Source organism: Coptis chinensis, chromosome 2, assembly GCF_015680905.1.
Source record: "Coptis chinensis isolate HL-2020 chromosome 2, ASM1568090v1, whole genome shotgun sequence".
In the NCBI taxonomy this organism is placed as follows: Eukaryota; Viridiplantae; Streptophyta; class Magnoliopsida; order Ranunculales; family Ranunculaceae; genus Coptis; species Coptis chinensis.
The window spans coordinates 65815350-65959528 of record NC_141457.1 but is presented as its reverse complement, the minus strand read 5'-3'; the positions used below and the strand labels follow the sequence as shown (position 1 = coordinate 65959528).

General features: G+C 38.5%; 3 protein-coding genes, 1 long non-coding RNA gene, 1 other non-coding gene and 2 pseudogenes across 5 annotated transcripts; 4 read left to right on the top strand and 3 right to left on the bottom strand.

Annotated features, from left to right (window-relative positions):
• Nucleotides 1-38804: 38804 nt before the first annotated feature.
• LOC147517231 (uncharacterized) lies at nt 38805-41790 on the top strand. Its single transcript, XR_015213822.1, has 5 exons — nt 38805-39213; nt 40173-40299; nt 40396-40487; nt 40900-41335; nt 41760-41790. It is a non-coding gene; the product is annotated as an uncharacterized LOC147517231 (long non-coding RNA).
• Nucleotides 41791-52374: 10584 nt separating this feature from the next.
• LOC147517230 (ADP/ATP translocase 2, mitochondrial-like) lies at nt 52375-54431 on the bottom strand (annotated as a pseudogene).
• A 20536-nt stretch (nt 54432-74967) lies between these two features.
• On the top strand, nt 74968-77458 carry LOC147517229 (uncharacterized). The gene is made up of 5 exons (XM_086589558.1): nt 74968-75254; nt 75432-75476; nt 75559-75631; nt 75708-75773; nt 77093-77458. The coding sequence occupies exons 2-5, from the start codon at nt 75445-75447 to the stop codon at nt 77174-77176; spliced, it is 255 nt and encodes an 84-aa protein (XP_086445684.1). The 5' UTR covers nt 74968-75254; nt 75432-75444; the 3' UTR covers nt 77177-77458.
• Nucleotides 77459-86761: 9303 nt separating this feature from the next.
• On the bottom strand, nt 86762-91148 carry LOC147517228 (uncharacterized). The gene is made up of 7 exons (XM_086593525.1): nt 91038-91148; nt 88759-89016; nt 88594-88674; nt 88131-88335; nt 87520-88085; nt 87086-87418; nt 86762-87028 (listed from the first exon to the last, which is right to left on the bottom strand). Exons 1-7 carry the CDS (start codon nt 91146-91148, stop codon nt 86762-86764), a joined length of 1821 nt encoding a protein of 606 aa, XP_086449651.1.
• A 186-nt stretch (nt 91149-91334) lies between these two features.
• Nucleotides 91335-91676, bottom strand: LOC147517227 (uncharacterized). Its single transcript, XM_086593524.1, has one exon. The coding sequence runs from the start codon at nt 91674-91676 to the stop codon at nt 91335-91337; it is 342 nt and encodes a 113-aa protein (XP_086449650.1).
• A 4375-nt stretch (nt 91677-96051) lies between these two features.
• Nucleotides 96052-118496, top strand: LOC147517226 (RNA polymerase II C-terminal domain phosphatase-like 4; annotated as a pseudogene).
• Nucleotides 118497-134426: 15930 nt separating this feature from the next.
• On the top strand, nt 134427-134530 carry LOC147517225 (small nucleolar RNA R71). Its single transcript, XR_015214625.1, has one exon. It is a non-coding gene; the product is annotated as a small nucleolar RNA R71 (small nucleolar RNA).
• Nucleotides 134531-144179: the final 9649 nt, after the last annotated feature.

Genomic DNA, 144179 nt, shown 5'->3' with positions numbered 1-144179 from the left:
GGAGTCCAAAAAGCTATATGTCAAGATTACCGACCACTACTAGTGTGTATCTACGGGTATGATCATACTATTTGCAACAATTCTTTAAGGTTAAATAGCTAAACAACCGCTAAGATATAATCGACAGATAACAAACGCCGGACAAAGATACTTTTGCAAACATACTACATGCATCCTTTTATGCACACGCAGATGCAATATGACAATTGACCAATTCAATAGGTTGCCTAAATCTAATTAACCAATTCAATATGCCACACTAAATGCAGTTCGAAAGCAATATATTGAACATTGTAATTAGAAGGACAAGAGCTTCTAAGAAAGTATACAAGATAATTAAGATCTTAATGACACTCTAGGGTTTAGAGTCGCATGTCCGAACCCTACAAGTTTTTCTGCATCAAGACCTAAGTAATTCAGCTAAAGATGCAAGCTATCACGGTTACATAATGAATATTGAAGTGTTTCTCGTGTGTCTTTGTAAACGAGAATGCAAGTAGGCATTAATAAAAAGAATGACACCTTTATCGTGGGTAACAAAACAAAAATTTTCATGCCATGTATATTTGAAATTTAAGAAAAGGTTAATTAAAAGGGATACCTAGAATAGCGATAAGCAAATTATCGGGCTTGAAATCTCCATGAATGATGCCAACATCGTGCAAAGTTTCCAAAGATGCAGAGCATCTCTATGGAGTAATAGATGCAAAGAACTTCTTCCATTCTCTGCCCAATCACTAAGTAAGAATTTATAGCATCCCCGCATTAATGCTTCAAGTTCAAATGATTCATCCGGTAACTATAAATGATGGTATTAAAGCGCATACTGTAACACAAAAGCTTTTACCTGTAGTGTTCCATGGGCAATGTAGTCACGCATAAGTATACTATAGTCGGAATACATATGAACTCTATGAGCATATGAGAAGCTTGGTCTCTGTAATTAAGGGAGTAAAAGTTTCTATTAATAACGATCCAACTCTCAAGGATTTATGACTTTCAAGAAATGGCTTACTTCCTCATCAAGAATGCTTTTATCAAGTTGACGGTACATATAGAACTCCCATGGAAAAGGAGGCATTTGTATCCGGCAGAGAATTCAAAAGTATAAACAAATAAACCAATACAATCACAAGCCATATTCTACAACCAAAAACTCAAGAAGTCAATGATGAGAATAGCGTAAGCTATTTATAGTAAATGCTTTCCGTGATTTATCGCTATTCACATCACCAATACTTTGAAAAGTAAACCAACCTTTAGAGCAACAACATCATCGTGGTTACTTGTTCACACATGCTTTGAATACTTGAGCAAACCCACCCTTACCTCAAGATCCCTTTGATTTGGTATTTTTGCTACCATGACATTAAGGAGCAAGGACAATTTCAGTTACACTAATCTGAATCCTCTCGCACATAAAAAGCCTCTAAGAGATGGCACCCCTTGTAAAAGTCAAAAACTCATAAATCTGAAGTACTCAAAACGTTAAATCCTTACTCTTGAAAAATAAAAGGTAGAGGTTAAAGTGGGCAATATTGTTAAGAAAATAAAAACCTAAAATGAGAAATAAGCCCAAGACATAGAGGAAAAGGTACAAAGAAAGATACTATTATTGATATAAATCTATCAAACAAAACAATTTATATAAAAGTTAGCAAATATCTTTTAGATTATTTTTGAAAGATTTTGGGAGGGAAAATAAGTTATATTTTTTTTCAATTTAGCTCTCTCTCAGATAGAAAGAACTACCCGAGATTGTATAGGAAAGAGGAACTGTGACTACACTTTTATGTAAAAATACACAAATATGCCATGCAATTCCATTTTAAATGACCTAATTTAGAGAGCCCGATACTAAAAAATATCAAATGTAGCTATTACGTGAGAATGAGGACAAAGACCTATTTCAACAATTTTATTCCTTGAAGAGTTGGGCAAAGAAGACAACGGAACTTTTCCTGAGTAATTTTTTGTAGTCGATGATATCCCCAAGTAATTGCCAAACGTTAGAGATGAAAACAAAATAAAGGTGCTTCTATCTAATACAGTTCCTCCTCACATTGTACTTCATCATGTGTGGCTTGAGCTTCATCAACAAATTATTGATGGTGTCCAATGACCAGGGATTAACGCCATCCATTTCAGCAAGAAGAGCATGCTCACCGTTGTCAATCTACAAAAGAAAAATCTGAAGGATCAGCCATCACATTTAAGTATACAAAAGTAAACACGAATTGCTAATGAACTCTATTTGGTTTATCATCCTTTAACGGTATCCTAGATATATGCAAAATCAATCACATCCTTTTAACAGTAATGGAATAGAAGTCCTTCACAAAGGATCGCTTGAGACAAACCGTCTTTATATGATTAGATAATATTTGTAGGTCCTAGAAACATGATATGAAGTTTTCTATCTTCTCTAATCCATCACTAGAAATGAACAAGAGCAACTCCAGTCATCAGTTTTACTGTTATAATCAAACGGTATTTGTCAAAAAGACATTACATCCACATTCATGCCGAAATACACCGAGAAAATATTTTTATTTGGTATTTTTGAATATTTACCTTATATATGGATGGAGAGAAATGGTAGAAGATTTCAAAACAAATCAAAATCTTGGGATCAACTAGCTTACTCTATTATTAAGGACATGAAGATCTATCCGGGCATTAAAATAGTCTCGATGCCCGATGTTGGAGATATAAATGCCCTTTTGATCGACTTGGCATAGATGTTCAATACAAGAACAAGACTCCCCTCTACTGCAAATGGAAGCTACCCCCCATTGGATTCATCAACTTCCTGTCACTTATCCACAAAGTGGGTCCGTAAGTTTCATTTAGGTATTCACATCTCTCGAAACCGACTTGAATTGGGAAATTTTCCCATTAGTGTTTTTCAAAAAAGCTCGATTAGTTAGAAATTTTCATGAATATTAAAATATTTATTGTTAAAAACATGAAAAACTAAATTAGAAGATACAAAAATTTCTAGTTTAGAAGTATTAACACGCTTTTTTAAGAAACAAATGAATACTGTGCTTCTAGCATCTATATACCCTTTATATATTGTTCTATAGTATTGGATACCGTACACTATATACTTGACATCATCTGAAAATTGAAGGTATTCAACTCAATATCCTAAGACCCTCCCAGGTCCGTCCCTCGCTTATCCATACACAATACCATCCTCATTAACATAAAATGGTTTGACTACCCAATATTTAACTACTTTAAAAACATAGTCCTAATTCATGTCAGATAGCAAAATCTCTCGCCTAGTTTGATTGCTATAGTCAAACCGATAATAATAATAGAAACCCATGATACTTTAGAAATGGATCCCATCCTAGTTTTTACCGCACAATTTTTTGTCATTCACGCCCCGACCAATCTCTCCATAAGATTTAACAATTAACAGCCTACTACGCAATAGAAAAGATTTTAGTAGAAAAGACTTTAGCCGATGATCTTTACCTGTTTCACCTCATGAACAGCTACTGCAATAGACTTTAGTAGAAAAGATTTTACCTGTTTCACCTCATGAACAACCAAGGGTTGCTGGTCCCCATATCCAAAACCATTGACTTTTCCATCCCTTGATCTCAGATTGCATAGAGTTCCAAAGCAGCCTTTTGCAAATCCACTACCCTCTACTTCTCGTGACTTTGTCATGTCCAGTTTTATCCCTTTGACTGGCTGTAGCTCGGTTTCCAGTTCCTCTAACCGCCTCCCATCAGAAGTTACATTAGATTAGTGTCATAATCGCCAAACAAAAACATCGAAACTAACATCATCTACGCTTGTTCCAAAATACAAGACACAATATTTTTTACCTGCATTTTTGCCTCAAATCCAACTTGGCCACTTTTGCTCAATATTTTCGAGAACCCGACCATGTCGACAAGCATCACGACCTCCCCATCGTAGGGACATCCGTAATTATCTGCAATATATCGGATGTCAAGTCAATCTAACGTAAATGATTTCAAGTAGAACCAAAAACGGATAGATCAATGTCGAATGACCAACCATGCGATGGCTTCTTGAGCTCCTATCGTTGCAAAGCGTACTTTTACAATCCTCCGCTTCTCCACTTTTGCCACTTCTCTTGATATTTTACCAGCCTTCATTTCCGGAGATAAAAGTTGCATTCTTTGCTTTCTTTCCCATCACTTCAAGTCTTATCTACAAGGAAAATATATAGTATAAGACACCATACCGAATCTAAGCTCCTATGAACATAGCAAACTTGAATACTAAAGCAAAAGTTAAGCTCAAACAATAATGTAAAGAAGTGCGACTTCCGGGAGAAAATAACAAAGTTTTCTCAATCATCTTAGCAAAGTCCGATCCAGTTACTAGAAATAATTTAACAAGTATGGGGAATAGAACCACATTCGATGATACAAGAAATAAATTCCACAAAGGTCGACGATAACTTATCGATCAAGTGAAAAGGTTCATATGAAACTATAACACATCGAACTTTGTCAAAGATAATTGAATTGTTTCAATCCGTTTGAGCGTAACCCTTTAATAATCTACCATCTTTTCTCTAAATAGAAGAAAGCTCTCAACACCAACATTACAAAAACTTTTTGTTCTTGAAAGTTGTAACAATGATGTGCCAAAAGCTACAAAAAGAAGGAAACCATATCTTGATAGAAAAACAAATTTTACCATGATACTTTGCTTAACTACCACAAAGAATGAATAGGATCGAACTAATTTCTTGAATGCCACTCGGAACAGCTTATTATATATTATTTGGAACTAGGATTAGGGACTCTTACACAAACCATCACATTCAAGAACACAACAACAAACTAGCAAAGATCAAGAAAAGTAATTACCTTCGATGCAGAAAAAGATGAAGGTGCTACCGCCCTTCACGGAGGAAATCGGATGCAATGGGAGTGCCACCGTATGGGCTCTCGTACCGTCGCCAATCCAAAGAACCTTATCTTTCAACTCTGTCCAAAATTGACAAGGCGGCAGCTGCATCAACACCGCCTTTGCTATGTCCAAGTAGCATAACATGTTTTCCAGATCCCCAAGAGCTCCTCGATGTAGTGCTTCAGTTCCCATGCATTGTGCTCGACCACTGCCTACATTAGTCCAAATCAAAGTTTTGGACACCAGAAATTCAAAATTTTAATTTCACGATCGAATTAACCTAAACCATTAGCAGTCCTTATTCAATATTTTCTCAACATAAGTGCAGTCCTTAGAGATATCACGGTAACCCATGTTTTGGCGGATCAATGGCGATAGGTTAATAAACAAACTTCGTGGGTGATAAAGATGCATTTTGATCCTAACTAGTTGAATAAGGCAATGAAGAGGAAGATTTTGGTCAAGTTACGAGGGTTGATTTTTACCTCACTGTGAATTTTTGCTATATGGCAAGCAAGACCCATCTTCGAGAAGAACCTCTTTGTGTTGACAAAATACAAGGGGCTAAGGTTGCTAAAAAGGCCTGCAACCCACAAGTTACAAATTTGATCTATATGGCAATGGGAACTGAATGAATGTTGAAGATGTCTTCATAGATAAGATGAAGGGGATGAAGATCTTACCCGTGTTGACTCCAAAAACTTGTTGAAATGATGAACTTGAACAAGAGAGGCGATGAAAAGAGCGAAACTTGTTGAACGAGAGAGGCGATGAACAATATAAAGCTTGTTCATAGTAATCTTAAATAAGATAGAAAGAGCGCGATAATTTCGGTCTTCCCTCTCACCGAAAATTCTTTCCTGTTACCGAAATTTTTTATTTAGAAATCTTAAATTCTAATTTAGTTATTATTTTAATATTATATTTAATATTCACGATTTATTTACGCTTTTTGTCCAAAAAAACGTAACAAATTAATTCTCATATTTGGCAAAATTAACTTAACACTTTATATATAATTGTAACACTTATAAAACGTTAGGAACCTAGTTACACTTTAAAAACGTTACTAAGCAAAAAATTGGAGCGTTACTAATATCCTGTTTTGGTGTAGTGGATCCCCTTTCCAAGAATTGACATATTGGTAGATCAAACTTGCGGACACGAACTCCTATCGTTCATGGACGCATATAGTGGGTACAATCAAATACTACTTGCAGAGGAAGACCAAGAAAAGACATTCTTCATAACCGAACAGGGAACGTTTTGCTATAACGTCCTACCATTTGGCTTGAAGAACATAGGTGCGACCTACCAAAGACTTGTCACAAAGATGTTTAAAGACTTGCTGGGCAACACTATGGTGGTCTACATAGACGACATGGTAGTCAAAAGTGAAAAGGCTAAAGCTCACATTTCTCACCTATAAGAAGCCGTTAAAAGACTGCACCAAAACAAAATTAAGCTCAACCTAGCAAAATGTGTATTAGGGGTAGCTTCAGGGAAATTCCAAGGCTACCTCGTTTCACAAAGGTGCATCGAAGCCAACCCAGAACAGATACGAGCTCTCCTTGAAATACCAGAACCAACTTCCAAACAACAAATCTATAAGTTACCTGCATGGTTTCAGCCCTCAACAGATTCATCTTACGTGCATCTGACAAGTGCAAACCATTCCTACAAATATTGAAGAAAGGTGCAACATTCACATGGATAGACAAATGCCACAAAGCTTTCAACGACCTGAAATATTACCTACAAACTCCGTCCGTCCTGTCCAAACCAACTGAAGGAGAGACGCTGGGGCTTTACTTTCACTACACCATAACAGGCTATTTGCAACGGCAAAAAACCGTTGCTAATAATTTTTGCAACGCTTTTTAAGCATTGCAAATTTGGCGTGGGTAAAGTGTTGGAAATATTTGCAATGGTTAATAAACGTTGCAAACAGAAATTTCCAACGGTTATTAACCGTTGTAAACAGAAATTTCCAACGCTTATTAACCGTTGCAAGAAAAAATTTCCAACGGTTTTTAAGCGTTGCAAATATTATTTGTAATGCTTGTTTATGCCTGTTTCATACAAAATTTTAGCAACGTTTTTTAAATTTGTAACGGTTATGAACCCTTGCTGATGGGTTGCAAATAAAAAAAAAATCTCATATTTTGTAGCAACCAGCTAAACCTGCCTCATTTTATTAGGACGCACTTAACCTAAAAAAATAACACTACTTGTTATATATTGAAACAAACATCTCATTTCCCTATTGAAACAAACATCTCAATTCCATGATAAAGTCCCAATTGCCTTTTCATACTATTTGACAAATAAATAATAACAAACACAAGCAAAAGACTGAAAAAAATAAGATTTTCGTTAAACCATGTATGCAATATAACTTCAAAATATTTTCTAAGAGTTACAAATTCATATTTACAAATAAGGGTAACATATTCAATACGATTTTCTAAGCAATCTCGAATCATTGCAATACCAAGTATTGGTGATGGCTTCACTCACTATAAATTCTAGTGTGGCTCCACAAAGTCCATCTAATTCCTAAAAATTCACAAAACAAATAATGAACTTAGAAATACAATAGTACTAATTAAACTCATGCAATTAATTAAATATTTGAAAATCCACCTAAAGGAAGTAAGAAGTTGAACAAAAATGAGAAAATGGAGGGTGGAATTTTAAGCTTTACCTTGACGAGGAGCTTGAGGTGAACATGATCATTTGATTAGGGAGCAATTATTTTGGTCTGCTTTTTGCTTTTCCCTCCATCAAATTGATGCCCTACATAGCACACTGAATAACACATTGAACGACAACAAAATGATCTATCTAGCTATTCTAAAAGGCTTTGAAACACTATATATAAACAAAAGCACCACTTCTATAAACCTAGGACTGTCCATTTCAGTTCATGGCAAAAGAGATGTCTAACAAAATCACACATACTCATGAGAGAATTGAGGGTTTCTATAGAGTTCCAGTGACTCAAGATGCATCAACTAGTGCTTATCAATTTATGGGTTACTTTTTTTATTAACCTAGAACTGGGTATGGAAACAAATCTTATTATGCCCTTTCACGATAATAATAATATATTTGATTTATATGAAATATTGCAGTTACAATTGCAAGAATTCCTTTCTAAAGAATTGGATAGTGATAAATATTGGCCGTGTACTTGGCTCCCACTCCCATGAATCAGATAGTGTCATACGTCCCACCATAGTCATCTGATCCTCTGATGGAGAAGATCAGTCACCTTGAACGGGCAGTTAATAAGTTGAGTGGGGACAAGCATGATGTTGCAGATCTTGATAATCTCTCCCTATACCCCAAAGTCAGCCTTTCGTACGGTTTTAAGTGGCCTGAGATAGATAAGTATAACGGAACCAGATGCATAACGAAATAGGATAAAAAGAGGCTTACCTCGACTTTACTTGAACCCCAGGAGAGGTAACTCAATAGGTAGAGGCCTCCGAAGGAGGGTTAGGCTAGGCTAATCCGACTTCATTTGTCTGCTTGATGCTTATTGGTGAAATCCATATACTGGTACCACGACTCTCCTTTGCGTCAGTTAAGGACTCACTATTTGTTTTGTTAATAAACTATTGATTTGTTTTAGGAAGAATTTCTAAGACTCACATCGTTGGACTTGAACACTAACCCAATTCTATTGATTCCCGGAACCAAACTCCAGCTATATTAGATTCTCTATTAGAGACTAATTCGACTTTTTAAACTGAACTACTTAGGTTCGGTGAGCAGCGATACTAAGAAGCTTACATCTGCACTATTGCATTTTCTTAAGAAAGAGATAAAGGTGAAAAGCGGCTTTGAATGCTTTCTTATAATACTTCAATCTAAAAAGAGTATTGGCACTATTATGATAGTGCCCAATAGCTATTTTCAGAAATCCATATATCCAAAGGAGTAATTTCACTTCTTTGATCACTTTTATCAAAATGTATATCATAATGAACTCTTCTTTATTTTCTTCTAGGCTGGAATAGAAACAGGGTATCGGTTTATCCTACTTCTCTGTGTAAGGGATCAAATCGATTGATATATACTCTTGTAACTTGAAACCCTCCGGAATCTCTTCACATCTCTTTTGTGAAGCTCGTTATAAGGGAATACTTGTACTTACTACTTATATACTTTAAACTAACAATACTGTTTTGACCCCCACCTACGTGGCAAACGTCCATTAGTAGGGGTCTCTATTTTATTCATTTAATCAACAAGGCTAAAGCCCAATTCGTAATATCATGGATCAATGTACAGGCCCATTAACTCATATGTCTAAGACGGAACCTTAGCCACATGGCTTGCCACTAATGTACATTGATTTATGTCCAGATTCATTTCTTATCAAAGAGATAATTATCAGTTGAGAGTTATATTATATCACAATTACTCAAGCAACAAGATTACTTGAGCTACAAGGACTGTCTACTCTACCTATATAAATACCACATTATTTTTCATAAAGAACTACGTTGAAACTTGATCCCTAGATAATAGATCTTGGAGTGCGTGAAGTACCCATTATTTGGTTCAGTTTCATCTCCCCCAACATCAAATTCCTCTGTTTCTTAGTGCATTTTTTACCATTGCTCTCGTTGTGTTGAAGCAGTTTACTGCCGAAACAAATACACAATGTGTCAATTCAACAAATCAATGTAAGTGATGCTTATTGAGTTACTGTGTCAATTAAAAACAAAACAACAAAAAAAATAGAACATAAGTAGTCATTTCAGGCATATATCTGCATGTGAGTATTAACAGATATATTGGAAAACATACCTCTAGATAGTGTGACAGAACAATCAGTGCAAAGTACCCTGAATCAGCATGTGCATGTGAGTTTTGACCGGTGAATCAATAAGTGGTCCACTTTATACCCCATTGAATGCTGGACCAGTTGGTCCCAGGACAATTTTTTTGCTTTGAAGCTTGCACTGCCAGCGATAACCACTTGGCTATACTTTCGTTGAATTGCGCTGAATGCCAAATACCTGAATCGAGAAAGAGTATAACAGTCCTATCGCCAACCCAAACCTGTAAAGTATAATTCAATCGGAGAAATTCTAACATTAAAGCAATACATTGAATATAGTATGGCCGATTATTTGTTCAGTGCCTCAAAATCACACCTTAAATTAATTCCATTTTGTCTTTCGCTTCAACACCAAGAGAACTGTTCATATTTGAAAGAAGTAAGAAAAAGTAGATAAACTAATCAAAATCCAATACAACTATACATCTTAGTTGACAAATATGACAGTATGACCTCCTTATTCAAACAATCTCTGAGGCTTGCTTTTCATGCTCCGAACATCACTCCAATCAGAAGAGATACCTGAAGATCATAACAATAGTTTGTCAAGTAAACTATATAAACAAAAAGACCTAAAGAGAGAGATATATGAGAAGAATCACTTTAGTATCTTTGAGTACGACACATATTCATCAACAACTTCGTTTCCTACTAATTCAGCCATGAAACAACTAAAACCTGCAAAATTATACATGTTTATTACTTTCGACTGATGAAATTAACAAGCATCGATATATATGCTCATGATGCAGATTTTAAGATCAGTGTAGATGATCCAAATCGAAATATTTATCTGAGGGATCATTTTTTATAGTGTATGTGTCAAGAACACCAACTTTATCCACATTCAGTGAAAATTTTCATTTAGTGGATTTTGTGCCACATCTAGGGTCGATTGCCACAAGGACTTGAAGTAGTTGTAGCTTCGAAACCCACAATTACAAGAATTACAGAAGTAGTAGCATCAACTGCAAATATCCTATCAGTTAAAACGATAGAGAGGGTCACGACAAAGAAAAAAAGAAAAGAAAGAATGGCTTATTACATTAAGATGCCAGCTTTCTACATTAGCTTCACATGGCAATCACAGATCAAAATAAAAAAATAAAAAAATAAAAAAAAATAAAAAAAAAAATACTATAAGTTCCCTACTATTTTCTCTCTTCAAGTGTATGCATCCTTTTAGACAACCAACAGTTTTGTTTCGTGAAACTTAGGCCTTTAGTCCAAATCTAATACAACATTAAAGCAAGTTTCATGGGTAAGAGGAAAGAAGAAGCTAAAAAAAAGTGCAAAAACTTGTCATCTACAAACACCTTACTAACCATTAATAAGTTTCAAAAGGTTTACCATTATGTGTGAAGCACGAATCTAATGGGCCTGAACACCATCTTCCCAAAGCTTGCCTGGGTGATTCTGTAGTTTTGACTTGTGATTGGACCCAATTGATGACAAGACAAAAAACCAGCCATTAGCATCAAGAGAAGAGTGCATGAGTATGGACATAAGACTTAAGACAAAATGCACAAACGATATATAGAAATTATTTCATGATGTGGTATGATTGATATAAATGTCTACAACAAGCCTTTTAATAGTAATGAGGTAGGTCGAAGATAAATACGACCACCCCATTCCAGTATTCCACACAGAACATTATGTTACAGACACTATTCTGGCATTACACATAGCCAAAAGACAATGATTAAAACACTATACCTCCATGTGCCAGGAAAACCCGCTATTCCATAGGAAGATGTTGATAAAGCTAAGCCTAATATTAACATTCAGATTATCATCGAAGTGTAGGCAAAACATATAGAAATTTGAAAACAACAAACCTTGCGAATTATTCAGCCACACGGGAGCCGAACTGCATTGTAATCAACACAAAAAAAAATGGAGGGAACACTTAAATAAACAACTAACAAACCCTAAAAACATGAAACCTGAAATTAGTTATGAGGCTTACAGAAGTATCGTTGGTACCAACTGTGAACTACTAGGACCGTGGAATGAAATTTGATCAAAGGCATCTGGACCGTTGATCTTCTTTCTAGAACTAACGGATGGTGTTGTGTCTAAGGACTGGGCTTTGCATTATTATTCCCTTCGTATTATCTTTCCATTGCATGTCAAGAGGTCTTCCATATCTTCCGGGCACCTACCATACATATGGAATATTCGAGTTCTAAGAAGACATCTCCAGAAGGGATTTAAGAAGTTTCTATTATCCATTATCTTATACATATACAGTGGTACAAGGCCGAAACCAACTAAGGATGAATCTTCTTTTTCTCTCTCAAAGTTTCTTCTCCATGAACAATAACTTAAGTTTACTTACAAATCCGAAGAACCCTCCCTACTCTTCTTTTCTTTTACCTTTGTGTTTTTCAGAGATAGTGTCAGTGAGTCACTCTCTTATCCATTATCGTATAGTGAGGGGTTTGGTGTCACGTTGTCCATCAATCTGGGTGTCTGTGTGAGTAGTTACCAGATCAGTGAAGGAGTTATTCGCATCTTGGATTCCAAGAGAATCACTCATCTGATAGATGTACTGTATCTTTCTGTCCTTGTTTTTATACGACTTGATTTACAATTCATTCTGACTATTAACCTTTCCATTTTAAGACAAAATTAACGAGTCAACAACACTGATATTACTATCTAGAAGTAAACCTTTCTATCAAACTCCAGTCTCTAGAGGCAGAAGAAGAGCCAGTAAATTGAACGGCAGCACCAATTCCAGATACACCATGTACTCCATCACGCGAATGCAAGTCAGTAGGTGGGTGGTCTAGATTATTCTTTGAAAAATAAAACCGCAAAAACACTCCCGATGACTGAGGCTGACTACAAAACCAACTCAAAGCTTTCGCACTCGGCTGAACCTCTTACCGCAGCACACGAGGAAAGACAGTGGCTGGTTGACAAGAACTTGCCCATGGTTTGTGGAATTTTTAAAGAGATGAATTTGAAAACAATTGTAAAAGTTACTGGTTTCTCTCACAAAGTTACGTCTAAGGCTCCGAGATGGCCTTTGTATGATATTTTCCCTCACAGGGGTGAGATTTGGGCTCTTTTCAAAGACTGAGAAGTTAATTGGACACTTCAAGATTTGAACAATCATACCTGTAAAGGTGTGATGTAGCTTTCCCTTACAAACAGTCGATAGGGGACTGGAATAGGTTTTTGGATGGACCGAGTTCGTCTTGATAGCGAACTGCCTACGTATCTTACTCTTGGTTTTTGTGGGGGGAAAGTAGAATCAGGTCTGGCGTAGTTCATAGGAGAGGTATTTATAGACCTTGAGAGTGTATCCTTGCCCACCACGTGTAAAGGGTGTCCTAAACGAGGGGTGGAGATTAGGATAGCATGTGAGAACTGTCCTCATAGGTCTGCTGTAATGATGTGGAGTGGCAGTCTGTACAAGTAGCTTGCGGCCGTGACCAGTAGCTGACGGTCAAGATATGTGCAAGTACACCTTTAGTCATGATTGCTTCTGGAAGGGGTATCTGAATCACTTTCCTAGCGTAGTTTGCGTGATACTACGACCTGTCTGTATCGTTCTATTAGCTCATGGATGCGACCTGGATCCATAGGTCAATTTGTCATTTCCACCATGTTATGCGCGTGCTGGATAGAGAATATCACTCCCCTACACAGCCCCCTCTCAGTAGGTTGTGAAAACGACCTGCTGAGAGAGATCGGTCGCGTGCGTGGAGCATGCTAGGGTGGAAATTTCCAACGATCTGTGAGGAGCGGCTCATGTTAACCATGTGAGCTGGTGGGTGCAAACGTTTGACGCGTGTTCAAAGACGCGATGATCCGGCGATTCGAGAGAAAAAAACGTCACCCGCTTTTTTGGGATGTGAAAAGACAGGACAGGTTGGTTGGAAGTCGTGGCTGGGGTGTAATCATGATGCCTTGGAAACTGGAGGGGCGGTTGCTCAAAAATTTCGCTGGCTCTTTTGAAACTTCATTTGGCTGCTTCGTCTGGTAGAAACTACTTCATTACTGCATCATCCTTCAGGTTAGTTCTCTGCCATTGTTGAACTTCTCCTTCTTGTTTCGTGCTTTGCCTATGTTCTAGAGTTGTTAGGATACCCTGTTAGTTACTAGTGGCTAGACCTATTAGGGTTAGAAGAAAAATGTCTGACTCCGATGACACGCGATCTAATGAGGTTCGTGAAGTTTCTCTTGGTTGGGATGACGAAGAGGAAGAGAAAGATGAGTCTGTGTGTGGGGTGGTTGAGGGTGATGATGAAGATGATGCGGTTGAGGGGGCTAGTAGTGTGGAAGATGCGGCTCGGTCTGCGTCTGTAGCTGCTGAAACTAGCACTTCAGGTCGCTGTGAGAGGTCGTCGTCGAGCGACCTGCTGCCTAAGGCTGTGGATAGACATGCTTTGAGGGCGTTCCCATATCTAAGAGTGAAATATGGGATAACTGTAAGCGGTCTGGAGATCCATGAGCCTGACCAGAACGCTCTGGTCTATAGCGATAGGTACACCCCACCAAATCATGGGGTGATCATCTGTGAGGGGCAGCTGAGGGTGTTCATGACTATACCATTCTCCAAGCTGGTTTGTGAGTTCCTGAACCGCTGTGGCAAGGCGCCTGTTCAGTTTGTGGGTAACATGTGGCGATTGTTCAAGGTTTTTGACCTATTGAACGCCAGCAGTGAGTACCGAATTAAGGTCACTGATGTTATCGAGCACTACCTCGTAAAGCGATCTAGGTCGCTGAACTTTAGCTTGCAAACTCGAGCTACGCTGTCGAGCATTCTGGATGGTAAGAGCAACGAGTCGTGGGATAAACGACCACTGCTGCTTGTTGGAAACTACTGTGCTAGCGGGTTCAGTGTGGACAATAAGATATCGCGACTTTTATCGGGTGGTACCAAGATCGACCGATAATATCAAACTTGCTTTGGTTGATCTTATACCAAAACCGTTGTTGTTTAGTTTATGCGTGCGATATATCCACTTGGAAAAGGGGTCGAGCCGACAGGTAATCGAGAAGTTCGCTAGACTTACGCGAGCTGAGAAACGAGCCAAGCTACCGGAAGTTACTCATTTCTTTGAAGAACGTGGAGGGCCTGCAATTAGGGAGAGAAGGCAAGTGCAAAAGACCAGAGCGCGAGATAAGGTGAGCAGGAGGACGTCGAAGAGACTTGTGATGGAGAAGCATAGGAGTGATCTGGTTACGAGGGAAGATAGGAACCGCGGTCGTACTGGGGTGAAGCGATCCGCTGGAGGTGCTGGGGCCTCTGGGTCTGGAGCGGGGAATCTGGGTCTGGAGCGAGGACGCCCTGGAGGTTGCCCCGGAGGTCACTCAACCCAGGGTTGTTGGAGATCCCTCTGGCAAGATGAAGGGAAAGGTTGGTACGAGAGAGACTGGTAAGGGGCACTCTAGTACCGGAAAAGACGAGCTGGAGTGCAACCTGATGTACATAGATGAGGTGACTGGGAAGAAGCGCTATGTGAGGAGGTCGGACTGCAGCTACAAGTCCGCACCCATAGCTGCTTGTTTGCTGGAGGGTATGACCCTGGACGGTGATAGGAAGGACTTAGATGCCAAGGAGCTGGAGTCGAATATGAGGGGGATAGATAAAGCGATGTGCCTGGTAAGTCACCTTTGCGCTCAACTTGACTGTGTTATCGCGTTACATGCTGTTATTTGATAATAATGTGATATGTTGTGCGAATTGTCGTAGTTGATCGCTGGATACCAGAAGCTGAAGACGGCCGCGCAGATCGCTGACCTGGAGAAGGCGGAGGTTGAGTTGCTGAGAGACGAGCTGTCGAATCTGCGAGCTGTGCAACAGGATGAGAAGACTGAACTGGATGCGCTGAGGCCCCAGCTCACTGCCCTGACTCTGGAGAGGACCTCTGCAGTGAATGAGTTGATCGGGCTGAAGCATGAGGTGGAGGTGTTGAGGGGCTAGCTAGTCACGGCGAACACCTATGCTGAACGATGTAAGACTTCCACCCTGCAAGCGAAAAGAGGGCTATCTCACCATCCGTGCTGAAGTGGAGGAACTAGAGAAAAAGCTGGACGACCTGCAGGAGGAGCGGGAACGCCGAACTTCAGGAGAACTCGAAGGCGAACTACCCGAAGATGCTGGCACTGTTTCTATGGTCGTGCCTTCTCCCTTTACTGGTGTGGTTAGTGAGCAGCTTCAGGGGTCTGGCGAGCTCAACGTGGCTTCTGTTGAGGCAGTTGTGGCGTCTTCTGGTGATCCGAACTCTGCCTCCGTGTTGAATGTCACTCTTGGAGAAGATCTTGATGATATTGTCTAGAAAGTTTTGTTGTTTGTGTTTGTAATGGGCCTCTGGCCGTAAACAATAGAGTTGGTTTCCTGGGTTGACATGGGCCGCTCGTTTTTCTGCTTTTCCATTAACTATGATAACTAGTGACTAATCAGTCTTTGGATTTCACGAGTATTCTCCAAAGACATGGGTAGTCTGTGAACTGGGGCATCCCTGATGTCGTCAGGTCCCTTCTTTTATGAATGTGAATCTTGCCGCCTTTGCTTTCTATACTTAGTCTTGTGTATGATATGAATGTTTGCATTTGTAAGCATATGCATGCTGTCGCGATTTAAACGGTGCAGGTCGCACGTCTCTATGAGGACGCCAGGGCGTTCTGTACTCTGGAGTGGCCTGAGCTATAGTGCGTGCGTGGCACGTGTCGGAATGTGGGTAGTCGGGAGATATGAAATGATGGCTGCCAGGTTGGCTGGCGTTTGGTGTCTCGATGCCATAATGGTGTTCCTTGGGAAGAGATGTTTCGTGGGTATAAATATGACTGGTCCTGGGAGAGCAACAGCATTTGCTCTTCTTGTTCTTCCTACTGCAGCTGCTTCTCGTTTAGATCAGGTCTCGCTTTCCTTTCCCGTTTACTCAGGTACGTTTCTCTTTTCTTCCTTTAGATCATGAAGACGGTTACTGGTCGCTCTAACCAGCTTTCTTTTGTTTTCTGTGTTCAGCTTCTCTTATGGCTCGGTGCTTTCCATACGTTAGGGGAGAAGGAAGTTTAAGAGAGAGTTCCCCTCTGCTCATGGAAGAGATGGAGTTCCGTCCTCATGTGCATGGGGACCGTGGCAAAAGAAAAGCTGTGGCGTCGGTGGTCAAGAAGAGCAAGCGATCCCGGAGATCAGGTCGCTCGACTGGCGGCATTGTATTCAGGTCGCCTCAGCGGGCAGAAGGTACCTATCGGGCTGCTGATGGAAGCGACGACCTAGAGCAAGGTCGTCACGTCGCTGGTGAGAGTTCGCTCCCTCGTGTCGGGGACGTGGGGAGCGAATTCTACTACGTGGGGAAAACGGGGAAGAAGCGTGCTGTAAAGCGTTCTGATTGCAGCTTTCACTCGGTACCCATAACGACTAGTCTTTTGAAGGGGATTGTGTTAGACGGGGACAAGGTTGAGGTCGAGGATGATGATATGGAGACGCTGCTAGGGACCATGGACATGGCTAGTTGTTTGGTAAGTGTTTATCCGTCAGCTTTGCCGCTTTGTTTCTTAAGTGATTCTGATTATGATTTTGTACTCGTAGTTTCTGGCTAGGTATGATAAGTCAAGAACGCGGCGGTAATGTGGCCGATATCGACGCGTCAACTCCCGAAGTCGAAAGGGATGTTTGCGAGCTGCATGGGGGGCTGACAAGAGGAAGCTGGATGCGATGACGGAGAAGTACTGTGCTGCTGCTGATGAGAACGCTAAATTGGTCGTTGCAATGGCTGAGCTGCAAATGGAGGTAGCGGAAGTCACTGAGTATGCTAAGCGATGTCAGGGGGTTGCTCGCAAAGCTCAAAGTGCGTATACCACGGCCTGTAGCAAGTATGCCAAGCTGGACGAGAAGTATTGTCAGCTAAAAATGGCAGACGGGGATCAAGGGACGGGTATGCGCTTTGTTCTGCGGGCTGCGAGGCACGTTTCTTCAACCAGCACTGCTCCTTAGGACAAACATGTGGTCGCGGCTCCTTGATGGTGATTTCTCTTCTTTGTCTTGGTAAGAAACTGTGTTCATCTGGTAGTTGTTATGTCTGTTCTTTGCCCCTACGAGGGTTAAACATTAGAGCTGTGTTTTCAGGCTTGCCTGAGCAGTTCGCCTTTGTTGATACAGAGAACTGGTGTCCACGAAAGTGGCAGTTCATTAATATTTCCCCCTTTGTTCACCTGTCCGATCTGGATTTTCTGGGTAAACCCAGTAGATCGGTGGGTTAGAACTGGTTATCTGAAACTGGTCGTATAGCTTCGTGGTAAATGTATGCTTAATGTTATCTTTTGCTTGACTGCTTGTAGCTATTACTCTGTTTATGGGGCTTGTCTCTGAGATGTACTTGTAAATCGTTATGTTTGTGTAGTATTGCTCGGGAGAGCGATCTGGGAGATGTAAGTGTCCGATTAGTTTAGACTTAGGGGGTTCATGACCCTACAAATGTCTGAGGGCGTGTTGCTCGTTGAGAGTGTTCTCGCGGAGTTGATCCTAGGGGTATAGGTCCTCAACTTAGTGAGACTCGGAAAGGCAATGAGCCTGTAGCTCTTGAGAGCGTTCTGCTCGCTGAGAGCGTATGTAGCCCCTGAGGGCGTTATGCTCCTGAGAGCGTTCTCGCGTAGTTGATCCTAGGAGTATAGGTCCTCAACTAGCGAGACTCGGAGAGGCTATGAGCCTGTAAGCTCCTGAGAGCGTATGTAGTCCCTGAGGGCGTTATTCTCCTGAGAGCGTTCTCGCGTAGTTGATCCTAGGAGTATAGGTCCTCAACTAGCGAGACTCGGAGAGGCTATGAGCCTGTAAGCTCCTGAGAGCGTTCTGCTCGCTGAGAGCGTATGTAGCCCCTAAGGGCGTTATGCTCCTGAGAGTGTTCTCGCGTAGTTGATCCTAGGAGTATAGGTCCTCAACTAGCGAGACTCGGAGAGGCTATGAGCCTGTAAGCTCCTGAGAGCGTTCTACTCACTGAGAGCGTATGTAGCCCCTGAGGGCGTTATGCTCCTGAGAGCGTTCTCGCGTAGTTGATCCTAGGAGTATAGGTCCTCAACTAGCGAGACTCGGAGAGGCTACTAGAGATGTTGTCAGTGTAGGTGTACTGATGGTGCTTGCGGTGCGAGTGGCTAGGCTTGGAGATGCGAGTAAATGCCGTATCTTATAATAGCAAACTTAAGTAACCTATACTTGAATTTTCCGCAAATGGAAACATGAATTACACAACATAATGATTCTAACGATAAAACTTCTTTAACAAGTACGTGTTCCAAGGTCGTGGCAATAACTTCCCCTCGTGTGTTTTAATCCAATACGTTCCATTGCCAACGACGCGTTCCACTATGTAAGGGCCTTCCCACGTTGGCGCTAGTTTAGAATCATCTTGAGTTTTTTTCAAGACTAGATCCCCAGGTTGAAAAGATCGAGGATGTACTCGTTTGTTGTAGGATCGCTTTAGGATTTGTTGATAAGATGCTACTCTTATAGCTGCTAGGTCACGCCGTTCTTCCAGCAGATCGACCTCCCGAGCTAGTACTGAGTCATTATGCCCTGATTCGACAAGTTCAGATCGAGTTGTCGTGATTGTCAGCTCGGTGGGGATGACAGCTTCTGTGCCATAACATAAGGAGAATGGTGATTCGCCTGTGCTGGAGCGAGCTGTGGTGCGGTGAGCCCATAGGATGTTCTCGAGCTGGTTTGGCCATTGGCTTTTGTTCTTTTCAATCTTTTTCTTCAAATTCTCTAAAATGGCTTTATTGCTGGCCTCCGCCTGTCCATTGCTTTGAGCGTACTGGGGAGTGGAGAATGCATGAACGATCTTCCACTTGGCTAGGAACTCTCTGACTGTTTTGCCCTTGAACTGGGAACCATTGTCCATCACCAGTGTGTGTGGTAAGCCAAATCTGGTGATGATATGAGTCCAAATGAAATTCCTGACATGTGACTCTTTGACGTGTGCCAACGGAACTGCTTCGACCCACTTAGTGAAATAATCTGTGGCAGCCAAGACAAAACGGAAGCCAGTGCTCTTCTGAGGTATGAATGGTCCCATAATGTCCATGCCCCACATGTGGAACGGCCAAGGGCTCGCGATGTTGATCAGTTTGCGGGCTGGCTGAATGATGTTGTGCCCAAATGTTTGACATTTGACACACTTGAGGACATATGTTTTGGCATCGATCTGCATACGGGGCTAGAAGTATCCTTGGGAAATTGCTTTATGGGCCAATGAGCGACCTCCAGCATGGTTTCCACACTCTCCTTCATGGATCTCAACGAAAATTAACTGACCTTGCTCTGGACTGATGCATCTCAGATGAGGTCCCCCAGCAGATTTGCGAAATAACCTGTCATTTACCAAACAATAGCTACGTGCCTGGTGCGGAATTTTCTTGGCCCTGGCACGCTCATCTGGGAGTGTACCGTGCTGGATGTACTCCATGTTTGACTCATCTGATCTCCAGAGAGTGGGCACAGGTCACTGATCGCTAAGACATGGCCCGCTTGGTAAGCTGGTCGGTCGACCACTTCAATGGTCAGTTGTCTAGGGACACAGTTCGGTGTCTGAGTGGCTAGGTACGCTAAGCTATCTATGTGACGGTTCTCGTCACGCAAAAAATGGTGTACTGTAGCTCTGCTGAAAGAAGGAAGTAAATCATTAATAACTTGAAGGTATTTGGAAAGGTTACCTTCGTTGGTAGTGTACTCTTTTGCGATCTGGCGAACAACCAGTTGCGAGTCACTAAAGATTTGGAGCTCCTTTACACCGAGTTGGATTGCCGCACGCAACCCCATTATTAATGCCTCATACTCCACTTCGTTATTGGAGGTTGCGAAGTCTATGCGAACTGCCTTTTCTATCATAGCTCCCTCGGGGGATACTAAAACGATTCCGATACCATTGCCTCCTAGGTTACTGGAACCATCAACGTAGAGGGACCAGACTGTTTTTATGTTTGCTTTTATGGGTGCGACCTCTGATTCTGACTCCCAATTGGGGTCATCGACTGGAAAATATGCTAGGAAATCTGCGATGACCTGGCCCTTCTGCGACGTGCGGGGGACGAATTCCATGTGGTGCTCGCCCAGCTCTTCGGCCCATATCGCCATCCTAGTAGTCTTATTCTCTTTGTGAAGGATCCGCTTCAATGGAAGGTCGCTAAGTACTCTGATTGAATGAGCTTGGAAGTAAGGTCTGAATTTTCTTGTCGAGTATAATAAAGCAAGCACTGCTCTTTCAACATGGGAATAATTCTTCTCGGCTGGAGTGAGCGTCTTACTTGTGAAGTAGATCGGCTTTTCTGAATTGTTTTCCTCTTTGAAGAGAACCGAACTAATGGCGAAGTCTGATACTGCCAGATAGAGCCCCAGTGTTTCTCCGTCTGTTGGTTTGGCTAAGACGGGAGGCGTTGTGAGGTATTCCTTGAGAGTGGAGAATGCTTGGTGACATTGATCGTTCCATGAGAACTGCTCGCCTTTTTTTAGGATCTGTAGGAACGGTTGGCACTTGTCTGACGCTCTTGATATAAATCGGTTGAGTGCAGCGACCATGCCTGACAGTTTTTGTATCTGTTTCTTTGTTTGTGGGTCGGGCATGTCTAAGAACGCCTGAATTTGGTCTGGATTTGCTTCGATACCTCGCTGTGAGACCTGATATCCTAAGAATTTTTAGGAGGACGCTCCGAAGAGGCATTTCTCTGGGTTCAGCTTCATTCCAGCTCGGCGTAGTCTGGAGAACGCTTGCTCAAGGTGGGTGAGGCGGTTGCCTGCTTTTTTGCTTTTGACGACCATGTCGTCTATGTAGACCTCCATGGTGTCGCCTAACATGTCCTGGAATATGTCAGTTACCAATCGTTGATAAGTCGCCCCAGCGTTCTTGAGTCCGAACGGGAGAACGTTGTAGCAATAAATTCCTTGCTCAGTGATGAATGAGGTCTTCTCCTGATCTTCCTCAGCGAGTGGTATTTGGTTGTACCCACTGTATGCATCCATAAATGATAACAACTCATGCCCACAAGTCTGGTCGACTAGTCGGTCGATTCTAGGTAGTGGGAAGCTGTCTTTAGGTGTTTCTTGGTTGACATTGGTGAAGTCGACTCACAGGCGGACTGTACCATTCTTCTTCGGAACTGCCACGATGTTTGCTACCCAATCTGGGTAATCGACCTTCCGTATGAAACCGACTTGCTTGAGTTTATCGACCTCATCGTTCACTGCTTTTTGAAAACGTAATGACAATCTTCTAGGTCGTTGTCGAACTGGTTTGGCACCAGGGTTGACGTTTAACCTATGGCATGCAACGCTAGGATCTATACCAGGTACATCGATATACGACCAAGCGAACACATCTTTATTCATGGACAAAAAGTTTACAAGATGAGCTTTAAGTGTGGGGTCGAGGTTAGCCCCGACATATACGAGTTTAGGGTCGTCTTCTGTTCCCAGATTCACTTGCTGCCTTTCTTCAGTCGGTGCTGAGACTTGTGCTGTTTGAGTGCCCTCTGGAGGATTTCACTTTGTAGATGTTGTGCTGGTCTAGTGAGTGGCTGTAGTAGCTGTAGGAGCTGGAGTGTCTTCTGTGGTTACGACAACAGAGTCAGAAGTGACTTCTGTGGCCGTGACAACAGAAGCTAGAATGGTTTGCTGCATCAACACTGGCTGTATGAGAGCTGGCGGGGCGATCTCTTGGCTCTGTTTGCGCGGGATGCTCTCTACTGGGGCGACCTCTAGGATCTGTAATACGGGGACACCTGCTGCCTTAGTGTAGCTCGGGGTCTGGGCTGGTAAGAGGAGGTTCTTGTTGGAGCCCCCAGCGTTCTGCTTTGGGACGTTGGTTCTGACCTCGGCCACTAAATCTTTGGCCATTGTATAGCTAGTGGGCTCGTTTCTAACGCTGATGGGAGATTCGGTGGTCATGTTCGCTGCGATGATCTGGTTACAATGATAGGCCTCGAGCTGGTTGCTCCGAAGCTCCATCATTCCTCTCGGGCCAGGAAAACGGATCACCTGATGCAATGTGGAAGGCACTGCCTGCATTTGATGGATCCATCGTCGTCCTAAAATAGCGTTGAAGGATGACTTGGTATCGAGGACGCTAAAACGCGTGTTGAAGCTAACTTTGTCTTCTCGGGAGCCCACTGAGACTGGGAGTATGATGTCTCCCATTAGGTCGACCCTCGAACCATTGAATCCAAAGAGAGGCGCGATCGAGTCTATGAAGACCGATTTTGGCAGGTTCATCTCTTGGATGGTATGGTAGAACAAAATATCGCACGAGCTACCAGGATCTATCAAAACTCGCTTGACGGTCCAGTCGCTGATTTTGACGTAGACCACGAGTGCGTCGTTGTGCGGGAGGCAAACCTTGTTGAGGTCAGCCTCCGAGAAGGTGATATCTCCTGACCTGCGTCCTGAACTGCGTGGTGCGGGTGCGGCTTGCGAAGAAAAGTTGTAAACTTCATGAAGGGCGCTAACGCGCCTTCTCTTTTCTCTAGATGTGGAAACATAATCATCCTGAAGTGTGATCATGTGAATGGTTTTGTCGTATTCCCGACCTGTTGATGGTTGGCGACGATCTTGACGAGAGCGGTCTCGGGGACGTCCTCTGCTGTGAGAGCGACCTTGGGACCTCTGATCATTACGTCGAGGTGGGGATCTACTTCGTACTCTGCGGGCCATGAGCTTGTGGCGCAGGTCGCCGTCGGGTATGTTGGTGTATTGCTTGATGTGTCCGGCTTCTATAAGATCCTGCAAGTAATGCTTGAGCCCCCAGCATACATCGGTCTCATGGCACCTAGCTCGGTGGAAGGCGCAGTAGGGCTGGTCGGGGCGATTTGCCGGTTGTCTGATCTCAGGTCGGTAGTAGGCAGCTCGTTTGATCTTCTCTAGTATGTAACTAGGAGATCTGGTGAGTACGGCGAATTCTCGGTCATTGCTCGCTTTGAGTTTGGAGGGCTGCCCTTGTTGTCAGGGTCATTTTTTAGAGGATGATGATACCTCGTAAACTTCTCCTTCTTCTACTTCTTCATCTTGGTTCTAATTTTTCAAACCTTCTTGTAACTTGATGTACCTGTCAACTCGAGCGTACAGCTCGGACAACGTTTTGGGCTATTCTTTCAGGAGCGATCTGGTGAGCGCCGTGTTGCGGGTACGACAGGCGTTTGTGAAAGCCACCGCGGCGAATGACTCTTTGAGGCCACTCTCCATGTCTAATAGTTCGGTTTTGAACCGACTTAAGAAGGAGCGGAAGGTTTCCTCCTTGCCGAGTGCAAGCTGAAAGAGTGAATTGAGATCGCCCTTCTTACGTCTGTTATGGACATATTGGCTTGCGAACAGGTCGGTGAGCTGTTCGAAGTTTTTTATCGAGTCGGCCTCGAGGGAGAAGAACCAGTCGAGTGGGCAATCTTTTAGACTAGCGGGAAATAGTCTGCAATGAAGGTGGTCGAACTCTGGTGCACTGTAGAGTGCTAGACTTTGAACATACCGAGCTATATTCTGGCCTGGGCATGTACGACCATCGTACATTGGGAACCGTGGTTGGACGAAATCTGGAGGAGAAATCTTGCGGAGTAGCTCAGCAGCAAATGGAGATGCGTGGTAGGTTTTCAGCATCTTTTGCACTATCTGGGTGGAGTCTTTCTTTACCGCATTTTTGTCGAGTCTTTGGCTTAGCTCGCTGATCTGTTGACTGACGTTGATGATGTCGTCCTCTGCGGTGGCACCTAGTGGGTTCTGTGTATCCACTTGTGCACGTAGTGTGACGTTTTCCTGCCTGAGCTGAGCTATTTGCTCGTTTACCGTCCCTAGTTGTCCTGCTAACATGTGGAGTTGAGCTTCGAGGCTTGCCATGCTTCGTGGGCTTGAGAGTTTTGGTTATTGATTTGTTTGGAAGTGGTTTGGTTTCTCAAGTAATCGAGACCACAGACGGCACCAATGTAAAGGTGTGATGTAGCTTTCCCTTACAAACAGTTGATGGGGGACTGGAATAGGTTTTTGGATGGACCGAGTTCGTCTTGAGAGCAAACTGCCTACGTATGTTACTCTTCGTTTTTGTGGGGGAGAGTAGAATCAGGTCTGGCGTAGTTCATAGGAGAGGTATTTATAGACCTTGAGAGTGTATCCTTGCCCACCACGTGTAAAGGGTGTCCCACACGAGGGGTGGAGATCAGGATAGCATGTGAGAACTGTCCTCATAGGTCTACTGTAATGATGTAGAGTGGCAGTCTGTACAAGTAGCTTGCGGCCGTGACCAGTAGCTGACGGTCAAGATATGTGCAAGTACACCTTTAGTCATGATTGCTTCTGGAAGGGGTATCTGAGTCACTTTCCTAGCGCAGTTCGCGTGATACTGCGACCTGTCTGTATCGTTCTATTAGCTCATGGATGCGACCTGGATCCATAGGTCGATGTGTCATTTCCACCATGTTATGCGCGTGCTGGATAGAGAATATCACTCCCCTACAATACCCAATATGAAATTGTGGAAGTGGTATCGGAAAAACCTGATTGCACTATTGTTGTTAGCTTAGTAAGAGTATTCAACCGATATCTCTTGCTGTATAGTATAGTACTACCCTCTCCATAATTCTCTGGACCAAATGAGCACCAGTAGCTTCAAATTTAAACAAACAAATAAAAGTTAAGAGTAATGCATCTCCAAATAAAGAAAAAAAAAAGATACTTACACCCTATGTTCTAGATACTCATCACTCTTATATGTCTTCAAGCTTCTTTTTTTCCTTCTTCCTCTTTCGATATGAAATCGTGTTGGGCATTCTAGGTATAAACACTATCCCATAATAAAAGAATCCACTCGTTCATAAGGAATAAGCACCACATCATCATGGTGCTCATCAGTTCCATATAGGGCAGGGAATCGGGTCGGGTTTGACCCGAATCCGACCTGATCCGAACCCGAAGTTCGGGTTCAGATCGATTTTTATATCTATTTACTTATTCGGGTCGGGTTTGTGGTCGGGTATGTCGGATTCGGATTCGGGTTCGGATATATTTTTTGGGCTTTTTTGAATTTTTAGTGTTATCCGATCGGGTTAGTTGGATATAATTGGGTTCGGATATTAAATTTCGGATATAATCGGGTTCGGATTCGGGTTCGGATATTATGAAACTATTCGGATTCGGATTCGGATTCGGATATAGCTATATCCGACCCGAACCCAACCCGATCCCTGCCCTAGTTCCATACTTGGTCCACTCAAGATCAGCAAAAGAGAAATTTTCCTCTGCTGGATTTTGCATTGGTATATCTAGGATGGACTTTTTTATTTCCATCAGCAATTCAAAAACAGAAAAAATAGTACACTATAGTGTATAACTCCATATACACCAAGCATTTCAACTCATTTGCACTGTCAGAACTTCCTTGCACACTTTGGCGTCTACTTTCTTGCAAAATCTCACCCCCACCCCCACCCACCCACACACAAATGATTCTATTGTTTTATTGTTTACTTGTTCACCATATCCTTTCATTATCCTAATAACTAGTCAAAATGCGTAAAATATCAACACATAGTTAACCTTGTTCAACTCTCCAATAATCATACCAATCATCAATGAATAACTAGCAGTCAATTATCATAGACCCAAAATTTAGAATAACAATTGCTTCAATCATACAATTATAATAATCATATATGACACAAAATAATAAAAATTTAAAAAAGTAATAAAACAAACATACCCTTAGCAACAGCTCTAACTTCCTCATACATGACCTCCTTAGTACCAAAATCCCTCGACACCAACCCCAAACTCTTCGCTTCCCGAGCCGAAAGCCTCCTCACTGCTTGCTCACTCGAGAACGTGACAAATCCAAATCCCCTCGATCTTCCAATCTCACGGTCGCTAATAATCTATCCAAACAAAAAAAAAATCTCAATCAGAAATCACCGTCATCGAAATAAAAACTAAAATTTAAAACTAACAATAATCAGATCTAAATCTTGGGTCACTATTACAAGAAAAAAATTAGACATACCATTTAATAGTTCAAGATCAATTTATAAGAACAGTAACACAAAGAGTAATAGTAGTTAACAGAAATCGAAATATTTGTGAACAGAGAGAGGGAGGAAACTGGAGAGTGTAACGGCGGTGAGAGAGAGAGAGGAGACAGAAAGTAAAGTTATATTTTATATTTCAAGATTTTAATTTGCAACACTTCTCACACAATTTTTAAGCGTTGACCGAAATAAAGTAACGCTTTATAACATTGCTAATGCTTATATAGCGTTGGCAACTTGCTAACGGTAAATAAGCATTGCAAAGCTAAAAAGGTCTGTGTTGCAAATATCCTATTATGGTGTAGTGCTTGCAACTACCAACTTCGCCATCAGCTCGGTCCTATTTCGCAAAAGCGAGGGAATGGAAAAACCAGTCCACTTCACCAACAAGACGTTGGCAGATGCAGAAAAGCATTACTCAGCATTAGAGAAAATAGTATTGTCTTTGCTTTACTCTGCTCATAAGTTCCGACCTTACTTCCAAGCTCACAACATCAAGGTCATCACAGATGTACCCATCAAACAGGTCTTGAGTTCCAACAACAAAACAGCTCGTATGGCCAAATGGGCTGAAGAACTTAGTGAGCATCACAACGAGTTCGTTCCTAGAATGTCTCGCAAAGGCCAAGTCATTGCTGACTTCCTGGCTGACTTCCCCGTTGAGGATGTCCACCGGGAACCCGAGCCCATCACAACATCCATTAACTAGCCACCCCAGACACATGGCACCTCTATATAGATGGTGCATGCAACAGTAGCGGTAGTGGACTTGGGGCTATGTTAACTTCACCAGAAGGAACATAGCTACAAAAGTCAATCAAGATCGATTTTGCAACATCAAACAATGAAGCAGAATATGAGGCTTTGATTACAGGCCTCCACATGGCACAACAGCTACAAGTCAAGAAGCTAAAGGCTCACAGTGACTCACAACTAATCGTCAAGCAGATCACCAAAGAGTATGTAACAAATGGAGCAAACCAGGTCAAATATGCTCAGGTCATCGATGACATCATCAGCTCGTTCAAAACATTCTCCTTGGAACACATTCCCCGAGAAGACAACATACATGCAGATAGTTTGGCTTTCTTAGCCTCGAAAACCCAAGAGGCATGTCCTAGCACAGTCTACATTGACATCTTGGAAAGGCCCACCTACCAGCAAGAAAGTATCAACAACCTCACAGACTTTCAGCCCTCCTCTGAAGAAGTGATCACGCAATCTTGGATAGGCCCATTTATGAAATTTATCCTATATGGGGAACTCCCAGCATAAGCAAAGAGCGCTCGTGCCATACAATTATGAGCTCCCAGATATACCATAATTAGCGGACGATTGTTTAGTAAATCCGTAGGAGGACCTAAGGTACATAACTCCATGCGAAGCCCAACTCATCTTCGACGAAATTCACAAAGGTGAATGTGGCAACCATGCAGGAGCATGATCTCTAGCTCATAAAGCAATCTCCCAACGGTATTATTGGCTAGGCATGCACATCGAGGCAAAGAAGTATGTTCTCAGATGCCACCAATGTCAAACATTTGGTCACAAACATCTAAGTCTGGCATGGGAATTGATCAACATAGCCAACCCATTGCCCTTTCACATGTGGGGGCTAGACATCATGGGACCATTCATTCTACAAAAGAAAAGATGACTTAAATACATCCTAGCAGCCACAAATTACTTCACCAAATGGGTTGAAGCAATCCCACTAGTTCAAGTCAAAGAAGTCCATGTCATCAACTTCATATGGACCAATATCGTCACAAGGTTTGGTCTACCCCACACACTTGTCATAGACAACAAAACCTGGATCACAAGTCAAGGCATTTCTACAAAAATGGAGCATCATTCAAGTATTTTCTAACCCTAGATATGCACAAAGCAATGGTCAGGCAGAGGGTACCAACAAATCAATCAAAGAAAATCTCCAAAAGAAGTTGGAAAGCAAGAAAACCAAGGGCCAGAACAACTCGAGAACATCCTATGGGCATACAGAACAACAGCCAGAGGCAGTACCAATGAGTCTCCTTTCACACTTTGCTTCGGAACAGAAGCAGTCATACCATCAGAGCTCACAATCACCACCACAGGATCTGAAATCGTCGAATCAGGAGACAATGACAACATCTTGGCAAAAGAAGTCGATCTCCTAGAAGAGCAAAGGGAAACAACTACAATATCCCTAGATCGGTACCACCAAACAATCCAACGATCTTACAACAAGAAGGTAGTCCCAAGATCTTTCCAAGCTGGAGACCTAGTCCTTAAAAAGACACTACCTCCAGCCAAGCTTGACCCAACATGGGAGGGCCCCTACATTGTAGACAAAGTCGTCGGAAATGGAGCATACTGGATCAAAACTCAGCTCGGTGATATGCTTCCTTGACCTTGGAACAGAACTCTCCTCAAACGATTTTATCAATAATCTTTTACTAGATATACTAGTCAATATGAATAAACATTTCATCAGCATTTCATATACAAATGTCATCTTTGCATCACATTAGTACCACAGATCTTACACTAAGCTGCCCGATCTGGGACATCACAATGGCAGGTCGTATACCAAAGCTGAAGTTAAGAACGACTCAACTACAATTACCACACAGTGGTTGATTACCAATCAAATCTAACCCAAGGTCCCCCAAAAGGACCCTAAATCAACTTAACACCAACGCCAGGGTTAAACATGATTCAACTATAATTGCCATGCAATCATCAGTCAAATACAAACAAAAAGGACCCCCAAAAGGACCCAAAGCCAACTTAAGGCCTTTGGAAGGGTTAAGTTCAGCACAACTATAACTACCATTCAAAGGCTAGTTATCAGTCAATAAGAAGTTCCCCTAAAAGGAACTACCCAATCAACACACACGAGGAAACCTAGGTGACAACTACGCTCATCTAATAAGATCGTGAACCAAACAAGTTACGACCTTTGAACATTTGTCGATCTATCATACTTCAAACAAGACGTCGAGTCCACTACCATGCAGCACAGGTCGTCGAACAACAAATCAAATAGCAATAAAAGCAATCACTAGCATGCAAAATTCAAATACAATCTCAACACGTAAGTAATTTAAATATTTCTACTTACATACAAATTTGGTTAGATACTAAAAGCCCCCAGGTTATTCTGAGAAAATAACCTCAATACCCTTATCAAAAATCAAAATTATCAAAATTAGTTATTAGTATCAAACACAACAAAAAAAAATATAGTTCATCCATCATCAAAACAACTGACAAGAAAAGCAAGATCAATTGACACAAGGAAGATTCTCCACATTCAAAGGATCCAACTGGCAGCTCTCTTCACCAACAGAGCTGCTGGCCGGATCACCACTTGCATCCAACACTTCGGGAGCAACATCTTCAGTGGGTTGAGCAGGAGCAGCACACAGGTGGGCTGGTAGACCAGGTCGTCTATTAGCATCTGCAACAACACTATCCACAGCTACTGTTGTAGCCCCACTTTCGATCGACCTCTTGAGAATTTTGTATTTACGTTCTAGTTCTATGAAGTCATACACTAGAATGTAAACATCCCCACTCTTGACCAAATTGACCAGGTCGTTGTATTCTTTTTGAGCTCTTTCAGCAACGTCCTGCGCTCGCTTGGTCTCATTAACCCAATGCTGAACCTCCACCCTAGAAACATCAAGTGTTGGTTGCAGCAAGGCCATCTTCCCAGCCAGACCCCCGACTTGTTACCTCAGCCTCGTCACTTTAGCCCTCTCCACCTCTTGCACAGCCACTAACTTGTCATAAGCCTCCTTGGCCAAATCCAACTCCTTTTTGTATAGGTCGGAGATAGTGGCCATCTCCCTCAACTTCCTGTACATGGCTAGAACCTGACAAAACCAACAAAATAAGTCAGATCGAAAAGGTACTAACAAAGCACAAACAGAGATTGGATGGACACTTATGAAGCACAATGAGCGATCCATATCTCTCAGGTTCGCCCCCAGATCCTTCCCAGTCTCCAGATGGAGCCTGTCCCCATCCAGGGCAATACTCTCTAGCAGTCCTCTAACATCTGATAAAGACTTGAAACTACAATCCAAGTTCTTGACCAGCTTAGTCAACCCACTCAACGAGTCATAGTAACTGACCACCTGATCTAGGACGGCATCAACATTCTTCTCACTTGGGATCATACTCCCCGACCACTTGCATTTGTGGGCAGCAGACTCAGTCTCACTAGCCTTCTTCTTGCCCCGGCCATTAGCTACCCCCACATCAACCGCCAGCTCCTTCAGGTTCATCTTCTTCAAAGGAGCCTGACCTGAAGAGGTACAACCTTCCCCAGCACTAGGTCATTCCTTTGACTCAGTTCGGGACCTCTTCACCCACTCAGGCTCAGACACCTCAGAGCGCCTCTTCAGCTGAGGCCTCCAGAAAAGAGCAGGAGCATCACCAGCTCCCCTAGCACTTCCACTAGCAACACGACTAACTCAGTTACCATCACCCCCCTCAGCACGTTTAGGAGCAGAACGGCTATCAGTAGCTCCTCCAGCCGTTCTCACTCCAGAAATAGGTGCCCTCCTTTGGCTTTCCCTCTCCATCTCAGCGTCCGAGCTAGAATCAGAAATGTCAAAAACGAGCTTACAGGCCCTCTTCTTTTTCTCCACCTTTTTCCGGTTGATTTTATCCCCTCCACGCTTTTTAAAGTAATGGGTAACCTCCCCCAAGATAGCTCATTTCTTCTCCCAACTCAAACAAGAAAACTTCTCTACAACGTCAAGCTGAAGATGACCCCGAATGGAAACCTCTGCACAAAAGGAAACAAAAATATCATAACATACAACATATCAAATATAATACTTACATATGACCTATAGAATAACTACCTACCATCCCACTTTACAAAATAGGTATTTAGCTCACACCCAGAAGGGGTGTAATTATCCAAAACCAACAACGGCCTACACCCTCATTCCTCCTTACTCACCCCCACAATCAAGGAAGACTTCCCCCTTACGACCTGCAAACTAAAGTTCATTGCAGACGACCTCTTCACAGAAAAATGTTCCAACACATCCCCCAAGCGGATATTTTAACCCCGCTCATTCAACAAATCCAACACATGGAAAACCTTCCAACTATTCCCTACGAACTGACATGGGGCTTTTCCACAATAGTTCAAAATCTCAACAGTAAGATGGAAAAATGACAACCTCATCCCAGCCTTCAACTACCCATAACAAACCACCACTCCCCCATCCCGAGGAACATAATCACTATTATATATCCTCCTCTCCTCACTCAAGTTGTTCATCTACAGGTCGACATCTACCCAACCAAACTCCTCCTTCAGATCAGCATAAAGCGACCTAGGCCCCAACTCCTCAGCCATCGTCTCCACTGAAGAAGATGATGAAGCCCCAACTCCACTACGAACTCTAGTCTCATCATCCCCATCACTTACCGTTCTCTCTCTCTACTGATCTACCTCCACTTCCCCACTCAAACTATCACTGATCATAGACATTATGAAATCAAAAAGAAACAAAGATTAAGTTTTTCAAAGAAACGCACCTGGAAAATAAAAAGGACGAGAAAGGTTGGTTTGTTTTTTCTTTTTTCTCTATGTTTTTTTCTTCGTGTGAATTGGTAGATTGAAGATACGAAAGGCTTTTCCCACACGAAAACCCTTTGGCTATGCAAACCTCAAGAAAAAACAAACCATTTCATATTCCCACAAATGCAATGATGACTCGCCCACAAACCACTGTGATTTTGGGCCCATGAATCCAGCCCAACAATTCCTGCACATTTTTCAAACACCAATTAAACCAACCAGCTGTCTGACACGTGTTGTAAAGCTTTATTTTACCCTTCCTTTTTTTCACACCACAGTTGTCCAAAGAACGGATAAAATTAAGGGGGTTGTGTAAGTACCCTCTATTCTGCACTACAGTACATGTGTCCACACACCAGGTCGTATCTTTATCAGTTCGTACCATAGTGCCAGTATGTCGTAACGACCCAGACTCAGGTCGTCCCATATCCCAGTTACAGCCATATATGGAAGCAAATCATCTAGTGCAATCCTGGAGTTCAGTCAACGCACCAATCAAGGAGACATTAACTTTGTAACATCAAAAGTAATGGCGAATCATCAAGATAGCACACAATGTGGATCTATACCTGATAACAACCTGAAGCAAATAAGAAAAGTCAGCTCAAACATCTATAAGTAGAGAGAGATAAACTACGTAAGGCTTGATTCTAGTTTACCCCGAGAAACTTGATACGTAGGCAACTATTGTCCTAAGGAGAGTACAGCCATTCCCAACCATCCACAACATCAGGTCGTAGACCCAAAACACCAAACCTCTACATGAGCATCATTAACCCTCCCCTTAGGAGGGTTTTAGCTCATGATCTTAGGAAAGATATGCAAGAGATGTTTGTTATATGCTGAATTGAAGAAGAAGAAGAAGAAGAAAAAGAAGAAGAAGAATGCAAGAGATGTTTGTCATATGCTAGAAATGAAGAATTTTTTTTTTAGAAAACTATATTAGCTTCCATTAACACTATTACACTTAACTTAGAAAAATAACATACATAAACATGGAATTAATGGAGTGAGTTCCAAAATTAATACAAAATCAGCCTATTTCAAGCTTTCTCTCTTTTCACCCACGTGAACCAACTCCCACCATTACTTACATTAACTTCTATCTTATCTCCAAATCAAAACAAATTGACACCTTGTATTTTTTACACTATTAGCACCTAAATCTAGTCAACTCAATTAATGTCATACAAGGTTTCAATTTGTACCAATAATTTGCATATTTTGTCTTGACTTGCTTGATGACTTATCCAATCTTGTGGGGTTCGCAGAGTGGGTCCACGTGCTGCGTCTGGTGGTAGGCCGGTCTTTTGGCATTTTTATAACTTTCTGCCTTTGCGTAGATTTTATCGCACTGATTGTCTGAGTAGCTCACTCGCCAAAATTGGAGTCCCGATTCAAAAGATATGAACTTCGAAAGTCTGATGCTTATGTGCATGTAATCTATTTCTGACTTGGAATCATCCTGTTGGAGTTCCTGGGCTTTAGGTAGGTTGTGTTGAGCTTAGCATGAGCTAACTCGGAAGCTTTATGTAGACACACTATTCCGTGCTTAAATACTAGCTTTATCCTCATTTTTACGTTGATTGCGCAAACCTGCAAAAACACCAAAATACAATTATTTCATAATTATTAAGCACATAATTAACCGAAATGTTATGTCTCTACGAGGTTTTATAATACAGTTTTGGGTGCTTACCAATACTGTAAGAGCTTATGTTTGAACATTTGCTATAGATTTTCGCCAAGATTAGAACCATCAGTGATCATATATAACAGCATCCACACATGCTACTTCTAACAACTTAACTTTCTATTTCAAAAACTTGAAGGAACCCAAAACTGATGAGAGAAAAATGAGAACAAAGACAGAAACAATTTGAAGTTGGAGACTGGAAACTGTAAAGTAAAAAGGAGAACCTCAATTGATGAGTACCTGGTTGAGAAATTAAAGATTGACTATGAAATCCACCGCTGTTATAAGTTTTTTCTTCACTGAGAACATCGAGGGAAAATCTTTTGTAACTTGGAGGGGTAGACCAAAAGAGTTTATAACTTTAGAGAACTATTTTTGGTTAGAAGAAGACATGAGAGATCGTCGTCTTTTCTTCAATGCATTTTAATTATAATAGTGCTAATTTATTTCACTAATTTTCTAATTGTAGGCCATTGTTAGATTGGTTACATCTATAAATGACTGACTGCAATAGGGGCTTCCACAATGGTTCCCATGTCTAATGGATATGGCTTCCATTGCATGATCCCACCCTTATAGTTTCTTTCTTGCTTTGACAGTATTCCTTTTTTTTTTAATCGGACAATATCTAATACCTAGTAATAAAATTCCCACTTGAGTTTGCATAATAGGAATGATAACCGATGACTGAACATTAACATTCCATAAAATAAAAAGGGAAAAATTGCCACATTATAAACAGATTATTAAAGAAACAGGGTCAAATTTGATAAGGTGAAAACACAAAACTACTTGTCTACCTGAAACTACATGAACAAAGTGGTGGATATATGAACATGCACAACAATGTATGTAGAGAAATAAAAGAGTTGCAGATAGAAAAACATACATGACTAATTGCCTGATCAACGAAGTGCAAACGATTCCAAGCAAACGAAGTGCAAACAATTCCATGCACTATGACATGTGCCAATAGCAAAATCAAATGTTAATTTCAACTGATGATTTACCATAAATACTTTATCGAGATATCAAACAAAGAACTTGCGACAATTGACACTGATTAATTACAGAAACATAAAAGATGAAATTAAGGTGGGAACTATTAATCAAAGAAAAACTATGAGAATCCTAAAGCTCCTGTAATTAGTGTGTATTTTGTGACCAAAGCTACAGTAAACAATTAATTGATAACCTAAGAAATAGATGGAGAAAACACTTCCAAATTCTAAGCATGGCCCTTTTTCTCAAGAAGAAAAGAAAGAGTGGCAAATAGAGAAGAAAAAAAGATACCTATGAGAGGAATAGGTGAACGTTATCCATGTTTTGCTAATAATTGAGAGAAAAAAAACTCAGGAACAGTGACGGACAAAATGATGAGTGAGAGACTCATAAGTACAAATGTGAAGAAAGAAATGAATAATAACTAAAACTGTTAATTCATATTTCTTAGTAGAATGATTGATGCACAATTCAACAATTCAATTGTAAAATTTGATAATGCTTCATAATGTAGCAAATAAAATTAAATTGTTCTGAGAAGTTAAAAACCTGATTGAAGTGATGACACAACCTTCCATTTATCCGGGGAGAATAGAACAAACAAAAAGTAACAACAATTTGGAGAAGTGGTAAAAACACAAAAATAGGGAGGAAGTGAAGAGGCCTCTTATTCTCTATGATTTTAGGAGGGAGTTACACAAAAAATAAATTAAGGAGAAGAATGTACGCATTTATTTATCTTTGAAAAAAAATTTAAGACCACCAATGCAAGACTGCAAGAGTCATACTTGAAGGAGACTAACAAGAGTTAAACATGGGCGAAGAAGAAATTTTAATAATTTAATGCACTCCAACATACTCCTCAAATTTGTTTCATTCAATCTCTGTTAAACACATACCAACATGTTACAGCGCAAAGCTTTATACTCAGGTTAAAATGGTAATACAGAGAAGAAAAATTCAGCTCCTAGTTTAGAAAACTTACCCAAAGAAATACAAACACCATAAACATTACAACGAAATTTACCAATAATATAAACATGGCATGCACTTCTAGGTACTTTTTTCTAACCTTGGTAGGTGACATTTGTATTAAATCTTTAAAGAAAGAGAAAAATGTACAGGGCCAAAGCACTTGACACAAAAAATTAACATTTGCGTCAATCTCCGGTCATGTGTAAACAATTAAGGCATCAAACAAAGACGATCAAAAGAACTTGGGAACCTTTGATTATCTTCTACACTCCTTTAACATGCCTACTAAGGCATCACCTTGCACAATATGCTACAGATCACTGAGACAACAATAACCTAAATCCTATATAAATACAATCTACCTTGGTGACACTTATCTGGTTAAAACCATAAGAAAGAATGTCTCAACCTTAGAGAACTACCCAAACTAAGAAAACCAATACACTCAGGATATGAGAGATTTTTGCCAAAAAGGAAACCCCAATTAAGACATAGCGAAAATCAATAAGAAATTTTTGCACTGAGAGACAGAAGGAAGATGACAATGAATATCAGAAATGCCCTGCTGGAAATGAACAGAGAAACAATTTAAGTAAAAGTAAAAGTAAAAGTAATTAAGTTCCTAATAATTTAATAAGTAATTTTGGTTGCTACATTAATTAATTGTCAGTGTTGGACCGCACATGTGGAAGTTGATTTTTCTCTGGGGATTTTGTGTAAAAAATTGTTTTCAGAGTAGTCGGACATAAAAGATAAAAAGATAAAAAGAGAGGGAAAAAAAAAGAAAAGAGAGAGAGAGAGAGGTCTGACATAAAAGAAAGAAAGAGAGAAAAAGAGAGGAGAGAAGGACTCAAGGTCCAGAATAGTCAAGAGAGAAAAAGAAAAAGAGAAGATAAGGAAAAATAGAGTGGGGAGAAAGAATTAAAAGTAATTGAGGGAGAAGATGAGGCGATTTTGTCAAAGTTTGGAGCTTGGGAACTTTATGTTGATTGAAGATTTGGGAAATTGCTATTAGGTGAGTAATCTTTTCTTTCCTAAACCCATTTGCTTAGAAATTTAGAAAGTTTGAGTGGTTATAGAGTTGTTGTTCATTGATTTATGTTACGTTAATTTGATTGCGTTCGATTTGTATGTATGGAAATTTAAGTGTATAGGTACTGTGGTTAGAAAGCTATGGATTGATTTTGGGAGGAATCCAACCAATTCGATATTGCATAATTTAGTTCCGTTGTTTTTTAGTTGTGGATTGATTTTGGGAGGAATCCAACCAATTCGATATTGCATAATTTAGTTCCGTTGTTTTTTAGTTGTGGATTGATTTTTTAGTTGCATGGTATCACTACTAAAAAAAAGACATATGATGACACTTGTTTTTTATCTATCTTGATGACTTTGTTGAAAACTGTCGAGATAGGTGTCTTAATGATATTTTTATGACGGATCTTGGAACATTATGTCGTGTATGATACAGGCATCAAGAAAATACTATGATTTTATGATGGTTGTTGCAACATTATATCGTATTGTGTATGACACAAGCGTCAAGAAAATATTATGATTTTATGATGAGTTTCCTAAAATAGTCAAGTTAGCAGTATAATAAACCATTCCAATTTGTTTGGTGCAAGTTCTCGGACCATCTTTAACCGTCAAGAACTTGGACAAAAAAAAAACCATCGTGAGTGAGTACAAAAAGTGAACCGTCAACATTAATCATACCCACCACTGGGCTAAAGGGCAAAAGAGCAAATCGTCTTTCTCTTATTCAGAATATCAAATAAATCTTAAGGTGAAATTTCAAAAACACCTCTCAGCTTATCGACTTAATTCCCTTCCTGGCTTCCTTCATGAAAAACTTTATTGTTTCGATCATCTCCTTTTCAGTCCATCTTCATCTTCTTACACTCAACCATATTCCTCTCTCAAACTCTAACAGAAGACCTAGCAAATTTTGCCAACCTTAATTAATTTTCCTACGAACGACTAAACCATAACCATTTTTCTTCAATTCGTAAATCTGAAGCTTTTTAATTCGAGAATGGGCGGGAATATTTTCTCTTTTAATTCGTATCCATCTAAATTTTTTGAGGTGAAACATTCTTTATCCAAAACTTTATAGAACGAAAAAAGATTCATTCTTTGTGAAAAATTATTCCAAATTCGATGGCAGATTAGAAAGAGTTGTTTAATATATACAACACGATAACGAAAAAGAAGGAGACTTTTAATCCGAAAGAAGAAAGGAAAGGTTGGTATGTACGTCTGTGGTGTGACTGCTTATGATTTCAGTCATATTGGTCATGCTCGTGCTTATGTTGCCACTACTAAAAAAAAGACATATTATGACGCCTGTTTTTTAGCTATCTTGACGGCTTTGTTGAAAACCGTCAAGATAGGTGCCTTGGTGATATTTTTATGACGGCTATTGTAATATTATGTCACGTACATCACAGGCGTCAAGAAATTATAAGCATTTTATGACGGTTGTTGCAATATTATGTTATGTATGACACAAGCGGAAAGAAAATAGTATGACTTTGTGACGAGTTTTCTAAAATTGTCAAGTTCGTAATATAATAAACCGTCAAAAACTTAACAACCAAAAAAAAATCGGTAACTCGTCCAAAAAAAAAAGTGGAGTGTTAGTTTGCATATGTTCTAAACCGTCATTTTCTAAACCGTCAAAGGCGCTGGTTTTAAATTTTGGGTCCCTTAAATAATGGTTTGTTCAGAGTCAAGCGTCAAGTAAATCACAAAAACAAAAGAAGTCTACATAAACCTAAACTTTCAACTTAAAACACACTTGTTTGCGAAAAAAATTGAAAGGGATTTAGAAGAAGCCCGACCCCTCAAGTCTCCAACCCCCGACTCCACCTCTGCAACAACAAAACCACTGGATCGACTTCCCTCCTCTGCCACTTGATGCCTTAACTAAGCTCTCTCTATATCTAAATGACAATTGAGAAGAAGGGGATTTGCGCTCGAAGTTAAAATGGGAAGACACCATTTTGAGAAGAACGACTTGGTTTTTGCCTGAAGGGGATTTGTAAGCGTAGTAGTGGAAAACAGAAAAGCGAGAGGTAAAGATGTAGGGAATAATCCAAAGCCAAAAAGATCTCGACTTTAACCTAATTGTTGCTTTCTGAATTAGTTGCCCTAAATGCTAAGGTACCCACCGCGAAACCCTAACAAACCCCAACTTCCTTCTTCTTAGTTTTGGTTGGATTATGATTCCCCAACTGAAATCTCACTGTGCTCGGTTGTTATTATTGGATTTTTTTTATTTCAGTAAATTTCGTTAGTCTTAAATTTTTTACTCTACAAACAATTTGTTACGGCTGAAAGATTGTTTTAGATGATATAAAGAAATTAGAGAAAGTGATGTACTATTTTTATTTTTTTTCAAATAATTCTTAATGGCATGCGTTTTAGAGATGAATTTTTTCAGTGCCATTAATGGATATGCAAGGGGCGCATTATCTGTTTGATAAAATGCCAGACATAACTTTTGTTGTTTTGGTGTTAAACTTGTTTGTAAAAATGTAATTTGAAATGAAGATTGATTGGAGTGTTTTAACATCCTAGGGGTAGTCTGCTATTACCCTACTTTGATTCTCATTTGTTTTGTAACCTTTCTGTTGTTAATATTAGGGTTGTCCCAAATGCATATGTGGAATGACCACCCAACATTAGTGAAACAATACATGGAAGGAATATAGGTGGAAGCGATTTTCTTTTATTGTAAATTGTGTGCTTTCAGCTTCCTCTATGTTATGCTTGATGCCTTAGAATTTGATGTTAATAGACCTCCCTCTAATGACTATAGTCTTAGATTAATGATACAGGTAGGATCCTGGATCCTATAGCTTATTCAAAAGCAAAAGAATTAAGGCTGTCACAACAGAAATGATAGTTTACACCTGCGACTTCGAAAGCTTTGAGGTGAACCTTGTATCTTTTGGGATTACATTTTTGTTGTGGATATTGTTGCATTGACCACTTACGCTAGAGCTTCACTAGTGGATATGGTTCTTTTATGTTTGTCATTTCATTTCATGAATGGATTACTTGTATGCTTTAACTCTGTAAATTTCTAAAATCGATATTGGATATGCAATACTGTGAAGGTAGTTAGCAGACAAAATTGCGGCTGCTGGATTTTATGTGGTGGTTCCAGACTTCTTTCATGAAGATTCATATAACCCTGAAATAGCCGAGAGGCCTCTAACAGTGTGGATTAGAACTCATGGAACGGTTGATTTTTGACACACAAAATTGCACTTGCATTAGAATCTTTTAGCATTCGTTTATGACATTGCTGTTTTATGAATCCTTGTCTTTGTTCATTAGGGATGAAGGGGATGAAATGGAGAAACCTGTAATTGCAGCTCTAAAGAGTAAGGGAATATCTGCAATCGGGGCTGCAGGCTTCTGTTGGGGTGGTGAGTGATATTTGTGTGTCTTTTGTTTTCAAAGTTAAAAATATCTTTAGTTTTGGCAACTTCCTTTAGGGGTGTCTTGAGTTTATTAAGCCTCTGTGTATTAATCTACTTTGGGCCTAGCTAATGGGTGACCTTTCTAACTCATCTCTCAAGAAAGGTAGTTGTACAACTAGCAAAGTCAGATGATATTAAAGATGCGGTTCTGTGTCATCTCCATTTGTTTAATCACCTAGCTTCGATTTATTTAGTCGGTAGTTGGATCCTAGATCGCCTTAAAATAGGGTAAAGTGTGTCATTTTTATTTTCGGATTATATTATGAAGCTTTAGTGTTTCATGGTAAGAGATATATTACAATTCTATTAAGACATAAATCGTGAAAGTTGTAGTCCCCCTTTTATTTTTCTTTTGCAGATTTGTTCACGAGGGGGATAGACATTCAAGCTATCAATGTCGTTATTAATTTTGATTTCCCTAAGAACTCGGAGACATATCTCCACAGGGTACATTTCTTACTTTAGTGTTCATGGATGATGCTGTTTATTTTCCCCAATTATTATAACAACTTTGCTCTGTACAGGTTGGTCGATCAGGAAGGTTTGGATATCTTGGGCAAGCTGTGAATTTGATTACGTATGAGGACCGCTTCAACTTGAATTTATCTTGGTTCCTTGGTCATTACATACCAAACTTCTATGTGGTTATTTTTTGCCATTTTAAATAAAGCAAATTCTTCCACAGATAGACCTAACTATTTACTGCAGGTGAATGATATGGGGGTGCCCTTTGTTCAAGAATAGTGATTGAAAACAATGATCGATCTGGCTGCGTGTGACTAGCAGATTTTAAAGTAAGTTGTTGTTTGACATAGTTTTTATGTTGAAAAATCTTATGCTAGCAGAATTGTCCCTTGCTGCCGATTCCTTATTTTCTGTGGAATGTGGTTTGTGCTTGTGGTCTGTTTTTTATGGAACTTGCGTTCAAGGGTTTGTCATGCCCTTCTACTAAACTTGAGGTCATTATTGCTTCTGACAATTACATCGTAGTATTGTGAATATTATGCTCTCATGATGCTATGTTATCATAGTGCCTGCAACGATTAGATTTTTGAAACCTCATATGTTTTTCTTGTTTAAATCTTGCAATTCTCATACAAAGCTACCTTAGTAGTTAGTTTGTACTTATCATTAATTGGTTTGTGTTTCATTTTTATGTAAGTGGTCGATTAATTTGATTTTCCGTTTACTTACCAAATCTTCTTTATCATTTTGAAGATTATATTATGGGAAGATTACTTTCAAAACGCGTTACGAAGAAAATGATTATGGAATGATTATGGGGAGATGGATAACGTTCAGAAAGCTCGCTTCTATTGATTGTTTGAGATGGATCAATTTATCGGTTGATTATTAGAAATTTTTGTTGGATAGGTTAGATAAATTGAGTTATGACTTATGAGATTGACTTGATTTTGTTGAATCAAGTGTTATTTGTTAATTAATTGTTATTTTTCTTAGTCATCAAATAAATCATGTAATATGAAAAAGTTCTTTCAAATGATTTATGTTGGTAATAAGAGTATGATTCCGGTTTACGAAAATGGAGTTCATGTATGGGTCTACATTTGTTAGTTTGTATGGATTTACAGGTTATATCGAGATATGCAGGAAAATTTGTGTGACAAAACATTTCACCGGCAGGTGCCCAAAAAAAAATTTTTAAAAAAAAAAACAAAAGTTTGTGACGGCTTCGAAGGACCTGTCAATTACCTATGCAATCTCTTGACGATTTTAATGTTCATCTCTTGATGCTTTTCGAATGAATAATTGTCGGCTGCAAAGCAAGCGTCATAAACATGTGTTATTTCTTGACGCTTTTCCTAGTAAACTATGACGGTTACGTAAAATATGTCATGTAAATAGCCCGAGTTATGCCATTTTGAATTGAATTTATGTCATATAAGTTCAAGTTTTAATGTCAGTTTCTTCAAAACCATCATCAAAATAATGACGGTTTTTGTTAACTTTTATGACGGGCTCTATAATGACGGCTCTTTCTTTAATAAAAAAATGTCATTACGCTTGTTTCATGACGGCAAAAAGCTGTCATTATAAGTCTTTTTTTTAGTAGTGTGCCTTTGACATTCTTTACAGGTCCATTTTTTTACCCCTTTGTTCATTTTGGTTAAGTATGATTGCAAATGATGCATTGGTAGACCTTAAAACCAATTTTTTTACATGGTTAACGTTTATAAATGCGGATTGGGAATTTTTAATTTTAGGACAATTAAAAATGCACTATCACTTGTTTAGTTGCGATCATATATAACCGATTATTGTTTTGTTCCTGTGACAAACATCACATTAGAGTTGCTTCACTGTTCACTTGACCCCGTTTCCTTATCTAGTTGTTAGATTATTAGGAAGTGGTATATGATGATATTTTGGTGATACCTAGACACAAGTGGTGAAAGTGACATCTCGTGTTAAGTAAAGTAATAGGCCCAAAATGTGGACATCTTAATACGGCCCATTTATACAAAAAAACAGCATTTTAGTCCACATCCAAAAAGTCAGACATCTTAATATACTATAAGGCCCATTGATACAAAAAACAGTCTAACAAATTATTGACACTAGAAACTTTGATAAATTAATTTATTGTATGATTTTCAATATAGTTAGGAAGTAAGATTTTTTATACATAATAATAAAATGAAAAAAAAAAGTATATAATTTGGTAAACATGTTCCATTTAAATGAGTAATTTGCATAATTATTTTTGTCATTAATTGAATGGCCATTGATTTTGTTAAATAAACGGGTTCTGTTACATATATGAATTTACATAATTATTCTTTTTGGCACATTAATTATGATAAGATTCACTGTTTGTGTGGGCTAATATGGAGGCTGCTGGATTAGAAATTTTAATTTTTTGAATGTTGTATTGTTGTTGTCTTGAGAGGGCAACTGGCCTGTTAACATATCATCATGTTGGTAGAAACTATAACGTGGCTACTCCCGCTCTATGTTAGGCATCTTTTGATGGGTTATTCAGTCTAGTCATGGACTCACCGAGTATTGAGTGGGAAAGTACGATATTTGAATCATTACAATATTCTGAAGCTAAAACTTTTTGGTACATAATAATTCGATCAAAAAGAATTAAAAAAATATCAATTATATGAAAACGGTCCCCGTTCTATGAAGGGTGCCAATTTATGTAATTTAAGTAAATAATTTAAAAATAAAAATAATACTTTTTTCATAAAATGTGAACTGAACATGTTCCGCCTATGAATTAAAGTGTAAATTAGGGAAAATAAATGATTGGTTGTCAAAATATAATCAATTAAAAAGTGTCGTTGACAGTTAAATTTTAAGAGTTTATTGACTTTTCCAATTTGAATTTGTGCATGAAAGAAAGATAGATTTTACTTTGTTAGTGGTTTGGTCATAAATCAAATTAATTATGTTTGTTGAGCTATTTTTTCCTTTTATTAATACTATATTATTATGCCTCAATGCCCTTTCTACGAATCATTACATTATTCTATAGTTAAAAAATTTTGATACATAATAATTCAAAAAATATTAAAAATAATCAAATCAATTTTATGAAAATGGTCCCCATTCGTTGAACGGGCTCAAAAACTAGTTATAATAAACACCTCACCTTATTGTTTCCTGCAGAATCATGGTAAGGTGGAGTTAGTTTACCGGCACGAAGAGTTATAGGGAGAGAAAATTTTGAGACCGAGAGAGCGTTTTTTAACAAAGATTCAACGAGAGAAAATATAGCCTCATGCCCTATTATGGACCCCCACCCCCTAGGCCCAAGCCCAGAATAGTATATGTTGTAGCAAGTAGCAACACTGCCAACAGGCTTGGGTCTTGAACCACAATCGCCACTGAATTTCTGTTTGGCTGAGCATCGTAATTTAGAAGTTGTATTAGAGAGTTAAAAAGAGTGTGAGGTTTTCAAACTTTCAAAGTCCATAGTTTAATTTGTATATAACTTAGGAATTAGTTGGTAGTAACTAGTAAGTGCGTGTATATTTGCATAGGTCGAATGTGCTCATCCACTGGCCACTGTAGCAATGCCCGAATTCTGAAAGAAAGGTTTATACACAACTAAAAAAAAGACTTATAATGACGCCTTTTAGCCGTCATGAAATAGGTTTAATGACGTGTTTTCATTAAAAAAACAACCGTTATTATAGAGCCCGTCATAAAAGTTTACCGAAACCGTCATTAAATTTATGACGGTTTTACAAAAAACCGTTATGTACTACAAAGATTTTATGTTAAAAATAGGGCTAAAACTGTCATAATAGACAATGAAATATTGAGTGTTACATAGTAACTGTCATTAATTTCAGTACAAGTGTCATAATTTTCAGCAAAAACCATCAATAAACATGTTCAATTTGTGATGGTTTTGGCAAAGCCGATCAGTCATAAAAATATACATTTTCTGGAAAAAAAAAAATTATTAAAAATTATTTTATACCTAGAAAATTGAATAAATCATTTAGCAAACAACTTAACATGATCACGAATGTAGCAAATTGTACTAGCCAATTCGTGATCTATTCACAAAACAGAATCAATTACATTCCACCATCTCAAAAAATTACATATATTTAACCAAAAATATCCACAAAATATGTCTAACAGAGAACGGTTTGCATGGTTTGAGTTTCATTCATCGAACCTTGTTCAAACTTAACCTGCAAAAAATCAAAGTCCAAAAAGAAAATAAGAAGAGTATCATTCGAAGAAAACAATGAAAGGAAAAAAAACGTTACTTCTGACAAAACGAAAGTGAAAAAAAAAACGTTACATTGCAACTTAGTTCCAGACCAGGAATAATGTAAACCATGTTATCAATTCGAATCAATCATTCAAAACTTCGACCACCTCTTACAAACATCCAGTAAACAATAAAGCACTTTTGAAAAATATATATAACTCCTGTATTTAGGAGTAGTAGCAACTGGAAAATGATTGCTTCTCATATTAGGACAAACCCTTAAGAATAAAGTTCTTTGAACTAAACCATAATTAATTGCAAAAGAAACATAAGATAATATGCCGAACACAAAATGGGAAAAAAACTTGTAATGGAGATTAATTACTTGATTCGGTTCCAATCAAGAGAAAGGACCTGTCTCATATTTTTGACATGGAACAGGTTTGAGCCACACTCCCTATGTTTTATGCTCGGTTTCTATAGTTAAGTCTTAAGCACTTCAAGTTGTTTCAAGGAACCAAGGAAACATCCATAGAGATCAAAATTCACCAACCTTTAAATGGGGTTTCCTGATTTTTCTAAATTGTGGCATCTTTTGAGATCTAGAACCCTAAAACAAGAGAAATTATTCTCTGAAATTGGGAGCAAGGCTAAGATACCTCAAGCTTTTTGGGAGCCATATATCCTGATAAACAAATTCAGTGTGATAATATAGTGCCATACTTCCTAGTAAAAGTAATGGCTTGTTCAATGGGAATAAAGGTTCTATTTCATGTAGCCTTAGCTATCTACAAGGTAAATGTTACCAACACTAACTGGAATTAGACACTCAAAAAAGGAAACAATAATTATATAGATACAAAGAAAAAAATTATTGGCAACAATGTGGCCTGACCTTGAAAAATAAAATTAGGAGAGTCAATAAAAAAAAGGTAGGATATATTAATTAAGTGTGTTCAAGGAGCAAAACTAGTTAGTTATTCATTATGTGAGAAGTTGGACAAGTACAAATGAAAATCACGTGGTAATTAATGCAGACCATAAGCACCTCACACTTCTATCTAAAACAAGGTAGTTACAACAGTAATGAAAAGGATAAAGTATATACACAAGTTACAAGAGTGCGTGACACCAGCTTCAAGTATAAAAAGGTGGGACACTCTTCTCAAACCAAGTTAGCTAGAGCACTTCACAGATCATGTTCAATGGAACTATAGACCACCAGGCATACTAGTAATCAATATGTATATCTGTTTGAACCTCCAGTTACCCAAATAAGCATGAAACATAAATGAGTACAAAAAACTAAACTTTGTCTGACATTTTATCAAATAAATATCACGCGCCTAGCTTGCCTAGCCAGTACCTTACAAAGTATACAACGCATGAATTTGTCTGACATTTCCATTTGTATACATGTTGTAGCTCCTTCTCTACCTTCCAAAAGCATGCAATCCATATAGAAGAATTGAATTCTAATGATTTGAAAAACTAACAAGGCAGAAAAACCTATTTTTTTGGTTCATCAGTTTCTACTGAAATTAGATCAACACTAAGCATAAATCAAATAAAACAAAAATCCTATCTTTCTCAACTGTTTTAAAATGAACTAAAGTTTTGATCTTCTACTAATTACTTGAACCAAATAACACAAAATCAGTTCAAACCCATAAAAAATTTTACCGAGAGAGAAGAAAGAATATCGTACCTTGAGAGATCGAGAAGCAACGAACGATCCTGAAAACTTTGGGTTTCTCTAACTAGAATAAACATAAATCCAAGCTATCAGAAAATATTCACCTCCCATGAAAAGAATGAAATAGAGAAATGTACATATGAAAACAATACAAATGTCATTCAACTATTTCATAATAAATATCAAATCATCTACAATTGGTTGAACAAAATATAATTTAAAACTAAGCAACGATAATTATGTATAGATCACATCATTTCCTGTCCTCATTGTGTTAGCGGGCCGAGAGATACAACTGAACAGAAAGGCTATAAACCAGGTGGTTATATATCTAATTTACCAATGTGTTTTCTCACTCTTATCCAAGCAACCTATCTCTTGACTCTTGAGTATCTATCTTCAATTGACTTAAGTAAGAAGTGAATTCAGTCACTCTCAAAGGTAACTTTTAATTTTCCCAATATCCTTTGATCTCGCTCTCGTTATTTATAGTTTCCTAATTTGCTATCGTTAGTTAAACATACTTAAGCATGCTATGTTTTCTATACAGTAAACCGCTACTTAAGCTTTCTATGCTTTCTTCATTGAGTGAAAGTTTGTGTACCATATAGCTATAGTTGTACTTAGATTTTTAAATCATATCATATTATTAGTGTTTTTGATATATTGATTGTTTCTAGTTATTAGAGATTTCTTTACATTTGAAGAATGCTTTGTTTGAAGGTTTTATTGTCAAATTTTAGTAAAGTTTTTTCTCATGTCTTATATATATATATATTTTTAATCGTTTTATTGGTTCTCTTGGAATATATTTCTCAATGGAAGAGTAAGTTGATTTTTTTTGTTTTATCTGTTTATTTTTATCAAAGTTTATACTGAAGTCAAGTTTTATTTTTTACTAATGTTTCTGTCTCAATTTTTTTGTTTTGTAGGCATTGTGCTTGTAAATTTATGATGTTTTTTAATTCTTCAAATGATATATGGTTGGCAAATGAGTATGCTTTTGATAACAGAGAAAGACTTTCTGTGTTTGATTTTTTTGAATATCTGATTAAAAAAGTCAAACAGAATAGGTGTTGTAGACACTATGGTGGCAATAATCGATATATAAATAGTGAAACTAAAAAGTTGGTTCTAAGTATGAGAAGGTAATTGAATGAGTATTATTTTTTTTTATACACAACCAGGAGGATTTATCATGTAACTTGCAAAAAAAGGAATAGTATTGTGAATTATGTATACCCATCCTCATACATGGAAGGGTGAATATTGGTAGTAATAACTAATCAAAATTTCGTGTATACCTAACATTTATATAGGTGCCTTTTAATATTACCCAAGCGGTTAAATCACCTTCTCTAAGATGAACAATAAGTTATTCAAAATATAAATCAAAATCTATAAATAATTTTAAAAAATGTATATATAAACTAAGATAGCCTGTTTGATCATTATTCGGCTTAATAAATATTTGATTTATGTTAAATTTTTGCTTAATAATAATAGCATCTAATCAATTTTTTTTTTTTTTTTTTTTTTTTTTTTTTTTTTGATAGTGCTAAGTTAGTTATGAAAATATTGATGCGCTGACTAATTAAGAAGCCTAAGCTAACCAACAGCATGTGTTGTTTCTATTTGTTGTGATGTTTGCTTGAAAGACTTGTAACCAAAACTTGAAAGTCAAAAAAACGAACAATGACAACTTATAGTGTGACTCAATAAATGCTGCTCTCATTTGCTACCAATATCAGTTTCGGTTTCATGTTTACTGCAAGTGAAAAGTATTACACAAACATATACCTAGTCACCTTGTATAGATTTCTTTTTGGTCATTACCATCCAGAGTTGCACATTCTTTTTAGCATTACTGCTCCATATATTGAACCTCCTCTGAGCTTTATACTTTAATAGCTTAATTGGTTCGCACATTCTTTTTAGCATTATTGCTCCATATATTGAACCTCCTCTGAGCTTTATACCTTAGTAGCTTAATTGGTTCACTGAACAGGTGACGTTTATGCAGTTTAGAAAATTGAAAAATAAATTAGGCAGCAAAAGATTTTAAAAAATTTATAACTAAATAGTTTTTGGGTTATACATGAAGTTGTTGATTTTCTAGTCTTAGTGTGCATCCCCTCCCTCATGATCATTCTCATACAGAATGTTTGTAAGGATTTTATATAGGTAATATACAGGTGGATCCAACAAACATTATTTCACTACACGGAAAAGAAAGAAAGAAAAAAGAATGAAATCCAATGAATATTAGTAGATATCCTACTTCTAAGAGTGTAGGAATTAGTAATTGAAACAAACAAATACCAAAAATCAAAAGTACAACACCGAAGATATATCATCAATGCTGTACACCCTTAGGATTATTAAATCGGGAATCACTTGGTTTTCCATCAACATGCTTTTTTCTCATAATTTTATATGCATGCAGTATATCAAAATACTTTTGTAAGTAAATAAAGATAGTATAAGTTGAGGTTCATTAACTTGTAATATAGAGAGGCGATGCAATAACATTTTGGCTCTTCAAGCCTAATGTTTAATGAATTCAACGTCAGTAACAACCAAATGTTAAAAAAAAAAGGCACTCACCACTTCAAACTAACTAAACCAATCGAGTAAAAAGTCATCAAGGGTCAAAACATATTACACTCAATCAAACCTCAATTTGCAAACTGTTCATGGGCTATGACTATACGAACCTACTCATTTAACTTCAGTTTCTAAATATTCATTTTAATCTATGAATCGAATTACAGTTGCATCAGAGAAGTATTGCCTTAAATTATGCCAATAAGCATTAATCAATGAGATTGTTGTCTTGTAACCAGCCACTTGTTCAATGGAGCCAAGTGATGATAGGATGATCGATATGTTTTCATTCTCCATACCCATCAACTTCTACATTTCCCATTTCATCTATACTCTATGGAAAGTATTACCTATGATTATAGCTTATATGAATACAACAAACTACCAGCTCAAAAGTGATTATACCAAGGAATATAAGTACCTCGTAGCACCCGAAGTTATTCGTTCATGTGCTAATACATATCTAGTTCCAAGAATATTTAGCAACCTAACCAAACATGTCTAGACGTGATGCAAGCAACAAAAGTAATCATGTGGTAGTGCCACCTAAAACCAATCTATTGCAACTTCATAAGATGGGAATGAAGTTAAAAGTGAAAAGAAAAAATTTAGAACATTATCAAATGAAACAATTAGAGAAAACAAATTTTGAAAGGAAGCGAAACATTCAACGATGTAAGGTGCTCAATTCTATGTAAGATATGTATATGAAAACCCGTACCAAATAACCAATGAACAAACTACCAACTTTAGTAAAAACATTAGTAGTGGTATACGAAGATTAAAAATATTTAGTATGTTATGCAAATGTGGCCTTATAATCTAATATACTTCAGCTAATGCACTAATCATGGTGTTTGAAAGAATAAATTTCAAGTAGTTACCTTAACAATTGACTCTTTAGTTCCTTGTAGAATTGCACCATTGCAATCAACTGACTACATGGCCTGTACATACAAAAATCAGCAAAAGTAATCATTAAGTTTTAAGCTTGTCTAAAACTGAAAAAAGTCTCAAAAAAAACTATTAAAATGAAACTGGAGGGATACACCTTACAGCAAAATGTGACTATAAGTTTACATAATGAGATTTCGAATTTGATCCTTATAACTTCAAGTTGTTTGTCCTTCGTCTCTTGCATTCATGCCAGACTACATTCAAATGAAAATGAGAATAAAAAGGATTAAGACCTGTTAGGTTTCTCTAATATCATACAATTATATAATGCTTATCGAAGCACAGTAGCAAATGAAAACTTTATTGACTAAAGGAAATTAATTATAAGAGCTTATCATTTTTGAGGAAACAGTCATGCGTTCGGCACATCAAGAATAATATTATAAAAATGATTTTGTGTAGTACAATAAAAACAAAACTGTGTGAGCCATATTCATGACCATGAACGTCATAGGTAAGAGGAGCGATAGAGAGACAAGTGAGCATCGGAGGGTCTTGGGCCCAAGAGATAGGCCTAAAGAGACAAGTGGGCCTCGAATGATATTGGGCCAAAAGTTATGAGTGGGCCTCATATGGTATGAGGCCATAGAGATGGGCCTAAAGAAGAAAGCCCAGGGACTTTGACCTAAAGGAGGGAGAGGAGGGCAAGAGAGAGAGAAGAAAAAGGAAGAGGAGAAAGGGAGGCGACAGAGGAGGAGATGAGGGAGACATTGGAGGTTAAGGGGTAGGAATTGGGCTCATACAAAAACATGCAACACTAAAAGGCCGAATATACATAAAACTTTAGTCTATCCAACCTCATCTGCTACTATATATATTTTTGTAAGAAACATTATGCAACTGTTTAACGCAAATATACAATGAGAATATCCAACTTTATTACACTCTTTAACGCAAGTACACAACAGAATATTTTGATTTTGATGGCAAGCGGCAACGTACAATTTCATCAAAAGATAACTGGAATGCGCTAAAACTATGCAAGTAATTTATACTAACCCCTGGAGATGTAGATAAATAATTCGATGGCGCTTATGGTGCCAAATTGACAATTTAAAATAGCACACAAAGCTCAATAAAAAAAAATCGATGTAGAAAAAAAAATATATCATTTAGATTGGATTCAATTTAAAAAACGATTTCAAGGTGCAAAATAATTAACCTACGAAAATTAGTAGAATGATCAAAGCTAAGCTCGCACTTTGCATTTGCCTTGGTTTTAGAATATGTAGAATATTATACATTTTCTTGATTCCAACGTATAAGACAACCATTAAAGGTAAATATTTGGTTCCAAAATAGGCGAATGAACTAAGTCAAAAAGAAAACAAACAGTACCCAAAAACAGACTCAGATGAGCTAAGTAAGCGAAATATGTATGGTTTTATTTTCTTCCACTAATCTATCTCTTAATTGGCAAAGATATAAACAAAATTTCCAATTCTTGTGTCGAAAAAAGAAGAAGAAAAAAGTTTTTGACTTACAATTATATTTTAGTAAATTAAAATAGATTCAAATGAGAAAATACAAAGATAAAAAGGTTTTGAAGGAATATGGGAAAAAGATAAATGTGCATAGAAATAACTTACATTTTCGTTTGCCTTGGTTTGCTATGTTAAACTTGTTGCCTATAGAATTATTTTATTTGTTTGTTGGGATTTTTTGATTTTTTTTCCCTAAATAATGAAAAAGGGTTTGGAGTGGTGGAGATTCGTTATGGGGAAGAAGTGAATAAGAGAAATAAACCCATCGTTAATTTCAATATTTCACCAATTAAAACCTCTAATTGGAATTTCCAAATTTCCATTCTATTTTTCTGTAAGTCTCGAAAAGAAGAGAAAACTGGAGGATAAGAAGAAACTATGAGCTCATCAGCCTCCACCAAATCCGTACTTCCTTCCTAACATGATTAACTGGAGCTAATCATAGCCAGCAAGCACGCCATCACCAGCAACTACTCGGAGGATGTTAGCACCCACCACCATTGAAGAGAAACTTAGCACCCACACCCTCGAAGAGAGACTTAGCACCCTCATTTTTTCAAGATCTGAAAAAATGCATCCAGCGAACTCTTGTACTTCACAGCATCACCGGAAGTCATCATCATTCTTCTACGAACAGTGTCAAAAGGATAGGATGCAAGACCAGCACCATTTGAGATCGACCAACCCATAGCAAACTTGCAAAAGAAACTACCCTGAGATCGTCCAAACAAAGACCAAACATATTAATATCTAAAAGCATGAAAACTAACAATGGGCAGAAATAAGATCAAAAAGGCATTTAACTAAACCGTACCAATGCCTATAAACCATATGAAAATGCATACATGCTGGATCAAAGTAGAGGAAACACATTTGTATAACTGCCTCTAATAACGTTCACACAATCCTAAAACTTAATTGAATAGCTACAATAAATCTTTCTATTCATATGCATGTAGACTGCAATAGACTGCTACTCATATGCTGGATCAAAGTAGAGGAAACACATTTGTATGACTGCTATGATTCACCCAATCCCAATGCTTACTTGGATTGCTAGGAAGGAACTCTCTACTTAAATGCATGTGTAATGTTGAATCCTTGAGAATGAAGTTTTTAATTCACAATCCCAGAACCCACAAACATAATAATTCCCTCTACAATATAATAGCAATCTATCAAGCTGACAACTATTACTAACACACAGACAAGTCATGCTGATAAAGAAGAATTGAAACTAAAATGAAAAGAGAAAACATCAAAAACTAACCTGTAAATCTCCAGTTAATAGAACTGGCTTCAAAGAATCATACATTTCGAAGTATAGACCCCTGTAAACAATAATTCCATCACATGAAATGTTAAAACCACGGTAAAGCCCAGCAAAACCATCGGACTTTAAAGTCTTCTTATAGACATCAATCAGACCATTGAATTGTCTCTCCCATCCCTTCTTCGAGGACTTTGCATCGTTAGCCAGACCGGTTCGAGCGTAATCCAGGGATAGACAAAGAGAAGGGATGAAGCACCTGCAACGCCTCCATATCCCAAGTTTCCTACAAACCATTCCCAGTAGCCATCTCGATCTTTCTTGAAGTTAAAGAGCCTCATGAAATAATCCTTAAATGCAAAGTTCAAGGCCTGGTGCAAATTACAGAATATTTGTTCATATACAACACCCAAGATATAAAACTAACTTTGCTAATTGTTGTATCACACTCTCCTTACTCTTCACTCTCACTAATGTTCCGTCTAACTCTCCTCTATAATGAGTTTTCAACCCCTTTTTCCCTTCCCATCTCTTTCTCTTTATACCCCTTCCATCTTTCATCCCAAACGTCCACCTGTCTTCACATCACTCGGTCCCCCTTCGTCTCGTACATCTACCACGTTCGCAGTTTAGGTATCCGCAGCCATGTTCCCTTACTCCTTAACTTCCCCTGTTATGTTGCATCCCAAACAGCTCACCGCTGACCTAGTCCACTTACTATTCTTAGGCCACTACAAATGTCCCTTCTCGACTCTGCAGTCATCTAATTGGTCTGGGGTCGAGAACTCCCACCGCCCCTTTCCTCCCGCATCTAGTTGTCCTCTTCTACTTCTGCATCGGTACGCGCATGCTACTAGGTGCACTCATCACGCGCACCTCTTTAGCTACTCCTCGTTCTTCGTGCCTCCACGCGTCATCTTCTTGCTAGACCACCTGACGCCTCTTCAATTTCTACACCCTACCGAAATTACTTTTTTGCCCTTCCCCTATTTAAATCATGCTCATTCTTCTTCCTCCCTCATTTTATTTCTCCCCTTTCTACCTGCTTTCCCTTTGCCTCGTCAATTCTTTTTTTTCCATTCGCTCTCCGGTACACGCATTTCTTCAGTGCTCTTTTCGGTGACTCTCTTCTCCTTTGGACACTCCCCTCAGGTTCATTATCTTCTTCTCTCATTTGTCTTGGTACGTTTTCTTTCCTTCATTTCCTTTTGTTTGTAACTGTTCTTGAGTTTTCCCCCTCCCTTGAGTCTGTTTATCTCCCCTTTTTGATGTCGGAATCCGAATCCGGTGACTTCTCATCTTCCCCATCTAATACGATAGCGTCCACACCTCCACTGGCCCCGGCTGCGACCCCCTCCACCTCTAGGCGGCTCATACCCTTGCTCCTGCCCCCTTCTCGATGTCGTAGACTTAACTTGGACGCAATTAGGGTTGCCTATTGGGTTCCGACTTATGTATTACTAGAACATGTGCCCTCAGTCACCCATTATCCTCATCTGGTTCCCCGCGGGCCGGGGTACCTCATAGTTATCGTAGGTCAAATTGTTGCCAGTTTGCGGCTTCCCCTCATACTATTAGACGTCAAGGTGTGCAACCATTTCAACATCCCTCCTTGCCAAGGCATTGGGAACTTTTGGAGGATTATGTATGCCGCGAACGTTTACAATAAGACAGGCGAACCCAAGATAGCTGGCTGATAAATGTAAAAACTAACGTTTACCTACTCTTAACTATTTATGCTAGGAATAAATAAAAGCATGTGGATTTACTCTAGATCAAAGTTTCTACTCTCGATTATCTTGCGATATGGTAGAGTAAAGAATTCGTTCCACTCCTAGTTTCTTAGACGTAACAGTTTTACTAATTTAAACAATTCTATAATATCAACGAGAGCAATAATTGAATTAAACTAATATGGTGAAAATAGCTAATTACGATATGCTAATTTATACTATGGTAATTTGATTATAAGATGTGAATGGGAAGAGAGGTATTAGGGGGATTTGATTCCACCTTGATTAAACCTTAATAAGCTAGTATAGATTTGTTGTAATCCTAATTTTTATGTTTTCACATAAAGGTTGGGTCTTTTCAATCTCTAATTATTCATGGCAATTTCTACCAACTAATAATTAGCATCTGAGGCAATTTCAATCCATTCTCATGGTGAATTAACTACCTTCTAGAATGCAATAGATTACTACAACTTATTCTACACTAACACATTAAGTCTTCATCAAAGCTTCATCAAATCCCTCTAATAGACGTTTAGCTAAGATTCATTAGACTATCATTAATAGAAGAATGAGAATAAGACATAAGACATAATTGAAACAATATAAATAACTTAGCATTATTAATGGTGATTAGGCTAATAAAACAATAACTTGGGTTTTGACTTAAGAAGAAAACTAATTATTATCTAATTTATTAACTAAGAAGAGATCTATGAATTAAAAACTAAGTTTAACTAATGGAAGGGTTAGATAATAGAGTTTAGCCTTACTCCTCTTTATATAGGAGATGGCTAGGTTTATAAATTCGTGCATGGGCTTTAGGGCTATGTTTTGGGCCATTAAATCAAGCCCAAAACCTAATTACTTAAGTCCAAAAAGGGTTTCTCAACTGTAAATTACTAAAATAGTGTTTTGTCTATTTTTGCTCTTTTGATTGGATCAAGGCTTACACCATTAGAAAGATTTTTCCAAGCTGGTCGTTTTGACATATAATAGGCAAAATTCCAAGGTCTGAGTCCAAAGATACGGCCTGCAGAAGTTTTGTTGACTTTTATGCTCTATTTCTACCCGCGTTGACTTTGGCTTTTCAGCTTTGACTGGGCCTTAAAAAGATTTTTTCTCTTTGAATTTTGGCCTTTAATCATAGAACTTCTTAGCAACCAACCTTAGCTCCTTTCTCTTGTAAAAGTGACATATTTCTTCACATATTTGACTCCAATACTTCAAATACACAAAAACACGTAAACAATACTAACTCTTATTTATTAGACACATAATTGGTCTAAATGTAATATTATTAAGGGGTTAAAACTACAGTTTTAGGCTCTTATCAAACCACCTCCAAACAACATTTTGCTTGTCCTCAAGTAAATATGAGAAATTAAAATAAGTGACTAAAAATAGAGTTCTAACTAATCTTGTTTCGCCGAGTGCGATTGCATTGACCATAAAGATGTCCATCTTGCCCAAAACCCGAAAAAAAAACCCGCACCGAATCCTGTCAAAACTGGAACCCGAACCCAGATCGAAATACATAGGCTAGGGTTTGGTTACACTTTCTAAATCCAAACTAACCCGAGCCTGACCCGATAATTTATCCCTAAACCCGTTAAAAGGGCTAAAAACCCTGAAACCGAACCCAGATCGAAATCGAACCCCAAATCCGGTTTCAATTACATACTACTAATCTCATATAAAAGAATGAGTTAGATAAATATTTGGATTATGATCTCATTCATGTTTACAATGATGAGTTATTTAATATATTAGATTATAGAAAAATTTATGTCGGGATTTCCAATTTTTTCAGTAATTTCACTTGATCATGTGTCTACAGTTCCTTCCGAGTCCATCTATTTTTAAATCATATGAAAGAATTATGTTTGAGTATAGGTGATAATTAATTCCAAGTTCATTAGAAGTCTTATTTTGTTTGAAAGATTGGTGGATAGCCGAAGAAGGAATAAAATGTAGATATATATTTCAAATAAGATTTATTATTGTCTTATTTCTTCATTTATACTGAGTTTTATCCTACCCAAAACCCGAGCCCGATGGGTACCCGAAATAGAGGGTTAGGGTAGGGTTTGGTCACACTTCTCAACAAAATACCCGACTCTGAACCAGACCTGCTGAAACCCGATCCGGGTTTGGGTAACCCAATACCCGTTCAAAACCCAAAAAGTCGGGTTTGAGCCGGGTCAGGTACCCGTTTAGACATCCCTAATTGACCATATGCAATAAGGCCTTAAACCACTAGGAATTCCCTAGTGAACGAGTTATAGCCTCGTAAGAGTTTTCCAGATAAGGTAGTCACAAACTTTATCTATATTATAACGACTAAGAAATAAAAATTACTGTTTTCTTATTTATTCTCAGATATTTATACATCTAACTAGCAATTAATACAGAATAATCAATTCGAAATCTAAGCTAATACGTGTATAATAATCAATCATCTACGGATAAACATATATATAATGAACTATGCTATGAAATATAATAACATGTATGTTTCTGAAACTTTGGAATATCGTCCTTAAGTAGGTCCTCACAAATATGTCAAGACAAAAACACTCTGATTTTTCCACTCAAGTTTCTCTCACCCCAGTGCGCATTGGGCACACTTTACCTTACAAACTCAATGATGTACAAGGAAGCTAAAGTCGATCAAACATATCTGCCACTTACTATCACACTAACATATTCCTAATTGAGTTAGAGGTATTTATTAGGTGTTGCGGGGATTAGGTGATGGTTTAAGAATGAAGAAAATGGATATTCAAAAGGATAAGTATAAGATAATAGAGTCTTCAAAATATGTAACTAGAGAAAACCTTGTTCTTACTTTGCTTCTACACTTTGTTTCCATTCTTAGCCATATTTTTCTTTTTCATTTGGCTTTTGACTCCTTTGGTTCTGTTTTTGGAGTTCTAACTTTTTATTTTATTTATTTATTTATTCTTTGGATGGAAACTTTCTTTTCTTTTCTTTATTTCATCTCTATTTTCAGACTCATTCAAAAGTGGGTAGGCTAATTTTATTTTTATTTTATTTTGTTTTGTTTCTTATAAAAGGGTACAGGATTTGTGGTTTATGAAAAGGCTAAAGAAAGGCTCAGAAGGGCGACTAGCAGAAAATAATTTCATATAGGTTTGAATTTCTGGCTATATTAATCCAAAAAAGGACTAAATTCTCGTTTAGGATATGGTATAGTGATCAAGCAAGTGGACGTGTGATTTCTCTATTCGGACTTCTCCCTTGTGTCATTACTCAAATATTTCACTCATATAAGGCTTTAAAGCTATATTCTCACAGGAATTGTAGAATAAATACTCTAGCCTAGATTTCAAAAACTTACTGCCAATACAAACATAGATGTTCATGCAATATATTTATAAAAAGATGCAATGACTATTACCTACATATTAACCTAAATTTCTAGAAACTATTCTAATTTAAGAGCTAACGTGAAACTTTTAGACTAATATCATCATGGAGAAAGAAACAATACCAATATTCCTAATTGCATAGTATAAATACTTATTATTTATATAAATATTTTTTATTTTTTTACTAGAAAACAAGTGCATATATATATATATCCTAATAGGTGTCTTAAATTATGCGTGTTTCTATGCCACCCCCAAACAAAAACATGTTTTATCCTCAAAGTATAGAAATAAAAAGGATAGGAAATACCATGGAAACGCGGGAAAATTTAAGAACACCTGCAAAACAAATTTAGAACATACTAATATAGATAAATAAAAACAGACGTAACTCTATATGAGTTTCACCCGTTATGGGAATAACAAAAATTAAATTGCTTGGGACATAAGCAGACAGTAACAAAAAATAAAACTTACCTCATATCCATCAATTAAGCGTTATCCTCCTCTTCTATGAAGAAGTGAGGTTCCTTTGCATCCTGCCACGCCATGACAATTTGTCAGGCCTTACACCATTTATCATCTACCTTTGCTAACCTGTTAAGTGCCACTTGGTCGGATGGGGTGTAAGGAGCAACCCAATTAGGTTGTAGCCTCCACCCCGGCCAAGTCATTGCACGGAATGAGCGTATAATGCAATTGGTGGGTCTCACAATGTCAACCCCAACCCAATCTGTGAAACGGGTACAAAACTCAAGAAAGAAACATAGCATTATGCGGCAAACCAAAACAGACATAAGAAGGTACTTATGCTTCATACTATGGGATCGTGCTAAACAAGATACTAAGGTCTGGGGAAGGTCATAGAGCATACGTCCCTCAGCTAGAGCAAGGAAGACGTCACAAGTGGCGTTATTCGCAGAAGAAAAATGCCATTCCCTTAGGATATTCAGCATGATAAAAAACAAAACAGTGCCCATGTAAAGGGATAAGCTACTAAGGGCTACGTTATATTGCCCTTGGTCCTATACACGAAAAATCCCTGCCCCATAGGTCTCATGCAAAAACTCATAGTTGTAGATATACATATTATCAACCAAATAGCCCCATGAGTTTTGGATTTCAGCAGGCATAGAAAGTCCAATAGCAAAGGCCAACAAGAACTTGATTAAATCTATTATTTCATCATCACTGGTGACAGAGAACGCTTGTTCCCCATCCGGTCGATAAAAGAACTTACAATGATCATAGAAATAACTTGTATGTGCAGGAGAATATAGTTCATCAGAGCTTACCATTAGAGGCTGCCATCCTGCCTGTATAATCAAGTCGCAGAACCAAGACCCATAAGTGTCACTCTCGAACAAATCTTTGAAGGACTGCTCCGGTATGATTTGAGGAGACTTCATATCAAACAAACATACTATGGAACTCCTAGAAGTTACTGCGGAAGAACCCAAAAATTAGAACTAAAGTTGTGCTGCGGTGAAGGCGCGGGCGTGCTCAAGATAGCCTATGGAAAGGCGCGGGTGCGCTTAATCTAACAATAATTCTAGTAAGTTGGGCGTAGGCGTGCTATGTGTATAGGCAAAAGAGGGCGCGGGCGCGCTCCGGGTGCTGGAAGTGCTCTGAAGTGAAAGTGAAAGTAAAAGTGAGAAATGCAAGGTGAGAGGTGTGGTGTTAAGTTTAGAGTGAACCAAGGATTCATAGAGGACTAGTTTCTTAATCTAAGTTCCACAAGTTGCCCAAATTGTTAAGGCAAGATGATGGAAAAAGAAAATTTCTAAATCCAAAATAGAAACAGACCAAATGCAGACTCCAAAATCAAACCGATAGCTTTTTGGCTGGAATTAAAATAGCAATCATCCAATTTCTAATCCTTGAGGTTGCACAAACCAAGAGTAGCTAATTCTAGCTACACTATATTTAGCAGCATGCTCACATAAACCATATTCTCACAACCTTGCAATATTAACTTCCAAAATAGGTGGATAGGGTAAAATACAATGCTAAACAAATAATGCCACCCCCAAACAAATCGGGAAGGTGGGATTCATGAAAAATAGATAGCATGCTTGAACAAAAAATTAAATTAACTTGAAATTCAAATTACAATTAATTACTCAAAAACAATTACATAATTCAATATTAACTACTTAACTAAACAACTAAGAATCCAATTCTACTAAAAATAGGGAAATTTCCTAACAACAATAATCTAATCAACAACTAGCCACGAGATGAGGATGGGCCAGAGCCATCCGTCCTATGTTGACGACACTCATGCCTCCCAGAGTCAGCAAAAGAAGAACCCTCATGAGGTGGCAGGTGTCGCAGAACTTCTACTTGAAACATGCGATGTTGCTCCATAAAGACATCCGTGGCTTCCCAATGCTCCGTATTACTCTGGATGAGAGTCTCCATGTTATCCTAGATGTCCTGGTGACTATCACTGAGCAACTGAATATTCTGCTACAGCTTAGCTTGGTTACTGAGAACGGTACCCTGCCTAGTCTAAATAACTTCACATAGGTCATTCAGAGAATGTTGGCATGTACGTACAAATCATCTCATACTGAGTATGGAGAGTTCGCAGGCCACGATGAAGTAACGAGATGCAGGCTACATCCGTAGTAGCCCTTTCCAAAGCATCCGCATCAAAATACGTTGTGTCGGCCTTATCGTCCTCATCCGGTGCCATCTCAAAACGCCTAGCTTCCGGCAAATTCCAATCCCTCTTAATACATTCTCGATAGATACGTGCATTTTCATGCAACTTCAAATTAATCTTACCAGTCTTCGGAACACCTCCCTAATACATCATAACCTTCGTAATCAATGTAAGGAAGCCTATGGTAAATTTACCAACCACTCTAATCTCACTTAACAAAAAGTCGAGGATGCAAAACTCATACCTCTTGTTTTGAAGGATCCAGAGAATGTGCAGGCAATTCAAATTGATGTCACTTACTTTCGTGGTGGCAATCATATTTCTACCAACCCATTGAGCCACATCCAGCTGGTTTCATCTCAGAGACGTCTGACGAACACAGTGCGAGTTTGGATTGTAAACTTTCTCCAAGACAGTCTCCGTCATCAACGGACCAATTCCACCAAATTGAGATTCCTACATTGTGAGTACAATGGGTCTTTGGTCAATGCCAGTAATCTCAGACAATACTGTTGTAGTCAATTCCCTCCGACTACCATTCACCTTCACAAAAATCCAACGACCATCAATCTCCCTCTTCTTATAAATATCATACACCAAATCAGTGTGATAAAAATCCTCCTGAGAATACCACAATCCATGCCACTTTCTAATAACCATTTCGGCACCGTAAAAGGGGAAAAATTGTGTTTGAGTAAAAACTTGTTTCGGAAGAATCTTTGGTGGTTGAGGACCCATTGGGTGTTGGATTTTGAATTTGGGGTGAATGTAAGGTGGGGAAGAGTGAATTAAACTCTATCGAATTTTGGAGTGAGGTCGCGGGGTTTTTATTTATTTATTTTGGTCGGTGTTCTTGGAGGCGGAGAAGAAGCAGACTCGCAAAGGGTTTTTCTCTCTCTCTCTCTCTTCTGTCTTTGGAAATCATGTGCGAGTCACGTGAGTATGTAGGATAAACCGTTTTGGGCATAAGCCCAAAACAAATTCCGAAATGCCCATCCTGTCCAATGCCTTGTAAAATTTAAAACTAAAATTTCTGATTCGTTAACGGTCCGATTTTGGCGAATGAGCTATAAAAATGATCAGCATAGAAAATGCAATACAATGATCTATATAAAACTTAAATCTAACCGTGGTTGACATATAATAAGATAGATATCGCCCTGAAGTGCATGAATGACATAAGTTATGTGATTAAAAGAACTTTAAATTAATAGATAGTGTCAGCCCGAATCAAAATATGACTAAACGGCATAAACAACAAGAATAGGAAGTTGAGTGATCAAAAAAGGGAAAGACCAACACCCCACCCCCAAACATATTTTTGAAAATATAGATTAGAAAATTTGTTTTAAAAACGTGGGTCTTTTAAAGTCAGATTCTCGAGACTTGCTAGATTACTGTTTATAGGGTTTTAATATTTTTTTTTAAAATTTTTTATGAGTAAGTTTAATATAAAGAAAAATAATAAAACAATAAAACATCAATCACTCCATGGAGAAACATTACTCAAAAACCGAGAAAACATGCAAGAGTGGAAAACGTAAATTATGTTAAACGTGGACTTAAGATCCAGCACTTATAGCCACACACTCCAAAAGGGGGCTCGGTTATCTTAATAGTGCACTCACCAATATATGGAAATGAAAGAAAGTACACCAAACATCAAAGGTCAGTCCTCATAGACAGGGTCCTATAAAAGGACATCCTCTATGTCTGGGGACATTAACTCGTGAAAAGGTTTTAATCGTTGACCATTAACTTGAAAGGTACTGTTGTCCTTGGGATTTACCAAGGTGATTGCCCCGTAAGGGGTGACTTTAGTAACCAGAAAAGGACCAGACCAATGGGTTTTTAATTTTCCTTGAAAAATATGCAAATGTGAGTTGTAAAGCAAAACCTTTTAACCAACCACAAACTCTTTACGCAAAATTTTCCCCGGCAGCGGCGCCATTTGATAAATATAAAAACTAACGTTTACCTACTCTTAACTATTTATGCTAGGAATAAGTAAAAACATGTGGATTTACTCTAGATCAAAGTTTCTACACTCGATTATCTTGCAATATGGTGGAGTAAAGAATTCGTTCCACTCCTAGTTTCTTAGAAGTAACAGTTTCACTAATTTAAATAATTCTAAAATATTAACGAGAGCAATAATTGAATTCAACTAATATGGTGAAAATAGCTAATTATGATATGCTAATTTATACTATGGCAATTTGATTATAAGATGTGAATGGGAAGAGAGGTATTAGGGGGATTTGATTCCACCTTGATTAAACCTTAATAAGCTAGCATTGATTTGTTGTAATCCTAATCTTTATATTTTCACATAAAGGTTGGGTCTTTTCAATCCCTAATTATTTATGGCAATCTCTACCAACTAATAATTAGCATGTGAGGCAATTTAAACCCATTCTCATAGTGAATTAACTACTTTCTAGAATGGAATAGATTACTACAACTTATTCTACACTAACATATCAAGTCTTCATCAAAGCCCTCTAATTGACGTTTAGCTAAGATTCATTCGACTATCATCAATAGAAGAATGAGAATAAAAATAAGACATAATTGAAACAATATAAATAACTTGGCTTTCTTAATGGTGATTAGGCTAGTAAAACAATAACTAGGGTTTTGACTTAAGAAGAAAACTAATTATTATCTAATTTATTAACTAAGAAGGGATCTATGAATTAAAAACTAAGTTTAACTAATGGAAGGGTTAGATAATAGAGTTTAGCCTTAGCCCTCTTTATATAGGAGATGGCTAGGTTTATAAATTCGTGCATGGGCTTTAGAGCTATGTTTTGGGCCATTAAATCAAGCCCAAAACCTAATTACTTAAGTCCAAAGAGGGTTTCTCTACTGGAAATTACTGAAACAGCACTTTTCGAGCCGGTCGTTTTGACATATAATAGGCCCAATTCCGAAATCTAAGTCCAAAGATACGGCCTACGGAAGTTCTATTAACTTTTATGCTCTATTTCTGCCTGCGTTTACTTTGATTTTTCAGCTTTGACTGGGCTTTTAAAAGGCTTTTTCTCCTTGAATCTTGGCCTTTAATCATATAACTTCTTAGCAACCAACCTTTGCTCCTTTCTCTTGCAAAAGTGACATATTTCTTCACATATTTGACTCGAATACCTGAAATACACAAAAGCACGTAAACAGTACTAACTCTTATTTATTAGACACATAATTGGTCTAAATGTAATATTATTAAGGGGTTAAAACTATAGTTTTGGGCTCTTATCACTAGCCGCAATATCATCTCTCAATACTATATAAAGACAAGTACTAAAGATGTCAGTGTAGGGTATCAGTCTTTTTGTGTACACCCCAAAAAGCAATACTTTGTCCTCCGTATTACCACCTCAGACAAGGTGTGGCATCACTATCCGCTATACGTATCTGGGAACTTTTTATCCACAGACCTTCCTTCTGGGTTAACTCTTAACCATCTTGCCTTCCAAACCCATGGTGCGTCTTCTAGTATTTTCCTTTTTTACTAATATATACTCCTTGTTATCAACTGACCCATGGCTATTTTTCCTTACAGTGTGGCGGCCTGATTCCAAGTCTTTAATCTACTCTGGAACATCATGTCCTATTTTCGAAAGACTCCGCAATCTAGGCTCTGCTCAAGGTAAATGCCTGGGCATACATCCTACTCTAGGTACTCCATTGTTGCAAGTCCCAACACTCAACTCCATTGGCAGATATTCTTCCCCTTTTTATCGTCCTCCACCACCCAAGGAAAGGAAACCCCGAGCTTTGCCCCCTCCCAAGAAAAGATCCCGTACTCGGTCCTCCCGCCGTAACCATCCCCATACCTCATCCCCTTCCCCTGCCTCCATTGAACTCCGCAAACCTCATTCCTCTTTGGCACCAGAAGACGTCCCCTCCTACCGCTCTATCTCCACCTGGGAAGATCAATACACCTCCCCACCTTCTCCCACCGACGACATGGATGTCAACAAGATAAAGTTGTTCGACAATGACACTAATGATGATGATGATGTGACGAAGGTACCCTCTACCGAGGTGCATGTTCCTGCTGATGGGCCTCCAAACAAAAGGCAGCGGACTTCTGTGTTCGAGGAACCTGCCCCAACGGCACTTGCCGTCGATTCTACAGCCTTTTCTCCCCATACTCGCCGGGCGGGGAAGGATCCTATCATCCATTCTGGCCAGGGATCCGCGATTGCGACCCCAGAGGAATTCTATCCCACCTATAAGGTTTGCAACCGCAAGGTAAACATCGCAGACTCAGCTCTGGACAACCCAGCTGTGGCCTCCTCCCTATTTTACGGTGCCCACTTGCCCAAAGACTTGGCTTATGTGGAAGGGGGGTCGTTTGAACAGCACCGGACTTCCCTATACACCAACTAGGAGAAGGTACGACTCTTTCCCTCTATTTTTTACTTTGTCACATTCCATTCTTGACTCACCATCCTCCCTGATCTCCGTGAGCCTGGACATATCTTATATGATCTGCAACCTCTTTGGCTCCAAGGCCAAGGTGGAGTCCTTTGACAAGGAACTCAGTGGTCTTACCGGGTTGCTAGCTGTCTGTGCCTGGCTCCAACAAGACCTAGAAGCTGCAAACCTGGACAAACTTAAGGCTCAAGATGAGCTAAAGTCTGCAGAGGACTCCCATCAACAGTATATGGATAGAGTAAATGACCGTTTGAGTCGTCAGCGGGAAGTCCACCTTTAATAACATCAAGAGAGCATTGTTGTTCTCAATTAGCAGCACCAAGATTCGTCAGCGGCCCTTCTGCAGCAGCACAAGGTTGACATAGACAAGCTCCAAGAGTGCTTCAAACTCTTGGCAGACAAGAGGGTGGCAAAGAAGATACAAGAAGAACATGTGTGACTCCTCCAAGAAGGTCACCTTCTTCCAAAGAAGCTAGCCTCCTTTGTGAATGAAGCCGCGGATGAAGGCACTGCGGAAGAGGCTGCAGACAAAGATGCTACTGACAAGGATGCTGCAGATACTGCAAAAGAAGCAGCAGAAAAGGGTACTGCGGACAAGGATCCTGTGGAAGATGTTGTTGAACCCATTTCCGAGATACTATAGGAGTTACACCTCCCCTTGGCTCCAAGCATGTACTCTTTTGTTGCTCCCTCCAGATTTTCTCTATGTATATTGTACTTATGTGTGAAAACTCATGATCTAGTTATTATTTCAAATTCTGTCTCGTGGATACTTTGCTTAATGTGTTTGTATTTACCCTTTTGTTCCTTCGTCATTTGAAATTATGAATTGCTTTAGTCTAGTGATTTATGATTCCACTATTTATCCTTCTCAATCCCCTCTGATTGTATATGTTTGTTTAGATTACTTCTGGCAAGGTTTAATATACCGAATTGATATCTTGGTATGCATGTTGTCATTGTTCTCTTATTGTGTTGTATCCTGTTTTCCATATCCCATTAAGTTTCCCGATATATGGTGTTCCCTTTAACACTAGGTTCCAGGGGAAGCCTGCTGGGGACAACTCACTTTGCCCCCAAGTGTGATTTAGACCTCTCATCCGCGGAGGGCTCCTCCCAGTCTCTAGTCTCTTGCACTAGACTTACATTACATTCAAGTATAAAATTTCTTCAACATTCTCACATTCCACGGCCTCTCTATTAATTTTCCCCCCATTGTTTGTTGCTTGTAAGTGCCAGCTCCTACATCCACCACTATATAGGGCCCCTCCCAATTTTTCCATAACTTTTTGTCGTTCTCCCTCTTGGTATTAGGGGTCACTCTGCGGAGCACGGAATCCCTTATTCATAATTGTCATGGTTTTACTCTCTTGTTATACTGTCTTTGCAAGTGTTGGTTTCCAACCTGATATGAGCGGAGTCCCTTCTTTCCTCTGCCAAATTCAAATCCATTGCTAGTTTGCCCCAATTCAAATCTTCCTCCACAGCCTTTGTTTATGTTGTAAATGTCACCATCTCTAATGGGATCATGGCCTCAACGCCGTAAGCTAGGGAGAAAGGAGTCTCTCTGGTGGTCATCTGAGGCATGGTTCAATAAGCCCAGAGGACATGATTCAATTCATCAGCCCATGCCCTTTTCTTATCTTCCAACTTTCTCTTGAGGTTGTTCATTATGGTTTATTCGAGGATTCAGCCTGTCTGTTGCCCTCGGGATTGTAAGGGGCTGAGAACCCCTGTTTGACCTTGTACACTTGCAAGAAATCCTTCACCTTTGACCCTGTGAATTGGGTTCCATTGTCCGTGATGATGGCATACGACAACCCAAATCTACATATGATATTCTCCCATAAGAATTTAATCACCTACTCCTCCTTCCCCTGCTGCAAGGGCACAACCTCTATCCACTTGGTAAAATAATCGATGGTTGCTATCATAAATCTCCTCTTGCCGCTGGCCATGGGCAGTGGACCCACTATATCCATCGCTTACAAGGCGAACTGCCATGGACTAGATACATTATGCAGCGGTTCTGCAGGTGCGAAGATCAGCTGAGAGAATCTCTGACATTTTCTGAATTTCTTATCAAACTCCACCACGTCCCTTTTCATATTGGGCCAAAAGTAACCCTGAGTCATGAAAATAGTCGGTATGCCATGGTTCTTCTCGCTGAATGGTTCCCACAATCTCCCCTATGAAATTCTGCTAGCACCTCTTATGCCAACTTTGGCCTGAGACATTTCAACAACGGCCTATTGAAGTTCTTTCGATACAGCTCTCCCCCTAGTAAAATGTATCTCTGAGAAGTCTATTCCAACATTCTTCTCTCCTTCTTATCAGCCACCTCTTTCCCAGACAAAAAGTGCTTGATAGGATCCATCCAACCCCCTTCTTCTTCCACAGTTTGGCATACCTCTGCTGCCTCCTCAGTGCTCGGTCTCTCCAACCTTCCTACTTTTATTGTTCTTTCCTCGAATCCGGGTATTGCTGTGGCTACATAGGCCAGGGCATCAGCATGTCTATTCTCACCGCGACCCAAGTGTACGAACTTGATTTTCGTAAACCTCGCGGACCTTTTGTGTAACACCTACAAATACTTCGTCATTTGCGGACATCGAGGGGCGAACCCTCTATTTGCTTGACACACCACTAAGTTCGAGACGGAATACACCATCATCTCATTTACCCCCAAATCCTCTGCCATTCTCAAGCTCACTATCACATCCTCATATTCTGATTCATTATTAGATGCCGCGATTCCCAGCTTCATAGTTTGTTCTATTCTACTATTATCAGGCGTAACCAATACAACCCATATTCCACTGCATGCATCCGTTGTTGATCCATACGCGAACACTCTCCATCCATTTCTTTTATCCCATGGGTCCAGAAGGTCCTGCTCCATATCACGCTCTGGCTCCATGACCATCTCTTCCCCACAAGTAGGATCCTCCACCGGGAATTCCGCCACTACCTGTGCCTTCTCCGCTGTCCTAATCTGATATTGTATCTCATAAGAACTCAGCATCACTACCCATATCCCATTTCAGCATTCTTCTGGACTTCTCGGCCTTTAGTGCTTGCTTGAGGGGCAGATTCGTAACCATCACTACTAAATGTGCCTCAAAGTAGGGTTTCAACTTTAAGTCCGAGAATATCAGCGCCAACACGTACTTCTCCACTCTACTGTATCGGGTCTCAGTATCCAGTAAGGTTTTGCTCCAGAAATACACCAATTTTTCTATCTTGTCGACAATCCAGACATGAGCTAACCGCGTACTCTGTGACCCCCAGATATAAGTACAACTTCTCTCCCTGTTCCAGCCGCAATAGCAAAAGAGCCTTCCCCAAATAACTCTTCAATTCTTGAAATGCATTCTCACATTCTGATGTCCATAAGAAATCCAGTGTACTCCTCAGCAACCAATACAGTGCCCTACACTTGTTTTACGACTTCGAAATGAATCTATTTAAGGCCGTGACCCTTCCTGTAAGTCACTGTACTTCTTTAACATTCTGAGGAGATCGCATTTCCACCAAGGATCTTATCTGTTCGGGGTTAGCCTCTATTCCGCGATGAGTAACAATGTAACCCAGAAACTTTCCCATGGTTACTCCAAATGTGCACTTATCTAGATTAAGCTTCAAATTAGGTGTCCGCAGTATGCTGAATGTGTCCCTCAGACCCTCTAAGTACTCTTCCTCTGACATACTCTTTTCCACTATGTCATCTATGTATATTTCAATTCCCTTTCGAATCTTGCTTTCAAATATTTTCTCTCCCAACTGCTGGAAAGTGGCCCCTGCGTTCTTCAACCCAAATGGCATCCTCATGTAACAATATGTACCGCCTTCCACCATGAATGATGTCTTCTCCTGATCCAGTCCGTACATCGCAACCTGATTATACCCCATAGATGCATCTATGAACGAAAATATTTTGAACCCTGCTGTTCTACCCACTAACTTATTTACTCGTGGCATGGGATAACTGTCTTTAGGACATTCTAAATTGACGATTGTAAAATAGACACACATACGTACCTTGCCCTTTTTCTTTGGTATCGTGACGATATTAGACAACCAGTCTGTGAACTCTACTTCACGTATTATTTTAGCCCCTTTTAACCTTACAATCTCCTCACAAATTCCCTCAGCATACTTCGATCTAACACTTCTCATCTTTTGCCTCACAGGCTTTGCATCTTCGTTCATGTGCAAATGGTGATGATAAGAGCCCAAAATTATAGTTTTAACCCTTTAATAGTATTTCTATTTAGCTAATTATGTTATTAATAATATAGGTTTATCACTAATTACGTACTTTTGAGTATTTCAGGCTTCGGAGTTGAATAAATGTAAATTTGTTACTAATTAGGCGCTAAAATGAGCTAAAGTGATTGCTATGAAAGTGATATGAAGAAAGCCCAAGTTTCATGGAGAAAAAGCCCTTAAAAAGCCCAAATCAAAGCTGTTAAGTAAAAGTCAAACCGGATTAGAAAGCTGAAGAAAAGTCAACAGAACTTCAAAAGGCCATATCTTTGGACTCAGGCCTCGGAATTAGGCCCATTTTATATCAAAATGACCGGGTCAGAAAGCTCTATCCAATGGTCTAGGGCTTTAGGCCTTGACTCAATCAGAGCAGTATAAGTTGGTGAAATTGCATGCTATAGTAACACAACCAGAATTGGAAGTCTTGGATTTACCCAATTGGGTTATGGACTTGATTTATGGGTCCATAACCTAGCCTAAAAGCCCATGCACGAAATTGTAACCTAACCCTCTCCTATATAAAGAAGGTTAAGGCTAAAACAAAGATTGGCTACTCCCTCATTAGTTTAGAATAAATTAAGGTTCTCTCTTTCTCTCCTTTTTAGTTTAGTTTAGATTTAGTTTATAGCCTCCATTAAACCTTTCAATAAAAAACTTTAGTTATCATATCCAATTCTCTTCTTACTACAAGTTCTTTTATTATGTTTTCCCTTTATTGTTTAAGTAATTTCAGTCCAATGAATCAAAGCTAAAACTCCCATTAGAGGGAGTTTTAATGAAACTTGTGTAAGGATTGTTTATAATTTTGTTGGTTATTTGTGTTTATGCGTTTAAAGTTTGAAGCTTTTATATTTTTAGAGATAGAAATTGTTAGTTTTGAACTAGATTTTAGTAATTCTATACAAGAGATTGATAGAAGTACTATTCTCTCATACTAATTAATTATTAACTAGAGAAAGTAATAGTTGATTAGGGATCTTACAAAGTAGGAATCTTTATTTCATTGCATTACGGAATTTGATAGAGATGATGACTTATTAATACATGAACTAAATGAATTATGAATAAACTTGCATATGTGGATTTATTACTTCCTCTATATTATTCTTTTCCATCAAAACCTTATTTATATTAGTTTAGTTTATTTAGTTTACGTTTTAATTAATAACATAATCGTAATTAGTTTATTATCAATATAATTATTACTCTCACCACTTTCCTCTTGATTTAATTAGTTGAATCCTATTGAGTCTTGGTAGTTTAAGAGTGGAATGAATTCATACTCTTATCTATATTGTTTCATTATTATTTGAGAAAGTAATGAAATATAATTGATAACATAAAAATGGTAATATTACGTATTAGTGTTGTTAACATTAATATTAGTGTTTAACTGTTTTTATGTATTATCAGGTGATATGCGAAGCCTGGATCTAAGCTGGTGATGTCCTCAATTACCCATTCAAAGATATTTTTATTTTCTGACAAGAACTATACCAGCTTACTCTTCCACTCATCCAGTAAATTGGACCCTACTGACGTAAATTTCTTTTCCTCTCATGTCCCCAAATTCACTATATCGATCTCGTCGAGGGTCTTCGGCCCCATCGATGACTTTGCCTCCTCCTCCATGGAGGCACACAGTAATTGTTATGTCTGCCTCTTCCTAGGGTTTGATGCCTCTCCTTCGGTACTGCGGACCAGACCCTTCACTATACCCTGATGACTATTCTTAGCCGCCACCTTATTGCCACGGACTTCATACATCCCTATTGTAGTTGAGAATCAAATCACCTAATAGTATGTTGATGGTACCGCCTTCATCTCGTGGATCCACCATCTCCCCAGAATTACATTATACTGAGAGTTGGAATCCACCACCATAAATCTGGTGAATACGGTCACCAAATCTGTGGTAACGGGTAACAAGTAGAGCTCTCCCATGGGCTCCGTCATACTCCCATTAAATCTATACAAGTTGGTTCAAGGAGCTCTTAGCTGCCTTGGATCAATCCTCATTTCCTCCAGAGCCCCTCTGAATAATAAGTCCATGGCACTACCACAATCAATTAACACCCTCTTGACCATGTAATTTCCCATCGCTACCGTATGTAATGACCAATGTATCTTCTTGGGGGGAATCGACGACTTTGAGATCCGTACTTGTGAATGCAATCTTATCCCCTCCCTTCGCCGGCCATGACTTGGGTCGCTGAGCTCTTGTCATTTCATTTATCTGTTGGATACTTGCGGTTCTCCTTACTTTCTCTCTATAAGCGTTGTGACTCAGAACCTCCCCACTGAAAATCACATTAATCGTTCCCAGTATCCTACCCGGCCTGAGTAGGCACTTGCTCCTCATTATGGGAACCCCTTATAAACTCTCTCATCATTCCCTTCTCTGCCAGCCTCTGAACTAACCATTTCAACGCACAATATTCATTAGTCTCATAATTTCGTAACTGATGATAGGCACAATCCGGTTTGTTCGACACCTCCATCGGTGTGCTTCGCGGTCCTTCATAACCTTGAAGATTTTTAATCGAAGGCAAGATCTCACTTAGTGGTCTATTCAGTGGTGTTTGTTCCAATTCGCAGTACGACTTTCTTTCCCTATTCTCCCTCCTGATCCCCTCTCGGCTTCTTTCAGGCCGCGATGAGTATCCGCGATACCCACCATTCCCCTTATCGGACACCTCTGCTTTCCGGTGCTCCCTACCTTTTTCTAAAGATAATACTGTCTTCCCTGATCTTCTGGAATCTTTTTGCATTGTGTCCTCATATCTTATGTATTTCTCTACTGGGGGATATAACTCGTGCAAGGTCGCGATCTCATTCTTAGCCACAGACTGATGCACTCCTGTTCCTAGTCGTAGACCTCTCTCAAAAGCTATTACCGCAGTCCTCTCATCCATGTTCTCCACCTTCAACATCTCAGCTTTGAATCTACACAGATAATCCCTAACTGATTCTGCTGATCTCTGCTTAACGTTGAACAAAGCCACGATATCAACCACTCGCCTTTTCTGATGTATGAAATGGTCTATGAATGCCTATTCCAATTCCTGAAAATTATTTATGCTCCTTGATGGCAATCTGTAGTACCAGTCCGACCCCCCCCCCCCCCTTAAGGCTAGCCGGGAACATAATACACAGCTGCCCATCATACCGAGCCTCTTGCCAAAGAGGCATCTGCTGTCGGAAATGGTGAATGTGATTTGCAGGGTCTCTTTTGCCGATGTATCTTTCGAACCGGGCTGATTGAAACGCTTCGGAACCTCTGAAGCCCATATGGTGTCCGCTAACGGATTACGGTTCAAACTAGCCACCACTTGGCTAGCCGTCCCTCCTTGAACTTTCGCCTGCTGCAGATTCGCCTCCAGGTCATTGTTTATCATTTCTTGAACTTGCTCCATCGTAAGGCCGGTCACCGGGTTTTCAATGAGATCTAGCACGCCTTCTTCATTATTAGACTCCTCTCTTGCCTCCTATACCGCTTCTTCCTCCGCCATTTCTTTCTCTCTTCTGAATGCGTCATTCTCCTCTCTCAACCTCATGATCTCTTCTTGCATGAGTCGTGTCTCTTCTGATGTTGAGCCCGCAGCTATCTCCTCTGCTCGATCTTCCCCTTCATCGCTTACCACCTCCGCCACTAGCTCCTATACTACCACATTTTTGGGTCTACCTATCCCTCTCTTCGCCACTGTTGCTATCTTTAAGTTTCTTTGATCGGCTCCCCACAGACGGCGCTAAATATTGTATCACACTCTCCTTACTCTTTACTCTCACTGATGCTTCGTCTAACTCTCCTCTATAATGAGTTTTCGGCCCCTTTTTTTCCCTTCCCATCTCTTTCTCTTTATACCCCTTCCATCTTTCATCCTAGATGTCCACCTATCTTTACATCACTCGGTCCCCCTTCGTCCCGTACATCTGCCACGTCTGCGGTTTAGGTATCCGCAGCCATGTTCCCCTACTCCCTAACTTCCCCTGTTATGTTGCATCCTAAACAGGTCACCGCTAACCTAGTCCACTTACTATTCTTAGGCCATTACACTAATGTTACATAAAATCTTACAAGAAAAGAAATGCCACCACCCATTCGAAAGTCGGGGGCAAAGTGAGCAAACCCGTTCTCAGAAGGGTTTTTAGCGATTTTCTTATTAAGAGACTAATTAGTTTTGGCAAAACTTCCACTTTTAACCCTGTTGGGGGAGGTGATTAAAAATAAAGAATAAACAAAAGAGAAAGTAACAAATCGAGGGAGGTCTAACTAATATATGGAATTAGCATTTTTCAGGAGTCTATGAGAATGCCCGGTTAAGAAAACAAATGCATGTGATGAGGAGAAATGTCAGGTGCGAGCTTTTATATATACTAACTTGTAGACCCGTGTATATGCACTGACTCTTTTGAAAACATTTAGAATTTTTTTAGAAAATTAGGACTACTATTTTAGTCGCTAACCCATTTTAATTTTCTAACAAATTGTTTTAAATTAAGTTTTAATTAATTTTTAAAAATCCATTTTTTTTTCAATTGAGAGAGATATCATATTTTAATAGGAGAATAATTCCCGTTTTAATTAGATATACTAGATTTTCTCTCTTCAATAGGGAAGGAATTCCCATTTTAATAGGAGAATGATTTTCGCTTTAATTAGAAGTGCTAGAATTTGTTTTAATAGGAGAGAAATTTCCGTTGTAAAAAAAAGATTTCAATTTTTCAAATAGAAGAGAAATTCCAATTTTAATAGGATATGACGTGGAATTTTAATAGAGCTCGAAAAATACCCCTTGTGAGAGTTTTAATATTAAGATATATAGACTTGTTTTAATGGGTCATTAGAGAAACAACAAATTACCAAGTTATTTGCTCCTATCTTATTGTGTATCCTTTGATGTTGGTTAGGGCTATCAATGGGCCGGGACAAGTCCAAAGTCCGATTGAATCCGAACCGATAAGATAAGGACATAGATTTTAAATTTAGCCTGATAAGAACATTGGGCTAGGTCTAGACATACCTATGTCCAATCCGATAATAGCCCGACCCGAAATCTATAATAGTTTTATGTGTTTTATATTTAATATTATTAATATATCTATTATATTTATTAAAAATTGACTGAAAAAATTGGAAGCATATTGGTTAGTATTGTGTCTGCCACACAAGAGATATGTGTTCGATTCCCTCTTACAAATTTTATAAAAAAATAACAGTTTCCATATATTGCTAACATCGGAATCCGAAGTTACCCAATACGACCTAGGCCGGGCAGCCCTAATGTCGGTAGCTCAGAGCTAATATTTTGTGCTGAGGTCTGCCACAAGTCCCTTAATGATTAAAAAAAAGTAAAAAATAAAAAGTTTAAGGTAACCGGACCAGTTTGAGGTCTGCCATTACGGATTGTTTTGCACAAAATTTTCTTCTTCAAAGTCGACTGAGCTTTTTCTTTGCACATACCAAAGCACGTTTTTTGATGGTGAGAAACCAGATTGAATTAATCTCTATAATAGTCTTTCTCAATGTTTTCAGGAACCGAAAATCTCTTGCTCCCCGCCGCTCACACCCATTGTTATTCTAATTGTACACCTTTTCATAATAATCTAGGCTTCTTTTTTCTTCCATGAAAAAGTAATCTCTAGTTTTGATCTGACAGGTAAGATCTGGAGATGGACAACAAACACACAGTCGATATGCACAAGTAAGTTTCATATATTTCTTTTGTTAGTGCTATTTGTATTTTCGGGTAGAGGCTCACCACTTTATGTATTGAATTAATGAAGGCAGTTGGATAACCAAAGTGAGGTTCTCATGGATGCTTATAGATCAATGTCTCATGAGCTACACAGGCTTCAGGTTAGTCTTGAAGTTGTTGCTGTTTCTTTATTATATAATATTTATTTTGGTTTATGACTTTTTTTCTGATTTGTAGGTTGAAGAAGAGATGCTAATGCGGAAATTTTATGAACTTATGTCTGTTCAAGGCCTTACTAAAAAGGTACAAACACTTTGTATGTCTTTTGTGTCTTTTTACTTTTGTTTTGATAAGCTGGTAGTTATGATCTCAATACGGACATTCTGGTGGCTGAATCCATTTTTATTTATAGCTGTTGTTCTTATTTGTCATTTTGGCCTTCCTAGAGAGCTTTTTAGATTATAGAACTTGTGGTCTTGGGCTCCTGGAGACACTTGGGACACTACACCATTGATTATAGAGACTAATCATTGCACAAACACCTTTAGTTGCTCCTGTAGTGAGACTGAAGGTACCCCTCACATGAGGTAGTAATCTGTCCTTATGATTGATGAATAAGCAGTTGAACAATGTCCTGCTATTCTAATAGAAAACTTATTTCTTCAGGCCTCCCTTCTCAACTCATCAACCACCCACACTTAACCTCCCGGAAACTTGGTCTACTTACCACTGAACAATTTAGTCAAGTTTATTAATTTCCTTAACAAACTTAGAGATTTCCATCCCATGCATCCAAGTATCCAACCATCTCTTACACTTAGAGATTTCTGATATAACGAATTATGTAGTGTGAACTTGGTTTAAGCAATTTGTAAGAAACTTGACATAATACCCAAGTGACTACAATAGCCAACTATCCGAGCATGCGTACTCCCATCATACACTAAGATACTATTCAGGTGTGGGAAGGAAAAAGTAGGTGGAGGTTTAAGGCAGTTTTTTCTTTGTGAGTGTATGATTTCCCATCTCCATGACTGGTCTTCTTTTGCTTACACTCCATGGATCAGAACAGTTTGTTTAACAAGGTTGGTTCGTTTTGCACTAACTGTGGTACAAATGAGTTTGCACATGAAAACCTTTTAGGAATGTCTGTCTGGTGGATTCCATTGAGTTATGGGGGGTCTGTCTTCCCAATTCATCTTAAAAATCCATTTGTATAATGAACTCGTTTCTCGCAAATTTGTTTCCAGGTGGGGGCATTGTTGGTGAGACATGCATTTATGCTTGTGCGCCCTCCCCCCCCTCTTTTTTAAGATAGTAAATTATACAAAGGCGGAGGAAATGTGCTACATAATTATAGTAACGTAATAATACTTTTTTCCACAACACTTTTCTTTGTTAGTGTCCTGCAAAGTTACACCATATTCTTTAGATGGCGACCAGTAGTCTATAACTGTGCATTCGTAGTAATAACTACTGAGAACCTAAATTAAAAAATAAGTACCTAAAGACACACTCACGTGACAAGTGAGAATGACTCACTTTTTCAGTTGTTATTATACCCAAGTTTCTCTGGTCTTGCTTTCTGCATTTTTAGTCGATCTTATTCATATGTTTTGCAGGATAAAAACGGAGAAGATGCTTGTAATGATGGAAATGGACAATCGGGTGCAATGGTTCCTCACGACCCAAGCAATATAAAGTAGGCCTGTTGTTCAAGGTGTGGAAGTCTCCGTTGGCGGTTTAGTTTAACTTCCAGTGAATGACATGCAGAGCTGGCGACACGAGTTTGTTGTGTGAAAATTATCGATTTTGTAACATTTGAACATACAGTAGTATGTTACAACTTTGCAGCCACATTATAGCCAATTTAATGAGCCATTTTCATAATTTTGAATCAGAATGGATATAAATTATTTAATTTTTTGTTCAGGTATATGGACGTCTAGTTACAGTACATTATAAATAATTGCTTCAGTTTTTACGAATGGCTAGTTGTTCGCCTATGTGGCCCAGAAGCAAATTTTCATGTATTTTCAGTATTAACAGGCAACTTGTTCTCAACTGTTTTAATTAATAGAGTTAGTATTCATCTGTGTTTTTTAAAAGCAAAATACTACAAATTACAACAAAGCTAGATGGAAAAAGCAACAAGTGCAGCGGAAGCAAAACTTCAAACTGCTGAATATAATCTAGGGTTTTTTAGACTTGCCCCCCCATTTCAAAGATGGATTAGACTTGCCCCCCCCAAATTCAGGGAAATTAGACTTGCCCCCCAAACTCAGACTCCGTCTAAGTCAATGCAGTTTGACCGTTATCTCCTTGTGAAATGTCCAAATTACCCTTTCGAATATAAAATTACCTAAATAGCCCTTGACTTCACAAGACCGAGTTTTATTTTGAAAAATAAAACAACACGTGTAAACATCTTGTTCACTTAAAAACCCTAAATTTTGAACCCTAAAATTTACGCTCTCATCTTCAATTACTAAAATGTCTTCTGCTTCTTGTTCATCCCAAAGAACTTGTTATCATGGAGATCCCGTATCACATTAAAAGGTCCAATCTGCATTACCGAACCCAGTGTCGATTGTTCTATGGATGCGGACATTACAACAAGAACAACCTGTAATTGTCTTGCCACTTTTTCGACCGGGTTGATAATCCAAATCGTCAAAATGAGAACAAGGAAGAAACATTGGAGGCAAGAGTTGAAGCTTTAAAAGCAAAAAATCGTAAACTGAAGATGGTGAATCGTCAATTGGAGTTGGAGGTGAAGAAAATCAAAGTCAAATGGTTGTTGGTTGTTTGCATTATGGTTATCTTATGGTTATTCTACTTTTGAAATTAGGGTTTATGGTTATCTTATAATGGGGGTGTTTATCTAGTTATAGGTTTATATTGGGGAGGCAAGTCTAAATTAAAAATAGTATTCTTGGGGTTGTTTCTTTAACTATATGTTTAGATTGGGAATGCATGTACTTCAATATATCAGTGATGTCGTAGTTGTACTTCAACATACTTATTAGGGTTAGTTATTATAGCTGTCTAGTTAGTTGTACTTCAGGTGTAATTTCTCTAGTTGTAGTTAGAACTATTTCTTAGACTAGAACTTTGAGTTACTAGAACTATTTCTTTACTAAAAATAGCAACTAAAACTTTGAGTTAGAACTATTTCTTAGACTTTCATTGACTTTTGACTTGAGAATTAATATGTTATAAAGTTATGAAGTTACTTTATCATTAATGGGATGGAGTTATGAAGTTACTTTTAGGTAAGAATGAATGTTGTTAGTAGATTAAGGTAAAGATTGGAGACCGTGTTGTATTGTTTTCTATTTTTCTATAAATCTTTCTAACAGGTTCCAAAAAGAGTGCTGCTGTCATTTTCAGTTCCAAAAATCTTTCTATAAAAAGTGGTCTTCAGTTCATTTTCAGTTGAGTGGTCTGACAAAAAGTGTAGAAATGGTGAAGGCCAAGTTATGCTCGATGGAGGTGGATCATGACAATATAGAGGAATCTTGTGCTGCTGTCATAACTATGTTGAAAGCAAGGGTGAATAGTAGGGTTTTCATGGAGGTGGTGTTGAAAAATGATAAGTTGAGGATGACTTCATGCCTTAAGTGTAGGGAACTTTGTTTTGTAGAGATGGAACGTGGAGATGGAAGTGGAAATCATGAGCATCTGGAAACAGATTGGCCACCACCAGGTTATGAGCATGTGGAGAGATCAGCTCGAGGGAAAAATGTACTTGTAGCTCCAGCTCTAGAGGCAGATGCTCCACCACCGTGTTTTGAACATCCGGTCAAATCAATCATTTCGAGGAGAAATGTATCTGCAGGTTCCAAGCTCGGTTCGCTCCAGCTCATGGATTTGGTAGGAGATCTACAAGGATCTTGCCATTTACAGCTCAACCACCACAAGCAGCACCTCAACAAAGGCAGCAACTTAAGGAAGTGGTTCAAGCACTTGTTGCTGCTGGTGTGTCCTTGCCGAAGCTTAAGAAGTGATGAAATGATGTTGTAATGTTGTTAAGAAGTTAGGGAGTAATGTTTTGTTTTGATGTTGTTAAGAACAAATGAAGTGATGTTATAATATTTTATTTTGATGTTGTAATGTTTTGTTTTGATGTTGTAATGTTGTGTTTTGATGTTGTAATGTTGTGTTTTGTGTTTTGAGCATTCTGTAAAATGGAAATGGAAATGGAAATGCTGTTAAAGTTCTGTGTGAACTTGATTTTGTGTTTTGAAATGTTGTCTGTCTGTTTCTTCTTTGCCATTTTGTCTGTTTGGGTACCTTGAGTTGTCTGTTTGGGTACCCTGTCTGTTTGACTTTCTTAGGGTACCCACTTTCTTATAATACATTTTTATTAGTATACATAATGTTGGTTATCATGCTTGCGTGCCTAGTCTGAAAGTGGATGTTTATAGGGTACCCATGTTTATATTGTTATCAGTTATCACTACTATTGTGGTGATAAGGCTTATTGGTTAAACCAGAGAAACACAGGTACAAGAAAATATAAAACCCGAGAAACACAGTACAATAAAAAAAAATCCTCAAACCAGAGAAACACATGTACAATCAAACATAAATTTTCAAACACAGATATCCTTGATTTACAATCTTGAATAGCCATAGCCATAATAGTTGTGTTTTCATGTGCTCATTATGAACAAAAAATCAACAATATAACCTTAACCATTTCTGACATGAGTTACTAACAAAAAAAAAAAAAAAAAGCATAACCTTAACCAAATGTCCGACATGAGTTACTAACAAAACAATTCACTCCACTCCTATACAGACCCACATCACTTGGGTCTGACAACTTGAAACTTCTTCCTTGATGTTGGCAAGGGGCCGGGAGCAAGAGGAGGCAGTATTTTCTTAGTTGCTTTGAATGGTGCATCCCCCACTCGTCTTGGTGGCACCCAAGGCTGAGATCTTTGGGTCCCTGGCGGGCATAAATGGAGTTGATCCTGGTCCATGTGGCTTTGGCCTTTTGGTTACTATTGGTGCCCTGACAGTTCCCCCAGCAGTAAATGTTAGCTCGGGTGCTTCAAGCACACTAGTGGATGACTTGCCTGGTTGCTTAGACAAGAAATCACCAAATGTGTGCCTTTGTTCTGGTGCCTGATAACAGAACATAACATAATTTTAAGCTAATCAACTAGGGTCTGACATATGGAGCATATTGTAACTTAAAACAATTACAAAATATACCTTAAAAACTTGAGCTTGAGCAGTTTTTGATCTTCTTACTCTTGGTGGTCCAAAAGTCAGAGTTGCAGGCTGAGCTGTTGATTGAGGAGTTTCTGATGAAGCCTAAGATGCTTGAAAACTTGATTTTGGAGCCGCCTGATGGTTGACTTTGTTGCAGACTTTGCTTTGGATGCTTCAGTTGGAGCTGAAGCTTGTGATGCTTGAGTTTTCTCTTGAGATTTTTTGCCATGCTTATCTTTCTTTGTAGTAGGAAGACCTTTACAAGTCTTAGTATTGTGTCCTGGGTGATTGCACTTAGAACAAACCCTCTTTGCTGCTTTTGATGATGATGCTTGAGTAGGAGATGATGCTTGTGATGCTTCAGTGGATTCTAGAGCTTCATCTGGAACAGGAGCTGAAGCTTGAGTTTCCTCTTGAGATTTTTTGCCATGCTTATCTTTCTTTGCAGCAAGTAGACCTTTACAAGCTAGTCTTGGCATTGTGTCCTGATTGTTTGCATTTAGAACAAAGTCTGATTTGCTTGTTGGGATTAACTTCTTCATCTGCTCCTCTAGTCCTTGCCTTTTTGGGCCTCCCAATGCCTCTGACATATGGAGGTGGCATGATTTGTCTTTCAAGATCCTACATACATAATATATGTTAGTCCTTTTGAGATTAGGAAACTACACAATCATTAATTACGGATAGACTACAACTTACACAATTCATAGGCCACTCAGACATATCAGGCATTGGCATGATGTGTCCCATGTAAGCAAGCTTGTAGGTTGACACCCAATAATAGCTACTACAATATTCTTTCCAATACACTCTCCTTGGATACAACACTGCCAATGCATGTACACAAACTATACCAGATAACTGCCACCTCATACAACTACACTCATGGTCAACTAAGTTCACACAAAATCTAGTTCCATTTTCAGTTTTAACACTTATCACCACCTCATTGCTTGATTCCACATGATACCAATGGACTTTTTTTTATCAGTTCTTTGATTCTCTTTTCCACTTGTGGAACTAGACCATCCTCATCCCATTCATTGGCCTTTTCTCTCCTCTTGTACAGAAAAGACATTAACAATGTATGATACTTATCAACAAAAGGAACTATTGGCTTATCCCTCAGTTCCAATATCCAATTGTTAAAAGACTCAGAGAAGTTGTTGCTAATATGATCACACTTTGTAGTAAGATCAAAGTGTGACCTAGCCCAACATTCCACATCTTCTTGTAGCAACCATGCCTTGGCTTCCGTACATTCTCTTCCTAGCTTCTCCATTAACTTTTCAAACTCTAGTTTCTTATAACACTTAGCTGCACCCCAAACTATAGTCTCTAAGTATTTGGCTTTAAAGTACTTTTTGAAATTCTTGAACATATGCCTAAAGCAAAACCTATGGGGATTCCTAGGAAATTCATGTGCCAAAGCCTCAACCAATCCTTTCTGTCTATCTGAAATGAATGTCACAGGTTCCATATGTTCATCTATTCCATACTTCTTCATTATATTCAAAAACCCAATCCAACTATCTTTATTCTCAGACCTAGTTATATAAATGGCCACAGGAAACAAGCCATTGTTTCCATCCAAGGCCACCATGCTTAAGCATTGCCCTCCATACTTCCCCTTCATAAAACATCCATCTAGTCCTATGATAGGCCTACAACCATTCAAGAAACCATGCAAAGAAGCAGGAAAACAAACACACATATCCTCAAATGTCAAAGTACCATCAGTTCTAGAATAACATGCTCTGGATCCTGGGTTACTTTTCAAAATCTGTATCAAGTAAACATTTGAAATAGTTCAAACACCATTATGATAAACAACCAAATTATTTACAAATATAAATAAGGGTATAAATAACATACGATCACATAGCACAGCAACATGTTATAACTTGTCGTGATAGTCACCATGAATATCTTGCAAACATTTCAACCTTGCATGCCAAGCAGTCCAATAGCTAATACTAACATGGAAATCTCCTCTCATGACTTCAACCATGATAAATCTTGGAGACATGGTCTTGTAATGTACCTTCATCTGTGCTGCAATCTTTCTTGCAACCCAATTTGCATCAGCCATCCCATTCTTCAGTTCTGGATCAGCAGAACATATATGTTCATTTACAAATGTATTTAATCTCATTGTGAAGGCATCAGGCCTCAATCTCCAATAAGCTGCCCAAGGGCAGTCTTTACCCTTGTAGCTACCCTTACATTTAGCTCTAATCCTGTACCTTTCATTGACAGTCCTCATATCAACTTCAAATCTATTCTTTATGCAATAATCTGAAATTTCATGCCTTAGAGTTTCAATGTCAGGCCACTCCATGCCAACTTTCCATTCATCAGAACATGTTGGCATAACTATCTCTCCTTCATCCACATACACATTGGAGGTTTCATATACAAAATTGTAAAACTCATCACTCCTTGGTTGCTGTCACTCTATTTCTTCATCTGATGAGTTTATACTGTGGTATCCCTCATCAGGATCAAGCTGATCAATCTGAGGTTGTCTAGGTGGGTTTCTAAACCCAACCTCAACATCAATCTCTACTGGATCATTTGTTGCAAGTCCTGGTACATCCACATACTCTGGCAGCTCAGTATCCATTTCTTCATCAGAAAACTTACTAAGTTCAACCCAGAAGCTATCTTCCCCATCAACTAGTACGCCTTTACCCTTCATATGTGTTGTACTTTTCTTCTTTCCCTTTGCTTCTCCCTTGTCCTTATCACTCTTCTTATTTTGCTTACTACCAAATCCCTTGTCATTAAAACTCTTCTTCTTCTTTTGCATGGAATTCCCCTTGTCATTTGCATTCAAAGCCCTCTTCTTAATCAATTTTTTTAAATCCATTAGTGTACACATTGTTTCATCATATTCTTGAGATGGTGGAACAACACTTTCATCCATATCATTCTCCACAAATACATGACAATACCCTTCATCATCAACAACTAACAAATCAAACATTCCTAAAAGACCACTATCACTGTTTACATACACTTGCTTACCACTAACAAGATAGAACAACTTAATGTTTATATAATCCAACTTTGACATGTGACTAGGTAGACTAACATCTGCAGCAAAGTCTATCATATTCAACTCATCACTATCAACATCAAGCATTTCCTTAACTGGATATTTTGATCTGTAATCCAAATGTGACAATTCCTCTCCATTTCTTCTTTTTGAAAACGACCCAGCATAATGTATCTTCAAATTTTTCCTATCACCCATTTCTGTAATAAAAACATAAATGTTAACCCCACTTCCATTCATAAAAAACCATGGGTTGAATCGAAATTGTCAAAATTATATAAAAATTTAAACTGCATGCATAAAATTGTTATCTTTCTCGATTTCCCAGGTACCAAATCAACATATTCCACCAAAAATACTTAAAACAACTTTAAAACGTAACATAATTACCTACAAATTGCAGTAAAAATTTGTCCTTGCTTCTCCTCTTCAAGTTGCAACAGATTAACAGTTGAAAATGATAACAAATAGCACTTGCTATGAAGACTAACACTAAAACAACATGAATTTATCAAACACGACATAACACCATGACTCAACACAGACAATGAAAGCTAGAGTACATTTTCCCGCCTTAAAAATGAGAGAGCGCAAATTTTAGGGATGGAATATGGACTGTTGATCGGAGTGAACAAGATGTTTACACGTGTTGTTTTATTTTTCAAAATAAAACTCCGTCTTGTGAAGTCAAGGGCTATTTAGGTAATTTTATATTCGAAAGGGTAATTTGGACATTTCACAAGGAGATAATGGTCAAACTGCATTGACTTAGACGGAGTCTGAGTTTGGGGGGGCAAGTCTAATTTCCCTGAATTTGGGGGGGCAAGTCTAATCCATCTTTGAAATGGGGGGGGCAAGTCTAAAAAACCCTATAATCTATTAATGGTGGGATTGGTGGCAAATACAAAGAAAATCCTAAAAGAAATTAGGAGAAAACCGTTATTCCACAATTCCTAACATTAATCAATCATACTTTGACAAAAGGGGTTCGATTGGTTACACAAAATATTATCTATGATTTATTTTCGTTTTGCAACTGCATGCGTTGATATACAATGTTATCTGGACAAATAACAATAAATCGGAGTGGCGCAGCGGAAGCGTAGTGGGCCTATATAGAGTGGCTTCCCGCACCAGAAGTTTTAGTTTATGTTTTTTTTTCCTTTCCACTCGGCCCCACTTTGAAAATAACCATTAACACAAGTTTACGCGGCATTTCAGCCATAGTACAAAATATCAGGATATGGGTATTTATCGATACTCAATTTCTGGATATGTATGGTGGATATATCCCTCTTTGGGGATATTTGACATTGTTTCACATGCAAATATCGTGGATATATCTAAAATATCGTAAATATCGTAAATATTGTGGATATTTCTTGATATATCATGATACATTATTTATATTTATTTAAAATATAATGGTAAATATTAAATAAAATTGTTATATACACAAAATATCGCTAAATATCTCTAAATATCCTCAAATATCACAAATATCGCAAATATCGTCAAAATATCGTAGATATTTGCAGTCGTATATATCTCTTAACATATCGTGATATTTATATATCTTTTTCTGAAATATGGATAGATATCCCCAAATATCGCGATATATCGGGATATTTTGTACTATGATTTCAGCACGACAGAGACTAAGTGACGAGTTCGAGCGGTAACCCTTTGATATTATAGTGAAACAAATACCATTAATAATAATATTTCTTGAGTCCTATTATTGCGGACCCTAATTTGTTTTGGGCAGACTCCCAAAAAAAATACAATTATTACAGCCATTGGTTTCAAAAAATCTAAAAACAAAAACAATTATTACAAATATGCTATTGCTCCAAAAAAAAATTGGATTCGAAAACCCCAAACTTAAACGACCCGGCTAAGTCGAAGTCCCAAACGACTTTGCCACACCGTTTGGGACTTAGTCCAAACGATGTGCCCACACCGGTCAAGAGCCCAAAAAACAAAATTTTATATTTTTCGAAGTCCAAATCCCAAACGACATGACCACACCGTTTGGACTGAGTCAAAAACGATGTGGCCATGTCGTTTGGGGTTTTCGAATCCAATTTTTTGTGACCAATGACATATTTGTAATAATTGTCTTTTTTTTAGATTTTTTGAGACTAATGGCACACTTGTAATAATTGTTTTTATTAGGAGTCTGCCCAACACAAATTGGGGGTCCGTCAGTAACAAATACCTATTTCTTTCAGCTTTCTCATTCTGTCTATATTTCAAACTTAGGGTTTAATTTATTTGAATTGGAATGACAAGCTTGATACCGGATTCACCGGTAAACTTGTCAAGTAGCAATGATGGTTTTGGTGCTCTTGATGATGCATTACCTACTATTTCATCTGACGATGATGAACAAGAATTACGTAACGATGATGAGGAAGACAAAGAAGAAGAGTTGTATCTTGACAATATTATCGACTGCCGATGACGAGGATCAGGGGTGGCCCTGAGTTTTGGGGGGCTCTAGGCGAGATCCTAAAGTGTGGCCTCTGCCGATAAATGATGAAAAATACATAAGCCAATTTTTTTTTCTTATTTGATAAAAAATTAAATCCAAATTCCTTCGTACTCTTTATGAAATCAAATGTGTGCTTAATATTAATAAATTCACACTAAAATTCAATTACAAAAACTAAACACTACTGAAAAGCTAGTCTTCTTACATTTCTAGCTGCGAAATCACTAATTAAGTCTTCATAATCAAGTTTTTCTACTAAAGACTTTTCAATAGATAACATAGCTAATCTATTTAATCTTTCTTGAGACATGCTCGATCGAAGATAAGATTTGATCAACTTCCGCTTTGAAAAACTTCTTTCTGCAGATGCGACAGTAACTGTATAGTCAACAAAATTCTGTATGCAACCCAAGCATTTGGAAAATAGTTATCCCGTGACTTCAAATGATTTAGCCCGTCCATTGCTTTCTTTGTGTTATCTGGTAAAAGTTATCTCATGATTCTTAACTATGAAAATAAATCTATCCCGTCAATATCAGAAACACCGTCATGTTTCAAAAACTCTTCCAGATTAATGCAAGAAGTCTTTAAGCTATTTATATCTGCAACCTTTAACTTCTCTAAATCAAACAAGAACCCAAAAAAATTCTCATACACTTCGAACTGCTCAAATCTACTCTTGAATGAAGAAAGAGCTTGGTCTACTATGAATAAGAGGTAGTTAACTCGAAATGATTCTTCAGCTGATTGTGTCACTTCTTCACTGACTGTTCCCTTCATGTTCTCGTTAAACTATTTTTTTCTACGAATGATCCACCTTTCACGAAAAACTGGTTGAATTTCCATCATAGTTGCAATATCCTTAGCTTCTGTCATGGCTTCTTCGAATCCGGTTTCTCTATACTTCTCAAAAATAGAAATAAGTCTTTTCATTTCATGTGTGGCCATATCAATCTGCATGTCTTCAGTTTGAAAGTTTTTGCTAACAGAGTTAACAGTAAAAAGTAAATAATGCCAAATTACTGTGGCAAGCAAAAACTCAAAACTCTCAATTTCATGTATCGCTAGTGACTCAGCTTCACTCTTTGTTTTAGGATCGTCACTGTTTTCAGCTAAGTAAACCAACGCATCTCTTATTTTCGAAGCTTGATGTCTAACCTGCATCTAACATCGCTTCACGCGACTCTCCCAAAGGTTTTGCGACAAATCGACTTTAGCGAGATACCTGACTTGGGCTTCACATCTTTCACATGATCTTTAAACACTTTCCACCTCTTTGTGGAAGACGAAAATAATGAATAGATTCGCTGAACCACTCCAAAAAAAGATATAGCTCTTGAACAAGAGCTAGCCATATCACAAAGAGCAAGATTCAGACTATGACAGCCACATGGGGTGTATAAGGCTCTACAGTTTATTTCAAGTAGTCTACTTTGAACTCCTTTGTGTTTTCCTTTCATATTAGATCCATTGTCATAACCCTGCCCTCTTATATCACCAATACCAAGGTCAAGAGCGTTCAAAACATTTTTGAGTGTACCAAAGAGGCCCAATCCTGATGTGTCATCCACCTTCAAAAATCCTAAAAAGAACTCTTCAACCTTTGGACAACTTGATGTAACATCTACAAATCGAATCACAATTGACATTTGCTCTTCATGACTAATATCCGGTGTACAATCAAGTATTACTGAAAAGTACTTGGCTTCCTTGATTTTCTGGACAATGGCTTTCTTCACCTCACTTGCTAACAACTCTATCAACTCATTTTGAATCTTGTGGCTAAGATAATGATAATGGATTTCTTTACTTTGAATGCGCCGAATGTGCTCTTTTCAAGATCTTGGATCAAATTCAGCAATCATTTCGATTAAACTTAAAAAAATCTCATTATTCTCATCGTAAATCTTCTCATTCTTCCCACGAAAAGCCAAATTAACTTTAGCAAGTGCTTTCACTAAAGCAAGTATTCGTAGTAACACTTGTCTCCAATGTTCCCTCTCTTTGCTGATTTCTTCTTGCATTTTTTTGTCAATTATTTCATTCTTGCCAAATCTCTTCTTTAGTTCATACCAACTATTCTAATAAAGAAGATGCTTTGGAGATGATTGATGCTCTGAAAGCCTTCTACTTAGCTTATGCCAGTCACAATACCCTTCACTGTCCAATTGAGAAGTGTTCGTGTGTCGCTTGAACAACTTACAACAAAAACAAAAGACCCTGTCCAAAGAAACATAATATACGAGTCAAGTTCTATCTTTTTTAAATCCATTTGGCATTATTCGAGTGTAATGCTTCGAAGAGAATTGTCTGCCAAGGTGATTTCTAGGAAAATCAACATCAGTAATTCTTATAGGAGCCTTTTCAACAAGTAAATCTCTAAGATTTTGATCAATATTGTCCCAATTTGCTGGATCAAAGTAGTGGACAGGTGCACATTATGTATTCTCATTTGTATCTTGATCGAGATCGTCATTCACTAAAGGCTGGTCATTATCATTCACCAAAGGTTCAACATCTTCATTCACTAAAGCTTCAACATCTTCGTTCAGTTCATGCTCTCCATTATCATCGTCATTCCTTTGCTCGACGTCAACCACTACTGTTTCACTTGAACTTTCTACTTGTCCTTTGGTACCAAAAAAATTTAGTATATCTCTGCTTTGGGATTGAGCAACATTATCTAATCTTTGCTTCTTTTTCCTTTTCTCAGAGCCAGAAGGATACTTTCTAGTCGGAGGTTTCGGAGGCATGATGACAGACTGACAATTAAAATTCACAAACAATCAAACAATTATATGATTAATTAAAAAATCACCACAACCCCAGCTTAGTGGCTTACACACAAAATACATACAAAACAGTAGCTATTAATGTCTAGTAATCTCAAAGACTCAAACTAAAAGAAAAGGGAATTAAATAGAACCATAGAATAGTTTTTAAAAAAATACTTACTTTGCAAATAACTGAAATAAGTATGATTAAAGTTTTAAGGAATTAATATGTATCAATTAATTAAAGTAGTAAACAAGAAACTAATGCTTACTTGGGAGTTGCAGCCTTGCATGTATACTGTTAAAAGAGAGAGGAGTGGAGACCGTGCAAGTTAGAGAACTCAGCCTTAAAGAATTGCAGAGACCGAGAGTCGAGAGTCGAGAGATTGAGACTTGAGAGGAGAAGTCAGAATCGGAGCCGTCAGTAACTCAATCGTGGAGAACAAGACTCTCAAGTTTAGTATCGATGGGGTTTTATTGTTGGGCAATGTTTAATAATTTATGTTGAGCCGACTCTCTAAAATATTGGCCACAACTACTTTCAACCCACAACTATGGTTTAATGATTTATGTTGGGCCAAATATGGTATAATGGACCATTGTCACCAAGTACGGTACGGGTTTAAAACGGTGTACTTGAAAAAAACTTAGTTCGTGTTTTAAACGGAACGTCTCGGGAAAAAAACGGAAAAAAAAGCGTAAAAAAACGTGGGGCATAAAAAACGGGTTTAAAAGCGGTAAAAGCGGGTTTAAAAGCGTATAATCGTTATAATACGTAAAAGAAACGGTAAAAACCGGTGATAAATAATATAATAGATAAAGAGTTTGATTTTCTATAAAAGTGGAAAAAAAAAAAACACATAAAATAAAAATAATAATAATACAAATGAAAGAAAATTCAAATACATGAAAATATCAAATTATCATTACTCATCCAAATACTATAAGTTTTAGATTCAGTTGCCAAACACTACTCAAAATAAGATACTACTAATTACCAACCATAATGGCATAATTAAGTACTACAAATAAGTTAATAACTTTAAAATTTTCAATTAATTATTAATAGTCCAAAGCAAAATAGAACGGTCTCAATAAATCAATCTAACGCCCACTCTTCAAAAAGGTAAACTCCAAAACCCTTTTCTTTTCTAGCATTTAAAAAAAAAACAAAAAAAAAAAAAAAAAAAAAAAAAAAAGCGAGAGATTTTCAAAATCTCGGGTTTTAAACGCTTTTAAGTTTAAAACGGGTTTAAAACGCGTTTAAAAGCGCGTTTTTGAAAAATCCGGGTTTTAAATCGGAACCGGGCCTTTGGCAATATCTCGGGTTTTAAACGCGTTTTTTTCAAAAAAACGCCGTATTTGGTGACAATGTAATGGACCACAACTGCTTTCAGCCATGGGGGCCTTAATATTGGGCCAACTTTTGCGGCCCCAGCCAATTGCCTGTGTAGACTGTCCTCAGGGTCGGCCCTGACGAGGATAGTAATGATGATGATTTTCGAGCACAGACGTATATATTTTATTTATTTAGGGTTTTCTTTTATTATTATTATTAATCTTCATGCTGAGCTGTCGCTTAAACGAAACAAAAATCAGGTGCTCTTTCTCTCACTTGTTCGTAGTAGTTGACATGATCAATGACAGAAATAGTTAGGAGCGCATAGATTGGATTTCTAAACCAGATACCCTAATGGACACCATAAACCATTTGACTAGGGATTACAGGCCCAAACTGGAATTTCTGATTAGTCATTACCTTGTAATATAGACACGTCCAGGGGCGGACCTAACATTTCAACTCTCTCCGGGCTAAACAACGATAGCCAGAGTCTTAAATAAAAAAAATAATAGACATATTCCAAAGAAACAACTGAAACACACAAGTAGCCAAATATATATACTAATTCATCAAAATATCTAGTCAAGTTCGACTACAAATCTATTTAAAAATCAAAACTACTTAAACGGTATTTTACGGTCTTGCGGGCGTCAAAATCATCTATTACCAAATCAAGATCAATATCATTAGCAAAATCTCTTTCAAAATAGATGACCATTGAATCTGCAAGAAACTCATCATTTATCTTGTTTCGAAACTGTGTTTTGATAAGTTTCATGGCTGAGAACGCCCTTTCTGTAGTTGCTGTAGATATCGAAAGAGTAAGTACAAGACGAACCAATCTATCAATCAAGTGGTAGGACTTCGACTTTCAAGTTTCAACTAATCTTCTACACATCTTAGACATCGTGGACATATTATAGAAAACCGAATTACGACAAACATCAATATCATAATGCTGCAACTAAGTTCTCAATATAAGTAACTCTTGATCACTGAAATCTTGAAGGTAAAATCTCTCAGCAAGACTACAAATGTCATCAATCCTAAATGATTTGAAAGCATCTTTAGGGGTCAAAGCAAAGCTAAGAGTAAAAAGCTCTATTGTTTCCTCGTTGAATCTACTTTTCAACTTCATTAACTGAAAATCTATGACACTGTTATATATATCAACGCGATAACGATGCTCAAACATTATATCATCATGTTGCTGACAAGAATGACAGCGTGCATCCATAACAGACATATCAATGTTATTCTTTTTGCAAAACAAGTCAACTTCACAAAAAAAAAGTGCTCCAACCATCGTGTCTCAGGTTTTGAAGGAATACTTTTGTGGTGGAGACTAGATACATAGCGTTAATAATGTCTTGAGATTGATCTTGTAGAGCTTTGCAAAGTATTTCAGTGATTTCCATAATCTTACATAGCAAATGTAACATGAAAACAAACTCAAACGATCTAAGTGCAATAAGAGCACCCTTAGCTTCCCCCTGGTTAGAATTAGTTGATCCATTTTTTGTGTTGTTCTCTAGAATATGAGAAAGTGCACTAAATGAAACTATCAAACTCTTTACAGATTGAAAATGGGAGCTCCCCCAGCTCTCTGCAATATTGTAATCTGATTCTCCTCCCTTCCTATCTCTAGTTCACCACAATCAATCAATTTTTGAATTTCTTTGACTTGAACAACTAGTAACTTAGCTTGGCGCTTAAGAGAAGCCTTATAATAATTGACAATTGTGCCCAACTTCAAAAAAAAATAACCAAATATTTGATATATCTTTAGCAGCTACAACGAATGCTAATTGTAAACGATGAACGAAACAATGCACGTAATACGCACTAGAGCACTCCTTAAGAAATAAAGCTTGCAATCCATTCCAAGACCCCACATATTGCTAGCACCATCATACCCTTGACCCCTCATATTATCAACAAAGAGATTGTTCTGAACAAGATTATCACATATTTCATTCTTGAGGGTTTGTGAACAAGTGTCATCAACGCAGACAACATCTAAAAACCGTTCACGTACAAAACTATCATAGTGGACAAATCCTAATAGAAGAGCCATTTGTTCTTTATTTGAAACATCTTGTGATTCATTAACAAGAATACAAAACTTAGCATCTCCAACTTCCTCGCGAATCTTACCCCTCACATGATCACTAATAATAGGGTACCCCTAATAATATTCAAAAGCTCTTTTTGAATATTCGGAGAAGTATATGTGGCCTTTTCGGAAGCATTCTCTAAAACATGATTAATATCCGGATCCAATTCAATTAAGAACTCAATAAATTTAAAAAAGTTTCCACGATTACTTGACTTGATTGATTCATCATGTCCTCTAAGTGTGTAAAATACAAGCCATTGGAGAGTCCGTAAAATAGTTTTCAACATAAACCTATTCTTCATTACCTCCTGTTTGTATTGGGCATTTAAAAGATTACCAATATGCCGAGATGAATTCACTAGATCCTCACAAGCTGCTACAACAGACATATGAGCAGAACAAGGGCCTCCAACATGTTGCAAAAATGCACATTTAACTCCACAATGAACTCTCTTCCAACTTTGAAATCCATTAACAACAAAATTAGAACGTCTAGAACTAAAGACAAAGTAAGGAAAACAAAAAGCATTATCTTTTTCTTCAGAATATTATAGCCAAGGAAAATCGTCAAACCAATGACTATTAAAATACCGGTTTTGTTTTCCATTAATGGTGGGCAGATATTCACTTATTTGCTATATTCAATCCCTTGAGAGTTCGGACACACTTGTTTAATGGGTTCAATCCCTTAAGGAATGGGACGAACTTGTTCAATGGGCTCAACTCTTTGGAGCTTTAAACGGACTTAATCTGTTGATCATCCTTTTCAATAGTTCTAGCAACATTGGATGTCTTGGTCTTTTTTGGTTTAAAGAATGAATCTATCTTTCGCACTCCCTTTGGCATTTTAGACGTCTGAAACATTAAAATAAAAAAGTAAAAAAACTCACACATTTATCTATAAACTCACACACTTCGATTCTAACAAGCACCAAAATTCAAATCCAAAGAAGAAAAACATTACATCTTGACATGACGACACATTAACACATAACATATAAAATTTCACAACCAGCGAACCATATCAACATTTCAATTTTCAAACAACAATTTTCACATATCTAAAACCTACATTCCACCAAATCAAGCAATGCAATTAAAAAAAGAATAACCAAAATCATTTCTTTCCACAATTTCACAAATCCACAGTAAACAAACTAGCTTACACTAAAAAACTCACCTTTTAAAACTTTATGCTTTTTCCTCAGTTAATTGATCACCAAACAACTTCACAAGTAAACAACACTTTACTAATCTTATCAGATGGCTGCAAATAATCAAAACCAAAAACCAATTATCCATCAACATTTCATATTTTAAAAAACTAAGGAAAAAAAAACTAACATATATAATAAATTACCTGAGGAAAATGAATAGTAGAATGAGTGAAGAACGTGGATTAGAATTAGGCAATTAGAGTTGTTAGTGAGGAATGAAGAATCATGACTTCAAGAGATATCGCCGGGTTGTTCTTTTGTTTATCGTCTGTATTTATGTTCAGAGATATTGCCGGGTTCTTTTGTTTATCGCTGGGTTGTTAGACTTCAGGAGAAACTTTTGGGCAACTGGGCTGGGCTTTAGATTTAGATACATACTATTTTTTTTTTTACCAAATGGACCCGGCCTAAAGCCTCCTGTAGCCCTCTCCTGGGTTCGCCCCTACCTCTGCACAACATAACCAGTTAGATACTATACCTCCCTCTCATCTATTCAACTGGTTTGAAAAAGACTAACAACTTCTTTTACTTTTTCTCTCTTGCTCTCTCCATTATTTTTTTGTTGTGTTGTGGAGAAGAAGGTTTCAATAAGGAAGAAGCATGTGACAAACTAAAGACGATGGTTGGAGCACTTTTTTTTGTGAAGTTGATTTGTTTTGCAAGAAGAATAACATTGATATGCCTGATATGGATGCACGCTATACGATGGGCACGGGTCGTTCTTGTCAGCAACATGATTGCATAACGTTTGAGCATCGGTATCGCGTTGATATATATAACAGTGCCATAGATTTTCAGTTAATAGAGCTGAAAAGTAGATTCACAGAGAAAACAATATAGTTTTTTACTCTTAGCTTTGTTTTTTACTCTTAGCTTTGTTTTGACCCCTAAATATGTTTTCAAATTATTTAGGATTGATGACATTTGCAGTCTTGCTGAGAGATTTTACTTTCGAGATTTCAGTGATCAAGAGTTACTTATATTGAGAACTTAGCTGCGGCATTATGAGATTAATGTTTTTCGTAATTCTGTTTTTTATAATATGTCCATGATGTCTGAGCTGTGTAGAAGATTAGTTGAAACTGGAAAGTCGAAGTCCTACCACTTGATTAATAGATTGGTTTGTCTTGTACTTACTCTTCCCATATCTACAACAACTACAGAAAGGGCGTTCTAACTTATCAAAACACAGTTTCAAAACAAGATAGAGGATGAGTTTCTTGCAGATTCAATGGTCATCTACATTGAAAGAGATTTTGCTAATGATATTGATCTAGATTTGGTAATAGATGATTTTGACCCCCGCAAGACTGTAAAATATCGTTTAAGTAGTTTTGCTTTTTAAATAAATCTGTAGTCGAACTTGACTAGATGTTTTGATGAATTAGTATATATATTTGGCTACTTGTGAATTCTGGTGTTTTAGTTGTTTATTTGGAATGTGTCTATTATTTTTTTTGTTTAAGACTCTGGCTATTATTGCTTAGCTCGGAGAGAGTTGAAATGTTGGATCCGCCCCTGTGCGGAGGCCCCTTCAGAGAATGAACTATGTTGTTTGGAAGACCTGTTAGAAAAATGGATTTGCACAAATCCATTGAGATATGAATGAGTAATTTGTCTCCCAAGTTATCCCACATTGAGATGAAAATGGGTTTCTCTTGAAACAGTACGTAAAGTGATAAAAACCTTTTCAAAATGATGTACTAGTTCGAAACAGTGCATTATGCCGAAAAGGTGTGACCTTTCGGAATGTGCATTGGTTCGAAACAGTGCATCATGCCGAAAAGGTGTGACCTTTCGAAATAGGTACTAGTTCGAAATAGTGCTTTATGCCGAAATGGTGTGTCTTTTCGAAACATGTGACTTTTCAAAGAGTTGCTTACTTTTTCCCAAGAGTCACTGTGTTGTTTCGAAGGGGCATCACTCACCAATAAATAGTGGATGAATTTGGAGAGAAAGACACACCATATCACACAGAGTTCTGATCTTTCTCTTTTCCCTCTGTTCTTAGTCAAATACTATGTTATGTTCACTGAGTCTATAGAATTGAAGTGCTAGCTTTCTATAGAAGGAAATCTGTTCTATCTTGGGAAATAGTTTTCCATCAACCTTCAAGCACTGTGAGAGGGAAAATCTGTCTTAAGGACATAGTGAATCTTCACTAGGCTCGGATTTAATCATTGGTAAATTAAGTTCATTAGTTGAACTAAAAGGTTTGTTTGTTTGGTGAACTAAATGTTTGTTCATGATATATTTGTTATATCAATTTGATTTTCTTGTTTATTTAACAATAAGTATATTTTTGGAATAAGTTTCCTACAAGTCCATCATCCAGGTTTTTTGTGATGTGTGTCAGGTGTGGTGTTAGGTGTGGTGTTATTGTTAACGATGTGTCAGCAGTACCAATTGGATACACACACAAGGTATTTTTGACAGTACCTAGGGCGTTCATCTGGTGTCTGCTTATCTCAAGGGGGAATTTTCCAATTTTTTCTTACAATGATCAGTCGTAATGTACTTCTGCAATATTTTTTGTATTTGCTTTGTATGTGTTCAATTAAATTTGTTTAATCATGTCTTGTAATAGGTTTTTACAGAATTTAAAGATTGTTAGTGATGAAATGGATCGATTACATGGCTCTGATTTGAAGAGCTTGTTGAGAAACAGAAAGCTTTACTTGGTTTTGGATTTGGACCACACATTACTCAATTCAACTAGGCTTATTGATCTCTCCTGAGGAGGATTATTTAAATAACCAAATAGATTCCTTGCAAGGTGAGATCTATTTAACAACTTTCCTACCTGCTTGTAAATTTCTCATTTTTTTATTTTATTTTGTATTGTCAATTCTACCTGTTTGTATGAAGGGAATCATTATGAACCTATTATTTTGAACTGAATATCATTGTATGTAAAGATATCATGAAACATTCAGAATTCTTGGCGTGTTTGGTTGATAGGGAAATTATTAGGAAAAAAACGTACATAGGAAAATGCAATGACCGAATGTTTTTCGCTGCAATATCTCTGACATCTAAAAATACCATTAGTTTCTGAAACTGAACATCTGATAGTGCTAGTTACACATATTGCATCTTATGGCACTGATTTTTGAAGGCATTGATGATAGTTCAGGATGAATCTCATCAGCTACTATGAATTTCATTTAGACCCCTTTTTATAATTAAAATTTCAATCAGATTAGTAAACCATAACTATAAAACAGCTTAAAGTATAGGACAAGATTCTGTACCCGTATCCAAGTCCCCAAATGTTTAAGACTGCCGTATTCCATATCTACTATCCATGTCATAGTGTCAGTACTCGTCCTTGTCTGGCATCATGGTTAATAATTCTTATTGGGTTGTTAATCTTATGCCTTTATTTGTGGTATCAACAAATAAGCTATGAGATTGAATGAATTATATTCCTTTATGGGTTGGATGAGATAGCTGTATTGCAGCTTGAATTCGTTAAACTGATGCTCAGGTGGACTTTATCTTGCCCACTCATGTGGTACCTACGCTTCAAGCATATCTAGTGAAGCTTGATCGTTCAAACTGCTTCGAGCTTCAACTGCCCTTGTCCTAAGGGACTAAAGCATTTTTTTTTTTTTTTAATTTATTTTTTCTTTCAATTTTTCATGTTTTTACCAATTGGAGGCCATTTAGCAGATGTACTTGTGGACCTAAGGTCTTCACACATTTTGTTTTACACTGTTTTTCTTGAGTGGTTAATATGTCTTGTAAAATCAGATTCTCTAAATCCCTTTGGTATTATGTATATGAATGCTGTTGTTTTGTTTATTTGGTTCATATGTAACTTTGGCTAACCTTCTGACCATATTTCATCGTTGGCTTAGTTTACACTCTACCGAAAACTTGTTCTACAAATTGCAACTTACACTTTCAATAACTGGTTTTCATGTAGAAGTTTGCTATACTGATTCTTTTTAATCAAATAATTGTGATATTGATGCAAAGACGTAAAAAATTGAGTTTCATGCAATTTGTATTTTTGGAATGAAATCGTACATTTCTTGACTATTGCTCATTCATTTAGCTTTATTCATTGTTTGTACTTAATTGTTACTGCCGATTAGCAATTTAATAACGGTAGATATTCCAAAAGGGAGCCTTTCCAAGTTGGACAGGATGCCTATGATGACAAAGTTGAGTCCCTTTGTTCGAACGTTTCTGAGAGAAGCCAGTAGCATGTATGAAATGTATATTTACACAATGGGAGAAAAAGCCTATGCATTACAAATGGCAGATCTAGTTGATCCAGCAAGAGTGTACTTTGATTGCAAAGTAGTTTCTCAAGCTGATTGGCACCCAAAAACATCATAAAGGTCTTGATGTGGTACTCGGTGCAGACGGTGTCGTGGTCATTCTTGATGACACAGAATTTGTAAGTTCAATTTCTTATTAGTTATAACCTTTGGACGACAAATTTAAGTGCTATTTGTCTTTGCTTTTGTTTAGCTCGTTCTTCAGTCTAACTTGTTTCATGGCGTCCCTGTCATACAGTTGGTCTCTGCTCAATTAGTATTTATGTACTAATTTACTTTTAATCGATAGATATTTTTGTTTAATTAGTGAAGACTCTTGCTAGCCAACAATAATGTTGGAGCAGTATTTATTTTTGCATTAAGCGTGTGGATCACTGTGGTTATGCCGACATCATCAATCATTAATATGAGGATATGACTTTTTGACTGTAACATTAACAAACACCTTCGTTTTTTTTATTATCACGGTTCCCCACATCTTCCAGGTGGTCTTTGTAAATGTGTTAATTAATCAGGGCTTTATAAATGTGAACAAGGTTGAAGGAGAAGGGATTTATAGATTGGAAAGACCGAGTTCGTTTGGAGTGAATTGCCTACGTATCTATCTCTCACTACTGGGGGGAGAGTAGAATCAGGTCTGGCGTAGTTCATACAGGGGGTATTTATAGTTGTTGAACATGAAGATCCACACAACACGTGTACTGATAAGCACAGATATATGGTTGAGATTGAGAAAAAGTGTATGAATGGTGTTGGTATGAATTACGTAATGATGAGGAGTGGTTACAGTGGTTCGTAATTTGCGGTAATGGATTGTGTAAGTATGGCTTTTGTAATGATTATATCTAGATGATGGATGATGTCATGAGATGAAGCGTTCTGCATGATGAGGACGTCCATTCGACCTGCATCACCTGGAGCGAGCTAGTAGAACGAACATCTTAGATCGGGTAATGATGTCGCTGCTTGTAGTACGAACTATAGTGGACCATGTTTCGACAAAATATGATCAAAACACTAAGTGGTGACGAAAGAGGTGAATAACGTAGAAGAGTAATGAGAAAAGTGATGGTGATTGAATGAATGATGAGACTGTACCTTTCAATTTTCTACGTACCCAAATTATCGATGAGATCAAGTCTCAAGAACGTAGTTCTGTATGAAAAATAGTTTGGTATTTATATGTGTAGAGTAGAGATTTCTTGTAGCTCAAGTAATCGTAACTGAATATGACTCTTAATTGATAATTATCTCTTTGATAAGAAATGAATCTGGACATAAATTAATGTACATAAGTGGCAAGCCATGTGGTTAGGGTTCAACCTTAGACACATGAGTTAATGGGTCTGTACATCAATCCATGGTTTGCAAATTGGGCTTTAGCCTATCGATTAAACTAATAAAGTGGAGACCCCTACTAATAGACGTTTGTCACGTAGGTGGGGGTCGAAATACCGCCCCCTCTTTGGCATATGAACAAAATTCATATGGCAAAGAAGAGAAGAAAAATCAAAGAAAAAATGGAATAAGAAAAGAATGAGCGGAATGTATAACAAAGTGTCGTGTGAATGTAAACGATAGAAAAATGGACTGTCGGGAACAAATCGTGAATTATTGTGAATGAAATAATGTTAAACTAACTTATATGGGATGCAATGTAATTAAATGAAAGATGGCGGAAGTGAGAATTGAAATGGGTGGCACAGAAAAAATTGCAAAAGAAATTGATGACAAAAACTGTACTGAAATAATTACGTAATAATAATAAAATTGATTTTGACGACTCATGCCAGTAGAAGATTTATATTAGGTTAGATAGTGAAAATTAAATATAGGGGCAGTTTAGTAATAATAAGAATAAAAGGAAGTTAAATACGAATTGGATTCAAAGGGGAAGATTTTAGCAACTAAAACTGGATGCCAATTTCGAATTAGATAAGAATTTGGATTAGATAAGAGTGTGGAATAGATAAGAATCCAACCAGCAATGTAAAACTAGATCGAAGAAATATTATATAAACAGTGGCTAAGCTCTATAAACTGCGAAGACGTTTATGCATAGACAACGAAATAGTTAGTACAAGTGGTGAAGTCGATGCATGCAGGGTAATCTTTTTTCTCTTGTTCGTATTTGCCTCTTCTCAAAACGATAGGCGTTATTTAATCAAAACGATAGGCATTATTTAATCAAAACGATAGGCGTTATTTACAGTAGCTTGGCAAGATACAAATGAACCAAGAATTAATGGCTTTCATCTATTCAGAATATCACAAGATCACTATTTTAGGCGTTAAAAATACTCAAATGTTTAACATAATTCATACGGTCATACCATATTTGTTTTCGGCTAAAGAACTCATATTATACTGAATATATACAACAAATCTGAATAAACATGGTGCACATGACTATGACTTCATTGGTCGGCATGAACATGGGGGTTACTTGGGTTTCATACCTCATCGATTAATTATCACATCAGAGATAGAGAGAAAACAGGGCTAATTTTGGCTATCTTTTTTCTCGTTGCACCTGTTCTCTTCAATAACTTCCAATATTCAAACTTTATCTTTCAAGAACGAATCTAAAGCAAAAAAGAGATGAGATCTTTAGAAGATGAATTGTATCCATCTAGTGGAGCTGTTTTATCTGTTTTATATGTATTTTTCCTTATATGGTGCATATATTGTTTACTCTTAGCTAATGTCTATGTGTTGCGTGACTTTCCAATTCTTTCTATTAGAGATTGACACTTAATACGATGTAAAGTTCATCTAGCTCTTTAGGATATTTAGATTAGCACTCTTAGCTAATGTCACTTGTTCAAGTTTGGTTTTTCAGTTTGTTACTTCGCATGATCATCGCTTTCAGATAACTATAGTCATGTTCAAGGCAGCACTAGAATAACAACAGTCACTCACTTGCTCTGTCTTTGCACTAAACAGGAAGATGGTGGGCACCAGATAAATGACGAAAAGTGTTTTATTTATTTATTTATTTTTTTTGTTTTTTTTTCCGCAGGTAGAAACGACTATATTACACGGGCGAAAGATAATAAAAAATAGTAAGAATTTTTGAAGATTGTAGACTTGGTGATGTGGAAAAAAAGTGACAGATATAGCGAATACACGAGGCCGCGGCATAATCTAGTTCAGGATAGAGCAACTTCAAATTGGATCGGCTAGGATATTAAGCTTAAATTATTGGGTTTCGATCAAAATTAAATTTGGCCTGCAGAAAAAGACGAACAAAATGGAGAAAAGTGCGGAAAATATGACAAAGAAGTGTCGAAAACAGATATATTAGTATTTTTGTTATCAGTTATCATAAAATTTTGGTTAAGTCTGAAAGATTGACGAAAAGTTATTTTCGTTTTGCCGCAGGTAGAAACGAAGGTGTTATACGAGCAAAAAGTCCACGAAGAAAAGTTTTGATTAATGTCTTAGAAGAATTAAATAAGCTGACAAAAATGTTTGCTAAGAAAGTTCCGCTCAGAAGATTGTCTTAATGCTGTAAACGAAATAAAGAAGCGGGAGAAAAGTTTCACTCGGAAAATTTTGGTAAGAAAGATTGGCTCAATAAAGCTGTTGGAATGATTCACTCTGAAAGATCGTCTCGTTGCATTAGAAAAAATAATGAAGTTGTCGGAAAGTTTCAATTCGCTCGGAAAGATTCGCTCAGAAAAAGCGGCTCAATGCCTTACAAAAAAATAATGAAACTGTTGGAAATGTTCAATTTGCTTGGAAAGATTCGCTCAGAAAATTTTTCGTAGAAAGATCGGCACAATGCCTTAGAAAAATAATGAAACTGGCGGAAAATATTTAACCGAAAGCGCTAAGCGAAGCGAATGCAGATTTCAAATAAAAAAAACGAAGATTTAATCGAGCGACCGTAAGACAATTGACATAAACATTAATTAGGTAATTATATGAATGTAATACTATAGAGCAAAAAATTCTTTTGATGAAAAATAAAAATAAAGTATAGGTTTGCTATTGAATATTGTTGTTGTGTCAGATAATATACCTATGGAAAACTAACAATGTTGTTGATTTATGTAGTTGAAATGAAATAGAATGAAATGCCCAATGCTAACTTAACTTGGTAAAATTAGACTAAGCAAGCGTAAAAACGTAAAAACGTTCAAACATAGACTGACGAAATTAAACGTGGTAACTTGGGCGGAATTTGTCGTAGCGATAGTAACGTACTAAGTGAGCATAAAAGCGTTCAAACTTAGACTGATGAAACTAAACGTGGTAACTTTATCAACGAAGCTAAACGTGGTAACTTCGCCAGATTTTGTCGTAGCGATAGTAATGTACTAAGGGATTGTAAAAGCATTCAAACACAGACTGATGAAGCTAAACGTGGTAATTTAGTCAGATTTTGTTGTAGCGGTAGTAACGTACTAAGCGAGCGTAAAAACGTTCAAACTTAGACTGACGAAGCTAAACGTGGTAATTTCGCAAGATTTTGTCGAAAGGATAGTAACGTACTAAGCGAGCGTAAAACTATTCAAACTTAGACTGACGAAGCGAAATATGATAACTTCGTCAGATTTTGTCATAGCGATAATAACGTACTAAGCGAGCATAAAAGCGTTCAAACTTAGACTGATGAAGCTAAATGTGGTAATTTCATCAGATTTTGTCGTAGCGATAATAACAAATTAAGCGAGCGTAAAAACGTTCAAACTTAGACTGACGAAGCTAAACGTGGTAATTTCGTCAAATTTTGTTTTAGTGATAGTAACGTACTAAGCAAGCGTAAAAGCGTTCAAACTTAGATTGACGAAGCTAAACATGGTAACTTCGTCAGATTTTGTCTGAGCGATAGTAACGTACTAAACGAGCGTAAAAGTGTTCAAACTTAAACTGACGAAGCTAAACGCGGTAACTTCGTCAAATTTTTTTGTAGCGATAATAACGTACTAAGCGAGAGTAAAATGGTTCAAACTTAGACTGACGAAACTAAATATGGTAACTTCGTCAGATTTTGTCGTAGCAATAATAACGTACTAACCGAGCGTAAAAGCATTCAAACTTAGACTAACGCAGCTAAACGTGGTAACTTAGTCAAATTTTGTTGTAGCGATAGTAACGTACTAAGCGAGTGTAAAAACGTTCAAATATAGACTGACGAAGCTAAACGTGGTAACTTCGTCAGATTTTGTCGAAGTGATAGTAACGTACTAAGCGAGCATAAAAACGTTCAAATTTAAACTGACGAAGCTAAATGCGGTAACTTCGTCAGATTTTATCGTAGCGATAATAACGAACTAAGCGAATGTAAAACTGTTCAAACTTAGACTGACGAAGCTAAACGTGACAACTTCGTCAGATTTTGTCGTAGCGATAATAACGTACTAAGCGAGCATAAAAGCATTCAAACTTAGACTGACGAAGCTAAACGTGATAACTTTGTCAGATTTTGTTGTAGCGATAATAACGTACTAAGCGAGCGTAAAAGCATTCAAACTTAGACTGACGAAACTAAACGTAGTAACTTCGTCAAATTTTGTTTTAGCGATAGTAACGTACTAAGCGAGCGTAAAAACGTTCAAACTTAGACTGACGAAGCTAAACATGGTAACTTCGTCAGATTTTGTCAGAGCGATAGTAACATATTAAACGAGTGTAAAAGCGTTCAAACTTAAATTGACGAAGCTAAACGCGGTAGCTTCATCAGATTTTTTTGTAGCGATAATAACGTACTAAGCGAGTGTAAAAGCGTTCAAACTTAGACTGACGAAGCTAAACGTGTTAACTTCGTCAGATTTTGTCGTAGCGATAATAACGTACTAAGCGAGCGTAAAAGCGTTCAAACTTAGACTGACGTAGCTAAATGTGGTATCCACAAATAAGTTGCAATAGAATCAGGATGTCGTACATCATAACGTGGATACTGTACAATACTGATAGATGTAAAATTTTATGCAATTTGTTGAATTAAGTACAGATAAACGACCATTCTATTATCGCGAGCTGCATATTAACATTCAAAATGGCTAGCGACTAACTTAGAATAATTAATCAGAACTTAGTCACCCCCAGCTGAAGAGTTGTGCATATACCACAAATGACGGTTTTGTACTCGCCCATATTATTTGAAGTGTCAAAACCCAAACATAGAGACCTCTCAATTATGTCTTCATTCAGCTGCAAGATGACAAAACCAAGACCGGAGGCAGACTTATTATGCAAACTATCGGTGTAAATCTAGCAATCAGCTGATATATCCGATAAATATTTCAAGTCATCGCTCTCGGGAGCTAATGACAATTATGGATCGTCATTTTCCTCATCGAGTAATGCGTTCGACATAGGAATATCATCAATAAGAAAATCAGTCATTAGCGAAACCAAAGTTTGTCTCTGTTTAATTGTATGAGTGTCAGAGACAATGTTGTAAGCGCTAAGGTAACTTTTACATTCTGTGACTCAATTCGTAGACATTGCGAAAAAAATTACGCAGCGGATAGTCAGTATAAACTTCGATGATTCCTTCATGGAAATAAGCTTAAAATGTCTGGCAGTAAGAAACAAGGCCAATGTAATTTTCTCAATGCAAGAATGCCTTGATTTAGCTGATATAAGAGTCTTGCTAACAAAGAATATGAGACGACTATCGGCACTATCAAACGACAATGAACAATTATGAATTGGAAATATTTTGCTGAGATTCGTGAAAAGTAACTAGTGCAAAGTCCGTATTTATCGTCTTGAACTCATGGGTAACCTTTACGAATAACGAGAATCTAATCATCACCACATAAATGATCCCACACGCAACTATATGTGTTACGTTGAGGTGTTACAGATACAACACTATTTTCGAGAACTCGTAGATTACCGAACGTTGGGAACAATGGGAATCTCATCCTTACCACGTAAACTATCCCACACGCTACGATGTTGTTGGCGTGTGTTATATTGTGGTGTGATAGATGTCACATCATCTTTTAGAGGAATGGTTCATTTTAGACGATGCTTGTAGTAACTGTTCTATTTCCGATCCGTACACGCTTGAACTTTTGAAGAAGTGCTTCTCGAGGCATTTGACTTACATTATTCGCATCAAAGGATGGAGAATCGTCAAAGGCAATAACGTCACACTGAATAATTTGGCACATTGGTGGAACGATAGTAGGGTCGCATGCAACTTGATTAAGTGAAAAGTTGTCTTGGCGGATTGCTACGGATAACTTACTGATGAATTGGAAATTAGCTTTCTCACTCAAAATGCCTTTTTCGCTAGTTCCCCACAAATAGGGCCAATTATGTTTCGACAAAATATGATCAAAACACTAAGTGGTGACAAAAGAGGTGAATAACGTAGAAGAGTAGTGAGAAAAGTGATGGTGATTGAGTGAATGATGAGACTGTACCTTTCGGTTGCCTACGTACCAAAATTATCGATGGGATCAAGTCTCAAGAACGTAGTTCTGTATGAAAAATAGTTTGATATTTATATGTGCAGAGTAGAGATTTCTTGTAGCTCAAGTAATCATAACTGAACATGACTCTTAATTGATAATTATCTCTTTGATAAGAAATGAATCTGGACATAAATTACTGTACGTAAGTGGCAAGCCATGTGGCTAGGGTTCAGCCCTAGACACATGAGTTAATGGGCATGTACATCAATCCATGGTTTGCAAATTGGGTTTCAGTCTAGTTGATTAAACGAATAAAGTGGAGACCCCTACTAATAGACGTTAGCCACGTATGTGGGGATCGAAACAGACCACTTGCATGAGGCGAGTTGCTTATGAAGCAAGCTAGGAGGTGGAGGACATGAGGTCAGTAGGATATTTCTGCTTATGTTGGACGCGCGCCTGATATTCATTAGATGTTAATATTACTCCCTCACACAGCCCCATCTCAGTAGGTCGCTTTATACGGAGAAGTAATCTACTGAGAAAGAACGGTGACACATGTCTAGCATATGTGAGAAGGTGAACGTTTGTGAACAGAAATATCCACCATGTGGGAGAGCTCGTTTTGTATCGTATAACGAACTGGAGCTGGATTCTAGCAGGCACGTGATTGGCACATGGAAGAATCTGTGTAGTTGTGAAGAGAAAAATCACCTCCTCGTTTTCTGGGATTTTGAAAAGACAACTCTGTAGGGGGCGTGTCGTCTAGAGTATAGGGGCAATCATGATATGCATCGAGAACTGAAGGGTCGGCTGTATAAAACCAAATTTGGAGATCTGAAAAGTCATTTCTTGTTTCTCCTCCAGCAAAAATGCAAGGCTAGGGTTTCTTAGGTTAGTGCTTCTGCCATTGTTGCTCGTCATTTTTCTTCTGCCCTTGCTTTTTGCATTCAGTTGGTAGGCCATTTATAGTTTTACTTGTTTAGGATTGATACTTGCTAAGGAAAAAAGAGATGTCTGACTCTGACGATACTCGATCTGAGGAGATTTGAGAAGTATCGTTAAGTTGTGGTTAGTATGAAAAAGAGAGAGAGAAGTCAGTGAGGTGTGAGAGTGAGAATGAGAGTGAGAGTGAGAGTGAGAGTGAGGATGAGGATGATGTCTGATCTAATTATATGGTTGCTGTAGCTAGCACTTCAAGTCACGACGAGGGGTGTCTTCTAGTGGGCTGCCCCCTAGGGTTGTAAATAAACGTGCGGTGAAGACTTTCGCCGATCTGAGGGAAGCTTATGGGATAAATGTAAGTGACTTGGAGATAAACGAACTAGGAGAGAAAGCAAACGTGTTCAGTGAGAGGTACACGCCGGCGAACTACACAGTAGTAGTCTGCGAGGGGCAGCTGAGAGCTAGTATGAGGATACCGTTCTCGAAGCTAGCTTGTGAATTTTTGAACTTTTGTGGGAAAGCACCCTGCCAGTTCGTGGGTAATACCTGGTAGCTGCTTAGGGTGTTCGACCTGTTGAATGCGAGTGGTGAATATCACATAGGGGTCCCTGACATTGCTGAGCACTTCTCTGTGAAGCGATCTCGGGCTCATAACTTTAGCTTTCAAACACGAACAAGAAAGTATGGCATGCTGGATGGTGTGAGTAATGAGGCGTGGGAGAGAAGGCCGTTGTTGGTAGCTGGGAATTATTGTGCCATAGGATTGGGTGTAAACACTAGGGTTTGTAACTTTTCGGGTGGGTATTAGTGTATTGTCTTATTGGTTTGATGTTCTGACTGTTGAGTTTGTATTTGAACTGCTTCTTTGCTGTTTTTGCAGAGGTCGATATCAAAAAACGAACCAAACGTGGGGTGATAGAGTCATTTGCGAAGCTTACTCTAGTTCAGAAGCAGGGGAAACTTCCCGAAGTAGCGAGCTACTTTGTATAAAGAGGAGGTTGCGCGATCAGGGAGAAGAGGAAAAGTCATAAGAAAAGGGCTCGGGGCCTAGTTATCCGTGAAGCTTCCAGTGAATCAGTGATGGAGACTAGGGAGGAAAGAAACCGAAACCGTCCTGGTCACCAGCGACCCGCAGGTGGGGCTTGAGCCTCTGGGGCTGGCGGGTAGAGTAGGCGACCTGAAGGGGGAAGGGGGTCCGGTAGCGCTTCCTTGGACTTAGACGAAATCCATTTCACACCTCCCGAGCGAAGCAGATCGCTAAAGAGGAAAGCTGATGTGGCTGAGCCGAGGGTTGCTAAGGTTGCAAGGGCGGCGAAGCTTATTGTTGGTGGTAGCTCCTGTGCTGTTGGCGAACGAGTTGGGAGTAAAACCTCTCGTAGCTCCAGGTCAAGGACTGCGCCCGACCTAAGCATCTTAGACCTGGAGACCTTTAGAGTCTGTCAGAGCCAGCCACCAGGGCCTCGAGACCACAGCTCGACGGCGAGGTTGAAGGTCCTGAACAAGGCGAGTGGGAAGTTTGTCGTGGCTGATGATGACTTGGACTGCCAAGTGGTGTATGTGGACGACTAGGGGGTGCAGCAAACGGTGAAAAGAATTGACCGTCAGGTACAAGTCGAGTAAGATTGCAGTCTGCATGATTGATCAGATAACTTTGGATGGTAACCATGAGGAGCTGGATTCCAAGGACCTAGCTGAAAATCTGAGGTGAATGGATCTTGCCCACTATTTGGTAAGTGACGCTCTACAGGGCTTACTTATTAATTCTTGACTTGAACTTCAAAGATTGACTGCTGTTGTATTTTTGCTTGTGTAGCTTGTGAATGGATACTAGAAGTTGAAGGAGATCGCTCAAATCGCTGAATCAGAGAAGGAGTCCGTAACCAAACTGAAGGATGAGTTGAGGAATGTCCAGGACGTGCATGCCATTGACCTCAAGGAGCTCGAGGAGCTAAAGAAACAGCACTAGAACGCTTGCTTGGAGAAGATCTTGATGAGCACCGAGCTGGAAGGAGAAAAGTTGGAGCTTAGTGCTATGAGGGTGGAGCTTGACAGGGTGACGGGTTATGCCCAGCATTGTAAGGATGTCGCTCGGAAGGCTATTGAGGCTTATCAAGTTCTAGAAGCTGATTATCTCGAGCTAGAGGCAGAGTACAAAGCTTTCAAAGAGGAGCATGAACGCGGGGCTTTCAGTACACCAGTGTTACACGTACTGGGAGATGCATGTGATGCTCCTATCTTACTTGCAACTACTCTGGAAGTCATTGAGTCCCATATTGATCAGGTCGCTCCTGGTGTGGCTGTGGAAGTGAATGTTGCTGGTACCTCAACTGTTGCGGGTGATCGAAATACCGTGGAAGGCGACCTAGAGCCCTTGTCCACTGAGAATTTGTCTGCTGTGTCTTGAATTGGTGAGTTGTGAGTGTTTTTTCCTTGTTATGATCTTGTAAGTTATGATACATTAGAGTAGGTTTCCTGGGGAAACCTGGGCAGCTCCATTTAGATATTGGTTTGTCTTTGTTGTACTTTGAATGCTAGCAAACCGAGTTGGGTTTTCTGGGATGTTAATTAATTAGGGCTTTATAAATGTGAACAAGGTAGAGGAGAAGGGATTTATAGATTGGAAAGACCGAGTTCGTTTGGAGCGAACTGCCTACGTATCTATCTCTCACTACTGGGGGGATAGTAGAATCAGGTCTAGTATAGTTCATGCTGGGGGTATTTATAGTTGATGAACATGAGGATCCATACAACACGTGTACTAACAAGCCCAGATGTATGGTTGAGATTGAGAAAGAGTGTATGTATGGTGTTGGTAGGAATTTTGTAATGATGGGGAGTGGTTACAATGGCTCGTAATTTATGGTAATGGATTGTGTAAGTATGGCTTTGGTAATGATTGCATCTATATGATGGATGATGTCATGAGATGAAGCGTTCTGCATGAGGTCGTCCGTTCGACCTGCATCACCTGGAGCGAGCTAGTAGGACGAACATCTTAGATCAGGTAATGATGTCGCTGCTTGTAGTACGAACTGTAGTGGACCACCTGCATGAGGCGAGTTGCTTATGAAGCAAGCTCGGAGGTCGAGGACATGAGGTCGGTAAGATATTTCTGCTTATGCTGGACACGCGCCTGATATTCATTAGATGTGAATATTACTCCCTCACAGTCTTGTTTCAGTTCCATGTATGGGCATGGTAGATCGTCAAAGGAAGAAAATTGTGTTGTCGTGTATGATATTAACTCCCTTTAATATACAAGAAATTGGTCCCAAGGCCCATTTTGGATTCAAAACAACCCTAGAGGACAGAGTTTTTTTTTATAATGACTCACAAAACCATTTTCATCAATGAAATAACTCGCGGACCTAATTTTTTTATTTTAATAACCCTTAAGGACAAAATAAGTTGGCCCGATTTATTTTATATTTCTTAAATACCACTTTTACCCTTTCTTGTTAATAAACAAAATTACGGGTGAGAAAACCCAAAACCCCTTTCTTCTCCAACTGACCAGACTTTTTGATTCATGACGCACCTCATCAAACTACAAATTGAATCTCTTCCATGTTTTAATCAAACGAAATTACGAGAGAGAAAACCCAAAACCCCTTCCCTGTTTTAATCAAACGAAATTATGAGAAAAAAAACCCAAAACCAAAGTTGGGAAATAGACGAAGTTGTGCGAAGCTTCGTTTATTTTAAAGAAGTTGAATAAAGATGACAACCATTATCCAAAAAATCAAAGACATCGAAGATGAAGTACCACGCCATTATCATTTTATTTTATTTTAATTTTAATTTAATTTATTTTTAATTAAACCCTGGTGGATCTTTAGCTCAAATGGGGGAGCACTTTGGAGATATCTAAAGGTGATGGTGGTTCGATTCCACCAAGATCCTCTAAAATTTTAATGTTAATCAAACAATGATTGTTCATTTTTTTACAATTGAACACATATTGTTCATACCTACTTTAAGTATGAACACGTATTTGGGTATAAACATTTATTGTTCATATCTGCTTTGGGTTCATATTTTTTTGTTGGTATGAACACATATTTTTCATATCTGTTTTGGGTATGAACAATCAATGTTCATATATGTTTTGGGTATGATAATTTATTGTTCATATATATTTTGGGTATGAACAATCAATGTTCATGTCTGTTTTGGGTATGAACATTTATTGTTTATATATGTTTTGGGTATGAACAATCAATGTTCATATCTGTTTTGGGTGTGAACATTTATTGTTTATATCTGTTTTGTTCATACATATTATTCATAGCTAATGTTCATAATTTGGGGTATGAACAATTATTGTTCATATCTATTTTGGGTTCATGTTTTCATAGTCACAATCAATGTTCATAGCTTATGTTCAACATGGGTAGGTATGAACAATCAATGTTCATACTTATTGTGGGTATGAACAATCAATGTTCATAACTGGATCAATGTTTATACATGGATAGGTATGAACAATGCTTGTTCATAGCTCAAATAGGTATGAGCACTCATTGTTCATAGCTAATGTTCATAATTGGGGGTATGAACAATCAATGTTCATAGTTATTGTTCATGCATGGATAGGTATAAATAATCATTGTTCATATCTATTGTGGGTATGAACAATCAATGTTCATAACCGGGTTGTTTCGGTTGGGTCGGGCCGTTTATTTTTTTTTCTTTAGGAGTATACTTGACCTTTCATCTACCCGAGCCGTTGTTATTTAGCGTCAAGGGTAAACTTAAACTTTCAACCACCCGGTCCTTGTGAGTGATTACAAAAAAAAAGGTGTCTTCTAAAGTTCTTTTTTCGGCAGATTTGTCCTGTAGAGTCGCTTTCTGTTTAATATAGCAGATAGAGAGAAAGTCCCCTTAATAGTCTCTGACAGGCATCAATGGACAAACCGAATACTAATAGAACAAAGATAACACAAATTGCTCACTGGGACCATGTCATATATGTGTGTGTGTGGGAAAGAAGATGGATAAGTGCGTAATGGGCAACTAATGCTATCTTATTATAAGCACTGGTGGAGATAGCTGATGTATTGTGTAGCTGAACATTGAACGGTTGAGATAATTAATTTACTTTATCAGGTTTTGTGGAATACGCTGACATACGTGTTAGCCTTTAGTACTAGAGGAGCTCAAATCCATATTTCCCAAAAGACAATTATGAGCGTGGGCCTTTCGAACAATTAACTATAAATTTGAGCTTATTCATATTTTTTTATGAAAAGAAATTTGCGTTTATTATTAGTGCACTTGTTTTTTTTTTTTGGCAAAATGTGAATATTATATATAATAATAATAAGCTTACAATAGGGGTTAAGCACCACCCGGGCTGGATTAAGTTCCCACTATGCGTGACATCCCGAGTTTGCACAAGGGCTTTGATAAACTAAGTGGTTACCTAATTAGGCATTGCCCAACTAGTAACAATCATGCGTACTAAGTAAAGAAAATTGGTTGGAAACTACCAAGTTGGTTAAAAACCCCAACAATTTCCAGCCCAAAACTGAAAAGCCCAACGAAAAGCCCATAGGACCAACGGGTCGGGGAGACCAGATCTCCAGCTTCTCGACCCGAAAACCTTCACCCTTGTTGTTGGTTGCCCCACCGTAAGCAACACCCTTGTGGTCATCCATGCACCAAGGTAATTGCCAAGAGTGTCGGGCGTATAATTGCAGCTACCATCTCCTTCCGGTCAGTGCCCATGTGAAAAGCACAAGCCTAACTGCAGTTTCTGATGGTGGTACAATCGCTAAATGTCAATCAATTCTAGACTAAAACCGTCGAAGCTAATCAGCTGAGATTCCCGTCCTCAAACCATCGAAGCTTTTCAGCTGAGATTTCAGTCCTCAAATCGTCGAGCCTTATTAGTTGAGATTCCAGTCCTCAAATCGCAACACCCTCACAAATCGAAACGCACCGAAGGGAATTGCCAGCAGCTCCGCTATATCACATCAGACCACCTCCAGATTCCAATGGGTTTAGCACACAACCACACAGTCACCGGAATTACAAACAAATCATGTTCAAACCCTGATTTTGGCATCTACGCATAGTGTGTACAAGGTTATGCCGTCACAATACTTTCAAAGTTCATCAGTCAAGATAACGAGTTTTGCAGACCCATCAATCCATCTCCTCCCGATAAGAACAATTGCGGAAAGTACAAGCCAAATCTGCAAATCAATTTGTTGTTTCAAGCCAAATATAAATAAATCAAGTCCCAAACTTAAGCCTTCAAAGCTTCACAACCTGCAATCTCAAGTTCTCAAACCTAATCCATCATCTTCTCAACTCAAAACTCCAAACAGAATTACAAGAAGCTCCATACTACATCACAACTCAAACTCCTCCAAACTTCAATGAATTAAATGGGTAAATTAACTTATCCTCTCAACCCATGCAACTATGAAAACATATTTGTTATCTTCTTCTCCCCATCACTACAATGATGGCAATGGGTACTAAAATCGAAGGTAGTAAAGACAATAATTAACGAGAAAGGTAGAACCTTTACCCACATAATTACTGCCACCATTTAGAAATCAGAACGAATCCAGCAATCTTCAGTGAGAATCTTCTCAAATAGAGATGCTTTCAACTCAGATCTGTTCTTGGAACCATAATCACAAGAATGAGAGGGAGATTTCCGGCGACGGTGCCTTTAGAAGGCAGCCGCCGCCAGTGGGAGCTTTCTTAGTGCACTTGTTTATGTAATGGTAAATGGTAAATTTCCTGAAGTACAAAAAACCAAAAGTTCAAGATACGTGTAATGCTCGTATTTTTAAATACGTATTTTTCTATTTAATTAATTAATTAAATTATTTATTTTAAAAATTCGTCGGACCGGACTCGGGATACGTGGGCCTGGTTTTGGGCCGAAGTTCGTGTTGGGCTTGGGGTTTCGACCCAAGTATATAAACACTTTTTCTAGAAAATAGGGTTCAGAGAATAATAAAATAATGAAAATGGAGGCAGAGAGAAGCTGGTTTGCTGGAGCGTTGGAGCGCGACGAATCGGGCTAGGAGGATTCGTCGAGCTGTTCATACAGGTGAGTAGCTATTTTGCTATTTCACCGGATTTGTAGTTTACACACATCGGCGTATATTGTTTCGTTTTTTATACTATTCATTATCTGTTGTATTGGACTTCGTGCCATCTGCTTTATGAAACTTTATTGAATTTCGGATTTGTAAGTAAACCGCTAAACCGATAACCTGCTTGATCATTGCGTTTTTGAACCGCCGAATCGATAATCGTGGTCTACACCGGCCGACATTGATATTGGTGTTAATACTTTTAGTTGAACTGTGGATTTGGTTGATATTCGTTGGTTGAAATCGGGCTTTCGAAGCTTTTAGAGGTCGCGTCAATGGCGGCATGAGCCCAGACGTCCCCGTCATGCCTTTTAGATCTTTGGTGGTTGTCGCTTTTTGTAAACCTTTTTCTGTGGTGCGTGGGCTGTTTTTTTGTTGGGTTGATTGGTGGTTGGCGGGAGGCAGATGGATTGGGGTTGGATTAAGTTGTTGGTGATGGGGGTCGTGAGTGAGTGCTGTTGGGGGCGATTTGGAGCTCGGAAAATTCATCAATGGCGCCGGTGGGTGGGGCTGTTTTTGGTTTATTGGTTGTGTTGTTCTGCTTTGTTGTGTTGAGTGTATTGTTGGAGGTGAGTGGGGGTTGAGTGGGCTGTTGGAAGCTTGAGGCCGGCCATTAATGGCGGCAGTAAAGTTTTTAGATCTAGTTTGGAGGTAGGAGGTGGAGTTAGCAAATCGAGTTGTTGGGTGTATTAAAGTTGGTGGGTTTTCGATTTGTGGCATAACCGATGTGTTGAAAGGGGAGGACGATCGGTTTGGTGGTGGCGGTTTTAGTCAGCCGGAGGAGGAGAAATGGGTGAGAAGATGACCATTTCGATTTGGGCTGGGGCTTGGGCCTTGGTTGGTTCTTTGGGCCGGAATGTTTTGTTTTGGTTGGGCCCAATTGATTTTAAGTTGTTTGGCCGAAATTTCAAGGGTGGTTGGCCGAAATTTTAGTTTTAGTTTATGTGGGCCGAAATCTAATTTAAGTGGTTGGGCCCTTTTCTTTTTGTTTTGAAATTTTTGGACCGAACCACTTAACTGTTTTTGGGCCCGTTTCTAATATTGCTTGGGACCAGTCCATTGGACTTAAAATATATCTAAATGGGTCTTCCAACGTTTAGACTTTCGGGTTCTAAGGTTTGGGCTTGGCCAGTTGGGTCCGAACCATGACCGTGGTCATGAGCCCATGAGTCATGCACCTTTGACCTTAGCCATGAACCATGGCTATGATCATGAACCTGTCGAAAATGGAAACGACAGTTTGACTTTGACGATGACAGTTTGACTTTGACTTGGACAGTTTGACTTTGACCATCGATGGTTGACTTTGACCTTTGACCATGGACGGTTGACTTTCACCTTTGACTTTGACGATGACAGTTTGACTTTGACCATGACATGTTGAGTTTGACCTTGACCATGAGGTGTTGACCTTTGACCGTTGACCGTTGACTTTGACTATTGACTGTTGACTTTGACCGTTGACTGTGAATGTTGACTTTTCCAGTTTTTCATATGTTTGTTTATATGGACAAATATAGTAATAATGTATTGTCGGATATTGTATAACTTGGTTGGTCATTATCTAATTTAGATTTGACGTGAGTAGTGTGCAAAATATATATATATTGGGCTTTGATTGTGGATTGTGGACTGTTTAATTGTGCTACGTTTTATGTTGTATATTGTAGGGACAAGCCATAAAATAAAATGGTACGGAAACCTGCATAATTTGGTTGTCATTATCTAAGAAAGATTTGACATTGATGTTGTGTATTTTTGACACGTGACGATATTGAGATGTTATATAATCTGTTGAGATATATACATTAATGCAATATTTTTGGAGGTATTTATATAAACGCTCCATTATTATATGTGTGAGATGCTACTATGAGGTAGCATAGTATTGATGAATATTTGCCCACGGGAGTGTGGCGTAGTGCAATAATATATTGGCACGTGAAATAATGAAAGTGGCTATGAGATATAATTGAGATATTTCTAGATATTATGGCTTAGTGCAATAAGGTAATTGACCTGCACGTGATATAGTAGAAATGTTTATGAGTCATTAATGTATGACACCTGAATAAATTACATAACGAAAATCCTAGAACCCCGACTACCACAACTCATGTGATTGGCCCTTCCGGGCTTTTGATTAATCCGAATGGCCTTCGGGCGGACCATTCCGCGAAATTTAATAGTGGCTTAATTATTCCGTTCGCAAAATAGAACGATGATCGCATAATATTTTATGCCGAATAGTGGCGGCAGTGCTTACATAGATTTGGCTTCCGTGGTGAGGATTTACGGTGTCGCGGCATCCCGCCGGGTGGTTACGCACGGAGTGGCTCATTATGTAAGGGAGGCATGTGGATGTACATGTTCGGCGTTGGTTGCGATTGTGGTAGCCGGGAAACTAGGTAAGACATAGATCTGACGTGATTTTAGGGACACACAAAGAAAGCCTGAAATAATCTAATTATGGTAATATGTTAGTTAATGATGTATCTTTAGATAGATGATTGTATATGCTTGGCTGGTTATAGTTTAGTTAGAACCTAAGGCGCCTCGATGGAGGAACTACATGCCTTATTTATTATGTGTATAGTTTGTTGTGTGGTTAGTGGGAAGTTAAGGCGCCTCAGTGGAGGAACTACCTGCCTTAAACTATTATTCTTAAGGATGTTGTTTTAGTTATTGAAAGTTAAGGCGCCTCAGTGGAGGAACTACCTGCCTTAATTATTATGTTTAAGGATGTTATATTAGTCGTTGAAAGTTAAAGCGCCTCGGTGGAGGAACTAACTGCCTTAGGAATTGGGTATATATATGTATAAGTATATGATGTATTTTTAGAGCTACTCACACCAGCATTTTATAATGCTGACCCGATTTGCATGTTTGCTTATCGGGTGTGTTCATTCAATGAACATAGTTGATAAGTTTTGACAGGTTTAGTGTTGAAGAAGAGTGGTTGCTGCTTGTGGTTTGCGTTAGCGTTGCATCTCAGGATCTGTTTTGTTTTCCCTTGAGGTGATATAGAATTTCAGTCTAGACAATGTTTTTGTATTTCATTTGTAAATTTTAATAAGGAGTTATTGAAAAGAGATTTGTAACCTAATCTTATTTGTAAATTTTTGTAATGAAGAGGACATTTGTTTAATTGAAATTTTTATTGGTTTTTTTATTATCCGCATATTTGAAACTGTTTATGGGTTTTTGGGAGTGGAGAGTGCGTCACACCTCGGAAATCGAAGAGTCGGGGACAAATAATGTTTTTCCGAATTCTGTCGAAATCCGGGGTGTGACAATACGCCTTGAATCTCTCTTAAACAAAAATATTTTACTAGTGCTTACTTAGATCTTGACAAGACTTTTTTTTTTTTTTTTTTTTTTTTTGGTTACTAACTTTTAGTTCTTTAGCTTCAACTCGATTACCGACAACAAACTTCATGTTTAACCTTTTCTAGGTATGGAGCAAGCATAGGGAAAACCTAATTCTTATGAAAAGATATCATTTCTTTGCTTCAAGTGGTCGCCAATTCGGTTTCAGATTTAAATCTCTTTCAGAATCAAAGATTGATGAAAACAAGGCTGAGGGTGCTCTTGCAAACATTCTTAATGTTCTTAAGCGAGTCCACCAGATTTTTTTGATTTGGTATATTACTGAAGATTTTTCTCTTTCTTTTTTTTTTTTTTTTTTTTTTTTCTAGGTTACATTGACACTCCGAATCAGACACGGAAAAGAATTGTTGGACACGGCAACATATTAAAATTCGAAATAAATTACATGCAATATGTGTCCGACACAGATACGTGGATACGTATCCGACACGAAGTTTTTTCAAAATATGGCGTATCCATGTAACCTAGGTTTTTTCCTTGTTTAAATAAGGCCAATTCTATGTAAGAATATTTTTCACTGCTTGATGATTTTTGTGGGAGCATGATGCTGATGGCATGAGCAGAGACGATGGTTTATTTGGCTTGTGAATAAGTAAGAAGTACAAACTTAAACGCAACCTTATCAAAAAAAAAAATTTAAACACACAATGGTATGTTAAGTTGTGAACTAACAATGTTTCACTTGAGTGTTAAAACTAATTATCAATTCCTGGTAATTATGTATGCGTCAATAAACATGAGGGTAGGGGTGCAAACGGATAGGTTCAGATTCGGATATGTCTGTATCCGAATCCGAATATGAAAATTTATACCGATATTCGAATTCGAATCCAAATCCGACGGATATTAAAATATTTATCCGAATCGGATATCGGATAATATCCGATCCGAAAATTAATATTAATTAAAATTTTATTTGCTTTGAATAATTCATTTTACCACTATAAAAACTATTATAAATATATATATTTGTCATTTATTATTATTATTTTGTTATTATAGTTTTATATTATTAGTTTATGATTTTATATAATATTTTATACAATAATAAATAAATAAATAAATTATATATAATAACTATTAATTTTTTAAATCGGATCGGATATTTTCGGATGCTGATATAACAGTATCCGAATCTGAATCCGATATCCAAAATTTTCGGATAATATCCGATTTTTTGAATACGAATTCGAATATTTAGATATCTACTTGCACCCCTACACGAGGGGGACTCATGCATTGTCTTGTGTTTTGATTGGTTTATCAATGCGACCCAGAGTTGGGTATCATCTCTACGATAACGTATCCACATGTATTAATCACAATCCTTCCCAATTTTTTCTAGGTGCTGAAAACTGTAAGACAAGAAGTTCTGAAGGGCTGTCAGTAAACTAGTTTTCAGCAGGGGCTGGAAGACGGGAGAGATTTCCCAGAATTAAAAGCTTTGGGAGATGGCAGTGCAATTAGGGGCCACATGTTCTACAAACCTTGATTCATTTGTAACACACATGGTCTCCGACGGAATCGGAACAAACAAAGCTAAATTCGGCTACACAAAGATAAAAGTTCTGGTTCACCCATTTGGATCGAAGTGGCTAATTAATTTTGGAAACGTCAATCTGAGCAAAATTTTGCAGTTGATCCCATTCAGAAAAAGTGATGGATACTGTAAGTACCCTCTGTTCTACACTACAGAGCACGTGTCCACATGGCAGGACGTCTTACTTCAGCTCGTCCCACAACATCATATCGTACCAACGACCCAACATCCAGGTCATCACCAGCAGCAGTTACAGCCATTCATAGAAAGATATTAACTAGCACAATCTTGGAGCTCAATTAACGCCACAATCAAGGAAACATTAACTTTGTAACAGCATATTAATGGCGAATCACCAAGATAGCATACAAGGTGGATTTGCAATCCATAACGGTTCAAGCACACATCTATTAATAGAGAGAGATGAACTACGTAAGGCTTGATTCAAGTTTACCCCGATAAACTTGATACGTAGGCAACTCTTATCCCAAGAAGAGTGCAGCTATTTCCTATCCAACAAATCATCAGGTCGTAATCCCAAAATAACCAACATCTACATTGGCGCCGTCTGCCGGTTCGTTTCCTTAAGAAAAGAACAACCACTCTTTTCTTAAGCCCACGAAGCTGGTTAGAAAAACCACAATGGAACCCAACCTACAAGCATTGGCAGACCAGATGAAGACACTCCAAGAAGCCTTCATCACTTTGTAACAAGAAAACCAGACAATGCGAGAGTAGGCCAACTCCAACGCCAACAATGGCACCACAGAAGCCGGGGAGCACAACACTATTGCAGCCCTAACCAAGACCACCAATCAGCGTTTAGAAGACTTTGCGCAAAAACTAGAGAAGTCAAGCGAAAGAGCCAGTGCGATCCAGATCGCTCAGAAGATGCTAGAGACGTACAAAGCATCACCATTCATCCAAGATATCCAAGACAAACAACCTCCTTCAGTGTTCATCCAACCAAAGTTCTCGTTGTACGACAGTACCTCCTGCCTAGGCGAGCACGTAGCTCGCTTCAGCCAAATCCTAACACTCTACAACCATCCTAACTACGACTACCTGAAGTGCAAACTTTTTCAAGCTAGTTTAAAGGACAAAGCAATAGACTCGTTTTACACACTCCCTCCAGATTCGATCAACAATTTCAACAGCCTTGCTGAGACGTTCATAGCAGAGTTCGTCCACAACAGAAAGAAGTGCGCCGACCTGGAATCCTTGTTACAGCTTAAGCAAGCTCATAGCGAAACGATCCGAGCCTTCCTAGGACATTTTAAGAAGGACCTCCTCTCGTTGGAGTCAGGACTCAGTGACGGTTTTGCAATTTCTGCATTCACAAACGCCCTCTTGGATGACTTCGACCTAGCAGGGTCCTTCATGCGCAACAAGCTAGACACCTCAGCCGACCTGTATCACAGAGTAGACAAATACATCAAGTACGAAGAGTGGATGGCCAAGCGCAAAGGCGAAGAGGTCCTTACATTTAGCAACGAGCCAGACCTTAAGGAAAGCAAACAATATTCAAACAACAACAACAACAAGAAGAGATCCAACGCTAGCAAATCCTCATACACAAAGAGGGAATTCTCCAACTTCTCCAGAACGCCAAGTCAAATCCTGAAGAAAATATATACAACACCATACTTCAAACCCAACATCAACAAGGTGATAGCCATACCAGAGCGTCCATATTGCCATTTCCACAAACTCCCCCACCACGACACCAATGATTGCTGGAGCCTCAAGCATTACCTCCAAGACCTAGTGGAGGAAGACAAATTAAAAGAGTTCTTGCCAGAAAGCGATCTAAGGCCCAAGCTGGATGCCAAACGCTACAGAAGCAGGAGCCGCAGCAATGAATGACTTGCCAACAACAGAAACAAAAGAAGGAGAAGATCAACTCAACGATCTAACTCTCCAGGTCGGTCAAGGCACAATAGGAGACAACACTCCTCCAACCAAGATGAGGAAAAAGTAATCAACATGATTACAGACACCTCGAACGACGAAATCTTAGGTTGGGAGAAGCATAGAAAAGTGGGAGCAATCCAAGAAATTTATCACCTCTCACACAAAGCCGAGATGATCAACCCCACTGACCCCAAGAGGATAACAACAATTTCATTCACAAAAGAAGATCTAGACAAGGTGTGCCTACCTCACAATGATGCCTTGGTAGTGCATGTCAAAATCAACGGTTGGACAGTCAAAAGAGTCCTCATCGATCCAGGGAGCTCATGCGACATACTGTTCTATCAAACATATAAGGATATGCACCTGCCGGACTCGGTGATGATATAATCCAATACACCGCTCTATGGGTTCAACGGAGATCATACAGATGCCATCGAAGACGTAATCCTACCAGTCTCCATTGGCGAAAAAGAGGACATGGTCAAAACTTCAACACGCTTCAGTGTGATCGATGTCAGGTCGTCCTACACTGCCATTCTAGGTCGCCGTTGGATTCACAAAATCCAAGCAATTCCATCAACCCTACACCAGGTCCTACGATATCCTAGTCCCTGAGGCATCATGGAGCTCAGAAGCAACCAACTAGAAGCTCACCGATGCAATCAGGTCAACACTACGACCTCACCTAAGCCTTAGGTCGTCGAAGCCAAGGATGTCCCAAAAAGGTAGGATCCTCAAACATCCAGCCCTCTAGCAATGACATCAGAAAAGCTCACAGGAAAACAAACTCAGATAGAACCAGGAGAAAAAGCCAACTTGGGCACAACTGATTACCCAAAATTTGTTTATGTAGGGGCTGACTTAGACCCCAAGCTCAAGGAGCAGCTTGTCAAATTTCTATCTCTCAATAAAGATGTTTTTGCTTGGTTGTATATCGATATGTCAGGAATCGACCCTCAGGTTGCTTGCCACAAGTTAAATGTAGATCTAACCATCAAGCCTATCAAACAACGACCTAGGAAGCTAGCAATCAAGTTTCAAAAAGCCATCAACGAAGAGATAGAAAAGCTCAAAAATATTGGATTCATCAGAGAAGTCGAGTACCCGACCTGGCTTGCCAACATAGTAGCCGTTCTAAAGAAGAATGGTCAGGTATGACTCTGCATAGATTTCACTAACGTCAACAAGCACTACCCAAAAGACAGCTTCCCCCTACCAAGAATCGGCATAATAGTAGACCAAACTTGCGGCCATGAGCTTTTGTCATTCATGGATACATATAGTGGATACAACCAAATACCACTTGCAGTAGAAGATCAGGAAAAGACGTCCTTCATAACCGAGCAAGGTACGTTCTGCTATAACATCTTACCTTTTGGCTTGAAAAACGATAGAGCGACCTACCAAAGACTTGTCACCAAAATGTTCAAAGACTTGCTAGGAGACACTATGGAGGTCTACATAGACGACATGGTGGTCAAAAGCGAAAAGGCAGGTGATCACATCTCCCACCTACAAGAGGCCTTTGAACGACTTTGCTAAAACAAGATGAAGCTCAACCCAGTCAAATGCGTATTTGGAGTAGCCTCAGGGAAATTCGTAGGTTACCTCGTCTCACAAAGACGCATTGAAGCAAACCCAGAACATATACGAGTTCTCCTTGAAATGCCAGAACCAACAACAAAGCAACAAATCCACAAGTTATCTGGCATGGTTTCAGCCCTCAATAGGTTCATCTCAAGAGCATCTGACAAATGCAGACCATTCCTGCAAATACTTAAAAAGGGAGCAACATTCACTTGGACAGACGAGTGCCATAAAGCCTTCACCAACCTGAAAGCCTATTTATCAACTCCACCCGTCCTGTCCAAATCAGAAGAAGGAGAAACACTAGGGCTATACCTGGCAACTTCTGACTTCACAATCAGCTCAGTTCTCTTTTGCGAGCATGATGGAGTCGAAAAGCCGGTCTACTTCACCAGCAAGACGTTGGCAGATGCATAAAAGCACTACTCTCCGATGGAGAAAGCAATGCTTTCTTTACTCTACTCAGCTTGGAAGTTCCGACCTTACTTCCAATCTCACAACATCAAGGTCATCACTGACGTACCCATTAAACAGGTATTGAGTTTTAACAACAAAATAGCCCGCATGGCCAAATGGGCTGAAGAACTCGGAGAACATCACATCGAGTTCGTTTCCAGAACGACTCGCAAAGGCCAGGTCATTGCTGATTTCTTGGTAGATTTCCCCGTCAAAGACATCAACTGGGAACCCGAGCCAATCACTTCACTCCATCAACAAGCCACCTCAAACACATAGCACCTCCACGTAGATGGCGCATGCAATAACAGTGGTAGTGGACTGGGGGCTGTATTAACTTCACCAGAGGGAGCCCAGCTACAGAAATCAATCAAAATCGATTTTGCAATGTCCAACAACGAAGCAGAATACGAAGCATTGATAACAGGCCTCCGAATGACACAATAAGTACAAGTCTTAATGCTTAAAGCTTACAATGATTCTGAGCTAATCGTCAAGCAGATCATCAAAGAATATGTCATGAACGGAGCAAACTTTGCAAAGTATGCTTAAGTCGTTTATGACATAATCAGCTCGTTCAAAACATTCTCCTTAGACCATATTCCTCGAGAGGACACCAAACATGCAGACAGCTTGACTTTCCTAGCCACCAAAACACAAGAGGCATGTCCGACCACAGTCTACATTGACATTCTGGAACAACCTGCTTACCAGAAAGAAAATATCAACAGCTTCACAGATTTCCAACCCTCATCCGAAAAAGAGATCAATTAATCTTGGATGGGCCCATTCCTCAAGTTCATCTTACATGATGAGATCCCATCAGAAACATAGCATGCTCGTGCAATACAATTCCGAGCCCCAAGATACACAGTGATCAAAGGAAGGCTATTCCGCAAATCAGCAGGAGGACCACTCCTAAGGTGCATAACTCCAAGGGAGGGACAACTCATTTTTGACGAAATCCACAAAGGTGAATGTGGCAACCACACAGGAGCAAGATCACTGGCACACAAAGCAATCGCCCAAGGGTATTATTGGCCAGGCATGCATATCGAGGCAAAAAGGTATGTTCTTAAATGCATCCAATGTCAAACTTTTGGCCACAATCACCTAAGTCCAGCAAGGGAATTGATCAACATAGCTAGCCTATGGTCGTTCCACATGTGGGGGCTAAACATTATGGGACCGTTCATCCTGCAAAAGAAATCAGGGCTCAAATACATCCTAGCAGCCACAGATTACTTTACCAAGTGGGTTGAAGCAATCCCACTAGTCCAAGTCAAGGAAGTCAACGTAATCAACTTCATCTGGACTAATATCATCACTAGATTTGGTCTACCCCACACTCTAGTCATGGACAACGGAACACAATTTGCTGGCACACAAGTCAAGGATTTTCTACAAAAATGGCGCATCACTCAAGTATTTTCTACACCTAGATATGCACAAAACAATGGCCAAGCAGAGGCCACCAACAAGACCATCAAAGAAAACCTCTGAAAAAAGCTGGAGAGCAAGAAAAACCAATGGCCAAAGTAACTCGAAAACATTCTATGTGCATACAGAACAACAGCCAGATCCAGTACAAATGAGTCTCCTTTCACACTTTGCTTTGGAACGGAAGCAGTGATACCATCAGAACTCACAATCACAACTACATGTTCTGACATTGTTAAATCAGGAGTCAATGGCAACATCTTGGCAAAAGAAGTTGATCTCCTAGAAGAACGTAGAGAAACTGCCGTAATATCCTTAGCTCAGTACCACCAAACAATCCAGCGTTCTTATAACAAGAAGGTCTTCCTAAGATCTTTCCAAGCTGGCGACCTAGTCCTCAAAAAGGCTTTAGCACCAGCCAAGCTCGACCCAACATGGGAGGGCCCCTACATTGTTGACAAAGTCGTTGGAAATGGCGCATATTAGATCAAAACCCAGCTCGGTGATAGGCTTCCCCGACCTTGGAATATAGCTCTCTTCAAGCGCTTTTATCAATAAGTTTTTCTCCAAGTACATAAGTCAATATGAATGAAATCTCATCAACATTGTGAGTGCAACTATCATTTTTGCATTACATGAGCACCTTGCATTTCACACTACGCAGCCTGATAAATGTAAAAAGATAAAGTTTACCTACGAAATGAACGATAAAACTCAAAACGTAAGTAAACTAAAACTTATTTTACTAATTGCTATCAAGTTTTCTACTCTCAATTCTATCGAAATAGAGTGGAGTAACAAATTCATTCCACTCCTAGTTCTTTAGCATGGAATGATTTCGTAGTTAACTAATCGGTCTTATGTCTAGTAAGAGATTTACGAGGGGAATTCTATACTACGGGGTAGATTCAATTGACAAGTTACGAATAACGAAATGCTCTGAAATCTTGAAATGTGAATCTAGATAAAGAATTAGAGGGAAGTGAATCCACCTCGAATCCAACTTAATCACCTAGCATAGACTGTTGTAATCCAATTCTTACGTTCTTACGGTAAGAATTGCTTGCTCGTTCTAATCCCTAATTAGCATGACATTTCTGCCAATTATAACTTGTAGCATGTGAGGTCGTCCCACCCATTCTCATGGCTAAACACGACCTTCTAGAATGGAATAGACTCTACAACGACTCTACACTATATCAACTAAGTTTTCATCAAGGCTTCATCAACCCATCTAATGGAGGTTTTAGCCTTGATTCATCAAACCATTATTTCTCATTGAATTATAACTAAACATCATACCAAAATTCTAACTTGGCTAATTTAACTAACAATACTTCAATCTAATTTAACAACTCAGAAATGATACTCAACAAGAATTAAAATTAGATCTATAAATTGAAATGACAAAATTGAAATTGACAAACTAGCTATTTTATTTATCAAACTAATGAAGAACAATGATTCTAAAGATTAATCTAAAACAAGAATTAAAATGAACTAAACTTAATTTTATTTAATGAAAACTAGATCTAGAATTATCTATAGTTTTAGGTCTAACTAGCTACCATTAACAAAGAGCTAAGCTTTTATTTTTATATGTTTTAGATCCAAAAATCGTGCATGGGCTTGGAGCCATGTTTTGGGCCAGAGAATCAGGCCCAAAAACCAATTCTTTTAGTTCAAAAAGGCCTCTTCAGCTGTAGTTGGCTTCGACAGACTTTTCGTCCACTTCTACTCCTCTGATTGGGCCAAGGCTTGAACCATTGGAAAGCTCTTTTTGAGCCGGTCGTTTTGACATAAGGTAGACCCAATTCCAAGGTCTGAGTCCAAAGTTACGACCTTCAGAAGTTCTGCTGACTTTGTGTGTTATTTCTGCCCGCGTTGACTTTGACTTTTCATCTTTGACCGGGCTTTAGAAAGGCTTTGTCTTCTTGAATCTTGGCCTTTAATCACATAACTCCTTAGCAACCAACCATTGCTCCTTTATCTCATCAAAGTGGCACATTTCTGCACATAATTGACTTTGAAGCCTGAAACGCATAAAAACACGTAATCAGTATTAACTCTTAATTATTACTCACATAATTGGTCTAAAAGTATGACTGTTACAGGGTTAAAACTACAGTTTTGGGCTCTTATCAAACCACCCCGAAACAGTATTTTGCTTGTCCTCAAGCAAATATGAGAAATTAGAATAAGTGACCAAAAATAGAGTTCTAACTACTCTCGTTTCGCTGAGTGCGATTGCATTGACCATATGCAACAAGGCCTTAAACCACTAGGAATTCCCTAGTGGACGAGTTATAGCCTCGTGAGAGTTTTCCAATGAAGGTACTCACAAACTTCATCTATACTACAACGACTAAGAAATAAAACTATTGTTTCCTCATTCATGTCTCAACTATCTATATATCTCACTAACAAATGAATAAGAATAACCAAGTGAAAAACCTAAACTAATATATGCATAATAATCAATCATCTATGATACAAATATATATACTATGAGTAATACTATGAAATGCCTAGCGGGTTAAGTTTAAAACTTCGAATAAGCGTTCTTAAGTAGGTTCTTACATAAATGTCAAGACAAAAACCACTCTGATTTTTCCGCTCAAGTTTCGCTGCTCTAGTGTGGAGTGGGCACACTTTACCTTACAATCTCAATGACAAACAAGGAAGCCGGAGTCGATCAAACACATCTGCCACTTACTATCACACTAACATATTCCTAATTGAGCTAGAGGTCTTTATTAGGTGTTGCGGGGATTATGAGATGGTTTAAGAAGGAAGAAAATGGATATTCAAAAGGACAAGTCTGAGATAATAGAGTCTTCACATTATGTAACTTAGAGAAAACCTTGTTATTTTCTTTTGCTTCTATACTTTGTTTTCATCCTTAGCCATATTTTTCTTTTTCTTTTCTTTGGCTTTTGACTCCCTTTTATTCTATTTTTGGAGTTTTTACTTATTTCTATTTTTCTTTTTCTTTTCATTGGATGGAAACTTCTTTTCTTTTTTCTGAAGCAACTAACTAATTTTTGTTTACACAGGTTTTTCTCTTCTTCTTTCTTCACTCATTCTATTCTCAGACTTATTCTAGATTGGGTAAGTTGAATTTTTTATTTTGTTTTGTTTTTGTAACAGGGTAAAGGAATTGTGGTTTATGGAAGGCTAAAAGAAAGGCTCGGAGGGCTTACTAGCGGAAAATAATTCATAGGTTTGAATTTCTGGCTATATCGATCCAAAGAGGGCCTAAATTCTCGCTTTAGGATATGGCATAGTGATCAAGCAAGTGGACGTGTGATTTCTCTATCCGGATTTTACTTCTCCCTTGTGTCATTTCTCAAATGTTTAAATCATATAAGGCTTTAGGCTATATTCTCACGATTTGTAGAATAAGTACTCTAGCCTAGATTTCAGAAACTTACTGCTAACAATCATAGATACTCATGTAATATATTTATAGATAGATGCAAAGATTATTACCTACATATTAACCTAAGTTTCTAACAATTATTCTGATGCAAAAGCTACGTGAGACTTCTAGATTGTTAAGAGCATAGAGAAAGAAAACAATACCAATATTCCTAAGTGTATAGCATAAACTTATTTATTTATATTTTTGAAATTTTTAACTTGAAAACAAATGCATATTATATATATCTATATCCTAACAGATGCCTTAATTACACGTGTTTCTATGCCCCCAACAAGAAGCATGCTTTGTCCTCAAAGCATTTAAATAAAGAGGGTAGAAAAATACCATGGAAACGCGTGAAATTCTGGAACATCTGCAAAACAAGGTTAGAACATACTAATATAGGAAATAAAAAAAATGACGCAACTCTGTAAGAGTTCCACCCATTATGGGGTTAACAGAATTAAATTGCTTGGGACATAAGCAGACACTAACTGAAACTAAAAACTTACCTCCACTCCAACGTTTACTCGTCATCCTCCTCTTCTATAAAGAAGTGAGGTTCCTTCGCATCCTGCCATGCCATAACAACTTGCCACGCCTTTCGTCTTGTATCATCAACCATTGCTAACCTCTCGAGTGTTACTTGGTCTGATGGGGTGTAAGGGGCAACCAAATGTGGTTGCACCTGCCATCCCGGCCAAGTCATGGCTCGGAATGATCTGACCACGCGATTGGTGGGTCTCATGATTTCAACCTTTTTCTAATCCGTGAACTGGGTATAGAATTCCGGTAAGCAACTGCGCATAATGCGGCCAACCAAGACAGGCATAAGAAGATACTTATGCCTCATGGTATGGGCTCTTTTAAGAGTAGCCACTAAAACTCGGGGAATGTCATATCGGCGACATCCCTCAGCTAAAGCAAGGAAAACGTCACCAGCGGTGCTATTGGCAGAAGTAAACTTCCATTCCCCTAAAATATTCATCATGATGAATAACATGATTGTGCCAACATTCAGCGATAGGCTACCCAAGGCTATGTTATATTGGTCTTGGTCCATGACATGAAATACCCCTCCCCCATAATACTCATGGAAATATGCATATTCATAAAGGTATGAGTTATCGGTCATATACCCCCACATGTGCATAGGGTCAGGCAATGGCAATCCCGAAACCAAAGCTACCAAATTCTTATTGAATTCCCTAGTCCTGTCATTAATTGCAAGGGAGAATTTCTGTTCTCCTTCTTGGTTACAATAGAATGTAATATGATTATAGAAAAATTCAGTTAGCTGAGGTGAAAAAGAATCGTCATCACTCACCAGAAGATGCCGCCATCCTCTTGCACGATCCGCTCGCGGAACGATGCTCCATAGGTATCGGTTCCCATCAAGTCTTCGAACGACTGTTCAGGAATGACTATAGGAGATGTCATCTCAAAACTACTCTCTGGAACAGCTCAAAAAATCCTGGAAAAATCCTCAGAAAATTGGAAATTTCTTTGTTTACTGGAGGTCGGTAGCGCCAGCGCTTCGGGGTGTTTTGGAGTTACAGGTTGTGTGCGCGAGTCGCTCAACTTAAGCGCCAGCGCTTCGGGTGTTTTTGGAGTTATAGGTTGTGGGCACGAGTCGCCCTCAACTTGAAGCGCAGTCGCCTCGAGTAAAATTTCTGGCGGTGTATAGGGGCGGTGTCTTCTTGAAAGCCTTGAATGCGCTCGTAGAATCTTTGAAGCGAAGTTTAAGAGGAAAAAGAAGGAAAAGCTTGGAGTGAAAGGTGAGGGATGATGGTGGGGTGTAGTGTGGTTTGTGAGTGTAGATTGAAGGTAGTTTAAATAGGTTATGAGCTTCCAAAACGAATCGGCAAGTTGCCAAATTGTTTAAGGCATTTTCTGGAAATAGAAAAATTCCAAACCCGAAAATGGAAACAAACCATATTCTTGGTTTTCTAACAACCCTGGTATCTTTTATACTGGATTTAGATAGTAACTTCTAAACTCTCCTAGGTTTCATGCTACCACCACACATATTCATAGATATGCCGATATCGGCTAGATTCTCAACCTTTACTCCAAGACAACTTTACAGAAGATGATCATATAAGGAATTATGCTCGGCATAAATATTACCACCCCCAAACAATTCGGGAAGGTGGAATTAATGATAAAACATGCACAATTTGAAAGTAACCAATTTTATTAAAATAATATTAAATCCAACCAATCTAAAACAACCAAATTAATATTTAAATTTAACTACTGAAATAAAATCCAACTAACAAAACCATAAAATAAATAACGACAAAGTAATATCAGAACAAAACATTCTTCGAAACACCTAGCCGCGTGATGAAGACGGACCCTGAGATGGAGATTGGTCCTGGGATGAAGAATGGCTTCAGCCATCTGTCCTTCGGCGACGACGCTCATACCTCTCAGACTTGTCTGAGCCAGAATCCTCCAAGGTTGGCATGCGACGTAGCATCTCTATTTGAAGCAAGCGCTGTGCTTCCATCTCAGCCTTTAGTACTATATAGTGGTCCTCTTGGCACTGGTGCATAGTCTCCATGTTAGACAAGATATCTTCATGACCGTTTTCGAGCATTTCAACTCTCGTCTGGAGGTTCGTTTGTTTATTTCGAAGTACAATCTGTCTATCTCGGATATCTTCACAAATACCATAAACGCAACGCAAGCCAGTTTGCAGTACTTGCATGCGTTCTAAATTAGAACTACAACTATCTAATGCATCTTCATCCAGACATGTCATATCCTCCCTTTCATCCTCCAACTCAACCACATCACCTTCCGACAATTGCCAAGTCTTTTGGATGCACTCAGCATAAATAGTTGCATTTGAATGCAACTTGATCATAATAGGGGCAGATTTTGTGACAACTCTAAATGAGAGCATGATCTTAGTGATCAATACGGGAAGAGGCGCAATGCTCTTTCCCACTCCTCTAATCACCTTAAAAATTAAATCGAGGATGCAGAAATTATACTTATTCATTTGCAAAATCCAGAGAACGTGCAGACATTGCAGACCGATGTCGCTGACTTTTTCTTTCCCGAGGACGTTCCTACCAATCCACTGAGCTACAGCTAGTTGATTGGTTCTCAGGGTTGCCTGGCGGACACAATGAGAACTCGTATTGTATTCACCCTCCACGACATTATCTTTCATCAAAGCAGGAACTCCAGTATACTGGGATTCCTGAATGCTCGTTTCTAGGTTGCTTTTCGTACGTAGCGCCCTAACGCCTTAGCCCCGAATGGCTTGTCGTGTTACTTCCTTTCTCGTTCCTGCTACCATAATGAAAATTCTATCCCCCCTCAAATTCTCGCTTCTTATAAAACTGTTCTACCAAATCAAAGTGGTAGAACTCCTCAGTCGAGTACCAGAGTCCATTCCAATCCCTCCTAATCATCTCCGCCGCGTAGAATGGTGCGAAACGGTCGGGCCTAAATGCTTGTTCCGGCAAAATTCTTCGTCGTAGCGCCATTGAAGTTTTTGAAACAACCAATGGTTTTGTAGACGGTAGAGGAAACGAGTTTGATGTAAAACAACCTAAAACACTGGTGGTGGCGATGGTGGGTACGGTGGCAGGTTGGAAGCTTGAATTGGTGGCTGTTTTCGGTGGTTTTTGGTGATTTAACTTGGTGGAGGTGGTGGTGGAAAGATTTTAGAGAAGATTTGAAGTTGATTTGAACTGTGGGCGTGGGTTTAATTAGGTTCCTTTTTAATTTTTGGTTTTAGGTTTTGAATTTTTTTTTTTTGTTTCTTAATGGCGGTTTGAGAAGATGAAGTCACGACTGTTGGTGTAGAGCAAGGGGCGCAGGTGCGCGCGAGTTGGGCCCAAGCCCAATTTTCAATATTTCGACTTTTGTCGATTTTTAGCGCAACTTCAAACTAAATTTGCCGCTTTGTTACCGGCCCGATTTTTGCGAATGAGATATGAAAATGATCAGGAGAGAATTTCCAATCCAATGATCCATAAAACACTCTATTCCGACCGTGGATGACATATAAGATAGTAGAAAATGCCTCGAAGTGCGTGCATGACGTAAGTTATGCGAACGAATGAACTCTAAATTTATAGATAATATCAACCCGAATCGAAATACAATTAAACGGCCTAAGCAACTCTAATGGGACCTAAAACATTCTAGGATGGAAACACGAAGACCCCACCCCCAAACAAATTTTTTACAACAGAGTTTAGAAAATTTGTTTTTTTTTTTTTTGTTTTTGTTTTGTTTTGTTTTTTTTTTTATCAATTTTATAAGGAAAAACAATAAGCAATAAGGAAATAATTCACCCCATAGAGAAACATGCCTAAAAAATCTGAGAAAACATGCAAGAGTGAAAAACGTGAATTATGTTAAACGTGGACTTAGGATTCGGTACTTACAGCCACACACTCCATAGGGAGGGCCCGGTTACCTTAATGGTGCACTCACCAATATATGGAAATGAAAGGAAAAGCACCAAACACAAAAAATTGAGTCATTTATAGTCAGATACTCGAGACTTTATCTAAACATATGTATGAACATGCAGTTTATCATATATCAACAACCGAAATAGTTGTGGATCATTCCATAAATAAATATCACAGAAAACATATCCAAACACAATCAAGCACCAAGATTTCCTATGACGCAACCTAGTGAACTGAAAGCAAAGTCGGATAGACCTATAACGTAACCTAGCATGCACCTTCTTTTTCATCTTTGAACGAGAGGGTGTCCTAGTAAATAAGTGTGGAAAAGTGAATGGTTGTGGAAGATATTGTGGATATGGATAAGTTGTAGAAGGAAAGCATGTAAACAATGAGGATGTGGGTTAAGCACAAAACTCATTAATGGTGTAGGTAGGGATTGTCTCAAGTATGAAAATGAAGGTGTCAAATGGTTTGTCCTTCTGAAGTATTTGTTTACTAGGTGGATTTAAAAAATTATGAAGTACAGGAGAAACAAAAGGATCGAGTGCAAACTTGAGATTCCTTTGAAAGGGTGGAAGGAGGGGAGTCGAGGTGGATGTTGTGCAAAGTAGTTCTTGATAGGGTGAATCATCACCTGCTCTAAGAAACTTATCGAATTTCTCATCTAGATTGGTCATATCCACATTACTATGGTAGTCCTCTATATCTTTGAGAAAGTCATCTATCTCGTCCTCATCCATAATATGTGTATCGACTAGTGTAGGGATGAAAATGTTGGAGTCTGAACTTCCAAAGGAAAGAAATTTGGGCATATGATTATCAGGGAACGTGTTGTTGAAATAATCTCGAGCGAAGCTCTCGATCATGCTAACCTCTCCATCCATAGACGAATCGGGTAAATGTGTCTTTGTTTTAAAAACATTTACTTCAACAAAAGATGGCCAAAAGACATGGACATCGAAACCATCGCGACAATTAATGGCGCATTGGCGGTTGCCGGGAAAGGGCGCCCTAAGATAATCGGGACAGAGTCGTTAGTGACTTCTGTATCGAGGATGACAAAATCAGCCGGATAGTAAAAATCCTGAACTTTACCAAAGACATTTTCGACCACACCCTTAGGATACTTAATAGACCGATCGACTAATTGCAACGTCATTTTAGTGGGTTGCATCTCGTCTAGACCTATTTGTCTATACAAATAAAATGGGAGTAAGTTAACACTAGCCCCCAGGTCTAATAACGCGGTTGTCGTATAGGAATCTCCTAAGGTGCATTATCTGATGGGGGCGACCGTGGTCCTTATACTTAACAATTCCATTATGTTGAGATAGAGTTGGGAATTATTACGTTTAGAAAGCGTCTTTAGGTATGTTGGTCTTACGCCTAGTAGTGCACAACTCCTTAAGAAACTTAAGCGTGGTTAGGTAGCTTTTAATAGCTTCGAGAAAAGGAAGGTTTATCGTTAGATTTTTGAAAATGTTCCTAATCTCCTCAAAGTTTGTATCCCTGGTTAGCATGGCTAATTTCGAGGGAACGGTGGTTTAAGCTCTATATTTAGCGTATGGCTCGACTTGATGTGTAACCTTGGCTTTCTGTTTCTTAGGTTGTGGTTTAACTGGTACCTCTACAGTGGTAGGCTCTTCAGTTTCTATTTCGGTATCTAGTTCGATATCCGGTGTAGGGAGTACTGATGGGGTAACTATAGGCATTGTTACTTTGTTATCAACCACTCTTCCAGAACGGAGAGTGGTGATGGCATTTAGGTCACCTACGATTGTAGTTTCCGAACTAGTATTACCATTTACCTCAAAGGTCGTGTTTTGCTTGTTTTAGGGTTTGGTATCGCTTTTCTGGAAACACTTTTTTGGTTGGGCTTTCTCTTGGGCTAACCGCTGTTGTATGCCCCGATTTATGGATTGTAAGATCTGTTGGTTTGATTGAGTCATTGTTTGGAAAAGTTGTTGGGTAACCTGTATAAAGGCGTCGATACGATCCGGTTGTGTAGGTGTAGTAGTCACAGGTGGTGTGACTGGAACTATCTCACGTTGATTATTTATGGGTGGGTTGTGATAGTTACTATTGTTAACCGGAACGATACCTCTATTGGTATTATAACTATTATAATTACCCTAACCTTGTGTTTGACCTTGTCGTGGTTGCGCTTGGTTGTTATAATTATTATAATTCCCCTGACCTTGTGTTTGTCCTTGCCTAGGTGGAGCTTGGTTATAATTGTTTGCTTGCCTAACATTTTGGTTATTAAACCCTGGAGGTGTAACTTGTTGATTGTTTCGCCAACTGAAGTTGGGATTTTGTCTCCATGGGGCATTAGGAATAGGATAGCTATTAATGGAGCAAACATTATCTTGCTCTGATTGTTTTTGTTCATAGGCGAGAGGACAATAGGAGTCAGGGTGCTCAGGACTCAAACAGAAATTACCTAGGTTGGAGTTTACATTCATGACGGGGATAGGCTTTTGTTGAACAAAAATAGCCTCAACCTTTTTAGTTAGAGATTCGATTAAATTTTTAAGTTCTGGATCGGGTTTCATCTCAAACATACCGGCGGCCTTAACTATTGAAGAAGAACTAGCAGAGTGGGGGATATCATCACTACCCCCCCAATTATTATTGCGCTTAGTTTGATCTTCTAAAAATTTGTAAGCCTCCGAGGCTCCTTTACTTAGGAAACTACCCTCATTCATTATGTTAAGGACTTCTTTATGGTGATGTAGAAGTCTTTTGAAAAAGGCACAAACTAACGTGTCTTTTGCTAGGTTATGGTGTGGACACTCTATAAGCATATCGGTGAAACGATTCCAAGCCTCAAAAAATGATTCATGAGGATTCTGTCGAAAAAAATGAATCTTGGAAAGCATCTCATCCGTCTTTAGGGGTGGGTAAAAATGTTCCATAAACAGCTGAACAAGTTTAGCCCACGAATCCACAGAGTTAGGCGCTTGGGCAGTTAACCAAGACGCTGCCTTATCGGCTAAGGTGAAGGAAAATACCCTCAGTTTAATTTGTTCCGCACCAACCGTAGGATGATGGAATGTTGTAAGGACTTGTTCAATCCTACGTAAACGGGTAACTTACGTGTCTTTTGCAAATCTTACTTAGCCTAATATATATTGATTAGTATAGTGGCTAGCAAGGTATCAATCCTACTCTAAATAACTAAGTGATGATAATAGAGATTCCTAATCTAAATTACTCTAATGGATGCAAGTAAAAGATGTGGCTAAGTAATAATTAATATATGGTTGATTTGATTTGAGATTTAAACTATGCATAAAATAAACTAAATTAAATATATGAATATGAATCAAGAGAGAGAATATCTTGGGAGAGATGAATCCACCAAAATCATAGAATTAGTCTAATAGATCTACCTATCATGCTTAATATAAATCACCAATAGAAACTCACCATACCTACAAACCTGATGCTCATAACCATGATGATAATATGTGGATTTCAACGTGCTTTCTATCTTTCCATTAAATACTTCTTCAATCTCCAATGATATCTTCTATCTAACCAAATTGTGCTTTAAGTGGCATTCAATATACAACTCTAGGTGCCATGGAAAATCCACATGTGGCATTAACCATACAACTAATTGAGGTGCCATAAAGAATCCAATCATCACACTAGAACACTAAAAACTAGAAGAAAAGAATCTAGGGTTTGTGGTATTTGGCTCTACACAATCTTGAATTACCCTAAGACCTCCTAACCTCCACAGGAGCGTTAGATCAATGGACGAATAAGAAGAAACTCAATGAGGGATTTAAACTAAAACATGATAGAAGAAGAACTAAACTAAAACATCTGAAAAAAGGCTTCATCTCCCTCCCAAGAGAAGGGAGATTAGCCCCTCATACTATGCTATGAACACAATATGAAAAGGAATAATCTTTATAGTTATTAATGGTGAAAAGGTCTGAACTTTCTTCTCTCTTAATTCTAGATCTAAGATGCAAACACTAAAATTTCCTAGATGATTGTAAACTGAGGTTTTTGTGCCTTATATATTGGCTTACATGCTCGTCTGGATAAAGATCCGAATCCCATGTTTATTTGGTGTCAAACTCTCTGTAATCTTTCTAGAAGCAATCCTTATAAAGTTGGATTCGGTTGGGCCAAAGTTGGACGTGGCCCACTTTGTTCTGAGGCTATTTAAGTAGGCAGCCTTTCCGATAGCTTTCAGTTTCCTAATTCTTGTGAAACTCTGACTTCTTTTCCATGTTAATCTCATCTTCCTATGAAGTCGAAATTAAGGCTTTGAGATCAGATTGAAGACTCTTCTAACTTAATTATTATCCTCTTTTAGAGTCCCATTAGGCTTGGCACTTATGGAGACAAATATGACATTTTTTCCCTAGGCCTTTAGCTGTAATTCCCAGTGACTCCTTTTTGACTTGTTTGACTTCTTTTCCCTCCATATTTCACATTTAGGTTCTTTGACCTGCAAAAACTCAAATTGCATCATATTAGAATATTTAAATATAAAATGGAGACTAACATACACATAATTGGGGTTATAAATCATTACTTTTGAGCACTTATCAGGTAACAAATTAAATATGTTTGGGGGGATTCGAAAATCCCCCACTGGGTCTGCTAGAACGATGCAAGATTTAGGGCTATCGCTCAAGACTTTGTAAAAGTCGGAGAGAGGACTCTCTCTTTCTTCAGCCATTATGTCAGGTGTGGTGGGTGGGATAGTAGCTAGAGGTGTAGTGATTGGTATACTCGATAGACTTGTTTGTTGACGTTGACGGTTAATTACGTTCGATGTTTTTCTCCGACCAGACCTTAATCTCATGCAAGTCTAAGTCTAAACACACAACACTCCAAACAATCTTGATATATTAGTATAAACCTCTAACTGGAGATCGAGGTATGGAAGAAAGGAATACCTGATTAAGTCCTTGCTTAAACTTATGAATAGCGTCTTGTTTACGCGTGTTCGTTGTATATAACAAGTTAGAACAACGAAAAACTTAAAAATCGAAGTTCAAACAAACCCTGTGGAAAATCCGGCAAAATTCAGCTTAGGCGGAGTCATCACTTTGAAGCAGTGCTTTCGGTGTAAACTTTGAGTTACAGTGTTTGAGCGCGGGTCGGGCTCGATTTGGGTGGTTGGTCCTTCGGCTTCTAGTAACTTTAAGCGCAGTGCTCCCTTTGAAGCGCGCGTGCGCCGGCAATTTTTTTTTCGAGGAAGTTTAATGCGGAAAAAGACAACCACAGTTAGAATCGAACAAGGGTGGGTGGATTTAATGGGACTTAAAAAATGACTAATTATAGTAAGAAAACAATGCTAAAGGTAACTAAGATGGCAGCGGCGCCATTTGATAGCCATAAAAAGATAAAGTTTACCTACGAAATGAACGATAAAACTCAAAACGTAAGTAAACTAAAACTTATTTTACTAATTGCTATCAAGTTTTCTACTCTCAATTCTATCGAAATAGAGTGGAGTAACAAATTCGTTCCACTCCTAGTTCTTTAGCATGGAATGATTTCGTAGTTAACTAATCGGTTTATGTCTAGTGAGAGATTTACGAGGGGAATTCTATACTACGGGGTGGATTCAATTGACAAGTTACGAATAACGAATGCTTTCTGAAATCTTGAAATGTGAATCTAGATAAAGAATTAGAGGAGAAGTGAATCCACCTCGAATCCAACTTAATCACCTAGCATAGACTGTTGTAATCCAATTCTTACGTTCTTACGGTAAGAATTGCACGTTCTAATCCCTAATTAGCATGGCATTTCTGCCAATTATAACTAGCATGTGAGGTCGTCCACCCATTCTCATGGCGAAACACGACCTTTTAGAATGGAATAGACTCTACAACGACTCTACACTATACAACTAAGTTTTCATCAAGGCTTCATCAACCCCTCTAATGGAGGTTTTAGCCTTGATTCATCAAACCATTATTTCTCATTGAATTATAACTAAACATCATACCAAAATTCTAACTTGGCTAATTTAACAAACAATACTTCAATCTAATTTAACAACTCAGAAATGATACTCAACAAGAATTAAAATTAGATCTATAAATTGAAATGACAAAATCGAAATTGACAAACTAGCTATTTTATTTATCAAACTAATGAAGAACAATGATTCTAAAGATTAATCTAAAACAAGAATTGAAATGAACTAAACTTAATTTTATTTAATGAAAACTAGATCTAGAATTATCTATAGTTTTAGGTCTAACTAGCTACCATTAACAAAGAGCTAAGCTTTTGTTTTTATATGTTTTAGATCCAAAAATCGTGCATGGGCTTGGAGCCATGTTTTGGGCCAGAGAATCAGGCCCAAAACCCAATTCTTTCAGTCCAAAAAGGCCTCTTCAGCTGTAGTTGGCTTCGACAGACTTTTCGTCCACTTTTTCTCTTCTGATTGGGCTAAGGCTTGGACCATTGGAAATCTCTTTCCGAGACAGTCGTTTTGACATAAGGTAGACCCAATTCCGAGGTCTGAGTCCAAAGATACGGCCTTCGGAAGTTCTGTTGACTTTGTGTCTGTTTCTGCCCGCGTTGACTTTGACTTTTCATCTTTGACCGGGCTTTAGAAAGGCTTTGTCTTCTTGAATCTTGGCCTTTAATCACAGAACTCCTTAGCAACCAACCATTTCTCCTTTATCTCATCAAAGTGGCACATTTCTGCACATAATTGACTTTGAAGCCTAAAACGCATAAAAACACGTAATCAGTCGGATTAACTCTTAATTATTACTCACATAATTGGTCTAAAAGTATGACTGTTACAGGGTTAAAACTTCAGTTTTGGGCTCTTATCACAGCACGAGCTAAGACATCAGAATGTCAGGTCGGATATCAAAGACGGAGTTCAGAACGACTCAACAACAACATCCATGTAGTGGTTAATTTTCAATCAATTCAAATCAAGGTCCCCCAAAAGGACCCTAAACCAACTTAACACCAACGCCAGGGTTAGGTATGGTTCAACTGTAATTGCCACTCAAAGACAAATTATTAGACAAATTCAATCTAGGGGACCCACAAAAGGACCCCAAGTCAACTTACGACCTCACAAAGGGTTTAAGATAGACTCAAATATAATGGCCACTCAAAGGCTAATTATATCAATTAGAAGTTCCCCCAAAAGGAACGAACCTGGGGGTACACCTAGGGACAAGACGAAGCCTAGGTGCTAACTATGCAAATGCATCAGGTCGTACTCAAACGCTCTATGACCTGTGACAAAAGACGACCTAGCAAAGTCAAGTAGTCCATCAGGACTAGTACTACGCAGCACAGGTCGTCAAACAACAAATCAGTCAAAACAAAAGCAATCACATGCATACTTCAAGCCGACTTCAACAAGTAAGTAATTTAAATATTTCTAATTACAAAATCAGTTAGATACCGAGGCCCCCAGGTTATCCCGAGAAAACCACCTCAGTATCCCCATCAAAAATAATATTGTATCAGTATCAAGAACAAAGAGCTGTTTAAATATTGTTCAAAGACCTCCCAACCCAAGAACAAACACAAGACGTTCAGAATCAATTCACATAAGAAAGATTATCCACATTCAAAGGGTCCAGATCACCACCCTCTATAACACCAGAACTGGTAACCTGATCAACAACAACTTCAGAAACATCCAAACTAGAAATAACAGAAGGAACAGCTGGAGCAACCGGTGGCACAACGACTTGGTCAGATGGCAGATCAGATGGTCTATTATCATCTACACCAGCATCTGTAGCAGACACTATTGCAACCCCACTTTCAACATACATCTTAAGGCGATCATACTTATCCAATGCATCAATATAATCATTCATCAGCACATAAATGTCGCCACTCTCCACCATGTCCACCAAGTCATTATATGCAGTCTCAGCTCATTCAGCAACGGAGCACAACCTCTTGCACTCATCGACCCATTGCTGAACCTCCAGCTTTGCAGAATCCAGAGTGGGTTACAACAGAGCCACTTTACCACCCCAACTGTTGCACTTGATCCCTCGGCCTTACTACCTCCGTTCTCTCCACTTGCTGTTCAACCACCAGTCTGCTACAAGTTTGCTTGCTGACATCCAGCTCCTTCCTGTAATGGTCGGAGATAGACGCCATATCCTTCAGCTTCCTATACATTGCCAGAACCTAGCAAACAAGATAACAAATATAGACATTAAAGTGGATCAAAATCAACAAGACCCAAAAGGAGTAAGCTCAGAATGAAAGAATACTCACATAGCACAACGACCGTTCCATCTCCACCAAGTTCACTTCCAGCTTGCATATCCCCGGTAAGCACAATACTATCCAACAACGCCCCACCAACCAAAGGGGACTTGAAGCTACAGTCACCATTCACAACAAACTTCGGCAACTAATTGTAGGGGTCCTTGATAAACGTTAAAATGACTAGTAAACTACGAAATGAACGATGAACTCAAAACGTAAGTAAACTAAAACTATTTACGTGTCTATATTTATCAAAGTTTCTACTCTCAATTCTATCGAAATAGAGTGGAGTAACAAATTTGTTCCACTCCTAGTTCTCTAGTATGGAATGTTTTCTAGTCTAATTAATCGGTCTTAAGTCTAATGAGAGCTTTACGAAGGGTGTTATACTATGATACAATATGAAATTGATTATGTTGAATTTAAACTACGAATGCTATGGAAATATGATTGTTTTTGAATCTAGATAAAGGATTAGAGGGGAATTGAATCTACCTCGAATCCAACTTAATAACCTAGCATAGATTCTTGTATCTCGATTCTCACGTTCTTACGGCAAGAATTTCGAGTTCTAATCCCTAGTGTTCATGGCATTTCTACCAAATATTAACTAGCATGTGAGGTCGTCCACCCATTCTCATGGCGAATCACGACCTTCTAGAGTGGAATAGATTCTACAATGCTTCTACAGTATACCACTAACTTTTCATCAAAATTTCATCAACCCCTCTAATAGAGGTTTTAGCCTTGAGTCATCAACCCATCATTTCCCATTGAATTATAACTACACATCATATTAAAATTCTAACTTAACTAATTTAACTAACAATGTTTCAATCTACTTAAACTACGAAATGATAATCAACAAGAATTAAAATTAGATCTATAAATTGAAATGACAAAAATCGAAATTGATAAAAATAACTATTTTATTTATCTAATCAATCAAGAACAATGATTCAAGACTTAATCTAAAACAAGAATTGAAATTGGAACTTAAACTTAATTACTCTACTGAAAACTAGATCTAGAATTATATATATAATTTTAGGTCTAACTAGCTACCATTAACAAAGAGTTAAGCTTTGGTTTTTATACTTTCAGATCCAAAAATCGTTCATGGGCTTGGAGCCATGTTTTGGGCCAGAGAATCAGACCCAAAACCCAATTCTTTCAGTCCAAAAAGGCCTCTTCAGCTGCAGTAGACTTCAACAGACTTTTCGTCCACTTCTGCTCCTCTGATTGGATCAAGACTTAGACCATTAGAAAGCTCTTTCCGAGCCGGTCGTTTTGACATAAGGTAGGACCTATTCCGAGGTATGAGTCCAAAGATACAGCCTTTGGAAGTTCTGCTGACTTGTGTGCTGTTTCTGCCCGCGTCGACTTTTCAGCTTTTGACCGAGCTTTAGAAAGGCTTTGTCTTCTTAAATATTGGCCTTTAATCACGGAACTCCTTAGTAACCGACCTTTGCTCCTTTATCTCTCTAAAGTGGCACATTTCTGCACATAATGGACTTTGAAACCTGAAATGCATAAAAACACGTAATCAGTGTTAACTCTTAATTATTACTCACATAATTGGTCTAAAAGTATGACTGTTATAGGGTTAAAAACTACAGTTTTGGGTTCTTATCAGTCCTCATACGTAACAATTCTATCAAGGAGAGCACTGTCACTCTTCTTACTTGGGTCCGTACTTCCTGACCCCTTGCCCTGCTCAGCAACAGGCTAAGCCTCACCAACTTTCTTCTTTCCACGGGCCTCAGCCACCCCAGCATCAACAACCAAATCAATCAGGTTCATACTCTTCAGATGAACCCGAACTAAAGATGAACGACCTTCAACAGTACCAGGTCGGTCTTTAGACTCAGTTCGGGCCTTCTTAACCCCCACTTCAACCACTTCGGAACGCCTTTTCAGATTAGGCTTCCGGAACGAAGTGGGAGCATCACCCTCCCCACCAGCACTACCACCTGCAGCACCATCAGCACTTCCAACACCCACATCTCCAGAGGAGAAGCAGTTGGATGCAGAACGATCTGCTTCACCAGAGGAGAAGCGGTTGGACGCAGAGCGCCCTCCATCCCCTAGCTCGGAACGTTGGGGTGCCAAACAATTTGCATCACCGAACTCAGAATGTTGGGATAACAAACGATTTGCGTCACGCAACTCAGGACGTCTGGAAGGCGTCACCCCTCCAGCCGCCCTCACCGCGCCAAAACCAGACATCCTAGCTCCACCAGAACGGCTGTCACCAGCACCTCCACTCCTTTTCATTCCAGAAATAGGTGCTTTCTTTTGACTCTCCCTCTCCATGGCAGATTCCGAGCTAAAATCAGAAAGTTCAACCATTACCTTGCGAGCCCTAGCCTTTTGCTCCAGCCTCTTATGGTTGATTTTCTTCCCTTTACGCCTCTTAAAGTAATGCGCACCCTCCCCTAACAAAGCCTGCTTATCCTCCAAACTCAAACAAGCAAACCTTTCAATAACACCATTCTTTGTACGAAAACGGATTGTAATCTCTGCAAAAACAAACCAAATAAATCAGAACGTCCAAATTATAATTTAAAACACACACATTACAACCTATAACCAACGACCTACCACGAGATTGTACAACACATTTATCAATCTCCAAACTAGGCGGGCAATATCTACCTACAGCCAACAATGGCTTATGCCCCCATTCCTCCTTACTCACCCCCATAATAACAGGAGACTTCCCCTTAGAAACATGAAAACTAAAGTTCACAGCACCTGACCTCCTCACAACAAAGTGCTCCGTCACATCGTTTAAACAGATGTTGTATCCCCTGTCATTCAACAAATCCAACACATGGAGAATCCTCCAACTGTTCCCCACGAGTTGACATGGGGCTTTCCCCAAAAAGTTCAAAACCTCCATAGTAAGACAGGAAAAGGGAAGCCTCATCCCAGCCTTCAACTGCCCATAACAAACAACTACTCCTCCACCCCAAGGAACATAGTCGTTAGTATACAAATTCTTCTCCCCAGCCAGATCGTACACAGACAAATCAGATTTCACCCAACCAAACTCCTTCCTCAAAGCGGCATAACAATCCACCGACTTAGGCTTCCTCTCATCCACTGTCTCCAACGAAGACGACGACGAAGCCTCATCACCACTACGACCTTATCCTCAACTTCTTCGTCACTTACCGTTCTCTCTCTCCATTTATCAACTTCAACCTCACCACTAAAACTATCACTAGTCATAGACATTGCACAATCAAAGAAATAAGGAAAGCTCAAATTTCTAAAGTTAAAAACACGAACCTGATGGCAAGGGATGAGAAGTTTTTTTTCCTTTGTATTCAACAAATCATCAGGTCGTAGTCCCAAAATAACTAACATCTACAGATACCCAATTTAAAAGGAACATTCTCAGAAATATCAAAGCCACCCTTTTTACATGGTTTGTTCCCCTGTTGTGTAGGTGCACTTGAAGAGTGTAAAATTTTGTCTAATTTACTCTTCAATGATTCTAACATGTTTCTTTATACAGACTTTTCTGCTTGTAGCTCACTTTCAGCTGTTGCTTGATGTAAATTTGTAAAGTAGAAATTACACAATTCATAGTTTCTAATTGGCACGACTGAGTGTGATGTTCTATTGCATAATCCAACTATTACAGCTTCTCTTCTCAGTTGTTTAGCCTATACCGCTAGTGAATTTCACTTAAGCTATGAGACGCTATTACAGAGGATCTCTAAATCATTAATTGGAGACTAGTTTGTTGTATAGAAGTCATCATGGATACATGACATATTTACTAATAACCAACACAAGTACATTATACAGCGACTATTACAGAAGAAATCTGCAACTTTTGTAAGAAACAGTTACTCATTTAGTTTGATTGTTGGGAAGACGTATAGTTACTACTAAGTACTAACCAAGCGAATTACAAATAGATTTCAGCCCAATTTTGGTTTTTATCATGAAAACAGTTTTGTTTTAAGCCACAAAAAAATCCATAGCAGCATCGAACGACATCTAAACCAGCAAGCAAAAATGTATCGGTCACTATGATAGTGTTGGGTAAATTTCTGATTAGGCCATGATAATATCAATGTGTTCCCAATTCAGCCACAAATTGCAACTCAACGCATTTTGTCAATAACTAGTGGGGTAATGTCAGCAACTTTTTGCACTGAGTTACTGACAATGGCCGGATTAGGACCAAAATGACCTTATCATGGCCGAATCAGAAATTTACCTAATATTATAAGGGTAAATTTCTGATTCGGCCATGAT

Excerpts from the sequence above, each read along its gene's own strand:
- LOC147517229 (XM_086589558.1), top strand. The coding sequence starts at position 75,445 with ATGGACAACAAACACACAGTCGATATGCACAA. Across the intron at positions 75,632-75,707 it reads ATGAGCTACACAGGCTTCAG|GTTGAAGAAGAGATGCTAAT; the intron begins GTTAGTCTTGAA and ends TCTGATTTGTAG. Across the intron at positions 75,774-77,092 it reads TTCAAGGCCTTACTAAAAAG|GATAAAAACGGAGAAGATGC; the intron begins GTACAAACACTT and ends TATGTTTTGCAG.
- LOC147517228 (XM_086593525.1), bottom strand. The coding sequence starts at position 91,148 with ATGAAACTTATCAAAACACAGTTTCGAAACAAGATAAATGATGAGTTT. Across the intron at positions 88,336-88,593 it reads CTCCTATAAGAATTACTGAT|AATAGTTGGTATGAACTAAA; the intron begins GTTGATTTTCCT and ends CTTCTTTATTAG. Across the intron at positions 87,029-87,085 it reads CTATGATGGAAATTCAACCA|GGAACAGTCAGTGAAGAAGT; the intron begins GTTTTTCGTGAA and ends GAGAACATGAAG.
- LOC147517227 (XM_086593524.1), bottom strand. The coding sequence starts at position 91,676 with ATGGTTGGAGCACTTTTTTTTTGTGAAGTTGACTTGTTTTGCAAAAAG.